This window comes from Urocitellus parryii, chromosome 14 (genome assembly GCF_045843805.1).
Source record: "Urocitellus parryii isolate mUroPar1 chromosome 14, mUroPar1.hap1, whole genome shotgun sequence".
Classification (NCBI taxonomy): Eukaryota; Metazoa; Chordata; class Mammalia; order Rodentia; family Sciuridae; genus Urocitellus; species Urocitellus parryii.
In genome coordinates this window covers 7,374,996-7,519,174 of record NC_135544.1, presented here as the reverse complement: position 1 = coordinate 7,519,174, position 144,179 = coordinate 7,374,996, and positions in this window count along the sequence as shown.

Sequence of the window (144,179 nt, the reverse complement as noted above, 5' to 3'; positions counted from 1 at the left end):
AAAAAGATGAAAGCATCCTCATCTTTTGGGAATGCTCTCTTTCTATCCTCAGAGCATACAAATTCTCAGTTAACTCCCAAAGCCTTGCTAATCAAGACTAGTCTCCTTGGAAGCCTCTGAGCCTTACACCAGTATTTCTCACTTTGAATTTCCTTAGCCCTTATTGTCACAGCCCAGATTACATTATTATACACCATCTCTGTCCATTTTCCTCCACCTCACTCCTATATTGTGTCTTGCTTGCCTAAATAGATCCTTAAGAAACCATATTCATTTCCTTTTTTTTTTTTACTCTTTTGCCCCTTTGCAATTATGCAACATGTACTTTATAAATTCGTGCTTCATAAACAACTGTTAACCCATGGAAATGAACTTTCTAACCCCACACATTTAATGGAAGATGCTACATCAGAACAACACAATGTTTTTGTAAAGGGCATACAATCATTTTCGATTTGTACAGTAATAAGTTCCAGGAAAAACCAGCTGAGCTACACAAGCAACTCTGTTCTAATATTCACACAGTTATTATATTCTCTTTAGGAAATGGAATCCACTTTTCCACATGGGCTGAAATCCTAAGATGTAAAAAAATATTTAAAAGGCTCCACTGAGATTTAGCTCCTTGCCATGATATTCTCAATTATTTCAGCATTGTGTAAGGCATTATAAAACACTATAATTTATATATTCCTTCAAGCATCTCTCAGAATGTTTGCCAATTAGTTCTTTTCTGAACCTTCTTCTGATATCCCTGAAGGTAAATAAGGAAAATGCCTTCATATGCAAGCTAAGTATAAGACAGTATCAAAATCAGTCATGTCAGCTAAATGTTGCCATAAGAACAAGCTCTAAATTTTCTGATATTTTGAAATGTGGAGAGCTCATCAAATGATTATACTAAGACTGCACATAGATTATTTTTCCTTCTGTGAATTTAACATAATCCTCTACTTTTTTCTAAGTTAATCTCCTTATTAGATCATGACTCAGATTTTGCTTAGGGATGATATAGATTGAAATTGCCTCAATCAACTCATCTTTCTCTCTCTCATATTGCCTTGGATGCATACCATGTTACATGTCTCTTTGGTTCCAGTTTTCTTAGGTTGTTAAAAAAACTTATGTCCACCAACAAATCCTAAACACTGGATCAAGAATACTAGTGCTTGTGACTAACTTGTCTTGGGGCAAGAAAATCAGTATTTTAAAAATAAAGCAGAGGTTTTCTAAAATACATTTACATATTAAATTAATACTCTAATTTGTTAGCATCTGACACTAGGTCAGAGTTTCTCTAATTTGTAAATAATGTCAGATAGAATCTTTGTGATGTCTCTCTATCTGTATCTCTCTCACCTTTTTTATGTTGAAACCTTTGTTAACTTACTATTTTAAATAATTTTATAGAATATATACAAGAATAAAAATATTAACACTATAAATTTAATTTTATTGTAAGTTTCTGGTTTTGTCTCAGAGGTATAATTGGAATCTGTTGCTTTGTCTTCATTTTGGCCATTAGTAAAGCATCATATTAAGGGATACCTGTGAAGACAAGAATTTATCACATGTAACTAGAAAATAATCTAGAACTACATGGACTTCAGAGGTAGTCTAACCTATAGATTTATGACTTTTTGCATGTCCACATACCTGAGAAACACAAGTCATCAATTGCTGCACCCCTCCCCTGACTCAGGCAATGGCAAGGCCCTACTGAGGTGGATGGCACAAGGCATCCATCCTCTGGAGGAGCGCAGTATGTTTCTGGGAATGGGCTGATTTGTTTTTGTATTCCTTTAATAAGTATAGTTGCGACTTCTTATGTGACCATTAAGTATGAAGGAAAAAACATGACTTTCCCAATTAATGCAACTACTTCTAAAGAATGGATCTGTTTGCTGTAAATGCAATGATTCAGCTGTAGAGAGTAAATTGTTAATGTCTAATGAAAAACTCCCTGTATTCCTGTCAGGGAAGTTTTTGAGAAATTAAATTAAAATCTAGAGAAGAAAAATTAATGCTAAGAAGACAGATTAGTGCTTTGTACTGGGCAACTTGTTCTTGTTCCTGTGCACAATGGTTTGTGCTCTTACTCTTGTTTGATTAAAATTAATAACAAGTCAACCACTTGCCGTAACCATGGCACCGGTTCCAGTCAGTAAGTCAAGAAAGAATAGTCAAGGTATAGGCCAATAGTTTGGGACATTTCTAACTATTATTAAAAGCAAAACTCGAACTGAAAGTACAAATGCTTGCTTATGCATAAGCCAAGATACATTCTTCTATTCTAATTGTAGCTACGTTATATTTTGTTTCTTTGAATAATGATTCCTGTTTTGTAACTACAAAGTATTGTGTGCCTGCCAAAATGAAAAGTATATATGATCAACTTCACAAGTAAAGATTGGGATCAGCACCTTCACTTTGGTGTCTGTGTTGTTTCTCCACCCCCTCTCACTGACTCCTCACCATCTGTTCGTCTCCTGAGACCCCCTGTTGGAGCTGGTCTCCGACAATCAATAGAAGTCATGATGGCAGTATATTAGTTTACTATTACTGCTATAACAAATTATTGCAAATTGAGTAGCTTAATGCATCATCTAATTATCATCTTAAGGTTTTATAGGTCAGGAGTCTGAAATATGCCCCATGGAGCCAGACTGCATTCCTTCTGAAGTATCTGGGGGAGAATCTATTCTCCTTGTTTTTGTCAGCTTCCATAGACTTCCCCCGCCCCCCGCCCTTTCTTTGGCTAGTGGACACCTTTTAACACCACTTGGACTGCTCCTTCTCTTACTGTGATACTTCTATCTTCCTCTTATACTTTGGGCCAACATGGATGATCCTGTATAATCTTCCCATTTTAAGATTGTTAACCTAAACCCATCTGCAAAGTCCCTCTTGCAGTTTATAGTAGAATTCAATTAGAAAACTTGACATATTAAAATTATTAAATAAAGTTGAATCAGCATCTAATTAATCTATATTCAGGCTGTAATAAGTACCCATCTTCTAATAAGTAAGAGTTCTTAATTAGCCTGGTGATGTCATCAACTGTACATGTCACTCTTACTCTAGTAACTGGAATCCAATGAACATATTATGTCTCTTTCTCAACATCTGTAACTTGATGGAATCATATACTATAAAGGATAAGATATTTTGACACAGCAGCACAAAATTGAGAAGACTCAAAGACCAGTCATTTTATTATGAACTTTCCCTTGACATGTTTTATCTAGATAATGCTATTGAAATGTTTAGGTAATTTTAAACCTCCATTGAAAATTAGCCCAAGTTTTAAATGTAGTTGTTTTTATTGTGGTACTTGAGATTGAATCCAAGGGCAATCCACCACTGAACTACACTTCAGACTTGAATTTTCAGTGTTTTTTATTTTGAAACAAGGTCTCATTAAGTTGTGAAGGCTGGTGTCAAACTTTCATTCTTCCTTTATCCGCTTCTAAGGTAACTGGGATTACAAGCTTGTGCCACCATACCTGGTTCAAACTTTTCTTTAATTTGCAGATTTCATGTAGTCGGTGTATTGATTATTTTTGCAACATGGTCAACTGAGCCTCTCACTAAACAGCATTAGATTAGCCAGATTTATTAACCATTTAAGATAATGAGGCTTAATGATTTCAATTATGTAGAAACTTTCATTGGTTCCTGATATAATTTGGATCTGGAATGTCCACCCAAAAGTTCATATGTTGAGGGCTTAGTCCACAGCTGGTGGGGCTATTGGAAAGTGATGAAGCTTGAGGAGGTAGGACCAAGTTGTAGGAAGTAGGTAGGTTAGGGACATGCCTTGAAGGATATATCTTGTCTGTCTGTCTCTCTCTTCTCTTCTCTTCTCTTCTCTTCTCTTCTCTTCTCTCTTCTCTCTTCTCTCTTCTCTCTTCTCTCTTCTCTCTCTCTCTCTCTCTCTCTTCTCCCTGTCATGAGATAAGCACTTCTCCACCTCACACTCCCTGCCATGATAACCTATCTTGCTAAAGGTCCAAAACAGTTATGCCAAGGTTCATGGACTGAAAACTAATTTGATTTTTCTCAGGTATTTTGTCACAGCAATAAAGGCTGACTAATAGTTTCTAATTTTAAATATGCCTGAGAATTTTTCCAATCTAAGATTAGGGTTCTGAGAGTACATGTTTTGATTCTTCCACTTCCACGTGGCCTGAAATGAATGTTTTGAAATCTCTTTTTACTGATAGGCTAAGCACAAAGCACAGAGAAAAAAACTTTTTATATGGGAAATTATGAGTTAAGGACATGTTATTGTATCATTCTAATGAAATAGAAATTTCCTACTAAGAGTTTAATTCTCCCCTCATCCCCTCTTCTTAAATAAAAAAAAAATTAATAGAATTATGAAGTTTAAGGGCTAAAAAAGGAGCATAGAGATTATTTGGTCAAAAGCCCTCATGTTATAGGTGTCTAAGACTACAAGAGAAAATAAAAATGAGCAAGTGTAATTTTAGGAAGCTGAAAATAATTCAATTACAGATTTTTTTTTTTTGCTCTAGATCCCAAACATTTGATTTTGAATCACATGAATAAGATACATTTTCATTTACTCTATCTAAGCTCTTTCCTCTTACTTCTGTATTCCTCAGGAGGAGGCAAATAAGTGTTAATCATCATACAGGCCTTGATGGTTACAGTAGTCCTTTTTCTAATTATTATTTTTTTGCTATTGTTTTGCTGCCAGCTAAAGATGGCCTTGTGATCTTAAGATATTTGCAATAACTGTTCTACAAGGAATGTTTATGTATTTCTAGACTATTCTGCCTATTCAGTTGTCAAGCTGCAACTTCACATTCTTCTTGTTGCTATTCTTTCTCTAAAAATAAATAAATAAAACTCTGAAAGAGAAAAATAAAAATGTAAGCTCTTCCTAGATTTTACAACCAGCTCTGTTTTTTTTCCTGTGTGGCCTTGACTAAATCACTTAAACACTGTGTATGACTGTCATCATCTGTGAAATGAGGACAATAGCACATAGGAAATGGGGCGATAACAAATGAAGGTAGGCTTTATCTATAACTGTTAGCTGTCATTACTGTCATTTCCTATTGCCAATTAGAAGTGTTTCCTTTGGGATGGAGTCCCTATAGAGTTTCCATAAGCCTGAGGCCAGGCCCCCTCTGATTTCCCAACTTCACTGACTCCCTGCACACTCAGTTTTCTCCAGTACTCCAGGAAGTGACTGGCTATAAAATCAAACAATTAAGTACCCCCTTAATTTTTCTGTTCCTCTGATTGTAAAGTCTTCTAAATTTTAAATTGGTTATCTTTGTTATTTTTTAACACATGAGTGTACAGATGTCACCCCACACATATTCAACTTTATTGAGTGTCTTTTTTTGTGTTGATTTCACGTATAACATCTTGTGTAAATCTATAATCCTCAAACAAATTTGGAAGCAGATGTTATTGTATCATATCAATGAAGACCAAGGCTGATAGAATTGCCCAGAATCATTAAAATATTAGTATAATGGTCAGGATGTTAACCTAGTTTGTCAACAGGTCCCCCAAAGTCCTGAACAGTAGACTCTGTACAGTATCTGCCTATTAGAGCCAACACTTTAAACCATCTTTGGCCCCATTTGTAACAGCTATAAACTAACATCAGCATACACCTGTAGAAATACACAGTTGTATCCTTAATCAAAAAAAGGTAGAGTCTTTACCTCATTCTTATTTTAAATTGAGATCAAATAGATTATTATCTTTTTAATATAATAAGCATCTGAAAGAATAATACCTGAAAATCGTAGAAAATTATGTTAATATATCATTGTTGTATGATGTCACCAGCCAGTGCACATGAAAGTTTTTATTCAGGGCCCAATGGCCTAATTTCTTTCTTTATTCCTCAAACAAAAGGTTAACCTAAGAAAGTGCTATTTTCCAAACAACACTGAGTAAAAGCATAAATGTTCAACAATTCTCCTGTAAATATTTTTATTACTTTCATAGAAATGCCTATTTCAACTTCATATTAAATAAAGCGACCTCTTAGCTAGCCTTGATCAACAGATCTCACAAAAGTTTAATCTTTTCTCAGGACTCACCTGCTTTTTCAAGTCCGTCAGCAGAAGTTGGCCCCAGTTGATCCCTGGCATCAGTTCTTGATATCTTCTCCAACTTGACCTCAGTTGTCTTAGGGGGCAGAAGAATGCTATCCAATGTGTGATATGGGTAGACCCTGAGAGATTGAATTGACCTTTGGAAGTCCCTCCGAACACAATTATTCAGTTTGCACTGGAGAGCCCAAAATCTGCCATTAGCATAAAAGGCATGCTGGAGGCTCTGTTCTGCAATCTCTGCCACCAACATGAAGTAGGTTCCACTTGGAAAGACCTGACAATTGTAAACTCTTTTTTTTCTTCTTCTCCTTCTTCTTTTTTTTTTTTTTTTGCATTACAATTCTTAATACACCTTTATACCACAATCTCTGATTGTAAATAAGGTATGTTGACACCTAAACTCTTTTTGTTAGGACCATGTGTGCTCACAGTACTACCTCTTGAATGGAAGCCATATGTTTCCTTTCTTATCATCCTTCAAAAATGTAGTGAATGCAACTTTCTGGTGATCATGAGAAACCTCTGAATGTTTAAGGAAATATCGGCAGTATACTATGTAGTCCTCAGATGATGACAAGATCTCTCAAGTATAGCCATTCTTGACTATGTGGGGGAATTTCCTGGAGGGATAACTGACTCATTATATAAGACAATTATTCATGTGATAGTTATTGATACCATAGTGTAAGCCAGTTAGAAAAATTCCAGAATATTTGCCCGACACTAACTGAAATCATCAGTGAGACAGATTTTACCCCAGAAGATATTCTGTTTAGCCCAATTCACTAGCAAGGATTGTTGTGGTTGATAAAAGCAGAATTTGTGCAAATGTTAATACATCCTTCTGAACCTGGATTAATGTCCAAGGTAAGTGGAATCATCACCACAAACACTTAGAAAAAGGTATTTGACTTTCTAAAGGAGACTCTTGTGTAGTCTGTCCAGCTGGCTGCACAAGGGATTCTGGGAGTCATGGCTGAGGTAATTACTGTATAATGGTATCCTAAAACTTGGAGTCCTGTTGATGGCCACCTATATTAAATTATATATGAGAATAACTGAATGAAATTGGTCGTAATCTTTGTTGGTTGGATTAATCAAAGTAGGCACTGGAGTGACATATTCATGTTAAAATTTTCCAAAAGTAGGAAATGAGAGGTGGATGTTTCAGGGGTGCTATTATCTGTTGTCTCATGCATTTTGACATAAATTTTGAAGCAAGACTTTGCACTCTGTTTTAGACTTGCATATTAAACATACATGAAAAATAGAGATAGTGCTAATGTCCACAGTAAAGGAGAGTTTTATTTACAACTTGTAAAGATAGACTGTCATCCTCTAGAGGAAAGGAAAGGCATGCTTTCTGATCAGTATAAAAGATTCCCTTTCCCTAAGTTCAGGACTCCTTTCTTGCAAAAGTAGATGGTTTCACATGCCCTTTTTTATGTTACTATGTTGGGGAACCAGAACAAATGTTAGTACTGTGACACATGTTGTTGTACTGAGTAATAAATATCTTTTGTCTCTGAAATAGGAATCTTGTGTTTTCTATCAGCATTTGTGAAACTATAGAAGGTTAACTTGTTAGCTTGCAAGTAGAGTTAAATATCACACTTCCTAACATTGTCCATTGTAGTTACATGCCTGTGCTAGACATAGTACAGTTCATACTAAAGATCAGGTAGCATGTAGAGATCTTAGCAGTAATCTCTCCTACTGAGCTAGAAGAGGAATTTTTGAGCAATATAAAGCAAATACATAGAGAAATCACACAGTATCTTTTCTATATTGGGCTAGCACTAAAGAGACTAACCTCACATGATAGGAGGGAGCTCATGAAGATCCTAACAGAAAAAGTATGATGAAAATCAGTTTGTTAGGTACATTAATCTGACAGTATCTTGTAAAATGGACTGTGAATCAATGAAACAAATTCAACCCAGGTATACTGGGCTCTGCAAATGATGCAGAGATGAATGAGAAGAGAAATAAGAGAAAGCTGATAATTTGGTTGGGAAAAAAGTAGGTATATAAATTTATGATACATGTTTGAATAAGGCAAGTTAAATAAAATGGACAAATGCTATAAGAATAAAGAAGTGAAAATAACAATGGGTTAGAAATGTGTCAGGTAGGAAGTTAGGTGAGTTCACTGTTTCAGCATGGCTGTGTACATGTGAATTCCATATCCCTGGCTAGTCTGCAAGTTTCCAATGGAAAGTGAATGGGAGAGGTTCTTTCTGAAAATGGCCAGAGTAGAGACCTGAGAGAACATCTATTTTAGGATCTACTGAATACCACCAAGCCTTCATGACACTGACTTGGTTTTCTTCACATGTAGTTGTGATCATTCATCAGTCATTGAGCAAAATATTGGAGATGGGGAGAGAGCAGAAGATGATGGAATTAAGGAAAATAGATACATGAAAAAATATTCTTCACCTTATGACGTTCACATTCACTTCTGTGCTTTAGTTATAGACTAACAAATGCAGAACCCAGATTCCTGCTGATGGCTTTGTAAGTGCTCATGGCAACAAAAATTGTCTCTAAAAATCTTCTTCACCAGCATACCTCATGATGGTGTACCTCCTCAAGCACCTGTATGTGTAAGATGTGCAAAGTAAACCTGTGATAAAATGATCTTTTTAAAGTTCATACTTTGGAATAAAACACTATCTTTATCTGCTAGCAACTTTTAAGCTCACAATTTATGGGTTTATTCTAGCAATAAACTCCTTTGGGACCACTTACAGGGTGGTTGTGAAGATTAACCAAAGTCAATATACGTGAAAAACACCAATTCAACAGTAAAATGGTAGATAAATTTAAGAATCCATCTACTCATTCATTCCAAGACTTGCTCCAGAAAAAAGTAAAGGTCTATTATTTATATTTCTATTAATAGCTGCTATATTTCTATTAGCAACTCAGAACTATCTTTAAACACTAAAAGATAGTACTAGCTCTCTGCAGATTTCCAATGCTAGAGAATTACTTTCTTTAGAGTGTAGATGCACCTTTGGGAAAACTTAACAAAATAAGGGCAATCATTTAGCACATGTCATTTTGTGTCTGGATTCTCTAAGTTTATAATGTTGAGGTTTATCCATGTATCTATATTTTGTTCCTTCTTATTGCTCAGTAGTATTGAACTCTAAGGATGTACCATATTTATTTGTTTGTTGGCCTGTTGATGGATATTCAGGTCATTTTCAGTTTGGATAATTACACATAAAGCTGCTGTAAATATTCACATACAAAAATCTATGCTCTGAGATACTTTCTTCAGACTGTAGATGCACCTTCAGGAAAACTTAACAAAATGCACACATTGTATGTGTGTGTGTGTGTGTGTGTGTGTTTGTGTGTGTAGTATAGCATATAAGTATGTATATATATATATATATATATATACTGCTATTTTTTTCTGGTAATACATTTCCAAATCAACATATTTGGAAATGAAAAGCAGGTGCAAAACAGAGAAAATTACCTTCAGAAATAATTATTGTTGAAAATATTGTATATTCTTTGAATTTTATTCTAAGACACTATATATTATCTGAGAACTTATTTTAGGAAATTTGTTATGATGAATATTTTCTCATGTAAATTCCTCAGAATAAAGATTTTTAAATTTTATCTTATTACACAGTGTACAATTTAGGGAAAGCACTGTGTTTTTTGGGGTACTGGGATTGAACCCAATGGCAGTTAACCACTGAGCCATATCCTCATAATTGTTTTTTGAGACAGGGTCTCACTAAGTTGCTTAGGGCCTCCCTAAGTTGCTGAGGCTGACTGACTCTGAACTTGTGATCCTCCTGCCTCAGCCTCCCAAGTTGCTTGGGTTACAAGAGTACAACAACCACCATGCCTAGCAAGGGGTAGCACCTTTGATTTACTTAATTATTATTGTGTGTTTACATAGTTTAAAAAATTTTGCTTAATGATTTCAACATATACCTACTGCATGATACAGTTCTAATAATGCTTAGACACCTGTCAAAGAGAAAGGAAATACCAATCTATAGGAAATTTTGTATGTGAATACTTATAGCAGCTTTATGTGTAATCATCCAAATTGAAAATGACCTGAATATCCATCAACAGGCAAACAAACAAATAAATATGGAACCTCCTTAGAGTTCAAAACTACTGAGCAATAAGAAGGAACAAAATACAGGTACATGGATAAATCTCAAGATTATTAACTGAGAGAATCCAGACACAAAATGACATGTGCTAAATGATTGTCCTTATAAGAAATTCTATAAAATATAAAGTACTTTATAGTGACGGTGAACTACCTGTAGACAGGGGTGGAGGGATGGATTCCAAAGGAATTTTGGAGGTGACAGGCATGTTCAGTAACTTGATCTATATTTTTCAGTATCAGAGATAGAATCTAGGGGTGCTCTATCAGTGAGTTATATCTCCAGTAATTTATTTTTATTTTGAGATGGGATCTTACTAAGTTGCCCAGCCTAGCCTGGCCTCAACCTTATGATGTTCTTTCTTCTACCTCCTGAATAACTGAGATTACAGACAAGTGCCACTTCCCTGGGTGGAAACATAAATCAAAATCATTTTAATTTAAATAGCTATTACTTAATGAATATAAATTATACCTCATTAATTTAGAAACTCCAGTTTGGTATTATGGTTGTTTTGATATGTGATTTTTAACCGAATTCACAAATCTATTTGTATTCAACAATTTCTTAATGGCAACATTCATGAGAAAAATGGCATGAATTTTTAAAGCTTTGGACACATATGGTAAAATTACCCTTCAAATAGATCTGAATATTTAGAGCCCCACTAGTCACTATATTCTTGTATCCTGGCATGTGTGAAGCTACCTTCATTTTTTCATCCCTTTGTATCAGGATGAGTTAAACCTCTTTGCAGCCTAAACAAATCCTTTCTGAGTAAATTAGTAGGTAGAGCAGAACCAGCTCATTACCAAATTGGACAGTGTCAGGTCCTAGATATTAGCGCTTATGTGGCTAGAAGACAAGAGATATGATTCATATACAGAACTATTTGATAGTTAACATTGGTCAGGGCCCAGAAAACAGAATTTTGAATTTTCTAAACTGTTATCCAAATAAATTGCCCAATCTTGTGGGTGAGATTAGGAATTTAAAAACATTCCAATAGCCCAGGAAGCTGGCCATCAAGATGAGGACAAGTATATCATTTTCACTTGTTCATATAATAATGCTCAGATTCAAAATCTGGGCTCACAGCCCAGCAGATCCCCACAGTCAATGAGCCCCCCCTCCCCCTGGACTTTTCCAGTTTTGACCTCAGCAACATCACTGAAGTACTTGGAACACTGATGCCCCCATATCTAGGGGCTCTTCAGCAGCAATATAGACACTTGTTACATATAATAGTTGGTGTGATTTAAGAGAAGGAGAACGGGTGTTGGAACTGGTTTTATGTGTATGGCTTTGCACAAGTTATTTATTTCTGAGGTTTAAATGAGATGATATATGTAAAGCTTTACCACAATACCTGAGAACAATTTCAGGTAAATATTAGCCTCTTTCTCAATTAAAAAATAATAATGTGTATAAACCTTGTCTCACAAAAGAGTCTATTGTATCTTATATTTTTCTAATCTATAGTTGTATGAAAAATATAACATTGATGACAATGGTCTGTAAACTGTAGACCACTTTTATACCCATTAATACCTGGACTGAAACTTGCTCCTTGGAAACAATCAGAAAACCTGTAGTGGTTGATTAATTAAAGAATAAAGACTGCAAGTTCTTCAAACTTCAACTGATGCAAAGATGCCAAATTACTATATCTGATAAAAAGAAAAAACCCTGGACTGGCCATGCCCACTGGATAATTACTGTGGTTGCTACTGCCTGCTGTTGGCAGCAGTTTAGAATCATTGTGAAACCTGGAATGTATCCAGGCAATTTTACTCAACCAAGGAAGATTTTTGGATGAAATATATTCACAAAAGCAGTAATAGTTGTGGTTTCTAACAAAGAGGAGAGACTTCAAGAAAAGCAGACTCTCAAAAAAGCATTTTCTTACCCTTGATAACAAGGTCTATGTTGATAGTGACTGTGAATTTGGAATAGCTGACCTGCTGTTAACAAAATGCTTACATGGACTGCAAAGCTGGGAAGAAAAACAGATAGCCTCGTTTCCTAAGGGGCAATGAACATGCCGACATGCTCTCTCCAAATCTTATAACAGCTTGGGAAATCTCAGAAGTTACCTTGTATTTTTGGAAAGTGGGAAGCAAAAAAAAAAAAAAAAAAAAAAAAATCCTGGGAAACTGTCCAAGTTTTAAAAACATCTTCTCTCTTCATAGCCCTCCTGCTGTGATTTCAACTCTCTGCAAAGAAGGACAATCAATAGTTATTTTTAGATATTTAACACACCATGAGATTGGTAATTAACCAAGGCAGTGTTTCTGAGAATAGTTTGTTTCTATAGAATATGAAAGCAACATTTGCATGAAGGTGCCCCTCCCACCCCAAAGCAAATGTTTATTAACTCATTGAACATTTAAATTTCTGCCATGTTCAAAGGTCATGATTATTTGTCTTGCTGTAAATTGTTTCTCTACTTTGTTCCAAATCCAATTGGACAGAGAAAGGACAAGAAAACCTAAGCTAGTGAGGACCTGAGAAAAGGTATTGGGCAGCACCAGATCATTACCTTCCTTTTTTTGGAATAAAAAAGAAAAATGGTGAAGTAAAACATAAAAGACCGAGTAAGTCTTAGTGGAAAAAATGAGATGACAGTTGGTAAGGTATTCTGATAGAAGGTGAAAAAAAAATAACATCACAGGTCATTACATTTAGGAGCAGAATAAAAAACAGGAAACTCTCAAACAAGCAAATCATGCTTATTTTATTTTAAGCACACATATAAGAAAAAAAGAGATGATTATCCTGTGTTTAATAAGCAACAAGATAATTCCTTATTTTCTTCCCTTTTGAAGATGCAATCTTTTAAACTATTTTTCTTTTTCCACCTCAAGCCGGAGGTAAACTCTCTGTGACTACATATTCTCAGCCGGAAGTTCACCATTTTCTTGTAATTGCAAGATCTGCTTCAGAGGCATGAAATCTCTGGGAGAGGGAAGCCAGGACATTAGCACATTGTGAGCATCTGACCCCTGATTTGGAGAAATGATGAAAAATTAATGGGTGCAGATGTGCCCATGCTGCAGTGGCCAGATGTTCACTTTACAGACCATTTAGAATTCCCTAGTGTGTCTGACTACAGGATGATGAATACAATAGCTAGATGACACAGGGCTCCGTACAAGTGCTAGAAAAATAAAAGTTTATTGTAAACCATGGGAACAGTGTTCTCTATTGACTAGGACTGATATTACTATGAATCCATTTTATGGAATAGAGGTGGGGCTCATGTGGGCAGATGGCACTCACACTGACTGAGAATATCATGACCCACACACTTGCCACAAGAGAGGATAGGCCATTTTTATATGTCAGCTGAGGTCTGGAGCAGGTGACTGTTGTGTGTATAACTTGGTGACCTGTGGGTACATTATACTGACATTTATCATATAAGTACTATCCCCAAACTAGAGTGTGCTCCTGGTACTAATCTTCCTAGAATTTTTCCAGAATAAGCAGATAATGTATATTATCTAATAAACACGCAGTGAAATATGTTTGGGGCAAAGAAAATAGATGTATGTCTCTTCAAAAAAATCATTGATAAAGTATTTAGCTATTAAAGTGTTCCCCATTTAACCTCAGGTTGAATGACTTCATTGCAATAGCTCAAAAAGGGGAATACTCTCTCCTTCCAAATCAACTCCATCAAAAAACACTTATTGTTAAGTAGTGAGTCAGAGGTTTAGACTGGATATCCCATAAGAGAAGACTTCAAAGTGTTCAAACCTTCATGTATGGCCTATGAAAGAAAATATTTTTATTATTTGTGCTCTGCTGGAGATGGAACTGTGGGTTTCTCACTGCTGGACAAGTGTTCTCCCACTTAGCTACAACCCTAGCTCCCCAATTTCTCTTGAGAAGAGGTCTTGTTCTGTGGCCTGGGCTGTTCTCAAATTCCTGTACTCTAGCAATCCTCCTGCCTTTGCCTCCAAACTAGCTGGAAAAATAGGTGTGCTGTGGCCATGTCCAACTGAAGAAAAAATGTCCTAACTTGAGGGTGACAAAATAAGTGCTTTGGGGCCTCTACATATCCATATTCTGTAACACAGTCCTGTCCCCCGCCCCGGCAAAAGGCAGAATACCTGTCTACACAGAGGCTTAGGAAACACCATAGGGCGTGGTCATATCCAGGTCCCTCCCTATCTCTTGGGTTAGGCACAACGTGCCAGTGCCAAGGCTCTTTCACAGTTATTAGCATTCTTGCCCCTCATTCCATAATTTAAAACAACTATACTGCTCTGGTTAAATTCTTTTTCTTAATTTTTTTTATTTATATCCAACAGTGGAATGCATTATAATTCTTATTACACATATAGAGCCCAATTTTTCATATCTCTGGTTGTATACACAGTATATTCACACCAATTCATGTCTTAATATTTGTACTTGGGATAATAATAATCATCACATTCCATCATCATTAATAACCCCATGCCCCCTCCCTTCCCTTCTAATCCCTCTGCCCTATCTAGAGTTTGTCTATTCCTCCCATGCTCCTGCTTTCTATCCCACTATGAATCAGCCTCCTTACATCAAAGAAAACATTCGGCATCTATTTTTTGGGGGGGGATTGGCTAACTGCACTTAGCATTATCTTATCTAACTCCATCCATTTACCTGCAAATGACATGATTTTATTCTCTTTTATTGCTGAGTAATATTCCATTGTATATATATGCCACATTTCTTCTATTCTTTCTTTTGCATCTAAGTAAGGCTGTTCTTTCCCTACATGAGTTTACTATGTTCTACTTTACTTTCAAAACTACAAACATTGAAATCAAAATGTGGTCGAATGGAATGGGAACTTTAGCACTTTAAGAGCTGACAGGCTGTGGTTTTTCTTGCTGACACACAGCAGCTCTGTTTACTGACATTTAGCTATAGAAGCTTGCAGCAGCTAACAGGTACTTGTAAAAGATAACTGCAATAGCAGAAGCAGGAAACAAATTAGCAGTGACAGAACAATCCCCCTTTAGGCTTAGTGCAATAAAAGACCCTTAGGTTGCATGAGATAAAAGTCCCTAGGCTGTTGACAAGCTTATACCCATATAAGGAATTTAGAATGCAATATTCAATAAAATTTCACCAACTATCTTGCCTTGATGTACCCAAAACTTGCTTATATATATAAGTAAGAGCCATGGTGTGCTTGGGGCTTAGACTTTGGAACTTATTTCTCTGGGCTGTGGTGCCAATATTAAAGTGTTACTTCTAGATCTCGGTGTCCTGACCATCATTTCCCAGTACAAAAAAGAAAAAAAATAATAAATAAATAAAATAAAATGTCATGAATAAAAATAATTTGGAGTTCAAAAACTATAATATGAGATAATCAACAGTGGCTTTGATATCACCATACCTCACTCCTTTCAGCAGCATGCTTAGGCAGTCACTGCTGGCTGCTCCAAGATTATACCGTCCTTGTGGTTTAACAGCTGTGTCTGAAACAGCAAAGTAAAGCAACACCAAAATGGGCTGTCCTCTCCAAAGGAGGCCCAATTTTGTCTTCTGCAATTGAGTTTCTCTGTAAGGCAGAATTAATTAATACCTGGGAGGGTGGTGCTGTGAGGGGGACATAGTTTCCCAAGCTGCTGAGTAAAGTTTGGAGATTAATATTAAAAATCATGCTTTGTCTGGATATCATTTAGAATCTGCTGTGTCTCCTTATCTTCAATCCACTGCTCCAGGCTTGGGATCAGAGCCTTGGTCTCCTCAGCAGTCTCTGGGCAAAGGTCGCCAAACAGGTCAACTCAAATTTATGCGGTCTTTTCTGGAGAAGCAAGCTTTGGGAATGATGAACGGCGAGGCATCCTCTCCTTTGTTGCCTGACCACTGATCACTGTGGCTGTCATTGATGCACTTCCTGCTACCACAGACACTGTAGGACCTGCTGCCACCCTAAAGGGCCAAATGTGTTTTTTTCTTGTATAACCTTACAGAATAATTTATGTGATAATTTCTGGGATTTTTTTTGGGGGGTGGATACTGGGGATTGAACTCAGGGGCACTCAACCACTAAGCCACACCACCAGCCCTGTTTTGTTTTTTGTTTAGAGACAGAGTCTCATTGAATTGCTTAGTGCCTCACCATTGCTAAGGCTGGATTTGAACTTTCAATCCTCCTGTCTCAGCCTCCCCAGCCACTGGTATTACAGGCATGCGCCACTGCACCCTGCAATTTATGTGATAATTTCTAAGACAGAAAATTTATCTATGAGAACTTTTGTACCTGGTTTGTTTTAACAAAGAATTTTTTAATATTCATATTCAAGCTTTGTTCAATAAATACTTGGTGAATACCTATTACAGGCCAAAGAATGTACTGAGGAGGATCTGAGTAAAACATATTAGGCAACATGTTAATATATGATACATAACAGAAAGAAAGTTTTATGTTTTTGCCCAAATACATTTTAGTGCATTTCATATGTGGAAATTTAAATTCTGCATGGATGATATTTATGTATTGTTTGGGTCCTTGATCTCCACTCATATACCAGAATTTGTGTAGCTATATATTACTGTGCTAAAAGAGAAATTTGAGTAGTAATCATAAGAGTATTTTAGGAGAATCGAGACCAATATGGTTTGAAACAAACAAGAACAGCTTCATGGAAGAGGAAGGAGAGAAAGAAGATAGAGTGAGAGAAGTATGCAGTCTGTGTGCAGATGTGGCCTGAAAAAACCTGTTTAATCAAGAATAGCTTTATGCCTGTTTGGGGGTCTGGGGAACATAGTCTCATGCAATGAGAGGGCATTTTATATTTTTCAGCAGTGAATAAAGCCAGTTTTAAGGAATCACTTCCCCAATTCAAACTTCAATCCCTTAATGTCATATCAAGGGAGACAAACAGACTAAATAAAGCATATAAAATAGTTCTTTTATCAGCAGTATTGTATATATCATATTCTTGGATGAAGCAGTAATCTGAGTCTTGCATGCTGAGGTTGGATCAAGTACTATATGTCCTTACTTTGTCCAAACAGGGACTTTTAAATAGCAGGATAGAGTATTTGAGATGTCCCAAAAGACATTACTTTATAAAAACCAAAGCATGGAAAGGAGTATCTATGTTTAAAGGTAAAATAAGGAAAATAAACATATCTATCTGAAGAACAGCAGGCTTGCTTGTGAGATAATTATAGTTTTTAGGTCCTCTCCTAAAACTGGAAAAAGAGGATAAATGCTTAAATTAAGCAATACAGGAAGTTGGATCAAAGAAGAAATGTCATGACTAAAGTCTAGAATGTTATAAAAAATATTTGGAAGATATTTCATTTAAAATAAGACAAGCATTTCTCTCAAACTGAAATGGCTGATGAGCCATACTGTCAGAAGTCAGTGAGGGAAAATAATTAGATTGTCTGGTGATTCCTTCCAGAAATGGGATCTTATGAGACTAAGAAACAAGGGCAATTAGTAAAGCCAACATTATAGCTACTTTTTATAACATTGCTTTTCAGCTCACATAATCTAAGCTTTCTTTCCTTTCATTCCTCTTGTCAATATCATAACATCCTCATTCACAGTATTTATAACAAATCTGTGAGTATCTTGTTTGCTTTGTTTCATAGTCTCTCTTCCCTCCTAAGAAGGCACCATTGAGGAAGGCAGAGATCTCCCCAGTATACCTTGTTTTGTACATGGAAGATGGTCACTAAATATATGTGGGAAATAACTGTACAAGTTCTTCTTAAAGTGATGGAAAAATGAGGTAGGATGAGATGAGAAAGCAGGATCTTCTTTCTCTTTGTATTTCAATTATTTAGAATCTTTTTGGAATTACTTAACTTTTTTGCCGTTTTTTCGAAATGAAAGCAGGGTGAGGCAGCAGCAAAACTTTCTCTGTTTAAAGGCTCGTGTGCAGTGGAGGTGCTTTTTAGGTTTCTTGAAGATCATTAGGTGTCTTCTGGTCTGATCCTTTTTGCTCGAGGAGTTGGCTGCTGTTCCTGAAATTATTATTTTTTTCTCTTCTATTATGCTTGTCCAACGTGGCACTTATTCTTTAATGCCTTATAGATAAAATGGTCTCTGTCAGTATGCACTTCTCATGCCTGGAGAAAGTTTTACTGCTTCATAAAATCCTGTAATGCCCCAGTGTTTAAAAAAGATCTATCACTCTATCAGTGGGTCTTTATGGGCTCTGTGTATATATATTTTTTCTTTTTGCAATGCAAGGTTGGTTCCTGAAGCAAAAAAGGGACAGAGATAAATGGATCTGTGTGTGCTAATGAATGTCAAGGATCCGGCTTAATTTATACTGAGGTATACTCAAAGCAAAGTTTAGATGATCTCACAGGTAATGGTATTAAGGACCAAAAGAAAACTGTGCTGTCAGATCTCACCTTCATAAGTGGTGAAGGAAGATGACTATTTTTTTTTCCCATTGGCTTGGGTTAGATTTGGGTTTCATTTTTTTTTTTTTTTTTTTTTTTACCTGACAGATGCTCAGAAGCCTGATGCCTGTTGAGTTTAGTTGGTGGACAGGGGACATTGTGTACAACCTGCTTCCTGCCATGTGTTCTACACCAAACAACTCTGCAGGGGCTATAAAATCTTTAAAAGCCATCCTTTAAAGGTATAAGCTGAAGGAATATCTGTCAGAGTTTAGGCAGGAAGCCTATTTCTCTCATCTGTTGTCTTAGGATAGCTTTAGCTACAAGTAGCAGATTTCTGTCAAAATGCATGTGTGTGTGTGTGTGTGTGTGTGTGTGTGTGTGTGAGAGAGAGAGAGAGAAAGAAGGGCCTCGAATACATTGATGTGTACATCGAGGATGTATCTGTGTGTGTGCAGGCAACCTAGAGTGGCCAGGTACAGAAGTGTGTTATTCACAGTGGGAGAAGGTCTCAAGTTGCTGCTTTTCTTTATGGTAATGTTGAGTTATCTTGTGCTGTGGCTGTGGTGTGAGCAGTAATTCAGTCTCCCACCATCCCAGGCATCTGCAGGGAGAAGAAGAAAACAGGATCATCTGTCCTTTGACTAGGCAGGTAGTAATGACCAGATTACCTGTTGTTGAGTACTCAGACCTAATAGACACTGAACTTTGCCCTCCACTTCCCTCTCTCCATGATGGTGCACTGAAACCTATTTTCAGAAGCTTTTAGGGACTAATGAGCCTCTGTTTTTGCACTGCTGAACAATTTGTTCTGTTAGGTTCAGGAAGTATTTACTAAGTAGTTTATTCATGTTCTGTGCTTTGGTAACAACTATGATGAATAAACTACAGCAACATTAACCAAAAATGGGGGCTTATGCAGGGGTACTTGGGTAATTTAAGCCCAAAATGCAAACAGGAGCCAGGTGCCCTTGAATTTATTCATGGTACAAAATTATGTGTCTCAGCAGCTGGCTACTGCATATTGAACAAATGGATAAGGAGTGACCACTGTATGGCTTACTGGGATTAAGGATCAAAAACAAACTGGAAAATCCAATTGCTTGCCACCAAAGTATTTTTTTTTTACATCTTTATTTTATTTTTATGTGGTTCTGAGGATCCAACCCAGCACCCTGTGCATGCCAGGTGAGTGCACTACTGCTCGAGCCACATCCCCAGCCCACCAAAGTATTTTTGACCTTCAAATTTTTTGTGGCATATATACACAATGGAATTTTAGTCAGCATTAAAAAAGATCAAAACCATGGCATTTGCAGGTAAATGGATGGTGTTGGAGAAGATAATGCTAAGTGAAGTCAGCCAATCCCCCCAAAACAAATACTGAATGTTTTCTCTGATATAAGGAGTTTGACTCATAGTGGGGTAAGGAGGGAGAGCATGGGAGGTATATAGATGAATTCTAGATAGGGAAGAGGGGTGGGAGGGAAAGGGAGGGGACAGGGGATTAGCAAGGATGGTGGAATGTAATGGACATCATTATACAAAATACATGTATGAAGACTTGAATTCGGTGTCAACATATTTTATATACAAACAGAGATACAAAAATTGTGTTGTATATGTGTATTAAGAATTGTAATGCAAAAAAAGAATAGCATTACCTTAGATTAGGTAGAGGGAAGTGAAAAGAGGGGAAGGCAGGGGATGTGGGGATAAGAAAGATAGTAGAATGAAACAGACATTATTACTTTATGTATATATGTGACTGTATGACCAATATGATTCTACAATATGTATACTCAGAAAAATGAGAAATTATATCCCATCTATGTATGATATATCAAAGTATATAAGTTCATTCTACTGTCATGTATGACTAATTAAAACAAATAAAAAGTTAAAAGAAAGAACAAATATGGTACAGAAAAAGTAGGGATGAGAAGACTAGGCCCTAAGGAGAGATCAGCATAGAGTATTAGTGTAAGTGCAAAAAGTGTAAGTGCTCCCAGAGGAAGATACCAGGATACAAAAAAAATAAATTAAGATAAGTTGCTAGAATATCTGAAAAGTATGAAGATATATAAAACAGAAATGAATGATGAAATATGGCATAAATAAACAGGGGTACACAGAATGCAGAGACCAACGTTGGAATGTGGTATAAGTAATTTAACAGTTAGGGATAAATACATAGAAAATGATGCAATTAAAATGAAGCAATGGTAATCTCAAAATGAAAAAGTTTGTATAGTCATGATAATATAAACCATTTAAACTTGTAAAAAAAGAGATGTGATTTTTGTAAAGGAAGGAGAATGAATGATTTGTTAGTATTAAGGTGGTGACAAGTCCCCTTCCTTGCTTTTATTTTTTTTTTAAGAGAGAGTGAGAGTGAGAGAGGGAGAGGGAGAGGGGGAGAAAGAGAGAGAGAGAAAGAGAATTTTTTTAATATTTATTTTTTAGTTATCGCCGGACACAACATCTTTGTATGTGGTGCTGAGGATTGAACCCTGGCTGCACGAATGCCAGGCGAGCGCGCTACAGTGCGACCCACATCCCCAGTCCTCCCTCCCTTGCTTTAAACCTGCTGAAGAATGTCTTCTTACAAGGGCAGATGCCTGGGAAAGAGAGACGCACAGGAGGAGAAGAGGAAGCCTGCAAGGAAAGGCCCACATTCCAGCCATGTACCTTCCATATTTTGGGTTTTGTGATCGAAAATACTTTAAGTATTAGATCTTTGGGGGAAAATATGCATGTGGTTAGGGCATAAAAAATGCTATCATGTACTTCTTAGGGTTATTGCATCAAGAAAGATGCTAGATGTTAAAGGGCTTTGCAAAGTGGATTGTGCTCTGTGAGATATTTGTTAGACATGAGGGATACAGAATGCAGTGAAGAAGTAGGTAGAAGTAGGCTCAGGTATAAGTAATAGTCACTGGATATGTACTGAAGGTAAAAATCTTCCCATGATCATGTATGCCTTGGTCTTGATGTTCTTTGCCCCATGTTCTCCCAATACTCCAAAGCACTAAATACTAACCAATACTCACTAAAAGATAATCTTTACTCCTGTTTTTTTTTATATTATTAGTATTGAAATTCTAGTCAATACCTCGAAATCTCTCAAAAGAATATCAGACCCCAAGGTGAGGGTCACCCTGAGATATTATAGAACCAATGACTTGGGGAAGTATGCATTAATTTATAGGAATATAGGCTCATTCTAACTGTGAAGGATTCTGAAAATAAAACAAACAAACAAAAAAGCATATACTGCTATCTTTATTTCACACTGTTTGTATGTGAATGGAGTTTTCCTCACCTGTGTTATTGAATTCTATTATTTTTGCTATATGTCAAGGAAGTTACAACACAACTATGTGTCAAAACTCGCCGAGGACCAGTTGTCAGAGGGGAGGACTAAAATCTGTCCTGAGCATGAGTAAGTTTTGAATCTGGAATCCTATTACAATGGGGTCTGAATAATCTGCTGCCTGGGGAGAACTTCTCCAGGTACAGCCCTTGCTCTACTCCCTATAGAGGGGTCCAATACCTCTGCTTGGGTCTCTGTCCTGGCACTTGGCTTGTACATTGATTCCCTTCACTGGTTAGAATCCAACTCAGTCCAATAATTTGACTTCTGTCTCTCTGTCTGCAAGATGTAGGTCCTAGTCACAGTGGTTTCAGCTCAGTTAAGGGATTAGCTTCAAATAATAATAATATTAGTTATAACTACTATAATGATACATTATTATTATTTTTACCTATGTACTAGTAGTAGTAGTTGTTGTTGTTGTTGTTGTTATTATTATGCCGAGATTGAACCCAGAGACTCAAACATGCTAAGTATGTGCTATTCCATTGAACTATACCCCAGCCTCACAAAGAACTTTTTATTCAACAAGGTGGTCTGTCCTGAATTTTGATTTCTTTTCTTGAATTCAACAAGGAGTGGAGACTGAAAAATCTTGCTTATAGCTATAGGAGAATGTTCTGCTTGTTAAAATGAGGAGGTTTAATTTTTTTCCTGTATAACTAAGACTATTATAGAGTTATCACAAAATATTCTTTGCCCAAATCATGATATTTAAACATTAGTATCCTAAAGGAAGACATAAAATTGATATCTGAGGAGATCATTTTCTTTAGGGAAAGCTTATTACACAAAGTGAATGATGAGGAGGAAAATAAACACTTAACTCCAGCACTCTTTCTGGTCCACTGGACTGGGAGGGGAACTCTGTGATTAAAAGACAATATCTATTCATTGTAAAACTATTTATGAGAAAATTCTGGAGACTCTGTTCTTAAGCCAAGCCACCTAGGCAGGTGACAAGTGTGACACAGAGTTAGAAAGCATCCACCCTGAACTGAGTTCTTCTTTGGCTCCCTGAGAAATGGTAGCTTTGGGACAGACCCTAAGAGACTTATCCCCATTTCATGTATTAAATTTCTCATTACTGACACTCTGAGAAGTGGTAGAGAAACTTCAAGGAATGTGATGAGTGGAAGGTGAAACAGAAGAGGGAGAAGAGGATGTATATAATGTGGTACCTGTAGCCAAATGATTGGCCTTTGGGCCCACGTGAAGTAACACTTTAGCAACCACTGAGGGAAACAAAACCCTAATAACCTTCTATGAGAGAGGACAAATGTCACTCTATTTATTATGCATTTAGATGCAGTCCTAAATGCATAATAAATAGAGAACAATTGAGTTGTACCTAGAGCCACAATTCTGCCATCAAATGATGAAGAAGGATTGCTGCTCTTTGGAGAATCCTGCTGTTCATTAGATAGGACATTTAGATTATCAGCAACAATTTTTATCTACCTGGGTTCTGCCTTAGGTATTTGTTGGATCTGCTGAGAAGCACTTCTACAAGATTAATTCCTTGAGCCCCTGGCCAAACTGAGTACCTTTTCTGGGGTTAAAAACTGTATATTGATTTTTGAGGAAAATTTGGGTGAGAGAATCTGAAATGGTTGAGGGATTATAAATTTAAGGTCTGGCATTTGAAGAAAAATAAATGAGTTTTAGTACAGGGAAGACAAGGCAGAAGGTGATATAATATACATATCTAAGAAAAACAAAGAACATGGATAAAATCAACATATATTTACCAAGCATAAGTCAAAAGAATTAAAAGTTCAAAAAGGCAAATAACGGAAAATAGTCAATAAATGTGTCAGCATCTCAACATAGAAAATAATATATAATTTGTTAAACTTTTTATGAATATTTTCTTCATTATTATTTTGTACAGTCTTGAAAAAATATTTTAAATCTTTTGAAGAATGAGAAAGCTATGATTTGGAGATAACTATAGCTTCAGAGGTTGATGCCACAGTGTTATTCCTGCAAATAACAGAAAATAGTAAATACATGTGCTATTAGCATCTCAACATAGAAAGTAATACACAATTTGTTAAACTTTTTATGAATACTTTCATCATTATTCTTTTTGGCAGTTTTGAAAAAATATTTTAAATCTTTTTAAGAATATTTGGGGATGACCATAGCTTCAGCGGTTGATGCCACAGACAGTGACCTTTATGCCTGCTGACATTGTTTTAGACACAATCTTGGTTGCATAAACCATAAAAAATATCAGACTTAGGGTTTATAACTTTTTTTTCAGTATCACTTTAATAATCTATTATTTTGATCATAATCTTTCAAATAGCAAAAGAATCAACTTTCATATGAATTAAATTTGTTACAATACACTAAAGATCCAGAGTTGAGCAAAATCATATTGTGTACATTAATTTATCAAAAATACTTCTAAACATGCCAGCAATAAACAAATACATTTCAGTGTATTAAAAATTGTTGGGATTTCAAGGTGACAAGCACTTATTATTCTAGGCCTATGCTGGGTACTAAAATTTAGAGCTGCCTAAGATAGGACCCTGCTTATAATCTTTGAGTAGAGAGAAAAATGTCCAGAACTGTGTTCATTACCCCACTTAAAGATCTTTGTAATTATCTCTGAAAAGCTTTAGAAATACAAAGTTGACATTACAGCTCCCAAGGAAATTTTATTAATTGCCTTACCTCCAACACTTAGTCTACTTTTCCTATACCATTACCTCAAGGAGGTCTTTCTAGTCACAGGATCTGAATTGCTATAATTGCTGCTTAAAGCTCATCAGTTGTGCTATATTCATGTCTAGGGTGAAGCAGGGTAAGGGTGTTTCAATTACAGGAAAGGACAGAGGATAAAAGAAACACTTCCTTTTCAAAGCAGAAAAAAACAGAAAGAAGGTAGGAGGGAGGAAGGGAGGGAAAGAGAAAGGGTGAAAGGTGAACTGTGGTGGAAAGAAGGAGAGAAGGGAGAAGAACAGAAGAAAGAAGGAGACAAACAAGAAAAAAGGCAAAGAAGCTGAATTATCTATCCACTGCACATTCCCAGGACTGGCAGGTCCTTCAATGAAGATACTCTTCAAACGTTGCTCTGTTTTTAGTAAGTCAATTTAGATAACCTTAAAATTGAATATCTGACTAGATTGAAAAAGTGATGGAATGTCATGACCAAGAAATACCAGCAATGTTGGTATAGTCAAAATAAAGTATCTAAAATGTTATGAATACATTTCCTAGTTTAATATGATAGAAGGAAATAAATATTTACAGCTGAGACTAGCATGAATAAAAAGAAGTTTTGCCAAGTTTCTGGTAAAAACTAGTTAGCATCCCCGACTTCCACTTAAGACCCAGGGAGTCTCAGGAGAGTATATATTAGAATTGAATAAATATGAACCAGATTTTTTTTACTAGATCTTCTTACATGATAAATAGGAAACATTATTAACATGAGATGAAAATGGAAAAATTAGGAAATGATCAGAGATAGGAACCTTGATGAATCTTTCCTGGTTCCAATACATAAAAATAGATACAAATTTCTATTATTTCCCAGGACAGTAATAACCTAGACAAAACAGGATGAAGGTGTATTTCTGTAGTGAATATTTTGTGTATCCCTTAGAACAAAATGAAATAGTCTTAGCATTTTCTAGATAGACTGCATGGAGTAGGGTCCATATTCTGATCTCTAGGAGTAAGTCCTAGAATCTCTACCAGTTGTAAACTTCTAAATGGTAACCTGTGCTATAAAGATGTGCTTCCCTGGAATGAGCAGCCAGTGGTGACAGAACTCTTTTGCATGCCACAACCTCCCCCTCCTGTCTGGTACACAAGACTAACCCATATGTGCTCAAAATTATTTCTCAAGAACTAGCTTGAGATTCATTTATAGCTGTATGAAATGGCCAGGTAGGGGACAAATGTATCTATCAAAAAGAATTTTTTTACACACATGCCCCATTTCATCTGTTTCTGAAGGATAGAGATGGATTTTGCTCAAACCTAGAGACTTGGTCATTCCACTTTAATGTTATCTCAGAATGCCTCTTATTTTTTCCTCCAGAGTCACATTGAGAGGATTGGTGACAGTCTAGGCAGATGTATGAATGCCTAAGCTTTTGATTTTGATAACCCTTCTTTGGTTCAAAGGAAATGTGAACAATTTGCTTAATTTACCAAGGTCTCAGCTTTATATCTGGAAAATGAGTTCAATAGTTGTTATGGTTCAGATGTGAAGTATCCCTCCAAAAGCTCTTGTGTGAGACTGTACAAGAATGTTCAGAGGTGAAATGATCAGACTGAGAGTGTTGTAACCTAATCAGTGGATTAATAAACTTATGGTGATTAACAGGGTGATAACTATAGGCAGGTGGGGTGTGGCTGGGTTATTGTGAGTGTGCTTTGGGGGTTTATCTTTTGTCCCTGGTGAATGGAGCTCTTTCTGTTTTCTTGTTGCCATGTTCTGAGCTACTTTCCTCCACCACACACTTTCACCATGATGTTCTGCCTCATTTGGGGTCCAGAGCAAGGGAGTTAGCTGTATATGGACTAAGACCACTGAAACCAGGAGCCAAATAAATTTTTCTTCCACTAAATTAGGTCTTTTGGTCCCAATGACAAAAAAGCTCACTAAAACAATAGTATCAATCTTACTTCATCATGAAGATTAAATGAAATAGCATACATGAAACACCTGAATTAAGTATGCATTCAACAAATGATAGCTCTCATATCCCCTTTTCTATATTCAACAAATACAGCTTGTAGAACAATTTTTTTAAAGCAACTGATGAGCTTTTATTGGTTCCATGCAAAGCTTATCAGAGAGAGAAACTAGTTTTCACACAAACGTTCTTATGGACCACTGTTTGTACTGCAAACTAATTCAGAAAAAGAACGGATTTCCATGGGATCCAGTAACTGCTTTTGTCAGCTTTGTCACTAAATACAGCATGAGCCCAATTGTACCTCACCCCACAGGGACCCCATATTCAGTCCACAAACTGTCCAATGAACACCAGTACTGGCAATTTTGCTGAAATGAATTAATTCAACATTAATCCTTGAATACTATGTATAGATTTTATGAGGAAGAAAATGTCATTAATTCAAAGAAAAAGGGGAAAAAATGTATCCCTGCTTTTCAACTGAGGGGGAGAATTCCTTTGAGCATAAACAGATTGCACTATTTATACATGATATATTTTCTGCATTTTTAAACTTACCATGCTCAAGTATTCTAATTAATTGTGGTGGTTGCCAGGGAAACCAAACTAACTCAATTATAGGTCTGCAGGAAGGTGCAGTGTGTTTATGACTAGGAAGCAGGTAGTTTTCTGTGCAAAATCCAAAACTAAGCAGATGCTTAAAGATTCTAAATGTTCTATAGAACACAGTGTTATTTTGATAGATCTCCTTAAATAATCTTCGAATTTACTTTATAGCAACTTGGTTTGGAATATGTACAGTGAATGTGCTTGATTAAGAAAAGGTTATGAGGAACATGATGAGTAATGAAACCACAGGAAATGACCACATTAGGAGCCAGTGAGCGGCACTGAAAGAGTTATAATTCTATATACTAATTTGTATTTGGCTATCTTCTTATGGAAGTATCTGAGGTCTGAGTGACTTAGGAAATAACATGGAAGCAGCTATCAGGAAAACAAATAATATAAAACATAAAAAACAGTAAGTTCAGCTAAAGCAACTGTTAGAAAAAAACTGTGAAAAATTAATGAACTTTGGTGAGTAAGAGGATCCTGGAATGTCCAGACTTGTCCTCCCAACTACATCTCTTTCTATGAGGCTTCTAAAAACGTATGTATAGAAGTCCCTCCTTATCTCTGCCTGGGTTTTCCTGGGTTTTCTTCTAGAAAACCTCAGAATTTTCTGTTTCTTGAGGTCAGCCACAGTCTGAAAACATTAAATGGAAAACTTGAGAAATAAATAATTCATAAGTTTTCAACTGCACCCCATTCTGAAAAGCATGGTGAAATCTTTGGTCATTCCATTTTATCCAGATGAGGATGTGAATCAGACCTTTGTCCAGTATATACACTTACCCACTTGCTAGTCACTTAGTATCTATTTGTCACTTACTAGACTGTCTGTGTTCAAGTAACCCTTGTTTTAATTAATAATGATCCCAGAGTGCAAGGGCACTGATGTCAGCAATTTAATTTTTATATTATAATTACTTAATTATGATTGTTATGTTTTGTTGTTATTATTGTTAATCTCTTACTGTTTTAATTTATAAATTAAATTAAATCAGATATGTATGCATAGGAAAAAACATAGTATAGGTAGGGCTCAGAACTACCTGTAGTTTTAGGCATTTCTTGGGAATATTAGAGCTTATCCCATGAATAAGGGAAACTGAGGTACAAGGAATGATTAGAAAATAAGACCTGTGGTTGGTGAATGGGTAACTTTAGATTTGAGAAAGTCTGTAATATGCTATTCTCATTATTATAATTATTAAACTTATTATTTTGCTTTTGTAACTCAGATGACTACACTATTTCTTCACTACATTATTAAAACCTCATATTAGAGTGTGAAAAACTGTAACTCATGTAATCATTATTTTTCCACTACTGAGGACTAAACCCAGGGTTCTCTATTATAAGAAACAGGATAATGTTATTTATCTTGTAAACAAGATACTGTTTTTCTGAAGTCCATCTGTTTATCTATCCATCCATTTATTCAATTAAAATTATATATTTAGTTTGTGCTCTTTCCCAAGACTTTTCTATGCTAGTCTCAGGCATAAAATAACAGAATTTCTACATTTATGGACTTTATAATATGATCAAGAAAACACAAAATTAACTGATAATTATAAAAAACAAATATAAGTAGGTTTTGGAATAGCTTGATAGGACCTTGAAGCTCAGTCTGTTGTATTTCCATAAAAGAAGCCATTCTCTGGATTTGTTTATTAATTAATAATTAATTTCATTATTTACATTAATGTACTTGTTCATACTACTGATCTACCCTAGTTATCTTTTGGTTAGTGCTATAATCTTTTTGATTTTCTTTTTAAATTTAAAGTTTCTCTCTTATGAGTAGGAGATAATTAAATATATTTTAAAATCCAATCTGATAATTTAGTTTTTCCAGTACTGGGGACTAAACCAAGGGGTTGTCTATTATTAAACCATATCCCTAGCCCTTTCTTTTTTAAAAAAATTTAAGTTGCCCTGGCTGGCCTCAAACTTGCGATCATTTCACCTTAGCCTTCAGAGTTGCTGAGATTACAGGCATATGCTACCACACCTGGCTTAATTTACTTTTTTCTTTTTTTAGAATATTTTTATTCTATTTAAATTAAGTGTGAACTAATGTATTTTTACCCTTAATGCTGAGAATTGAACCAAGGACCTTGTGCATACTAAGCAAGTGCTCTACCACTAAGATAAATCCCCAGCATATCATTGGTTTTAAACCTCCCATCCTATTTAAAATTTTTTAGTCTGTCTTTTCCTTTTCCTCTCCATCTCACCTCCTTTTTTGGGGTGGTGGTGGTGGTGGTGAGTGGTGTCAAGTAGTATTTTCTTACCATTAAATTTTATTAATCTATTAGTTTGCAAATTATACATTATTTCATTATTTTGTGTTATTCTAGATATGATTAATTGAATTCATGGCTTATTAAAATATGGTATAAACTGAAATATTTCCCATTATCTAGATAATGCAAAGATCTAAGAATATAAGTCTTTTTTCATCTTTTTACATGTTGTACAATTTTGTCATGTTTTATATTCACCCATATTCTAACCCAAAAGGCTGATTTCATATAATCAATATTTATGTATATTTATTCAGATAATTACTCTTCCCTTTGCTGTTAATTTTTCCTGTATTTCCATGTTTCCATCTGGGAGCATTTTCCTCTGGCCTGAAATACTTTAATTGTTCTTTTAATGCAAGTCTACTGGTGAAAAACACCCCACGGTTTTGGCTTTTGGTTATTCAAACACCTTTTTATTTCTTTTCTTTTGTATTCATGAAGCATATATTTACTGAAAATAGAGTTCTAGGGCTGGAAGTTGTTCCCTAGTCTCATCTCTTTTAGTACTCCTTTTCATTGTTTCTATTTCCATCTTATTGTTGCTCTGTAAAGTATATATGTATTTTTCCCCCTTTGGCTGCTTATGAAATTTTTCCTTTTTGTCTTTGGTCCTTAGAAGTTTTACAGTGATATGGCTAAATTCAGTTTTCTTCATAATTAATTGTTTTGGGGGCATGGAGAGCTTTTTTTTTTTTTTTTTGAGTGGCCAAAATTTAAAAACTCAGTTTTGTAAAACTCTTGGTTGACATTGCTTTCCCTTGTCCTTGGCTCTCCAATTACACACACACTGTATCTTTTCACTGTGTCCTTCCAATCTTTTATATCCTTTTCTTTGTTTCTAGATGCTACTCCTCTTGATCTATCCCAAATTCACTCTCCATCTTTTCTGATGGGTCTACTTTAGGCCCACGCTGTTTCTATTTTGGATTTTAGAATTTTGTGACACTAGGTCTCGTTTTGGCTGTCCTTACTCCCAAGATGTAGCCCAACTGAGTCTTAAGAACAGCCATGTTGGGACCCTGAATACTTTTGTTATGCCCTTCCCCTGAGACTGCCAAAAGTTCTGCTAAGTTTCCCCAGAATCTTAGCCATGATTTCCCCCTGGGTTCTGTTTTCCTGTCCTTGACCCTCAACAAATAAATATCATGAAGGGAAAAATGTACTCAATATTCTTTCCTCTGGAATTTCTGAGTCTTTGAGCTCTAGCTGCCATAGTGATCCCACCAGACCTTCAAACACAAATTTTAAAAATTGTACAGCATTTTCAGTCTTTGTAAAATTGATAGCTGCTTATCAATAAATATCTCCATTATCAGAAGGGTAAAAAATCATTATTTTATGTTCATTTCCCCAAAATTTCACACTTATTTAAGCTTTGATAACAAATCAGAATCATACAAATTGTTCCTATTTGCCCCTCTTTGTATTATTTATTTCATGAGAAACTATAACTTCCCTTGTGTTTTTTGTTTCATCAGGTTTGTCATTCATTAATCTATTGGCAAAAATAGTTTTGTCAACTTTATTTATTCCCTTATTAGGTAGTTTTGTATAGTATCCACAGTAAAATAATTTATTGACTCAAACAATAGTTTTGGCTTAACTTTTACATGGACAGTTCTTCCACTAAGTCATTTGATAACTATTTCTGTTCTTCTTGGGTGTCTAAGGTACTATTAGCCTGAAACACCTTAGATCTACTTCTGCTTCTATTCAAGCAGATTCATCACAGACTATGGAAGGCCATCCTTGACAAATGCCTAAACCTACCTATTTTCCAGATAACTTTCCATTGTATAGCTGCCTCACCTGAAAAATAAATTAATTAATCAATGGGGAATTTGAAAAATGAATTGTAGTAACTTTTGTGGTGCTTGCCTCTCAGCATCCTCTGGAAAACTTTGTCTAGTTACTTAAATGAAGAGCGAGAAAATAAATCATGGACATTGCTGATGTGCTGTGAGACCAGTAAGTGGCCATTGAGATACTCCTTATTTTAAGAATAGCTTCCAGAAAGGAGACTGTATTCTGTGCTGTTCGCCCAACCTGACTTGACAGCATATTACACAGTGCCTTTGACAGCACCAAGGATTGGAAAATGGAACTGTAACTATCAAGCTTCGAGTTATGTTTTAACATTTAGTTATAAAGGCCATGTCATGCCCTCTGAGATGCAGCATGAGTATTAGGCCTGACATTTTGAATTTCAAATGCAAATTGGAAAGTCCAACTAAAACGATGAAAGGACAATGCAGATAGGTTGACTAAGTTTAGTGTTCAGAAATGACTCTTGGGTTAGGGTAATCAAGTCTTCCAAAGGCTCCTGCTTTACTTTATCATCCATAAATGAAGAAAAATCTCAATTATTTCTTCTGAGTAATATATGAATAGTACATCTTGAGTATCACTTGGATATATTATTTGCCAAGGAAGTTATTGATTCTATATATCCACAGTATACAATCAAGTTATGACAAACTACTTTAGTTCCACAACTAGAGTATTTCATAGATTTAAGTGTTTTTGAAGATATTTAAAACTTCCCTGTAATGCTGCCCATACTAAATACATTCATATTTTTCAAAACCCTTAATCTGCTATCCCCATTTTTCAGAGGAGTTAATTTGTCCAAAATCACATTTTGAAGAAATAATAGAGTTGAGACTAGAATATGGTTCTGTTATTTCCACTCCACTGGGATTATTCTGACTTCAGCACAGTGTATGAATGCTTACCACATACAAAAAGTCATAATGAGAAATGAAGGAAAACCAATAGCTTAGATGAAATCTGAATCCATTCTCTTTTGCTTTATAACCACTAGGGTGAGTGGGCAGAGAAGGTATCAGTTTGTCAATGTATGCATAGCTTTAGCGTAGTTCAAAGTCCCTTAAGAATTACTATGTCCTTAGTGATTTTTGTAAAATACAAACTCATAGTTGCCTGCTATTAAGTCCAACTTTCTCAGTACAGCTTACAACTACTTGGCTGCTTCCTTCTCCCTTCTTATGACTCCTTGAATATTCCATGCCTTCTTAAGCTGGCTTTGAAACTTGGCTGACTCTTCTGTCTATATAATACTCTACTTAATTTTTGCCCTTTGCTTTTCTAATTATTTTTCATGTATCTGGCTTCAGCTGTTGCCACCCTAAGAAGTTGTTTTGTGTACCATATCTAAATTAGATTTACCTCCTGTATTTTCAGGCACTCAGTACTTGTCTGGCATCATAATAGTCATTGCAACTGCCTTTTTGTTGGTATGTATCATCCACTATTCTCTATGCACCATGTAAACAGGATTTGTGTCTCTCTTGTTTTTTTTTTTTATTTCTGGAATTTAGCATTCTGCCTGGCATACAACAGGTGCTCTATCTATTGGAAGACATGCTAACATCTTGAGAAAGGCTTTCAATGGGCAAAGGCCTTCTCCAAGGACAATATCACACTGTATCTATTATGTATCAGTCATTTTATTTTTCTTTCTTATTTTGGTGGGTATAGGTACTGGGGATTGAACTCAGGGGCACTTAACCACTGAGCCTCATCCCCAACCCTATTTTGTATTTTATTTAGAGACAGGGTCCCACTGAGTTTCTTAGTGCCTTGTGGTTGCTAAAGCTAGCTTTGAACTTGTGATTCTCCTGCCTCAGCCCCCTGAGCCACTGGAATTACAGGTGTGTACTAGTCATTTTCTATAAATTAACTCTCAGTGCTACTTTTATAGAAAAAATAAAAAATCCCAAAGATTTTGTGATAGATTATTTTAGCATTCACTAATATTTGGTGCCCTTCCTGAGGGTATACTCCTGTTACCTGTTGAATTAAGGTATGGTCAGGTGGCTTCCATTATCAATGAAATGAGAACAGAAATGCTAAGTGTGACTTCTGCAGAGTTTTTCAAATTATTGATGATTGAAATGTTCCATAAAAATGTTTCTTTCACTTCAGATATTATGAAATAGAACCCCAGCTAAATTGAGCTTCAGCATATAACATGCACCATTGCTAGAAATGTCTTACTTAGTTGTGTGTGTTTGTGTTAGCACAGCACACTCTATTCTATCCTAATAGTGATTCATTCAAACTAGTTCAAGTGAAGGGGAGATTTGGGAAAGGATTTAATAGGAAATTTTATGGATATCACAAAATAGAACCAAGCACACTTAAGATTCATTGGAACAAAACTCTAAAAAGTTAGGGACTGGGGCTATTTTATCCATCTCAGAAGCTATGAAGCCTCTCAGATTTCTTCTTGCCTGTTACTTTCTCTCCCACCTCAATAAACTCTACATACTTACTAATCATATGGGTATAATCCCCTACTTTTTCTCTATATGACCTTTCAGCTCAGAATGTACTATCAACTCTCTGAATGTCTTGATTTATATTGTTGAGAGAGATAATCGTGATATGGTATGAGTACCTCATATTGAATTAGGCCATAAACTATATGATTGGGTAGTCAGTATTCCTGGTTATTGATATGAGGTCTGTCCAATCAGTTTTGCCAGAGAGAGAGAGAGAGAGAGAGAGAGAGAGAGAGAGAGAGAGTGTGTGTGTGTGTCTGTGTGTGTGTGTGTGTGTTGGGGGGTACTGATGGTGGTACTAGTTTAATAACAAGCCCCGTGATACAAAACATGGTTGACTGTAACAGCAAACAACTTGGTTGGGTTCAGTGTCAAAAATATCAAAAATATACAGAGAAGGTCTATAATTTGTCAATTTGACAATTAATAATTTGCCAATTTGCCATGGGTTTCATGAGAAAAAAATCATCATCATCATTATAACTACCAAATTAAAAATTACAAAGCTAAGGCCAAGGTTACAACTGCAAATTAATACGAGAAGAATGAATTTAAAATTTCTACTATGGTATCTTTAGCTGACTCCAGAATTCATGCTCTGCAATATATTAAATCATCTCAAAGATTGGCATTGTCTCAGTCAGTGCAACAAGTATGAATAACTTCATGGCAAAAATTAAGTAAAAATTATTTAAAGGTAGGGTTGTTTATTGCAGAAGACAGGACTGTATACATGGTATATTCTGAAGAGGCTCTAGGGCCTCACAAAGTTTTCTTCCTAACCCAGTAGTTTGTTATAGAAAAAAATTTAAATATACACAAATTTGGAGTAAACAGCAATACGACCACCACTTAGATTGTAAAATTTATATTTTGCTATACCTTCTTTAAAACATCTGCACTTATTCATCAATAAATCCATCTTATATTTGCTGCATTTGTAAGCATGGTGCAGGTATTTGATGCACTTCTCCTTCTGCAGGACCTTTTCCTTCAGTATTAACTATAGTTTAATACTGTTTTATTTAAAGAAAGATTATAGACAGTGAAATGTGCCAATTTAAGTGTACAACTTGTTTTCATGAATGCATAAATCTTTGTAGTCCAACCCTTCACAAGAATGATACCATCACTTAGAAAATTCCCTGTGCCCTTTCCCAGATTGCCATCATTTTCACATTCCCCTAGGACAATAAGAATGACTGACTGCCAGGTCTAGAACTTTGTACAAATGGAATAAGGCAGTCCTCAACTTCATGATGTTTCAACTTACAATTTTTCAACCTTACAATGGTATTGAAGTGAAACACATTCAGTAGAAACTATATCTCAAATCTTGAATTCTGATTTTTTTTTCCCTTGGGTGGTGATATGATACTCTCTTTTGATGCTGGGTATCAGCGATTCACAGTTTCCAGTCAGACTTGCCATCATGAGGGCTAAAAACTAATGCACCACAGTGTGCTGTGTTGCTAAGGTATGATATTAGGAGGGTAGGTGTTTTGAGTGCATTTTTTCCTTAAGATATATTACCTTATATATGAGTTTATTTGGGACATCTGATATAATTTATCATTATAAATTGATAATATTATTTATCAATTTGATTGCTTTGAGAGACACCTAGGATTTTAGTTAAAGCACATTCTGGGTCTGTCTATAGGGCATTTCAGAGATGATTGGAATGTTGGACAATAAGCGGGGATGGGGGTGGGGGTGGAGCTGGGTTTGTTTCCCCTGAATGCAGGTGGAACTGTCCAATAGGCTAGATGTAACAAACGTGGAAGGAGGAGGCCCACCAAACACATGCAGGCTTAATTATTCTTGAGAGGATTTGCTTTTGTTGCTGCCATTGCCCATGAATATCAGACTACGGGTTCTTCAGCTTTTCAATACCAGGGAGATTCTAGGCCTTCCATCTAGATTGGGATTACACCATTGGTCCCTCTTGTTCTGTGGATTCCAGCTTCTTGGACTGAACAGTGACTGGTTTCTCTGGCTCTCCAGATTGAGGACTTTCCTGCCTCTGATCATGTAAGCCAACTTAATAATCACCCCCTTATAATTATATACATATTATATTGGTTCTGTTCCTCTAGAGAAGCCTAACTAATATGGCTGTTAATTCCACTCTAAGTCATGGAGCCTCTGTGATACAGTATATACACTGCTCTATAAGACTTCGATTACTTGCATGTTTCTGAAACAGCCATGTGGGTGTCAGTGTCAATAGTTTGGTACTTTCATTAGGCAAAGAGACTGGAAGTACTAAATTAGGTAAATATCTTCATTTTATGTTTCTTCTACTTATTACTAGTGTGATTTTGAAAAATAACTTGAGTCTTAGGTGTTTTTTCCATAGCATGGGTATTGGATATCTAGCATTTACTTGCAGAGTTGTCCTATCTCACTGTATCAGTGTAACACTTGTTCATTCATTCCCCAATGGATAGACATGTCAGCTTTTCCCATATTTGGTTATGATGAATTAAACTCATCAATATTCTTGTTCAAGTCCTTTTGGTGAATACATGTGATTGAGTTGTGAAAGCCTTAACCAAATCAGTAAATTAATCCTCTGATTGGATTAACTGGATGGTGACTGAAGGTGGATGAGGTGTGGCTGAAAGAGATGGGCATAGGGTACATGGCTCTGGGGTATATATTTGTATTTGCAAGTGGAGTCTCTCTTGCTTTCTGATCATCATGTGAGCTGCCTCCCTCAACCACACTCTTTCACCATGATGTCCTGCCTCACCTTGAGCCCGAAAAAATGGAGCCTACTGCCTATAGACTGAGACCTTTGAAACTGTGAGTCACCAAAAAACATTTCCTCCTTCATAATTGTGCTGGTTGGGTCTTTTAGATGCAGTGGCAAAAAAGTTGACTGAAACAACAGGTTTTTCATTTTTCTTCAGTAAATACCTAGAGTGAAATTATTGTCATACAGTGGATAGATCTTAAATTTCATATGAAATCGCCAAAATTTTTGCCAAAGTAATTAAACCGTTTTGGACTCTTACAAGTTATATAAGAAAGTTTTGGTTTTTCTGCATTCTCAACAGCATTTGGTGTTTTCATTCTGTTTTAGTTCTTTTTTCATTTTCGTTTTAATTTTCACTTCTCTGATGACTAATGATGTTGAGGACTTCTTCCTTGTGGTTGTTGGCCATTTGTACATTTTTCCTGTGAAAGTACTTATTAAAATCTTTTGCACATTTTTCAATTGGTTTCTCTTTTGTTATTAATATGTAATAATTCTTTATATTTTTGAGGTAAACAAAATGGTCAGGAAGCACCAAGTGACACTTAGAGAATGCTAGCAGGCCCAGAAGAATCTCTGCTCCAAATTCTGAACTCTGATCCACAGTTTCTCACAACATTTATAAGCTATTTGGTGTCAAAAGATTTCTAATCTACATGACTGAAGGCCTTGTGTGGGTTTCTAGTGGGAAGTGTGTTTACAGAAGCAAAAAACTGTAAAAGAAATTGGGTCTTTTCAAAGGCATCAAATGTGCCTGAAAGCCTTGCACAGTGGTATTTGTTTTTCAAAAGGGTGAAGACAGATTCTTAGAGACAGTTTATTACAATCCAAATGGTAGAGACCTATGGCTAATTAGGTTTTCTGAAGAAAAGCTCTCAGAAGGGGTGGGAAACTGACCCTTTCCCCAGGCAGTTGTTTCTCAATATAATATTCTCATAATTTCATTTTATAACCAGGTCTGATTTTGCCATCTCAGTATGTCCTGGATATTAAATCTTTATGTTTTGCTAATATCTTTTTCCAGTCTGTGGCCTGCTTATGTATGTTCTAGATGTCTTTCAATAAAAAAAAAATTAAATTTTGATTAACTCTAATTTATCATTTTTTTTCTTTTTATAGTTATTGCTTTCTGTGTTTTAAGAAAGCTTTGCCTATTCTAAGTTTTAAAGACATTCTCCTACAATATGTTCCAGAAGCTTCATGGTTTTAGGTATTACATTTAGGTCTTTAATCTATCCCAAATTGTTTATAGCATATAACATGAAGTGGTGAGTCACTTTTTTAATGTGAATGTTCTGTTTCTGCTGCATCATTCGTTGAAAAGACTTTCTCTGTAAGAGTGCTTTGGTTCCTTCATGAAAAATCAAATAGTCCTTCATATGTGGGTATATTGCTGGGCTCTATTCTTTTCCTTTGATTTATTTGTCAATCCTTAAATTAATACTACACTATCTTGATCACTATATTTTTTTATAAGAAGTAATGAAGTAAAATAATGGAAGTCCTGTGACTTTCTTCTTTTTAATCAGGATTGCCTGATATATTTAATAATAATAAATAGTCAATGGTCAGGCATTGGGGTAATGGGCTCCAATTAAGATCTCTTTAAAATGCAAAGACTTCATCCAGAGACTAAGAATTGGAACATTAATGGACCCCATCAAGGCTGTTTTCAGATATAAAGATACTCTGTGAAGCTAAGCTGTAGAGACATTCCAGTCAACTCCTTTGTGTTAGAGTAGTGGGAAAATGAAAGATGGAGATGAACCTGGAAGATAGTTTCAGGAAGGACTAAAACTCAAATGATATAGGAAAGAGTCAATAGCCTGGATACTTTTTCAAAGCTTGTTTAACAGAGGTTTTTACCAATAGCTTTGGTACTTTTTCAATGCATATTTAACACAGATTTCAGCCAAAACTCATGCCCCCCAAACCATATAAGCCTGTAGTATAGCACATGAAAATGGTTTTCCCTCTATTAGGTTCCCTTCTATATTGCAGAAGTTCTACCTTTTCTTTTTCTCACTTAAAATAAATCCTACTCACTCTGTTTATTCTTGTCTTCCATCACTGTCTGTGGATTTTACCCTTCAAATTTGCAAGACAAGAACTCAGAAGGAAATTGGTGAAGTAGAGAATCTACTTTTATCCCAAACTCTGGTTTCAATATTATAAGTTCTTTTTATCCTTCAGAGACCAATTAATGTCCTTTAAAGATATTTACAACTTATTCTCTAAAAATTCCAAATGTTACTTTATTTGCAAAAGAGGTTTTGCAGATATAATTTAGATTTTTCCAGGTGTGTTCTAATGATATCACATGCATTTCTATAAGAAGTAGGCAGAGGGAAAGTTAAAAGATGTCGAAGAAAGTCTAGGGAAGACACGGTAAGAGAGGGGGAATAGTGCAGTAACAAACCAAGCACTTATAATAAGGAGGAAAAGGAAGAAACAGACTCTCTGCCCATACAAGTGAATATATCTATGCCGAATCTTGGTTTTAGCCTAGCAGGGATCCTCATTTTGAACCTCCATTCTCTGGAAGTGTGAGATAATTAATTTATGCTGTTTTAAGCCACCTAGTTTATAGCAATTTCTAATAGCCACCACAGGAAACTAATATGCCCTCACTATCCCCTTTAAAATTATATGGTACCCCGATAAATAGCATGTAAAATGTTACCCAGATAGGTAGACTTCAGTAAAATAAAATCTATTAAAAGATATTGTTTTAAAGTGGAAGACATGAAAAATTTGGTCTTAGTAGTTTTCAATCATGCCTACGCATTCAAATCTCTTGGATAATATGTCGACACCTCAGCCTGATCCATCTTCAAATACTTAAATAATTTGAAGTCTGGCACACGTATTTTCTTAAAAAGCTTTCTAAATCTCTACTATTCAAAATATGACACCAATCACTGAGGTCCTCTGGGACTTTGGTAGAAATGCAGATCCTTGGTCCCTTTCACAGATCATAAACCTGCATTTTACCAAGATCCCCAAATGATTCCTGTGTGCAGTTAAATACTGAAAAGTGGGTGATATGGATTATTCCAATTAGCAATGAGGTATGAGAAGTACTAAATTAGAAAAGTAGTTTTATATTTTCTTTCACTTGTCAGAAGTATGATCTTGGACAATAACCGATTTAAATGTTATACTTTTTATCTGCGGTATGGGTAGAACAACATGTACTTTGCAGGGTTTCAATCAGGGTCAGATATGATCATTAATGGAGCAGAACTCTGGCAGAGGTAGTTGTTTCCACAGGCAAATGCATATTTAAATGGAGAGATAGGCAGTGAATTCCAAATTAATAGATCCCCCAAATGAAGTTTCTGTAGAGTTTCCTCATATTATCATCCAATTCTGTAGACAATATAGAGAAACTAATCTGGTAAGGTCTAAATAGAACAGATGGAATGGGTTTGAAGTAAATTTAGATGAGATAATTAAAAGCCTGGACAGGCATAAGCAGAGGTTTGGGCTGTATGTAGAAGAAGAAAGCAGAATTTTTAAGTTAGCTTGGAGGCTAAAGCAAAGTGAGAAAGGTAAATTTTTTTCCAGTTATAGTTATGATATCCTGAGATGGGAAAGGATAATTCAGAGTCACTTGGGTTCACTGATTCAGAGATGCCAAAGATTAACATAAAGGCTAAACGGTGACCAAGTGATTTGGTAGTGGGATTTATTGAAAATCAGTGAACATTTATTAAATGAATAGTAATTATCAAACTGAGCACAAGAGGTATTTGCTGATAAAAAAGAGTAAGGAGGAAATTAAGGATACAAGAGGCATGGTACCACACAGAGTACCATGTTCGAGTTGTAAGATAGAAATAGAAGGAAGCAGAAACAGATCACAAATCCCAAGAGCTCAGAACATGAACAAGAGAGACACACTGCAGAGCAGCAAAGTTCAGAAGAAAAAAATGCTCTCAGTATTTCCATAGCAAGTGCCTTTTTTCAGGATACACAAGCAGCAAAAGCACATTCAATAGTACCCCCAAAATCACTATAGAATTCTCTACAATTATTACCCGATTCTGTATTATGCCTTCATATTCTCAGTTTACAGAACTCAAGTTTGAGTCTCCAGAATGAGCCAAAAGTTCTTCTAAGGGCTGGTTCCGTTTATATAACCTCCTTGTCGATTCGCACATTGCACATTCTTTGTAGACTTGTGTTTTTGTTTTACAAAGCCCTTTTTAAGTAAAGGCTAAATGAAAGACAGGGAAAGCTTCTTTCACAAATAGAAAGTCCCAATCCTAGAGGACAGAAAGCTAAGACCATTTACATTATACCCCAAATATTGTGAGTAGCTTTCTTTATTTTCTACTCCAACTTCTGAGAGGTATCATCATACTGGTACTGTTATGATGTCCTAAATGCTTTAGGCACCTCCTCAAAAGTGTCACCTGTTAAATGTATTCTTTCCACCAGATGTGCCTCTTTCTCATCAGCAGTTATAGATGCTATTTTTAACCAGAGCTGAGTTTTATCTTTCCATAGCAGGGCTGTTGCTTCATTTCCTTTGATTTTACTTTGCTTCTATTAAAAAGAAAATAAGACTCATTTCAAAAAATTTCCAAAGATGCCTTTAGCAAATTTCAATGATATTTCTTTTAGTCGCCTAAATAGAACAGGCCAAAGAATGTAGCCTTTAGACATTCTCTTAAAGGTTAGTATTTGATTCTGGGAAAACAATCTGAACTGTAGTGATTTAAAGTGAAGAAAAATAAAAACCTTCTAAGGATTGACTGTTTTTATTTTAAAAGATAAGAAATAAGTGCTAAAAATTCTATGGGAATAGAAATTTATAGATACAAAGTTTCCAGCATTAATGAAATTTATCTTCTATAGCAAATATGCTAATGTTAAAATAATCCTTTTGCTATATACCATCCCATTAGAAACTGGGATAGAAATTAAAAGCAGATATAGAAGATGGTTTTTATTTTCCTGTTTAGACTCACTTTCCAACATTCCCTACCCTACTGTGTGCTTGGGCTTTAGCTGTTAGAGAGTATCCTGGGAGATTTCCTTGCCCTTTGACTTACAGTTGGATTTAGTCAATGGGAGTCACCAGCTGGGGATACAAGGATGTTTACTTTCTTGGTCCTTTTTCTGGGTTGCCTCTGAATGACTGTATCCTCCTACTGAAGGTCACACCTTATGTTGGGAAGCTTCACATTAGAGCTACTCTCTTTATATTCTGGTGTCTGATGTCTTCCTTGCTCCTTCAGGTACAGGTATAACAACTCTCACAGTTCCTGGCCCCTGGATATCATACCATTTTCACTGGTCTACTTCAATTCTGCATACAGTTTAAACTTAGTTAAGTTTCCCCATTTGATTTTTCTGTTTCCTTCTGGGGTTCTGACTAATATAGAAGGAGTTAGTTTTATTTATTCACTAATTCACTTATTCATTTATTACTTTACTGATTATTTAGCAAACATTAAATATCTACTATCTGCTATGTGTTCCTCTGGGCCTTAGGAATACAAGCACTGAACAGCAACAACAACAACAAAAATCTCTGAACTTATGGAACTTAGGTCTAGTTAGGGAAGCCAGACAATAAATAATAAAAAACCACTAAATTATGGTACAGTTGGTCCTTCATATTTATAGGTCCAGTATCCATGGAGTCAACCAATAGCAGATCAAAAATACTTGCAAAATTGAATATGTATTGAATATGTACAGACTTTTTTCTTGTCATGATTCCCTAAGCAATAAAGCACAACTATTTTGATAATATTTAAATCATATTAGGTACTACTAGTAATCTAAATATTATTTAAAATACACAAGAAGATATGCACATGCAATATATAAATACTATACAATGTATAGTAAGAGAGTTAGTTCTCCACAGAGTTTAGTATCCATGGGGGTCCTGGACCAGTTCCCCATAGATATTAAGGGATGCTTGTGTGTTAGAAGGTAGAAAGTGTTATAAAGATAGAATAAAGGAAAAAAGAGGGATAGAAGACATGTGTATAAGATGTAAAAAGATGTGGTTAGAGAAGTTCTCACTGAGATGATGACATTTGGATAAAAATCTGTGGGAGACAAGAGAAAAAGTGAAGGAGTTATTTGGGAGGAAACTTTACAGGCTGAGGATTTTAACTGCAAAACGTGAAGCTGCAGAATGCATGAATATTTGAGAATGGTGAGGCAAGAAGAAAATGGCATGATTGAGTATTCTCAGAGATGAATTCAGAGAACTAAGGATCTTTACCAAGTTGTACAGGGCAAATTGTGATTAAATGAACTTTGGCTTCTAATGTGAGTAGTCAGGGAGCTATAGATAGGACGGAGTAGATGAATGACCTAATGAATCTTCTCTTTTAGAAGAGTTATTCTGGTTGTTTTATTAACAATAGCCAACAAGAAAATGAAATATGGAACCATGAAAAATAATTAGGAGATGACTGCACTGATCAAGTGGACAGAAACAGTGGTTTGGATTAGGGAAGTGGCTGCATAAACTTTGAAAAAAAGCTTGTGATAAATTTACTGAGAGATTGGATATAGTATGTGAATGAGTATATTCTAGGATAAATCCCGGACTTTTAGACCAACTAAACAAAAAGACAGAGTAGCCATTAACAGAGGTGTGAGGGACTATAGGATATGGTTTGGGTATGAAAGACTGGATTTTAGGATTGGAAAGTTTGGATTGCTGTTGAACAAATATAGACGTTGCAAAGGCAGTTTTATATATGAGTCCAGGGGCCAAAGAAAGTTCTGGATAAACAACATAAATATGGTAGTCATCAGCTTTTATCTTGGGGGTCATAAAGTTACATGTGTTTATCAGAGAGGGAAGCCTCAATATAGAAAAGATGAGGTCAATGGAACGAGTCATAGTATACCCCCCAACATGCCATTATGAAGATGGGTGAGCAAATTGGTAGAGGAGACTAATACAGTAACAATGAGGTAGAAGTATCTTCAGGATCTACAATATGGAAACAAAGCAAATGAAATGTTCCAAGAAAAGAGAGGATGATTAACTGTATCAAATGCTTGAGACAGTACGAAGTGAGGATTTAGAACTGTCCCTTGGGTTTAGTAACATGGTATTCAATGGTGACCTTCAAAAGGGTGATTTCTAAGGAGTGGACTCAAGAAACAATATAAAGGAATAATTGAGGAAAGAATATAAACAAAATTTTTAGGAGAGTATAGCAGGGAGTATTGCCTGAGAGTATAGCAGAAAATGGGGCAATGACTAGAAGATAAGATGTTGTGAAGGGGGGAAACACTATGTTTGTGTACAGATAGGAAAGATAGAATAGAGAGGCAAAATAGTATAATACACATGGGGTGAAGTGAGAATTTGTAGAGTAATGTTCTTGAGGAAAGGGCTAGAATAAGACTTCACTTTTGTAGAAAATTAGCCCTTGACAGGAGCTTAAATGGTAAAAAGAATAATAGTCATAACACCAGGCAGTTTATCAGTGAGATGGTGGGTATATGTCCAAATTCTATTATTAATGCTTGTATTTTCTCATTAAAGTTAAAAGTAAGATGTCAGCTAAAAGTGAGAATGGAGAGAAGGATGTTGAAGAATTGAGAAGGAAAGATATGAAATAGTAGCTAGGGAGTATGAGATGGACAAATGCACAAGGAACGTAGAGTAAGATTTCTCGGTAGCCTTGATGAGTGGTGATGCTTTAAAGTGAAACAGTATGAGCTGCTGTGTGCCGCGTCCCCTCGCCGGCAAAGGAAACACGACACAGGATTCTTCCTTCAGCAGTTTATTCAGGCCTTTATTTTGACATGTCTTCTAGTTTCTACTTCTACTCCTACTGCTACTTCTACTGCTACTCCTACTACTACTACTACTACTACTACTACTACTCCTACTACTACTACTCCTGCTACGTGCCCCAGCCTTAATAAAGCAGATAAAGCCCCAATGCACAACTGCCACGTGGATCTTTCTCATAGGGTGTTTTACAGCTACGTGCCAACTCTCCCAAAATAAGGAGTTGTTTAACACAGGCCACGGCGCTTATCAGCGCCATCTTGTAATGGCGGCCACAGTACACAGAAACGGCTCACTACAGTTCCCCCTTTTTTGTTTTACTAAGACAATACAGGCGAGAGTAGAGGTCCTATCCCACTGTGCAGAAGTGGCTGCATATGGTCCAGCCTAAGGAGGACCCTTCCCCAGATCTGGCTCCATATCAGCCGACGCCTTTTTTCGTGGGGCGGGGCGTGGACGTCCAACCCGCATGCAATAGGACATGCTCTCCTTGAGGTCCACTGCAAGGATCACTCAAGTGCAGTGCCTTGCCTTGCATCCTGTATCGTGATGATGGTGGACGAAGGGGGACAGCTGAGGCTGAACTGTGGCTGTGTAGAAATACGACGACAAACAAGTTGGCAGCACCCTGAAAGAAAGGCACGGACAGCAGAAAGGGGGAGAAATTCGGTCGTGACATCTGCCATTGTTAGATAAAGGCCAAGATGTTCCAGTGGAATACATGTGTCTCAGGCGGAAAAACAGGAGGCCTAGTGAGCTGGCCACTTCGACATGCAGAACAAAGAATTAGGGGCTGGGCCCCTGGGGGCCAGGGAAGGCCTGCTACCAGCAAGTTCCCCTCTTTTGTTTATTGCATGTCAAAGGGAATCAAGTAGCCCCTGTCTTAGGTCGTCCACCGCCCCTGCACTGCTTACCCGTCTCTGGGGAGGCCCCATTCCCCTGTCTTAGGTTGCAGTGCAAGCGTGGAAGTTGCCCGTCACTGGGTACTACAAGATCAGCTCAGCATGTTGTGGCCAACAGGACAGTGTTATGGTAACCGCCTCCATGTACAGGACCCATGACCATCACTGTCAAATGGCAGGTGTAGTTGAACAGTAAGATTAGACAGCAAAGATCCTAGCGCAGAAAGGCAGGGAGGAGAGGTATGCATAGAGGAAAGATATAGTAGAAGTTCCAGCATTAGAAGAGTGACAAAAGAAGGACATGTCGATCCCAGTGCAATGTTATAATAACTTGGGGTGCAACGACCATGTCAAAGGTTTACTGTTTAAGATGCGCAAGCCAGACCTGTGGCGAGTTGCCATTTTCTAAAGCAGCAAGAGCTTGTATGATCATAGCCTTATCGTGAGCACTGCGGGCCTTGAGGCGACAGAGAAACCACAAACAGAGAAACACACCAAAGCAACACATTGCACCAAAAATGCTTACTCCCACCCATTCCTTAAAAAAGGAAAAGGCAAATGACAACCAATTGGTAAATTGACCCAAGGTCACTGGATCGACATGGGTGTTATTCAAAACAGCAATCTGAGTTAGTTGAGACTGGATCAAGTTTTCTGCTTCCATGGACCAGGTTCTGGATAGATACTCTCCGATGATGCATGAGGCATTTCTGGAATCATAAAATCTGACAGAGGTTATACATAAATGTGCTCGTTGATCAATACAACCCAAATGTACTAGGTCAGACAATTCCTCAACTTGAGCTTGAAGTAAATCTATCCTTTGATTAGCAGCCAAAATCCCAGATAAAATGTGTTGATTAATTCTACTTTGAGATTTAGAAATTACTTGATTGTATTTTTACTTAAAAGCAAATTTATAGTAAACACATTTATCTCAAATATCTGTAACTGAAAAGGCAGAGTATCTGATAAATGTAACTATAAAACATAAATTATGGGTTTTCTGTTGAAGAAAAACAATTAGGCAAATATATATTAACTAATCAATTAGGCATGTGCTAATTAATTTATAGATTAACAAATATAGGTTATCTAAATATCTAAAATATATATATTAAGAATAAGAACATAACTTATAATTGTATTAACTTTATGTAACCACGTGGTCTTAAAATATTTGGATCCATTTAAATTTATTTTTTAACTAGGAGTGCACTCTTCTATGTGACGTCACTTGATGTAACTGAAATAAGATCCTTGAGTATACATTTTTATTTTTATAGTTAGCAATGAAAATAAGGATTTTTTGGTCATCACAGGAACTTTGCCGGCTTGTTCCTGTGGCAAGCAAATGCATCCTCATAACCTTCAAAATTAAAAGTAAAATATAAAGAAGCATATTTGATATCTCTCATCAATAGAACATTATTCAGTAACACAACTATAGAGAAAGTCAGGTTATTTAACTTAGAACTAGTTTAAATTTAGGAATGTAACATAGAAACCTGTGGAATTAAATTTTGTCTGAAAAAGATATCTTTTGTTAGCATTTACAGGTAGGCATTTTTTAAAAAATACAGGCTCTGAGCAGCTCCGGTAGAAATCTGAAACACAGCAGTACAGGTTAGTGGCTGGAAGGTGGGACTAGAAGTCCTGTCTGAGTGACTGTGGAAGAACCAATGAGAATGAAAAGTCCTCCCAGAGCCTTGGACTCCTCCCACGTACGGGGGCAGAGCAATGGGCGGATCTATGGGTGGAACATCAGGTATAGAGCCCTCCTCTAGGTTCTCAACTTCCTCCCCAGAACTGGACTTATTACCCTTCTCACAGCAGGCTTTTACATCTGTTGTTTCCCGTTTTTTCTTTCTTATCTTAGTCTTACGTAATTGTTGTAATAACTTGTCCAATTCCTCAGAACTGTCCGAGCTACTTGTGTCCTTGGGAGTTTTTAACTCAGTCAAGTCTGGATAGAGCCTTCTCCCCTGTTTAACTTCAGACTCCCTTGCCTGTTCACCCCTCTTACTCCTAATACTTTCTGCTACCTCGCTATGTGACCCCTCCGATTTTTCTTCATGCAATTGCTCAAGAACGGCCTGACCCTCGCTCACAGCTCTCTGACATTTACCATCCATTATACACCCCCTCACTAATTTCCAAAGCGGAATGGTACCGCCCTTTAAAGTTCCTTGTTTGTAAGCGAAATCCAGATCTTTCCCTAATTTGTCCCAACTGGGAATTGTGAGACTCCCTGAAAAAACAAACCAAAGAGCTACAGAGTCAGTCTCTTCTAAAAACCTCTGTAATGTGCTCTGCTTCACTTTAAGTTCCTTAGAACGCAGCAGCCCATCCAAGGCCAGCAAAATTGGGCTTGAGGAGTTAACACCCATAATGTTTTCAAAACTATGAAGAAAGTGAAAGTAGAAAGCCCCGCTCTCTCTTTATCTACAGAGGAGCGTCCTATTTTATTTTTTTTATTTTATTTTTGCTCTCTCTTTATCTACCGAGGAGCTGCCCCGCTTTAATCGCGGATCCCATTTACCTGGGACTTATTCCCGCTCTCTCTTTATTTACCGAGGAGCGCCCCGCTTTCATTTGCGGATTCCCATTTACCCGGGAATTTATTATTTTTTCCCAGCTCTCTCTTTATCTACAGAGGAGCTGCCCCGCTTTAATCTCGGATCCCACTCACCTGGGACTGATTCCCGCTCTCTCTTTATTTACCGAGGAGCGCCCCGCTTTCATTTGCGGATTCCCATTTACCCAGGAATTTATTATTTTTCCCCGCTCTCTCTTTATCTACAGAGGAGCGTCCCCCGCTTTCATTTGCGGATTCCCATTTACCCGGGAATTTATTATTTTTTCCCCGCTCTCTCTTTATCTACAGAGGAGCGTCCCCCGCTTTAATCGCGGATCCCATTTACCTGGGACTTATTCCCACTCTCTCTTTATCTACAGAGGAGCTTCCCCGCTTTAATTGCGGATTCCCACTTACCTGGGAATTTACTGGTGCACCACCCTTGACTGCTGAAGGTTCTGGATCCTGGGTTCCAGGAGGTTTCCCCGTACGGGCCACCAACTGCCACGTCCCCTCACCGGCAAAGGAAACACGACACAGGATTCTTCCTTCAGCAGTTTATTCAGGCCTTTATTTTGACATGTCTTCTAGTTTCTACTTCTACTCCTACTGCTACTTCTACTGCTACTCCTACTACTACTACTACTACTACTACTACTACTCCTACTACTACTACTCCTGCTACGTGCCCCAGCCTTAATAAAGCAGATAAAGCCCCAATGCACAACTGCCACGTGGATCTTTCTCATAGGGTGTTTTACAGCTACGTGCCAACTCTCCCAAAATAAGGAGTTGTTTAACACAGGCCACGGCGCTTATCAGCGCCATCTTGTAATGGCGGCCACAGTACACAGAAACGGCTCACTACAGCTGTGTGTTTCTCTCTAACCATCATAGACTATGTGAAGAAGAACATGGGGTGAGACATGGACTACATTTAGATAGGGTGGCTGAGAAGTGTCATAGGGTATGTATCCTGGGAAACAGACTCTGAAGCATATATCTGCATACAGGTGGTTTTACAGAGAATACTCTTGTGAAAAACACTTCTATGGAAGTAAGGGCAGCAGATTTGTAAAAGAGGAGGAGTTGAACTGATCTTTGCTATAGAACTTCAGCAATCCCTGGGAGCCTGAGTGTAATGACTCCTGAAATATGTCCACATTTGAGGAAAAGGGATAAAGAGCTGTTGTATCCCCATGTCAGGCAGTCACTGGATGTAGGCTGTCGTTTGAGATGGAGGGCAACTTAGGGCAAGGCAGTTCTCTTTGGCTGAGGGCAATGCCAAGGGAGGGAGTCTGTCATGAGTCATTAGTTGGTAGCACTCCCGTAGCTGGGGGAAGGCCTGCTTTGTTACTAACAGGAGACTCTGAGAGGCACACAATAGTATTTATTACTGTCCACTCCCTGTGCCACTCAAACCCAGTTGCTTTATATAATGAATTCTCCCTATCTGAGGACAATTCCTGAAGGGTGCAGACTGTCTCTTTTCTTGGAGGAAGACTGACGGGATGAAAGACTGTGTCTTTTGCTGCTATAGTTGGTCTTGGGGCCACAACTGATAATAATGGTCATAATCCTCTATTGCCTATTTGAAATTATTATTATACTTAACTAGTACCTCTGAGGGCCTTGATGGCTAAATTAGTAGAGGTAGTCCAACTATCACCCGTTAGAAACTGAACCCTTGGTTACCCTATCCCTCATGAGCTATGACCATTGCATTTGTTTATACTGTGAAGATGGCAAGGGAGTACCATGGACCCTTAAGTGACCCACAAAAATTCCTACCTCTTGATATTTATATCCTCTGTAATGTTCTACCAAAAATAATGGGTAGATCATACATGTATCTACGATGTGCTTTTAACAAAGACAATATAGTGAACGTGATAGGATAGTCCTCCTGTGATAATATTAGAATATTTAAGACTCTATATTGATGCTAGACTCAGTCTTCCTCTTTTGCTGGCCTTGATAGTATGGTTTTCTGTGAACCATCTATAGGCACATGACAGAGAATTAGGGGTGGCTTATAGTAGCTAAGCACAGCCACTGGCTGCTTAAAAAAAGAAAAAGAAACTCATCTGTCCCACATTTATAAGAAAATAAACTCTGCCAGAAGTCTTGGTGAGCTTGTAGTCAAACGGGGGCTGAGTGGGGACAATAAACTTTAACAGAAAGGAATGGTCCACATCATCCCAGAATGTTCAGGGAAACTTGAGCATTCAAAAAATTCAAATGCCTATATGTTTCCATCTCAAGTCTCAGAATCACTTTACAAGCCTCTAAACCTGGTGTGGCAGACTTGCCAGGTTTCAGAATTCAACCTTATATGGTTCTCCACTACCAATTAAGTCCTAGGTTTCTTATTCAGCTCTCTGTTCTCCAGCTGCATTAGATAAAAGCCTCATTGCATGTAGCCAAGGAGACTTTCAACTGTATTCTTAACACTGATGATTAATCACTGTTGGCCTTTCATTATCTTTCTAGGATAATTTAATAACCTCCAGCAATTGTCATCAAATTCTATAATTCTTATAAGGAAAATTTTCCTGTATTTCTCAAATGCTTGAAACATTGTACCTTTCATTGTACTCTGTCTAGTGGGGAAACTATCTCAGTTCATTACCAATGGCAGTTTTACAATCACACCACTGCAACATGCCAGAAGTTATAATAACTCCATCTCCACCAGTGATGTTTTCCTCACTGCCAGCTTGGAGACAGATGATCCTATTCCAAGATCTGACTTTAGAATCTGCTTTCTAGCACAACACTGTAATGCTAACTACTTAAGAATCACTTCCTGCTAAACATACTCTCAGATGGGAGATTTGTGTGCAGGTGTTTTATAGGGCAGGAATCTGGGGAGTAAACCTGCAAAGTACTAAGGGTAGGAGGATCAGGCAAAGGGATAAGTGGAAATGCCATGTGGTTGCAACTGATGAGTTCTTACCTGATCTTACTGGGAAGACAGAGTGAGAATGGTCCCTAAACTGAGGAAAAACATTTGGGCCTTTGGTCAATCAACCAGTTATTGGAGTCAGCTGCCCCTGGAGAAGAGGCGTAACCTTAAGAAAGTCAGAAGTCATGGAGGGCAATTCCTTAAGCAAGAGACTCAGATGTGAGCCAAACACAACCAACAATTTTAGCATATCAATGAATGAAGATCTCTGTCCTGAAGGGTGCATCTCAGTGGTGCACTAAAGACAAAAGGTGAAGCTAGAGGAGGTAAGGTACTATGAAAGACCATGGAATTTAGATAGTTGTGGAGGAAAAGGAAAACAAAAGATGGAAAGAAAAGATGGAGCCAATGGATTATAGATCCTAATTGTTGGAGTAAGTGAGCCAGAGGTAATATGCCAGAAAACATAAATGATGATATTTGGAGAACAAGATTATTATAATTGAGATTTTAGAAAGTTTCATTTTCATATCCTTACTTATGACCATTTATTCTAAAGATTCAATCACTTAATTACAAAATCTCAACAGATATCAAATTGCTTGCTAAATGACAGCTTTTCTACATAAGCCAGTATAGAATTGTATCAGAACTGTATGCATTAACATATATAATCTTAGGAGTGTAAAGACCACAATCAGTTTTACTTTAAGATTGACAACATATTACATTGGAAAGTTTGGTGATAACTAGTTCATCGGTTTTCAAATTATCTCAGTGTAAATAAATGGTACTTTGCATTAGAAGAAGCCATCACCATTTCCCTCCAAAATCTAGTTTAAAAGTGACTATTAGAACACAAGTAATCAAATATTCTACTTTGTCTATTCTTCAAAAGCCAGTTCTCTTACTTTCTGGTTTCTGAAATTCTTTTTTATCACAATTGAAATGCAGGAAGTCCTTGGCAAGGAAAGCTTTGAAAAAGAAAAAAAAAAAGTTTGTGGACTTGAAATGCCAAATACAAGTTTGCACATTTTTAAACTCTATCCAGAATATCCTTTTCTAGGAATTGCAGTTTTTCATTCATTTTCAGAAGAAACTTTTCTATTGTTCACTAAATTTTGAAGGCTGCCAGAATAACTCAGGATGAAATGGCTATGTGTATACAGACAGAAGGCAATGATTTGAACTTCAATCAAAATTAAATGTTGGAAAGAATACTTGAACTATTTCTTCCTTAAGGATGAGTCTAACTGCTGTATTCAAAATTTTACAACTATAATTTTACAAGTATAAGCATTTGTATATGAATAGCTCTAGTCTATATATACTAAGTTACAACCTAATTTCTAGACTTCTCCCCCTCCCCAGAATTCTATGAAAGTTTTTTCTTAACATTCATGAGTGACTTCTATTTGCATTGAGCAAGTATTATGTTTTTTTGTGTTTTTCATAGTTAGGGTCCTAAATGGCATGACCAAGAAGGGTAGTCAGTTCCATAGGTATATATTGAGTACTGAGGGGTAAGCTGACAAAAAGAGAAAGAATCCATAAAAGAGAATCTATACATAGAAAACCCATAATGAGAAAATTATAAAAATAAATAAGTTAACCATTCTAGACAAATTTTATCATTTTATTTGAAGATGACATTTCTCATTCTATTCTTAAACATAATGTTTTCACAGAACTTCAGAGACTATTTGCTTAAAGATGACTGAGTTGTTGGATCAGTATGAGTAGAAAATCGGTTCACTTATAAGAAGTCATTGAGATTAGTTTTACATCTCCTTTTATCTTTTTCTTCTTTTTAATTTTTAGTTGTCAATGACTCTTTATTTTATTTATTTATTTATATGTGGTGCTGAGGATTGAACCTAGTGCTTCACACATGTTAGGCAAGCGCTCTGCCACTGAGCCACAATTGTAGCTCTCCTTTTATCTTATATAATAAAATGTTCAAACCTGTTTAGTTTTGGAGGGGAATCTAATTGAACCATTAGGGTAAAGATTTTTTTTTAATGAAAAAACTGGGTGGCACAATGGAAAAAAAGAAAGTACACGATATTTTTGTTTTTGTTTTCACAAAAAGAAAACTTGTATCTACTTAGGGAACAACAAAATCTATAAGGAATATTTTCTACAGATTACCAAATGAGATTGGGATTGAGAGAAAGGTTCATGAAGTTTTCTACTGTAGTTTTCTAGTTATCTTAAAAATATCAAAGGAAAATATATTTCCTTGTTAATATAGTACTCCCTACAATTTGGTGATGGTTATATGGATGTTAATTTTAGTATCCCTGTTTCTATATGTTTACAATATCTCATAATAAAATATAATACAGGATGCTTATATAAAGAATTATATTAAGTTAAATGTAATTAATTGCATTCAACTGTATTTACCCATGAAAAAAATCTGATTTCATACAGTTCAACCTAATTGCACATATATTTGAAATATATCTTCCCTGCTACTACCATTTGTGGAACACATTTCTTTCTGATATCTAACTTTTTGGTTAGTGTATTTGAAAGAAGGGTATGATACATGCAAGGCTATATATCACATTACTATTCCATAAATACAGTTTTTCTAGTGTCATATTTATTGTTTTACCATTTGTACTGCTCTAAGTAGAAAATTGTTATAACTTACATTAACTTTCTTTCTTAATAGCAATGCTAAATATTCAGACTGGTCATAATATGTTTATATTCTGAGGGAAACAAAATATTTTTAAGCAAAACTAGTCTTAAAAACACTAAGTGAAAGAAGAGCACCTTACGCATATGGTGGGCCAAATCATGCCCCTCTAAATGTGTATTCCTTCTAAGGTTTCCCTCTTGTTCATTAGTGTCTTTTTCATTCAGCTTGACTTGAAGGATTCCCTGTAGCATTTGTTGTATAGCAGGTCTAGTGGTGATAAATTCTCTGAGCTTTTGTTTGAGAATTTTTAACAATTTTTTTCTTTTCTAGAGGATAGATTTACTGTCACAATAGTCTTGATTGGCATTTTTTTTTTCCTTCTGTGAATATCTCATACTACTTTCCTACTCTCTCCTGGCTCATAAAGTTTCTGCTTGAGAAAGATGCTCTCAGACAAATTGGAACACCTTCATGTAGTATTTCTTTCTCTTGCTGCTTTGAAAATCCTGTCTTTATTCTTTGATTGTAATATGTCTTGAAGTAGATTGGGTGAGTTGACTCTGTTGACTTTTTTTTTCACTTATTTTTTATTGGTTGTTCACAACATTACAAAGCTCTTGACATAGCATATTTCATACATTAGATTGAAGTGGGTTATGAACTCCCAAATTTTACCCCAAATGCAGATTGCAGAATCACATCGGTTACACATCCACAATTTTACATAATGCCCTATTAGTAACTGTTGTATTCTGCTACCTTTCCTATCCCCTACTATCCCACCTCCCCTCCCCTCCCATCTTCTCTCTCTACCCCATCTACTGTAATTCATTTCTCTCCTTGTTTATTTTCCCATTCCCCTCACAACCTCTTATATGTAATTTTGTATAGCAATGAGGGTCTCCCTTCATTTCCATGCAATTTCCCTTTTCTCTCCCTTTCCCTCCCATCTCATGTCTCTGTTTAATGTTAATCTTTTTTTCCTGCTCTTCGTCCCTACTCTGTTCATAGTTGCTCTCATTATAATATCAAAGAAGACATTTGGTATTTGTTTTTTAGGGATTGGCTAGCTTCTCTAAGCATAATCTGCTCTAATGCCATCCATTTCCCTGCAAATTCCATGATTTTGTCATTTTTTAGTGCTGCGTAATATTCCATGGTGTATAAATGCCACATTTTTTTATCCATTCATCTATTGAAGGGCATCTGGGTTGATTCCACAGTCTAGCTATTGTGAATTTTGCTGCTATGAACATCGATGTGGCAGTATCCCTGTAGCATGCTCTTTTAAGGTCTTCAGGGAATAGTCCAAGAAGGGCAATAGCAGGATCAAATGGTAGTTCCATTCCCTGCTTTCCCAGGAATCTCCAAACTGCTTTCCAAATTGGCCGCACCAATTTGCAGTCCCACCAACAATGTACAAGTGCTCACCATCTCTAGCAGTCAGAGAAATGCAAATCAAAACCACCCTAAGATACCATCTCACTCCAGTAAGATTGGCAGCCATTATGAAGTCAAACAACAACAAGTGCTGGCGAGGATGTGAAGAAAAGACTCTGTTGACTTTTGACCTTCTTGTAACTGGATGATTGTATCTTTATTTAGGTTTGGGAAACTTTCTGTTTGTTACTATCTCTTTGAATAAGCTTCCTACCCCTTCACCATCTTCAAGTCCCTTCTGAGCCTCAATAATCTGTATTTTTGCTCTTATATGTTCCCATAAGTTTTCTTCATTCCTCTTCTTTCTTCCTGAATTTTCTCTTCTAACTGCATATTTTCAAAATGTCTTTGAGTTACTAATTCTTACTTCAGTTTGATCTATTTTGCTAGAGACAACTTCTATCATATTTTCATGCCATTTAGTGTGCTTCTAAGAATTTGTTTTTTAAAAAAATATTTCAGTTTCTTTATTAAGTTCCTCTGATAAACCAATGAATTATTTCCCTATTTTTTGAAGTTTGTTTAGTTTCCTTGAAACAGTTATTGAAAAGTTTATGTCCAAGAGTTCCCACATATTGGTTACCATATGATCGGTTTCTAATGCCATATTTTGTCCAGTGAGTGAAATCATGGTTTGCTGGAAGTTCTTGATGCCTAATGTTATACCACGATGTCTATAAAATTAAAAAGTAAATATTCATTACAGTCTTTGTAATTTGGCCTTCTTTGTATCTGTTCTTCCAGAAAGTGTAAGCAAGATACTCTAGAGAGCCTGTAATTACTGCCACTACTTTAGCACTAGATGGTACTCTATATCAGGATTTGTCATGAATCCATGGTTGGTGTGATGTCACTATTTCAGCACTAGGAGGAGGGCCCAGGCCCAAGTACTGTCTCAAATCCAGAGTTGATGCATTATTCAGGATCAGCTGGGGGAGTGCTGAAAAATGGTAGTCTGAGGGGAGAAAATGGAAGACTAGGGGAAAGCAGCATTTCCTGTAGCTCAGAGACCCAGGATTCAAGCATTAGGAACACTGCTTATCTGCGATGTAGGTGAAAGGGAATTCACTAAAACTCAATACTGGACAGCCAAAGTGCCTTAGAGACAGAAATTTTGGGATTACTGAAGAAGGGAAAAGGAATAGCAATAGAGCTAAGCTGCTTGCAGGAGCAGCATAAGTAATACACAGGATGGAAAAAGTCGAGAAATACAACGAAAGCTCTTAGCATGGAAAATCCTGAGATTAGAGCAACAGCCTTCCCCAGGCCATTCCAGAACATTTGGACACAAAAAATTGGTACTAGAATAGTCAATAAAAGGGAATTCTAATTCCACATAAAAACTAGAAATAAATCAAAATGATAGGAAATAAAAATCACTTCTCAATATTAACATTGAATGTTAATGGACTAAACTCATGAATCAAAAGTCATAAAGTGTCAGACTAGATTAAAAAACAAGACCCAACAATATTCTGGGTCCAAGACACTCATCTCATACACAAAGATATCCACAGACTGAAGGTGAAAGGGTGGGAGAAATAGATTATTCACATGGATCTTGTAAACAAGCAGAGGTTTCTATTCTCATATCAGATAAAATGGATTTCAAGTCAAAATTAATCAGAAGAGTTAAAGAAGGTCACTTCATACTACTTAAAGGAATCATAGAACAACAAGAAATAACAATTGTAAACATTTATGACCCAAATAATGAATTATCTACATACATCAAATAAACTCTTCTTAATATCAAGAATCAAACAGACCACAACACAATAATACTATATAACCTTAATATGCAACTCTCATCCTTCGATAGATATTCTAAACAAAACGTCAAATAAGCTATGGACTAAAATATATAATTAATACTTTAGACTTAACAGACTTATATAGAAGATTTCATCCATCAGTGACTTAAGTACACTTTCTTCTCTGTAGCACATGGAATATTTTCTTTTTTTTTTCCTTTAAGACATTTTATAATTTAATTTAGTAATACCATCCAGAGAGAAGAAAATACTACATAATCACAAAATGAAAAGCTTTCAAGGGAGGCTCTTCTGAGTTATAGACATAAGATCTAGGGGGTCACTCATTAGCTTCAGTTCTAAAACTTTAGCCATAGGTTAAGCTTTGTCCTTCTCTGTTCTCTGTTCTTATCTTAGGCCATAAAACAAATCTTAATAAATACAAAAAAATAGAGATAACACCCTGCATTCTGTCAGATCATAATGAAATAAAATTAGACATCTTTAATAAGATAAAAATTTGAAAACAGTATAATACCTACAGACTAAGTAACTGTTGAATGATGAATGGATGCCAGAAGAAATAGGGGGTGAAATAAAAAAATTGCTTAGAAGCAAATGAGAACAGAAATTTAACATGAAAATTTCTGTGATACTATGAAGACAGTTCTAAGAAGAAATTTCATAGAATTGAGCTCATTCATTAAAAAAAAATAGAAAGATACCAGATAAATAATCAAACATTACATCTCAAGGCTCTAGAAAAAGAAGAACAAATCAACATCAAAATCAATAGAAGACAGAAAATAATGTCAGATCCAAAATAAATGATATTGAGATTAAAAAAACAATTCAAAAAATCAAAAAAGATTTTTTGAAATAATTAACAAAATCGATAAACTCTTAGCCAAGCTAACCAAGAGAAAGAGAGAAAAAACCCTCAAATTATTAAAATCCACGATGCAAAAGAAAATATCACCACAGACACTACTGATTATAGAGGATAATCAGAGACTATTTTGAAAATGTAAACATCAATAAGCTAGAAAATCTTGATGACATTGACAAATTTCTAGAGATATATGACCTATCCGAATTGAGCCAGGAGGCTATAGAAAATTTAAACAGACCAATTTCAAGTAAGGAAATTGAAGGAAACAGAAAGCTTACCAACAAAGAAAAAGAGCAGGACTAGATGGATTCTTATCAGAGTTCTACCAGACTTTTAAAGAAGAACCAATACCAATTCTTCACAAAATTTTCCATGAAATATAAAAGGATGGAACTCTTCCAAACATATTCTGAGTCTGACACCAAAGCCAAAGATACATAAAAAAACTTCAGAACAATATCAAGATGCAAAAATTCTTAATAAAATATTGGCAAATCACAAATTAAAACACATTAAAAAGATAGTGCACCATGATTGAGCTGGTTTCATTCCAGGAATGCAAGTTTAGTCAAACATATGGAAATCAATAAATGTAATTCATCATACAAATAGATGTAAAGACAAGAATCCCATGATGATCTCAATAGATGAAGAAAAAGCACTATCCATTTGTATTTAAAACACTAGAAAAAATAGGTATAGAAGGAACACACCTAAACATTATGAAAGCTATAAATGAGAAACCCAAGGCCAATATCATTCTAACCAGAAGAAAATTGAAAGCATTTTCTCTAAAAACAGGAATAAGACAGTGATGCCCATTTTCACCACTTCTATAACATAGTCCTTAAAACTCTAGCCAGGACAACTAGGCAAAAGAAAAACATAAAGGGAGAAAATAGGAAATGAAAAACTCAAACTACTCAAATTTACCATTGACATGATCTTACATAGAAAACTCAAAAACTCCACCAGAAAACTTATAGACTTATACATGAATACAACTAGCAGGATACCAAATAAATATCCAGAAATCAATTGTGTTCCTAACTCCAAAGATGAATTAGCTGAAAGAAAATTTACAAAAAAGATTCCATTCACAATAGCATCCCTCCCCCCCAAAAGTGAAATACTTGGTAACCAACCTAACAAAAGGATAAAGGACCTCTACAATGAAATCTACACCACACTAAAGATGGAAATAGACGATGGACAGACCTCCAGTGATCTTGGATAGGTAGATTTCATATTACCAAAATGGCCATGCTACCAAAAGCACTAAACACTTTCAATAAAATTTCCATGAAAATTACAAAGATATTCTTTGTAGAAATAGAAAAAGTAGTTGTGAAATTTATTTGGAAAAATAAGAGACCCAGAATTGCCAAAGCAATATGGAGCAAGAAAAGTGAAGCAGGAAGCATTACAATCCCAGATCTTCAAATTATACTACAGGGCTATAGTAACAAACAGCATGCCATTGGCACCAAAACAGGCAAGAAGACCAATGGAACCAAATAAAAGACACAGAGACAAACCCACGTAAGTAGAGTTACAACGGACTCGATAAATGAGCCTGAAACGTACATTGGAGAAAGATAGTCTCCTCAACAAATGCTCCTGGTAAAACTGGAAATTCATATGCAATAGAATGAAGTTTAATCCTTCTCAACCTTCACAAAACTCAAAGTAAAACAAAGACTTAAAAATTAGACCAGAAATCTTGCACATACTAGAAGAAAATGTAGGCCTAACAGTCCAACATACTGGCTCATGAACCAACTTCCTTAACAAGAACATGAAGAGAAAACCAACAGAATGGGAAAAGGTATCTGCTACCTGTACCTGAAATATAGCATTGATTTTGAGGGACATATGAAGAACTCAAAAAAATTAGCATTAAAACAACAATTAACCCAATCAATAAATAGGCAAAGGAACTGAATAGACACTTCTAAGAAGAAATATGAACAGTCAACAAATATATGAAAAAATTCAATATCTCTAGTGAGTAGAGAAATACAAATTAAAACTGCACTGAGATTTCATCTCACTCCAGTAATAGTAGCAATTCTCAAGTAAAAAAAGTTCAATTAACAGTAAATGTTGGCAAGGATATGGGGGAAAATGTACTCTCATACAATGCTGCAAATTGATGCAACCACTTAGGCAAGAAGTGTGGAGATTACTCCAAAAACCTAGGAATGGAACCACCATTTGACCTAACTATCCCAGTCCTCAGCTTATATTAAAAATAATTAAAATCAGCATAGTACAGCGACATAGCCACATCAATGTTTATATCAGCTCCAAACACAATAGACAAGCTATGGAACCAACCTAGATACCCTTCAACAGATGAATAGATAAGGAAAATTTGGCATATATACACAATGGGGTATTACTCAGACACAAAGAAGAATGACTTTATAACATTTGCTGATTAATAGATGGACCTGGAGAGTAAGGTACTAAGTGAAATAAGTCATTTCCCCAAACACCAAAGATTGAATGTTTTCACTGATTGATGGAAGCTCACCCACAATAAGTGTGGGAAGAGTGGAAGACTATTCTTTAGATTAGACAAAGGGGCACGAAGGGAAGAGAACAGAATAGGAAAAGGAAAGACAGAAGAATGAATCCAAAACAGTTTTTCTCTGTACTTAAATAAATACACTACAGTGAATCCCACCATCCTATACCTCCATATGAAAGGGTTCCTAACTAGAATAAGAAATAATATGTTTAGCAAATTTTACAAAATGAATTCTACTGTCTTGCATAAGTAAAAAGAACCAATAAAAAATAAAAAGGGTAGTCTGTTTTAACAAGATTCATACTTGGGCCCAATGGAGGCTGAGATACCCCATCCACAGTTACTTGTCTATGGCCAGGTGTGCCACAATTCTGCTTGGTACTGGGCATCACTGTGGAAGGACCAGCCCTAGGCTTCTGCAATGGTTTGGATGTGAAGTGTTCCCCAAAAGCTCATGTGTAAGACAATGCCCGAAGGTTCAGACGAGAAATGATTGGGTTGTAAGAGTCTTAACCCAATCAGTGAATTAATCCCCTGGTAGGGATTAACTGAGTAGTAACTGAAGTAGCAGGGTGTGGCTGGAGGGGGTAGGCATTGGGCCATGGCTTGGGGGTATATATTTGTATCTGGCTAATGGATGTCTCTTTCTATCTCTTCCCCCAAGCACAGAATAAGTCTGTATTGTGCTACTGCGATTGAGGAAGAGACAGTCTGACCCCACAATGTTGGGTCATGAACAGAGCCCACAGTCTGTTGAGCCTGCACATCACAGGGGCAAGATGCAGGCCAATGCTGCTATGGTCTGCCTGCTGTTATGGTATGCTGGTGGCCCAAGATCGATATAGTAAGCCAGCTCAAGATTATGCTAGCCAGAATAAAAGTCTATCTGACTGGGGCCATGGGTCGCTGCCTAGCATTAGAGTTGGTACTGAGGTTCCATCTATAGACATTGACCTGGGGACATGGATTATTGAGGTACCAGGCCTAGCATTGAGTTCCAAGGCAAAGTTCTGTATTTACTTCCCTGTCCCACTTCCCAGTGAATGGAGCCTTTCTTTGTGTCTTGCTGCCCAAGATTGTGGAAACTATGGTGGGGTTAATTCTATGGTCACCAGGCTATCACAGGTCCAGAGGCACTGGCCTGAAGGCAGAAATAGTGAGATTCTGCATAGTACTAGGTTTTACCATGGCAAACCTAGTACTGATTCTAAGCCTAAGAACTATACTTAAATTTCTTTTCCTCCCCCAAATCAATGGCATATCTCTCCAGAGAATACTGCTTACAGGCCACTCTTCTCTTCTAGCTTTGTTCAATAGTCTTTTCTTACTGGTATGTTAAAACCAGTTACCTTGATTGCTAATTTGATTTTCTTAGCTCTTGTGACGGAAGTTCCTTGTGTGAATAGCTATTCAAATTGACGTTTCTGTGGTGAGATGATCGCTGGAAAGTTTTACTTTGCTACCGTCTTGTTCTGCCTCCCAATATGTTCTGCCAACATATCTAGAGATGGAAATTGAATAAATGCTTTCTCTGAAGAGTTCCCCCAGCGTATTCCTGCCAGAATCATCTTTGGTGACTCAAAATAGGCATTGGAAAAGATTAACAAGTACCCTCCAGAAACTACTCCTCTGTCCATGAAACTAGGTTGACTCCAAATGTGTTTTCTGTTTAAGAAAGTAGAGAAGAAAACATCTTAAGAATTGATGACATTTTTACAGTGACACCTGAGTCAATTTGTTCATTAACTATACATGATGGAAATTATTTGTAAATGTACTGAGGGAGAATGTGTGCATTACCTAAATTGTTGTCTTAATATACAAGAGAATAAGAGGGGCCTCAGGGCTTATCCATGCCAGTTAAGAGAGTCAGAACTCTGAAGAAGTTCAAACCCTGAGAAAAAGTTTCATCTCCTATATATAGTAGAAAACCCCTATCAGCTCTCTTTTCTGTCCTCATTTTTTACTATGAAAAACAAAATAAATATATATTACTAAAAAACACATATGCCAATATTTATACCTAGACAAGAACTAGTGATAAAAATCAGGATGACCCTCCTGAAATAACCAAAACAATGACAACAACAAAAAACAAATAGAACACACTTCCCATTGGAAAAGTTTCTGGACAAACTTACTATAAGGAAAATCCAGGGAAAGCCTGGGCAATCTCCTCAATTTTAGAGACAGAGCTGCAAGTCTGGACAACAAAATAAACCAGAGACCACAGGTTACAGAATCAGAGAGGAGAGAAAATGACACATAAAAATAAGCCCAGAGAGTGGCAAAGAGTTCCACTCACATACTCAATAGAATACTAATAAAAACATGTGTTTGAGGAAACAACCAAGTCTAGTGAAAAGTACACCTGAAATGATTAGAAATAATAGTGCCTGCCATTCACACAGAGCCCCAAACAGTGCCCATTTCAATAGCCAGAATGGAAAATCTCACAATACACATTGGAACTAAGAATATGCAGAATGGTCTACCTTCAGTAGCAGACCATAATAGGCCCTACATTCAGTATTTCTCTGATTTAGTCTTACACATCTTAAAACCAATATAAAAAGTATCTCATTGATCCCAAGTAAATGAAATGCATTTTAGAGCATATCACAAAAATATTTGTATAAATATAAGAATATCTAACATGAAATATGTAGGTAAAATATGCAATACCTAGATTCTAATAAAAAATTGCTAGGCATGCATAAAAAAGACAGGAAAATAGAAACCATATTTTGAGGTGAAGCAATCAATCAAAACCAAACCAGAACATGCATAAATTTTAGAATTACTAGAATAGAATATTAAGTTATAATAAATCATATGTCATATGTTCAAAAGTTAAGAAAAATCTTAGAAGATACAACAAATATCATACTGAAGTTTTACAATAAAACCTTAAATGGTATAAAAAAAATATACAGGACAGGATTAATGGCCAGTTGGGAAAAAAAAGGATTAGTAAATTTAAAGACATAGTAACAGTCCAATTGAAAAAAATTAGTAAATTTAAAGACATGGTAACAGAAATTCTCAAAATTGAAAAGTAGAGGGAAAAAAGAATAATAAGAAAAAAATAATAAAGCATCAGCTGGCTGTGAGGCAACTTCCAGCAGCCCAATATATATTTAATTAAAGGCTTACAAAGACATAACAGGCTGGTGGGTGGGAAAGCAAAAATAATTAAAGAAATAATAGCCAAAGTTTTCAAAGACTCATGAAAATGATAAACCCAGAGTTCCAAGTAGCTTAATGAATGTCAATCTGCAAGACCAATTATGATCAAATTCCAGCGACAAAGAAGAGAATATTAAAAGAGTCCAGAAGGAAACAAGACACATTAAATACAGAGCAAAAAATATAAGAATGGCTATAGATTTGTCTTCAGTGTGAGATGACAATGAATAAATGTCTTTGAAGTAAAGAAAAGAAAGAAAAAGGATAAAAAGAAAAATAGAAAGAAATGTGTCAGCCTATAAATCCATATCGAGCACAATTTTCTTTCAAACAAAACTTTTTTAGACATACAGAAGTTTAAAGGATTTACCACAGACTAGGAAGTACTTCAGGTAGAAGAAATATCATACAGGTTATGGTTTGGAGTGCCAGTGCTTCCCAAAGTCTCATGTTGAAAGCATGAATCCCAGTGAAGCAATGTTCAGTGGTGGGTCTTCTGGGAAGTGACTAGATCATAAGGGCTTTGGCCTTATTGGTGGATTTATCCACCAAAGTTTGAATAGACTATTGGGAGGTGCAGCACAGTTGGAGAAGGTAGACGGGTGTACCTTAGGTGTATATTCTCTCCAGACCCTTCCTCTCTCTCCAGTTCCCAGCTGCCTGAGCTCAGCAACTATATTCTACCATGCCTTTCTGCCATGATTGTTTATCTCACGTTGGGCCCAGAACAATGGAATAGGTGGCCATGGGCTGAGCTGTCTGAAACTGTGAGCCAAAATAAATCTTTCTGCTTCTAGATTGTTCTTGTCACGTATTTTAGTCAAAATGACAAGAAGTTGACTGACACAATAGACAACGGAAATATGGGATTTATACAATGGAAAAAAGAACACTATTAATGCTAGCTATATGAATTAATATAAAATTTTATTACTTAAATATCTTTAAAAGATAATTTTAAACTGCTTAACAAAATAACAATAGAGAATATAGTTTATAATTTATGTAAAATTAAAATATTACTATAATAATGTAAAAGTCAGGAGAGGAGAAATGTAATTTTGCAATTGGAGGTTTCTTATACTATAGTTAAATTCCTATAATATCACTTGAAGGTAAACTGTGATACATTAAAGATATATCCTGTAAACACACATATAAAATAATAAAATGGAATAATCAAGTTATAGCTAATAAGATAACACTAAAAATAGAAAAGAAATCCATTATTTCAAAAGAGATGAGATAAAAATGGAAAAGGCAACAAATAGTAGATGGGATAAGAAAAAAATAAGAGAAATATATTAGATTTAACTCATATATATAATTAACTACATATTCTAATTATCCAAATTAAATATTCAAATTAAAAGGCAAAGATTGTCAGGATGAAAAAAATCAAGATCCATTTATTTGGTACCTAGAAAAAATGTAATTTAAATATAAAACAAATAGCATAAAAATGAAGAATATAAAAATTTATGCCATCCTAATACTAAAAATAAGACTAGAATAGCTGTATTATTATCACCAAAGCAGATCTCCAAGCAAAGAATATTATCAGGGACAAATAAAATTATTTCCTAATAATTAGGTGAACAAACTCATTAAGATGACATAATATTCCTAAATATTTATCAAAGAGCTATGCTATAAAATATATGAATAAAAAAACTGCTATGTCTTCAAAGAGAAAAAGAAAACTTCACAGGTACCATAGTATATTTTAGTATACCTCTATTGATAATTTAAAGGACAAACAGGTAAAAAAATTAGTAAAGACACAGATTTGAACAAGCCCATCCAAAACTTTATCTAATTGATTTTTATAGAACACTTATGAGAATACACATATTTTCCAATGCATAGGAAGCACTTATCAAGGTAGAAAATACTCTGGATAATAAAATACATCTCGACAAATTTAAAATAATTCAAGTTACACAAAATATTTTTCTGATCACTATATCTTGAGTTAAAAATAAATTACAGAAGTAATGTCTAGATTCTAAAATTATACGGAAATGCAAAGGATTTAGAATTGCCAAAACTTTCAAGAGAAAAACAAAGTTGAAGGAATAATACTGCCTGTTGTATAAGAGTTATTATAAAACTAAATAATCAAAACAAAGCAGTATTGGTGTAAGGTAGACATGCACATTAACAAAACAGAGTAGAGAGGTGAGAAAATACATGTCTATATTATACAGATAAGTAATTTTCGACAAAGATACAAAAGCAATTCAGTGTAGAAAGAAAGCTATGAATGGGTCGCTATATGCAAAAAATACAGAAGAAAAAGAACATGGATTCATATCTCACATCTTATGCAAAAATTGAATTAAGTGGACACTAATCCAAGATATAATACCACAAATTATAAAACTTCTAGAAGAAAACTGTTGTTTATATTTCTGTTTGTTCATTAGGTGAAGATTTTTTTAAGTTATGAAACCACATGCATTATCCATCAATAATTAATTTACATATCAGATTTCATCACAATATAAAACTTCTGTTCTCTGAAAGACCACATTAAGAGAATGAAAAGACAAACTGCAAAATATATTTGAGAAATATTTTCAAATCATATATTTCATGGACTTATATTCAAAAATATATAAAGAACTCTCAAACCTTAGTATGAAAACAAAAGCCCAAGAACAAGGTAGGAAAAAGATACAAACAGGTATATTCTCCCTCAAAATATAAAGCTGGTTAATAATCATGTGAAACATTATTAATTAATCATTTGGGAAATACAAATTAAAGCTACAATGTCTATTGAAATGGCTAAAATTATAGACTTGATAATATTGAGTGTTAGGAATGACATTGAAGAATGGGAATTCTTATATACCGCTGGTAAATGGGAATATAAGAACTGCATGATTATTTCAGAAAAGTTAAGACATTTTCTTCAAAGCACGTAACTAAAATGTGAACAGTCACATGTAGGTATTTTTCCTAAAAAAATTTAAGAAACCCACTTACCCATACATAGCAGGTTTATTTAAAATGAACAAAAATTGGAAATAATCCAAATGTCCACCAACAAATAAAGAGACAAAGTATAATATCTACATATTATGGCATACTACACAACAATAAAAAAGTGAATATATTTATCAAAACATGATAAATCTTAAAATTATGTTTAGTGACAGAAGCTGGACAAAAAGAATAGTATATGATATATAGTATGATTCTATTTATTAAAAAAACTAGAAACTGCAAATTAATCTTTTATGACAAAAGATCAGCATATTTGGGCTGGGGATGTGGCTCAAGCGGTAGCACGCTCGCCTGGCATGCGTGTGGCCCAGGTTGGATCCTCAGCACCACATTCAAACAAAGATTCTGTGTCTGCCGAGAAATAAAAAATAAATATTAGAAAAATTCTCTCTCTCTCTCTCTCTCTCTCTCTCTCTCTCTCTCTCTCTCTCTCTCTCTCTTAAAGACCAGCATATGTCTGGGGAACATATGTTCATTATGTAGTACATGGATGTATACATGTGTCAAAATTTAACAAACTGCACACTTTAAATACATGCAATTTGTTTAATTAACAAAACCTAAAACATTCCTCTCAGACACACAAGATTCTTTATCCCAAAGGACAAGTACCTGAACGCCACTATTATCAAATTATATTCCTTTAGTGTTTTTCATCATATAAAGCACATAGCTTACAAAATGTTCATACAATTTATTTAATCTTCATAACAAATCAAAGAGATTCTGTGCCCATAGTTGCCAACTCCCTCTCCCACTCTAAACCTCATAAATATACACAAAACTTGGAAATATGGTATTACTCCAAGAAGTGTCTTTAAAATTGGCATGCAATAGATCAAAACAAAGGTATATAAAATCTCCATATACAGTATGAAATGTTTCCAGGTAGCAACACTTGGCTGCAATGTAAAATTATCATACCCTGATTGAATTTGATAAGGACAGAAAAGAGAATTTTAAAGGGATTTAGCCACCAAGAAACCTAGACAAAGGAACATCACTAAGGCTGTCTGTGTCCATTACCTATAAAGGCTATCCAGAAATGAAAGTGTCTAAACACTTGGCATATTCAGTCTTTATGGCATAAGTATCTTTGTTACAAGGATGGGTTCTCAGGTGTGAGTGTGCTGTAGAAAGTATTCTTCTAATAATATCTGGCTTCCTATGGACTCTGGCTTTGGAGGGAGTTGCTGGCCAGAGGTCACCAGTGCCCCTGGGTAGTTCTCATGTTTTGTTTTAAATTAAGAATAGGAATTAAATTCAGTTTCTGCATGCATGGCTAATATGAAGCTCCCTTAAAAGACCCCATAAGTCTCATATCCTCTTACTGAGCCTGCAAGGTGGAGACTGAGATTTCTCTCTGGAACATGGCAAGTCTCGTGGGGACCTACTTATGACGTTGTGGACAATCTTTGCTATGAAACTATTGTTTGTCTACTTTCCTCCTCTTTTATAACTTGTATAATTAGGTATTTTTATAAGCCATTTTTACAGATGAGGAAACTAAGTCTTCTTGCTCAAGTTCACCAAGCTTGTAAAGGATAAAGCTGAGGCTCCTACCCAGCACTTCTGACTTCAAGATCAAACCTCCCTGTATTGCCTCCTGGAAATAAAATGTGGTCAACAGCAAGACACTTAACTTTGTGATATCTGCAAGATCTCTGTAGGTGATGGTGAAGAACTGACAGGGGTTGCTGAGTGGGTGATGGAACTGGGACAAGGAGAAAATATTTCTTAAAATAACATCTACCAAATGAGATGAAGACATTTCAGTTTTATATTGTCAGCCAAGATTCTTTCGAACTCTGTTAGCATCCATTGCCAACTTTCAGCCTCATGGTATTTATTTACTTGTTCAGTTGGTATATTTCTGCTTTGATCCAGGAATAACATATGTGTATGTGCATGTTCTGTCTGCTCCATGTGTGCACGTGGGTGTGATAAGGTGAACGTATGTAATTCTTTTTAGAAATTTTTGGCAATTTGGAAATAATTTTACTTCAGCAGCCAACGCTGAGCTAGAATCTGACTAGGAATTACACCATGCCTTACTAGCATGGAAAATTCTCAAGGGCTGGGATATTCAGGCTTAGTTTCACAGCTAGTTCCATTACAGTTCATTATATGTGACTGGATGCCTCAGAGGGCCTGGAGAGCCATGCTTAAGGCATTCAGGAGATATCAGCCAGGATGGATGTAAAAAAGGAGGAAGTTTGTTTTTGAAAAATTGCTAAAACGGAGGTAATTAAAAATGACACAGCTCATCTGTTGTTGGGTCAGTATGGTAGTGGGCTATTTCTGCATATTCCAAGATGACAGATTCACCTCAGGCTGTCTTCTTCCCAAATAGAAAAGTCAGAATTTATCTACCGTTCTAAATAAAGTGTTCTTCATAGATCTGCAATTAACTCAATGTGCAAGGGGCTTGTATTTTCTAAGGAAGTGAGCATTTCCTTACAAAAATAAGGAAGAGAAGTCTTTGGTGAAAGCAAAGAATAAAACCTCAGTGTATGTGGCATTCCAGTGGGATCAGAGTCTAAATTCCTTGAGAGCAAGAACTAAATACTTTTCATTTTTGTATCATAGAAGAGTAACTGGTACATAGCAAATGCTTAATAAAGATTTGCATTATATCACTAAAGTATAATTTCAAAAAGAATTTTAACTTGTAATTTAGGATTGTAAAATATGTATTTCATGAATTTGTTTCATTACTGTCTATTTTATGCTACCTCCCTTCCAGCTAATGTGTATAGGGGCTGTTGAATTTACCATGCTAAGCTTGTTCTTGGTGGCTACATTTATTTATATGTAGAATTTTAAAATATATATTTATATATTAATTAATATATATTCATTTCTATTGGACTTACAAAGTATTGGGTGAAGGCCTGCAAATGAAAAAAGAAAGCTGACCTAGAAGGCAGATTTGATAGGAACTAATTTCTGATTTATCAATAGGCCTAGAAGATTATGCAACAGCTATAAAATAGCTGAATACATTTGTGTCTTTAATAACACAACACTAAATTTTAAGATTTTTACTTTATTTCCAAATCTGTAAAATGAACAAATAAAAGTAGCCTCTTTATTCTTTTCAACTGTTTGGCCTAGATAATGCATATATTATTGTTTTTTCTCAGATACTTGTTATTCTTGTATTTATGCCATTTTCATAACATTTAAGCATCATGTTTACATTGATACTTTTAACTATTTTACAAGGTAAGTTGTTTTATCTAAATATTCATATTATATTTTGTATTCTTTAATTCAAGAATCTCTCTGGGTGCTAAATAATTAAATTATATATATATATATATATATATATAATATTCATGTATATCACATCTATATAATCCATATAATCTCCTGGTATCTATATGTTCCTAATATTCTGTTACATTTTAAAATGTTTATAAATTACTGTTACTTGTGATTCTTTGAACAATGATCATATTAGAATTTATAAAAACATATGTGCATATAATTCACATATAAAGATATTCAATATTCACAATAAAATAATTAATCAGTAGCCATAAGGTTCTGAATGTGGGATTCCAGGGACATATAATACCTTCCAGAGAATAAACTATCTTAAAAATCAGTAACTTATTTTTCTGAGACTTTGGAGACAAGAGAAAGCAGATATTTTTAGTCTATACTTGGTAGTACTAACAGCTTTGGATATTTAGGTTTGTATTACCGAAAAGTAAGGGGCATGCATCAGGTGTTTCTATACATATACTTTCAGGTGGAAGCAACATAATTTCTAAAAATAATGGGCTGAAGGTTTTAACTTTTTCTCTGACTTAACCCATCAATCAATCATTTATCAACTATGTAGAAATCGATGTGCTAGGCATAAAGCAAAGCAAATAAACAGAAGGCATATTATCTGTCCTAGAGAGCTCATAGTTCATTTGGGAAAATGTGTTAATACAACAACCTTTTTACTTTTTTTTTTTTTTTTGGACAACCCTGTAGAAGGTATGATGGTGAATATTTTGATGGTTATAAAAAAGATGAAAACAGACTTCCAATAGAGAGGCTTTCTGTTTACCAGGAGGAATAAATCTAGCATATCAACACATTGAATGGTAGGGCAGAATATGAAATATTTTATGAAGGAGAGCTAAATAAAGTGTTATGAAATTCGAAAGGCAGAGAGATCACATGTGATGTCAGAGGTTTCATTGAGCAGGTGGCCTTTCGTATAAAGTTTGACAGACATAAAATTCCAATTGCTTTCCAGTCACCTTCAATATTTCTAAGGCACCAAAGAGAGTTTGACACTCTCCCCATTTCTCTTAATAATCATAATTCCAGATGGCTTAGGAGAGAAGCCATGATTGAATATGACGAGTGCATGTATGTGTGTGTGGCACAGAGAAATGTGATCTTATCTATAGATAAGATCACATGTGATCTTATCTATAGACGCCATCTTCCTTTGAAATCTCTTCCCTGTCCATGACTTCAAAAAACTACCCATCTCTCAGTGACCACTTATTTCTTTAGGCTAGACCTCTCCTCTGAGGTACTAGCCCCACAAAGCCAATGACCCATTTACCACTTAACTTTGTATAGTTTAGAGGCATATCACACACTCAATGTGTTTCAAACTGAACTCTTGCTCCTTGCCTAATCCTGTAGTGATAGACATTAGTACTCTTTCCAGATCTCTTATAAGATGGTTCCTCTATGCACCCTTGAAATTTTGTGTGGTCTCTACCTTATTCAATGGCATTTGCCATCATAAAAATTACCAACTTAGAAGTTATTCTTGATATCCTTTCTATCTACATTCCCCATGTCCAGTTGTTTGCAACTCTTGTGAATTTTATTTCCCAGATATTTCTTGCACTTGGTTATTTCATTTCCACTGATACTATTATCACTCAAGTTACCACTGCTTCTTTCTTACATTGCTGCTGTTTCCAGGTTTCTATAAGATGGTATCTTCAGGATTTGCAAATGGAGAACCATTGTCAATAATAATTCTTTGGAAATACTAAAATCCTTCTTATTTTTTTAACATTTTAAGTGATCTTGTTTGAGTGGGGGGAGGTTGTAATAATAATTTTAATAATATATATATAGGTATTTAATAATAATAAATGGTCATAATAAAAATAGTGCATAATTTTTCTGTGTCAGGAATATGTTAAAATATTTGGAGTTGTACTGTAAAATTATATAAATAAATTAATGCTTTATTATTGTCATGAACCCCACATATTGTGAAAAGGGTATATATTTCAATAATATATAAAAAATGATGTTTGAATAACAGAAAACATTAAATAAACATTAATGTAAAATAAATGCCAAATAAAAATCATTTTAAAATTAAAGTATGAAACCATAAATATACAATAATTAAAGATTATTCTTGAGATGAAATTTAAAAACACACAAAGCATTAGTTGCTCTATATAATAACTGCCTTGGACTTTTTTCATGACCAATATTGCAGACATAGAAAATTATTTTACATTGCTCAATGGGAGTCATTTTGAGTGTGTGTGTATGTGTGTGTGTGTGTGTGTGTGTGTGTGTGTGTATGTGTATGTGTGTGTGAGAGAGAGAGAGAGAGAGATAGAGAGATAGAGACAGAAAGAGAAAGAGAGAGAGAGAGAGAGGTACTAGGGATTAAACTCATTGGTGTTCTGCCACTGATTTATATCCCCAAGAATTTTTATTTTATTTTTTAAGATTTTGAGAGAGGGTCTCACTAAGTTGCTAAGACCAGCCTTGAACTTGCTGGTCTCCTACTCAGCCTCCTGAATAGAGGCCTGTGCCACCATGCCCTGCCGGTAGTTAAACTTTTAAAAGTATATCCAGATCTATTTTCAAGTTGCCAATAAGGTACATGATGTTCCTTATAAGCTCATTTATTTTTTATCAATGAAACAGTGTTCTGCCCACTTGTACTGGTTTTTGTTTGGCTATGAAACCCATACTGATTTTGTTTATTCAAACTTTGGTTTCTAATTCTGCATTGAAATGTTCCACAGCATCTTCCTCCTGTTCACTTTGCACTTCTGTTAATGAGTTCATATTGAACTCTATTCCATAGCAAATCGTCAAACACTAGAAAATGTCAGTAAAGCGTTTTTAGAAAATGTTCAAATAACATGACTTCAGATCTCCTAACAAGGTTAATAACATTATTCAGAATCACATTTTGCAATTTCTTATTTAAGGAATATGCATGTAAAACTTGTTATGGAACATCACATATGATTCTGTATATCTACATTTATTGAGAGTTTTTGTTTGTAAAACCAACTCACCCTTATTAGCAGACAGGGTCACATAAACATACTTATGATGTGACAAGAGCTACAAGCAAGCCAGACTCATTAGATCGTGGCCATTTCTCTCCTATGGATTCCTGTTCCAGCTTTAGCAATGTCAACCCTCATCATGTACTTGGTTTGTCAGCATTTCCTGCTCTTGCTTGTCATTTGATGCCAGTGGATTCCTTCAAACTGGCAATCTCTATGTTGATCATTAAGTTTTATTCTCAGAGAAGAATCATATTTTCCTGTATTTCTAAAATTTTGACTGACTTTTCTTAAGATTTGGAAAAAAATTCTGAGAATGATAAAAGAAATTCTGATATGGAAATAATAATTCTTGTAACAGTCTCCCTATATCCATTCAGGCTCTCCTTCAGTCTTTTATCACAACACATTTAGAATTATCTTTGGCTATGAAACAATCATTGCCTAAAAATATAAGCTCAAAGGAGTGTTCCTCTTGCTTACATGTCCCTAATGGAATCCCCCTTGCTCTCAGGATAAAGACCACTCCTTAAAATGTTTTATATGGTATCTACAAAAATTTCTGATCTTATATTATGGTATTATTCTTTCTCTCAACTTTTGTGTTGCACTTAGTCATGCAGATCTCCTTTTAGTTTCATTTCTTCCTGACCACTGAGCCTTTGCACTTACTATTTCTGGCATCTGAAATCTTCCTCACTAGTCATCCTTCTGATGTCAGCTCAAATAAAATTTAACTTTTGCCTACCTCAATATTTGTCTGGCTTCTATAAATATTGTAAATATACTTTCTTGCAAAATAACTAGATCAATTAATACCTATATAATAATTTGCATATGGTTATTTGATTAATGTTTCTCTCTATATAAATATAAATATATATATATACGTGTGTGTGTGTGTGTGTGTGTGTGTGTATATATATATATATATATATATATATATATATATATATATATAGTAAGTTCTACAAGAGCAAAACTATGTCTCCATTTGCTCTCCCAAATATCTAGGACATGTAACAATATGCATAACACACAACTGTAATTTAAAAACATATGATGAATGAATGTTCATGAAGAAAATCATGGTTAACAAAAAAATCAGGATATTATAATATGTAGAATTTATGGTCCCTGTTAGTTATGATAAGAAAAAAGATGCCCTTAATCCATATTTAACTATATAATTAAGTATGTATTATGTACCAGACATTGTGCTAATTGCTGTAATATAAGAGTGAATGAACCAACAACAGAAGTCCCTATCTCCACTGGAGCATATACATTCCCATGGGAGGAGAACTGCCTGTGCAAAATCAGTTAATTATACACAATATGCTAGATAGATATAAGACAAATAAATCAGGTAGGTGGAGAAAAATAAATGAGGTAGGTTGGATAGCAGAGTTTTCGGGGGACAGAGACTGCATATTTATAAAGGTTGCCTAGAAATTTTCACTGAATTTGACAAGAGTGTAAAGACTTTAAAAAGGGAGAGAGTATGCTATATGGTTGTCTGGGAGCAAGAATGAGGTGAGAAGATGTCTAACATGTTTAAGATTTATAAGAAAGTCAAGATGGTTGGAAAGGAATGCATGAGGAAGGTAGGAGAAGATAAATTCAGAGGTGATAGAGGAGGGATGAAGATAAATAATGCTTTGTAGGGAATATATTCCCAGTTCTTTGGTTTTTACTCTGAGATATGAAAACATTGGAGGATTTTGAGAAGTGTTTTGACATAACCTGACTTACATTTTAAGATGATGGTTATGGCCACTTTGGTGAAAATGGATGCTAGTGGGTTAGGTTCAGAAGCAGGAGGATTAGGAGGCAATTACAGTAATGTTAGCAATAGTTCCCAGCTAATACTGAAACAATCAGTACAGTAACAGAAGAGGTAAGAAACAGATTCTGGATATAATTTGAAATTGAACAAATAGGATTTTCTTACAGACAGGATGTAGGCTATGAGAAAAAGAGAAAAATCAAGTGTGACTATGCTTTTATAGGTTAAATTCAATGGGCATATGAAGGTTCCATCATATGCAGTATGGGTGCCAGAATACATTGTAAAATTGAAAGTTTGTACTAGGGATGATCAGGATTATATTTAACACTTGTTAAATCCAAGATGCGTAGTATCATTCTAGTGAAGATATTGAATAGGCAATAGAATAAGTTTGACATTCAGAGACTAGAATGGGTCTGGAAATATTAATTTGGTAATTATCAGTATCAAGACTGTCTTTATAGCCATCAGATGGGATGATGGGCCCAAGAGAGTGACTAACATTAGGTCCTAGGATTAAGACCTGGACATTTTAACAATAGGGATTGTATAGAAGAAAAGAGAATCATTGAAACAGTCTGAGTAGTGACAAAAGAAGTAGACGGAAAACCTAGAAAATACTTGAACATCTTAACAACACTGAAGGTCTTGAAGTGGTCTAACTTTGAGAGCATGAGATTCTTTTTTAAAAAAATCTTAGGTATTTGGCAAAAGAGCAGTCTTACATCAAGTACATAGGCTGCTTCTTGATCCCTGGTGATAGAAGCTTCAGTGCTGATGGAAGAATGGTACTACTTGAGTACACCAAGTTCCCAACTTCTGCTTTTTCTGATAAACTTATCAATAAGGTTGTGAAGAAAAGTTATCAAATTACGGCTAATAACTTTGTGATTAGGAATAGCAGATCCAGCACTTTGCTCAAAATTTTAAGACACTTATAACAATTTGTGAGATCTACTAGAGGGTTTTCATTAATGGGGAGACCTCCAAGGGCAATTTTAAGAGATGCAGATCATTAACATCCACAATCACCCTTCTCTCTAAGGCCTAAGATATTTCTTCCCCAGGTGATGAGATTGATGTTTTAATCCTAATGCCACAAAACATGCCCTGACTCCTACACACACGCAGAACTATTGTCAAAAGGATCATGTTCTTAAGGGAAAAATGAATTTTTCTAAATCTTACAAACACTGTTCCACCCAAAGTTATCCTACATTGACCTCCACAGAGGAATTCTGCAAGCATAATATCCAAATCTTGAAATCAATGAAAATAATTCTAGGATCTGAAACAACTAAATTTGAATCTCCTATATTATCTTCTGTCTGAAGTGTTGCTCAGAGATATGTCACCTTGGCTGGTCTAGTGTTGTCTTAGAGAAAAGAAAAAAAATCATTATACCTACCAATAGATAAGTTCCAATTTCAAAAATGCCTACATAACTTCCTACGCTACTCATTCTGATCATTACCCAAGAAACAGCTGAGAGGTGATCCATCTACAGATAGAGCTACGTAAGTAACCAAACTGCCTCTGCAGGGTGTGGAGAGAAGGAGAATCAGAGATTTTTAAACTGATTTTTGAAGAAGCTGTTCCAAGCTAAATAATGACAGATACCTGTAGATGATAAGGAATGTGGAAGGTCCATCAAATATCTGTACTATCAACCTTTTGTTGAATTGTTATTACAGTAATTTATATATATATTATATATATATATATATATATATATAATATATATATAAATTACTGTAATAACATATATAATGTTAGTAATTTTTATATATATATCTTCCTATTTGTATCACTTTAAATTCTTTCATTTGTCTCATTGCTTTCACAATAGTTTCCAGGACTGTGTTGAATAGAAGTAAAAGAGGGCATCCCTGTCTGATTCAAGTTTATAGAGGGAATGCTTTCAACTTTTCTCCATTTACAATGATGTTGGCCTTGAGTTTAGCATATGTGGCTTTTAAATATTTTGGTATGTTCTTACTATCCCTAGTTTTTCTAGTGTTTTGAACATGAATGGATGCTGTATTTTGTCAAATGTTTTTTCTGCATCTGAGATTATCTTATGATTCTTGTCTTTAATATCTATTAATATGATGAATTGTGTTTATTTATTTCCATATTTTGAAACAATCTTGCATCCCTGGGATGAACCTCACTTGATTGTTGTACACTATCTTTATAATGTGTTTTGTATGTGATTTTCCAGTATTTTATTAATAATTTTTGCCTCTATGTTCATTAAGGATATTGGTCTGAATTTTTGTTTCCTTGATGTGTCTTTGTTTGGTTAGGGTATCAGGGTGATCCTAGCTTCATACAATGAGTTTGAAAGGGTTTCTTCCTTTTCTATTGAATGAAAAAAATTGAGGAAGATTCATATTAGTTCTTATTTGAAAGTATGATAGAACTCAGCTGAAAAACCATCTGGTCCTGGGCTTTTTTTTCCTCATAGGTCTTCATAGGCTTTTGATGGTATTTCTATTTCATATGACATGTTTAAGTTTTCTATGTCCTCTTGATTCAATTTTGGTAGTCATAAATCTCTAGAAATTTTTCAATGCCTTCAAATTTTTCTATTTTATTAGAGTAGAAATTTTAAAAGTATTTTCTGATTATTGACTGTATCAGTAGTATCCAGTGAAATAGTTCATTTGTATTGCAAATTTTAATAATTCTAGTTTCTCCCTCTTTTTGTTAACTTGGCAAAGAGTTTATCAATTTTATTGATTGTTTTCAAAGAACCAACTTTTTGTTTTGTTGATTTTTTAGATTGTTTCTTTCATTTCAATTTCATTAATTTCAGTTCTGATTTTAATTATTTCCTAACTTTTACTGCTTTTGGTATTCACTTGTTCTTCTTTTCCTAGGGCTTTGAGATGTAATATTAGGTTATTTATTTGTTGATTTTCTATTCTTTTAATTAATGATCTCAATGCAATGAACTCATCTAAAAGTATGGATTTGATGCAGTAGAGTTTCTAGCTTATTTACTTATAGCATCCCTGAAGGTTTCCAGTACTTCATCATTTAAAGGAGACAAATAACAACAACCCTAATGCAAACAATATAAAGCACTAAACCACTTATTTCTATTATGACTTCTATAATGTTAATTATCACAATAAACAAAAATAATATGATCTGTTATTGCAAACAATAAGAACAGCAAGTTTGCAAAAAGAGTTTACAATTTAAATGATGGACAGGGAGAGAAAAGACGTGACATAGGATGAGATGATTATGAGGCAAAGTGAGAGAAGATAGAAGTAAAGCATTAAAGGAAGAGTGAAGGAGAGAAAATAGATATTTTTACTAGAAGAAAAAAGAGAATAAGAATCAAGGAAATGGATAGTAAGAGAAATATACATATATGTATACATATATATGTAAATTTTTAAAATAAAAATAAAAAATAATTCTAAAATATACTAATCAAACTTCCTAGTCCTCAAAAAATTCCATGAAAAATAACTGGCTTAAAAAATGCTATAAATGAGAAAAAATACGGATATGTATAAATGTCCATGTACTATTAAGGCCACAATTAAATAGAGTAAAGAAAAAAAAAAGAAACAAAGTAAAAAGAAAAAATCTGATGAAAATTTAAATAATTCTTTCTGTTGGACTTCAAAGGATTCTCAGCTTTTCTTCTCAGCAGTTTTAGGTGGTATAGTCTAGAGCTTGATGCTCCACCCTCTGTATTGCTGGAGCAAGAGAGGTAATTCCATTGGCATAAATCCTGGAGGCAGTGTTTAGGCTTGGGTGGGCTCCAGGCTCTTCATGGAATGCCAATTGGTCTGGATGTTTTAAATGTTTACACCACCAGGGCCCAGTAGTTGCTGACCCAAGCTGAAAGACTTTATCCCAGGGATCTCCAGTTGGCTCCACTTGTGTGGTGAGGAAACATTTCCAATATGTTGCCTGTGTGCCCCACATTTTCTAGTTTTAGTTCAATCTCCAAACTCAATCTTTCCTGCCTCTGCTCTTCTGAATTCCTGGCCGGATATATCTCTCCTATCTGGTCCCTCAAGCAACTGAATTGGAGGGCAAGGGGTAGAGGCAGGTGAGTTTCCATGCCAGTTGTCCCCTGTGTCATCTCTCTCCATTTTTTTATTTTCTCATGGTCACTTAAGCACACTCTATGTTGTGCAGTTGGTGTTTTGGGGGCCTGTTTTAAGGGCCAAACTTAGGTTTGTCAGGAATTAGCTCACTCACCTGCCAGCCCCCAAGCTATGGCTGCAAAATGGTTTCTTCCTTTGTCCTCCACATGCTGCCTGGAGAGGTTGTATCTTCTTTCCTGCACAAGCATATTGTGTAGCATGCCTTTCAAATTTTTTGTTGGGCAATGTCCTTATTCTCTAAGTGCTCCATGTCCAGATGTGCCTCAGGCCTCCTAAAAATGTGGATTCCTTTAATTTCCTTACCCCTCCACTTTGCTCATGAAGAGAGAACTCTGGATGATGCTTCTGGCCTGGCTGACCCAAGCTGAAAGACTTTATCCCAGGGATCTCCCCTTGTCTGTAGCAGTGTCTGTGCCGACTAGGGACTTCTTTATTATTTCCAACCTCCTGAGTACCAGATCTTCTTTGAATGTCCAGTTTTAAATTCCAGTAAAGTCCCACTCTTTTATTTTGTTTACCCTCCTTTCAGAGAAGCTGCCTTTTTGCTTTCTTGGGTTCATGCCATAGAGTAGCCAGGAAAGTGACTTTCCCTATTCCACTGTCTGAGAAAATCACACTGTTGGGTCTTAGTTTGATGATAGACCAGGCATAAAATATCTGTTTGTGCTGTGCATGCTTTATGATCAACTTCATTACAGTTGATGTCATCAAAGAACCAATACTTACCATGGGTGTCTACATGAGTGACCTAGATGATTTGGTTAGCTCTCCCAAATAGGGCTTTCCATCTACTTCAAAGGATACCTTTAATCTTCCCCAAAGAGTACTATAGTCTGCAGGTTTCTGGTTTTCCAAGCAGAAGAGCAAGCAGACCATTGGAAATAGCTCAAGAATCAGTCAAATATAATAAGGTTCATGAAGGCAGATATTGGCCACAGCTGTCAAAACAAACTTGTGCTCTGCACAAAAGGTGGAGAAATGAACATCATCATGTTTCAGCTTCACTAAACAACAGTTAACCAGATCCAAGCATTAGGATAACCTCTACATATTGAGGACACCATTGATCCAATGGCTCCACTGTAGTGGAGTAGGAGGTAGATGTATTTAAAACTTGGTATACTGCTAAGTCCCTATACATTCTTGAATACACAATTTCCAAATGAAAAGAAAGTCTTATTAGTTCTGTCTTACCTTGTCAATAAGTAAATATGACCCAACCCACCACAAATAGAGTATTTTTGGTAATTTTATAGAGTGTTAAATCCTCCATGAGTGAAGGGTTCAGTTTCTATAAGAGCCCAGTAAGTATTTATATCTGTTTTTCAAAGGGAAGATGATGTATCCAAAATTTCAAGGGGCACCTCCAAATAGAGACTGGCTCCTTCTACCAAAGGTTCCATTTGCAAAATCCTAAGTCAGAGAAATTTATAGTTAAAAATATGCTTTAGAGTTTAAATACCCAAAATATAGGATTATCTCTGTACATGCAGCTCTTCTTGATCATAATAAACCCCTCTATCATTATAAGACTGAGAAATGAAAGAACATAATACAACAATTCCTCCTCCACATTCAGGTGTAGAAGCAATAAGAAAAGCACAGTGAGTTAACTCATAGGGCCCCACCCATAAGATAATGTTAGCTTTTTCCCCCACCAACCTTGCTCAAAACCCAGGAGTTAAATTTAGGTGTTCCTCCCCATCCACAGGATTTCGTCAGATGGTAATTTTGGATGACACATTCAAGGGAATCATAAGAGTGTAAGTTCCTCTCCTTCCAGAATTTCCCCAGTGTTATGGTTTGGATGTGAGGTGTCCTCCAAATGCTCATGTGTGAGACAATATAAGAAGGTTTAGAGGAGAAATGATTGTGTCATGAAAGTCTTAACTCAATCAGTGGATTAATCACATGATGGGATTAATGATTGGTAAATAGAGGTAGGTGGGGTGTGAATAGAGGAGGTAAGGAATAGGGGCATAAGTTTGAGGTATGTATTTGCATTTAGCAAGTGCATATTTTTCTCTCTCTGCTCCTTGATCATCAGTGAGCTGCTTCCCTCTACCACATTCTTCCACCATGATGTCCTACCTCACCTTGACCCCTGAGGAATGGAGTCTGCTATCTATGGACTGAGACCTCTGAAACCATGAGCCCCTAAATAGACTTTTCCTTATCTATAGTTATTGTGGTTGGATCCTTGAATCACATCAGTGAAAAAGCTAACTAAGCCACCCATCATACTCAGAATTGGGTGTGTGGCCTTCAGTACTCCTTGAGAATGGGGAGACCACAACCTTACCTATAGTCTCCTTTTTAAAGAAGGTAAGGTTGAAATAGATGGAGAAGGGATCAGGTGATACTGAAAGCAAAACAGATTTACTTTCAGTTTTGAGCAATATGTTAACTGTTTGTTGTTAATTAAATTCCAAAGTTGTTTTTTTTTTTTAAATCCATCCTAAGTCCATCTATTTCAACTTTGGGAATCTTTTAATTCTGAAGCCTTTGCCACATTACTTCCCATCCAGAACTACAGGGTTTCCATATTTGGGTGAACATGGGCTTGACTTGTCCTGTAAAACTCTTTTTTCTTCTTTAACAGATAATAAATTAGATAAATTCATCATTTATGGGTACTCCATAATGTTTCTATTTCTCACATAGATATGCCTGTCCTTTTGCAACTGTTTTATTGAAATATAATTAACATCTGTAAGATTTATCTTTTAAAATTGTGCAACCATCACCTCTATCAGTTTAAAAATATTTCTTTACTCTCCAAAAGAGTCATATACACTAACAGCCACTGCCCATTGTCACCCTCCCCCCCCACACACACATGCACAATGCCCAGCCCTTGACAACCTATAATCTACGTTCTGTCTCTAAGGATTTGCCAATTCTAGACACTTCATAAACAGAATGACACAAAATGTGGTGTTTTAAATCTGGTTTCTTTCACTTTGATAATGATTTCAAGGTTAATCCATAGGGTATTTTTGCAATTTTATATTTTCAAATATAATTCACACAATGTAAATACACTTTCTTAAAGTGTATTCAATTTAGTGATTTTTAGTATTTTTACAATGATATGCATCTGTCACTATTACCTAAGTCTAAAACATTTCCACTGCTCCAAAGGGAAACCATATACTTATTATGAGTAACTACCAATTCCTTATTCCCTGTCCTCGCTGGTAAGATACATGTATGTTATACCATATATCAGTACCTAGATTCTTTTTTATGGTCAAATTTTCAATTATGTGGATACCATATTCCAGTGTATTCATTTATCCAATGATGGACATTACAGTTGTTCATACTATTTAGCTAATATGAGTAATGCTGCTATGAACATTCATGTATAAGTTTTTTGTCTGGACTTATGTGTTAAATTCTCTTGGGTATTGTTATGATCTGATGTCCCCTTAATTGTATGTGTTGAAACTTAATCATCAATGTGATAGTATGAAGAGGTTGAGTTGTTAGGAGGTAACTAATTCATGAGGGCAGAGCCCTTGTGAAGGGGTTAAGGTTTTTTGCATAGTGTTTAACTCCTTTTTGCTCTTCTGATCTTCTTCCATGTAAGGCTATAACATTCATCCTTCTGCCACATGAGGATACAATAGTCGTGACCAACTTGGAAGCAAGAATAGCCCACCCCAACACCAAATGTTGGAGTCTTGCTTCATCTTTTCAGCCTCTAGAACTATAAAAAATTAACTTTTTTATTTACATATTATTCACTGGGTGTGCTGTGTGTGTGCATGTGTGTGTGTTGTAGCAGCATGAATGGACTAAGACACCTACAGTTGAGTGTGGAATTGCTAGATCACATCATGATAATTTCTGAAGGAACTCTAAAACTGTTCTTCAAATCAGCTGCATCATCTACTCTCATCAACAATGTAATAAGGTGCTAATTTTTCCATATCCTCATAAACACTTGTCATTATCTGTCTTTTTGAATAGCCATCCTAAAAGTTGTCAAGTGGTATCTTATTGTGGATTTGATCAGTACTTTATGAATAATGATATTGAGCATTATTTTGCATGCCCTTTTGTGGACTCATATATCTTCTTTGGAGATATTCTGTTCATATTCTTGTCCAACTTTTAATTGGATCCTTTTATAATTAAATTGTAGATATTCTTTACATATTCTGGATGCAAGTTCCTTATCAGATATATCATTTACAGATATTTTCTCCTTTTCTGTGGGTTATCTTTATACTTGATTATATCCTTTGAAACATGAAAGATTTTAATTTTGATGAAATCCATTCATCATTTTACCTTGCTTTTTATTTTGATATCATATCTGAGAAGTCTTCCAAATCCAAAGTCACAAAGATTTACTTCTGTGATTCATCTTAAGAGTTTAAAATTTTTCACTTTTATGTTTAGGTCTATGATTTTTTTTAGTTCATTTTTTATTTATCTATTAAAAAAGGGTCTAAAGTCACTCTTTTACAGGTAGATACCAATGGTCCCAACACCTTTTAAAAAGATTATTCTTTCCTTTATTGAATTGTCTTGATATCCCTTGTTAAGTTGTGGTAAAACAAAATGGAAACTTCAGCAGCTTAAGAGCTGACAAGCTGGGTTTCACACATTGACACACAGCAGCTCTGCTTAATGACATTTAACCATAGAGGCTTGCAGAGGCTGACAGGTAGTTGTAACAAGATGATCACAGTAGCAGATGTAGGAAAAAAAAAATATCTGGGACAGAAGAACTCCCCATAGGCTTAGTACAGTAAAATTCCCCAAGCAGTATAGGCCGAAATATCCTATGCTATTGACAAGCTTATACGCATATAAGTAATGTAAGATACACCCTTCAATAGAATTGCACCAACTCCCTTGCCTTAGTGTACCCCAAACTTGCTTATGTATAAAAGTAAAAGCCCTAATATGCTTGGGGCTCAGACTTTGGGCATTATCCCTCTGGGACATGACCACTAATGAATTGTTGCTTTCAGATCTGTATCCTGACCCTCATTTCCCACTACTAAGTCAAACTAAATTTGGCATAAGTTTGCCTTCATATTTCCATACTCCAGTCCTTACATAATAAATTGGGATCTAACTCAGTGCATAGACAAAATGAAAACCTAAGTTAGAAATTTGCCATTGTAACAAGAAGCCGAGTCTTGCTGGATCACACCAGCTGAGCTCCAGTCAATCACAAGCATCCAAAATTGCAAATCCGTTTCAATAAGGCAAACACCAAACTTTAACAAATCTAGTTGTCTCTGTACTTTGGTTTTGTTCTCTGTGTGTCACTTCTCTTTTCCTGTCCATAAAGGTTATCCAGCCACATTGTAGCCACAGAGTTCTTCTGAACCTATTCTGGCTCTGGGGGCTGTTTGATTTGCAAATTGTTCTTTGCTCAATTAAACTCTGTTAAATTTAAATTGTCTTAAGTTCTTTTTTACACCGTATTGAAAATCAATTGACCATAAATGTAATGGTTTATTTCTGGACTTTTCATTATATCCCATTGATCTCTATGTTTATTCTTATGCCTTGGTAACACCTTTTTTAAGGAGTCCACCTCTGGTTCCCAATTGTGATTGGGGCACCTTGGGAATTATTGCTTGCTTTCAACATAAGAAGTTGGAGTTTTCAAAGCCAGTGGGAGTGATCTCAATTACATCAACTTCTTTGTGATGGTTTCTCATTCTTCAGTGGGTCATGATGATTGATAAAACCTATTCTGGGACAGGGAGCGCCCCCATATTCACTCCTTTTTTTATAGATGGTTTTCCAGGGGTCTTTGTATCTCTCAGGAAATCTCCCAAAGAGGCTAAACTCACTTATACCTGCCAAATCTCACTACAAAACTCAAAGGCCTTCTACTGTCATCTTCAGATGGATCTAAGGATTACACAGTAGGCTACAGGAAGGTCTGAACATAAAATTGTCCATTACTTTCTTCCTTCATAAGCATTATTTACCCTGCCATCTTTCTCCCAAGTTACTCAACAAACATTGCAACAGTAACCTTGATTCTGAATCCAGGTTGTGACTGAATTATTTCTTTAATGATTGTGTAGATGCACATCTTTATAACCTTAAAGTCTGGAATTTTACTTTATTTACAAATTAACGTATTATCTTGCTACATTCTCATGGGTTCTGGCAGAAGGTATGATGGGATAGTTTGTTAAAGCAACAGCAGTAGTCAGAGAGTGTTTGTTCTAGTTCCTTTAGTAGCTTTAGTTCCATTAATTCTTATATGGTGACATCAAGAGAGACAAATGGTATCTTCACATGCCATGGATTATATTCTAGGAGACACACCCCGAGCTTTGGAAACTTCATATTTTTTAATGAAATAACCATGTTTATCCTTGGTTCTGGAGAACATTCAGTCCCTTCCAAGAATAAAATTCAACTTGTTTCTTACTCAAGAGGGAGACACTGTATCGCCTAAGGCTATTTGCCTTATTAACATCCTTAAAAACAAGAGTTTAAACAAAGGGCACTCAGTATGCCACTTTGCAAGATGAAAAGAAATTCAAGAGCTACCTAAAGAATTGTCTTCCAATAAGTACCAACTGCCAAAGTTCAGACTGATTTTCTCCTCCTGGTGGAGTTCTAAATGCCTGGCATAGCAGCACACTCCTAAGAGCCCAGCTCCTTGGAAGATTTAGGCAAGAAGATGATAAGTTCAAAGCCAGTCTGGAAAACGTAGTGAGGCCTGTCTAGGACACCCATAGCACAAGAGTTAATAACAAGAATCAACAAATGGGACTTACTTAAACTAAAAAGTTTTTTCTCAGCAAGAGAAACAATAAGAGAGGTAAATAGGGAGCCTACATCCTGGGAACAAATTTTTACTCCTCACACTTCAGATAGAGCCCTAATATCCAGAATATACAAAGAACTCAAAAAATTAGACAATAAGATAGCAAATAACCCAATCAACAAATGGGCCAAGGACCTGAACAGACACTTCTCAGAGGAGGATATACAATCAATCAACAAGTACATGAAAAAATGCTCACCATCTCTAGCAGTCAGAGAAATGCAAATCAAAACCACCCTAAGATACCATCTCACTCCAGTAAGATTGGCAGCCACTATGAAGTCAAACAACAACAAGTGCTGGCGAGGATGTGGAGAAAAGGGTACTCTTGTACATTGCTGGTGGGACTGCAAATTGGTGCGGCCAATTTGGAAAGCAGTTTGGAGATTCCTGGGAAAGCTGGGAATGGAACCACCATTTGACCCTGCTATTGCCCTTCTCGGACTATTCCCTGAAGACCTTAAAAGAGCATGCTACAGGGATGCTGCCTCATCGATGTTCATAGTAGCACAATTCACAATAGCTAGACTGTGGAACCAACCCAGATGCCCTTCAATAGATGAATGGATAAAAAAAATGTGGCATCTATACACAATGGAGTACTATGCAGCAATAAAAATGACAAAATCATAGAATTTGCAGGGAAATGGATGGCACTAGAGCAGATTATGCTTAGTGAAGCTAGTCAATCCCTAAAAAACAAATACCAAATGTCTTCTTTGATATAATGAGAGCAACTATGAAAAGAGCAGGGAGGAAGAGCAGGAAGAAAAGATTAACATTAAACAGAGACATGAGATGGGAGGGAAAGGGAGAGAAAAGGGAAATTGCATGGAAATGAAGGGAGACCCTCATTGCTATACAATATTACACATAAGAGGTTGTGAGGGGAATGGGAAAATTAACAAGGAGAGAAATGAATTACAATAGATGGGGTAGAGAGAGAAGATGGGAGGGGAGGGGAGGGGGGATAGTAGGGGATAGGAAAAGTAGCAGAATACAACAATTACTAATTGGGCATTATGTAAAATTGTGGATGTGTAACCGATGTGATTCTGCAATCTGCATGTGGGGTAAAATTGGGAGTTCATAACCCACTTCAATCTAATGTATGAAATATGATATGTCATGAGCTTTGTAATGTTGTGAACAACCAATAAAAAAATAATAAAAAAAAATTAAAAAATAAATAAAAAATAAAAAGGACAGAGATGTAACTCAGGGTTGGAGTATCTGAGTCGTAGGCATAAGGCCCTGGATCTAGTATCCAGTACTGGAAAAAAATTAAGGATATCACTCTACAGAATAGCAGTAAGCTATCTTGTTGACCTTTTTTTTCTCCAATAATACCTACTTAGTAGTTAAACCATATGATATGGAAGTGCTTGTCTTAGCCCACTCTTATACAGTTTGTTCCTGTTTTTCTTTCCTAAATGACTTCTCCCCCTTACCCCGTTGGGTCTTTCTTCTTTCAGGATTACAATTACTCACACTATCTCTTTCATCTATTTCATCAATTTCAGATAAGCCCATAAGCTTTCTCAGGTAACTCAAACTAATATCATCTCTCAGTTCTCAAATTCCTTTGCCCCTATTTTCTATATTAGACATCTGAATCTTTTCAATGAATTATTTTGCACTAGTTGTTTTCATTATTCTATTTAACTTTGTTTTGTTTATTAATTTCTCTTTGTTTCTCAACCAGCAAAACAGACTGTGAAGACAATATGGCTAAGATCTTAAGTGTTTTCTACCTCAGGTGTGCCTAACACAGTGCTAGGAATGTAGTAACCACTTAATAAACACTGCTGGCAAATACCAAAGCCTAACTTTTAGTGGGGAAAGAAGAAAAACCTACAAAGCAAAGTCATCAAGTCAATGTGATTTGCCATCTAGCTGTGTCGGAAACAAGAGCCACAGAAGCCCACAGAAGCTGATTGGAACAGAGCTGTCTGGAACAGATGTCAATAGGAAAAGCTGATGAATGGTGGAAGGTGGGGGAGATTTATCCTCAATGTTCTCATCATACCAATTTCTAATGCAATTGCTGCAAGAAATTGGGAAGGTGAGGTGCTCTTGTGTTCAAAGGTAAGCAGAATAATCCATTTTGCTCAGTTCCATGGTCTGGAATAAGCTGCCTTATTTCAAACTGCAGCATATGTATGTACAGATTAAGGATTGGCTTAGTGAGGAAAGTCAGGATTTTGAAGTTAGTGAGCCCTGGCTTCAACCACTCTCTTCACCATTTGATTAGCAAGCAAGTGATTAGAAGCATCTTGTATACTTTATGAACTTGTCTGCTCATCTGTAAAATGAGGGATAATAATAATGAGCTTCTGACATTGTTGTAAAGAATACATCAGAGGGATGTGGAGAACCGTGTGGTAGAATGCCTGAGCCTGAATCTCTAACTTGGGTAATTTTTTTTTAACTTTGTCTTCTTGTGCTTTTCATCTCTTAGCCAGGAAAGTTAATACTGCTTGAGCTCAGAGGTGCAAAGATTAAAAAGGTTAATATATGTAAAGCCATTTAGCACATAACAAGACCTCATTAAATTTTAGGCTCCACTATAGTGTTTTATCTAAAACAAAGTGACAATAGTAGGTATTTATTAAATAGCAGCTACCACTAATTTATTATTTAATAATAATGATTTATTAATAAGATTTTTGTCCCTGAATTCTTTAAGAGGAAGATTTCTTTTCCTCCTTCTCAGTATTAGGGAGAAGACAAAAGTGATGATCAGGTGACTGTGATATTAAAAGACACACCATATTTAACCAGAATCTTATTTTGATTCTCTTGTCTCTAGTTTATTCCAGCTATAAAATGAAAGGTTTAAGAAATGATCCTACAGGTTACTTTCCAGCTGGAAACTCTATGCTTCCCAAATTAGCTAAAGGCTAAAACTGATTCTCAAAGTGTGACCTCCAGGCCATCAGGATCACCAGCATCTGGAAACATGTTAGATATGCAAATTGTGGGATTTTATAACTGTTTTAGGGACCAGGGGTAGAGCCCAACACACACACACACACACACAGTACTTGGATAGAACCACTGAAACCAGGGGAGTTCAACCAAGGAGCAACATCCCCAGCCCTTTTGGTTTTCTATGTTGAGACGCAGAGACTCACTAAGTTGCCAAGGCTGAACTCAAACTTTTGATTTTTCTGCCTGAGCCTTTCAGATAGGAAGATTACATATGGTGCCACACCTAGCTCTCATGATTCCACTACATATAAACTTTGAGAAACACAGAGATATGATACTGTAAAAGACTTCATAAAAAGAGATTTAAAGGCCAACTAGATTCTATGGAGAGTAATGATTTCTAAGTCAATCTATGCAAGTTATTTAGAGGGAAAAATCAAATAACAAATTCTGGCTTCCGATCCCATAATTCTGATTTATTTGGTAGGAAATGAGGCCCAGAAATCAGCATCTTTATAACAACACTTCAATGATTTCAATTGAGACCCACAGATCATTAACCAACTTTATTATGCAAATGAAAAGAGGAGGTGCATTTAGAAATCAAATGGTTTACCAAGGACACGGAGCTAATTTAAACTCTATCTCAGTTGTCCTGTACTTAAATAAATTCTAAATCATATTGATTTTCTTGTATTTTATTAACCAACTTTTGCAATCGCCGCTTTTGGAAATAAAAAGTCACAGATGTGTCCAAGTCTGTTGATATTAGGAAACTATTGCTGTGTTGTTTTTGTTTCTATTTATGGTTGTAAAAATACCGCGCAACACTCAGTGTTCCAGTTTCCTAAAACATGTGGATTTGTTCATAAAGTATAAAAAATATACATCCTTACAAGCTAACATTTAGCAGGATTACATAAATGGAAACTGAAGAGAGGAATCTCCATTCTGGCAAATGTCAAAGAAGCCAGTCTCAAAGGAAAAGTATGGGAATACGGTGGTACCTATGACCAGTGTGACAGGTGCACCTATTAGACACACAACCAATGGTGGTGCCTGGAGTCATGTAAATAGAATATTTTGGAAAAAACAGCTTATACTTCTAAAAATGCTATGCATTTAAAGAAATAGAGGAAGATCTATTTTCAAATTATAAGGAAGCTAACCCTGTCACTCCTGCTTCAACTTGCTAACTGAAACCTACAGTGGTTTTCAATTTTTATTTATGAGCTTTGTTTTACAAGTTCTTCAAACTAATCTAACATCATCTTTTTTTGTACTCTGAACTACTTTAAAACTTTAATTAGGAGAGATTCAAGATGGCAAAGTAGAATAAGTTTGCATTCCTAGTTGTTCCAAGGCTCGAGATTTAAGCAGAAGTACTGCTCTTCAACAAGGTGGATGAAAGATGCTCTCCATTCCAATTTAATATATAACAATCAGAATGTCTTAGAGACTCAGAAATTTAGGTGCCTTAAACAAAGAAGAGAGTCTGCGTTGGAGCCAAGCTGCATACGGCAGTGGCAGTGGTAACACCATTGGTTCACCAAAGAGTGAGGAAAAACACAGATTTGGTATAGAAAAACCTGAGATCAGAAAAAGAGTTATGAACTTAGCTGATCCAGAGGCTGCACTGTGAACTGGTGCTTGAAAAGTACTGTTTCTCAACTGGCCACAAAGAGCTGAGGCAAAGTCATCTTGAGGCAGCCATGCTTCTGGCTAGTACAGGACCTAGGAGATCACAGCAAACACTGGCACACATCCAAGTGAGCACTTACCATGTGGTCAAGGATATACCTAGCAGAATGGGAGTGATGCTGGCATTAAGAAGATTATACCCAGCTGGGATTCAAGTCTGAAAAGGAATGGGAGCCAACTCACTTTTCCTGTGAGTCTGGTTGCTCATATGACCAGCTGAAGTGGGTCAGGAATCTTTTTTTTTTATTATTTTTTCAGTTATCGATGGACCTTCCTTCCTTCCTTCCTTCTTCCCTTCCTCCCTCCCTTCCTTTATATACTGTGCTGAGAATTGAACCCAATGCCTCATATGTGCTAGGCTAGCACTCTACCACTGAACTATAACCCCAGCCCAAGTCAGGAATCTTAACAGGCCTCTTAATACACTTAGGGACTAAGCCTGGGAAGGTTGTGTTCCTGGACAGCAGAATGTGAAGCTCCTGTGTCCCACAAGTAGAATTCTGAGTTCCAGACCCCAGAGATAAGCAATTGCTAGGCCCTGGGAGTATGTTGATATAATATCTGCAGAGCAGACACATCCCAACAAAGCCCCTGAGGCCTTATTAGACCTAAACCCCTCCCACCAGAATTCCACTCATAGAACTCTACAGCAGCCCTACCATGAGAGTGCACAGATATTGTCTGTGCAGACAAAACTCCAACTGGCAGTACTCCCCGCTCTATCCTACCTTATACTGGGGGGAAGGGAAGATGAGGCTTATTTCAACCAGCTTCAGTGTTAGACCACTACAGCTGGCAGTTTAGAGTGCAACGAAAAAGAGAAGGGTGTTAGAAGGGTGTTAAGGATCCCCAGCCTTGCTCTTGTATAGTTGGGTACAGATGGTGACCATCCATTTGTGTCAGTTATTTGACCACTTCAGTGAAGGCAATTCCATAATTTTTTATTAAAAAATATCCTTTTTCTTTTTTGTGTGTGTATGTGTGTGTGTGTGTGTGTGTGTGTGTGAGAGAGAGAGAGTTCTTGCTATGCTGATTTATTAATATATATATATATATATAATTTTTTCATAGTTGTTTCTTTTTTCTCATTTTTACAATTTTTAGATGTAGTTATTTTTCCTTGATTGTCTTTTGAGGGTTAGGGGTTTGGGGGGTTGTATATTTTGGTTTGGTTTTGTATACTTTTCATTTGTTTGTTGCTCTTATTTCTCCTTCTATTACTTCTCCTGCTAACAACCAAATGCGTTTTTTTCTCTTCATCTCTTCATTTACTTTGCTTCTCCTATTTTCTGCTTCCTTCCTCATAACCATCACCTGCTATGTCTCTTCTGCATATTCTCTACTTTCTTTAAATTGCAAACCTTGTTCTACGTCCTAGTATGTGTTCTTTTCTCTTAACTGTAATTTTACCATCTTTTAAAACTAATTATATAACTATTGTCCCCACTGATGCAGTTATTACTGCTGTGGATGAAATAGTTGACATCTTTTGTTTGCTTTTAAGCCAGATCTAGTTCATGGTTATTGTTTATACTGTTGATAAATGCTGATCCCACCATTCCTAGGTTTTGTGGCAATTAATATTGTTGATGTCATAATAACTAAGTACTGATTTTAATGCTATATATTATTTGCATTGGTTGTTGCTGTTTTTTTTCCTATTGTGATGGGAACCTACAAGGACACTACAAATTCACATTATACTCTGCTGTTGAAAAAAACTCAACCAAAATAGAGTGTACCTTGCTCAACAAACAAATTGATGACACTCAATGTTCAAGCGTACTATATTATTATTTGTTGTTTTTAGTTATACATGACAGTAGAGCATATGTTTAAGTAATTATACAAACATGGAGTACATTTTATTCTAATTATGATCCCAGTCTTGTGGTTGACATGATGTGGGAATTTACTGTGGTTCATATATGTACAAAGGAAAGTTATGACAGATTCATTCCACTGTCTTTCTTACTCCTGTCTCCCCTCCCTTTCTTTCATTCCCCTTTGTCTAATCCACTAAACATCTATTCTTTCCCTTCCCCACACTTCTTGAATGTTAACATCCACATATTAGAGAGAACATTTGACCTTTGGTTTTTTGAGCTTGTCTTTTTATGCTTAGTATATAATAGTGTCTAGATCTATCTATTTATCAGCAAAAGTCATGAGGTCATTCTTTTTTGTTGTTGTTGTTCTAATTAATTATACATGATAGTAGAATGCATTTCTCACATCATACATGAATGGATTATAACTTCTCATTCTTCTGGCTGTTCATAATGTAGAATTATGCCAGTTGTGTAATCATATATGTGCATGGAGTGATAATGTCTGATTTATTCTACTGTCCTACCTGCCTCCATACTCCATCCTCTCCTTTCACTCCACTCTGTCTAATCCAAAGTAACTCTATTCTTCCCTATGCCCCTCCCCACTTATTGTAAATTAGCATCCACGTATCAGTGAAAACATTTGGTTTGGGGTTTTTTTGAAATTGGCCTATTTCACTTAGAATAATATTCTCTAAACTCCATCAGTTTACCAGCAAAGACCATAATTTCATTCTTATTTAAGGCTGAGTAATATTCCATTATCTATATAGAACACATTTTCTTTGTCCATATTCATCTGTTAAAGGGTACCTAGGCTGGTTCCATAGTTTAGCTATTGTGAATAGAGCTGCTACAAACATGATGTGGTTGTGCCAGTGGAGTATGTTGATTTTAAGTCATTTGGGTGTAAACTGAGGAGTGGAATGACTGGTTCAAATGATGGTTCCATTCCAAATTTTCTGAGGAATCTTCATACTGCTTTCAAGAGTGGTTGCACCAATTTGCAGTGGCTCCAACAGTATATGAGTGTACATTTTCCCCCATATACTCACCAATAATTATTGTTGCTTATATTCTTGATAATTGCCATTCTCATTAGAGTGAGATGAAATATTAGTGTAGTTTTGATTTGCATTTCTCTAATTGCTAGAGATACTGAGCATTTTTTCATATGTATTTGACTGATTTTATTTCTTCGTCAGTGAAGTGTCTCTTCTGTTCCTTAGCCCATTTGTTGATTGGGTTATTTGTTTGAGTTGTTACATTTTTTTGAGTTCTTTATATATCCTGGAAATTAATGCTCTACTAGAGGTGCTTGTGGTAAAGATTTTCTCCCATTTGTAGGCTCTCTCTTCACATTGTTTATTGCTTCCTTTGCTGAGAAGAAACTTCTTAGGTTTTTTCTATCCCATTTGTTGATTTTTTATTGTTTTTTTAAATAAATGATAGGGGAATGCATTACAATTCTTATTACACATATACAGCACAACTTTTCATATCTCTGTTTGTATATAAAGTATGTTGACACCAATTCATGTCTTCATACATATACTTTGGATAATGATAACCATCACATTCTAGCATTCTTGCTAATCCCCTGCTCTCTCCCCTTCCCTCCCACCCCTCTGCCCTGTCTAGAATTCATCTATTCCTCCCATGCTCCCTCTTCCTACCCCACTATGAGTCATCCTCCTTATAGCAGAGAAAATGTTGGCATTTGTTTTGGGGGGATTGGCTGACTTCACTGAGCATTATTTTTACTCCAAGGCCATTCATTTACATGCAAATGCCATGATTTTGTTCTCTTTTATTGCTGAGTAAAATTCCTTTGTGTATACGTGCCACATTTTTTTTTATCCATTCATCTACTGAAGGTCATCTATTTTATTTCTTGAACTTTAGGAGTCTGGTTAAGGAAGTCAGTTCCTAAACCAACATGATAAAAGTTTGGGCCTACTTTTACTTTTATTAGGCACAGTGTCTCTGTTCTAGTGATTTAGTCTTTGATCCAATTTGAATTGAATTTTGTGCAGTGTGAAAGACAGAAATTTAATTTCTCTTGGTATATGTGGTATTCCAGTTTTCCCCACACAATTTGTTGAAGAGGCTGTCTTTTTTCCAATGTATGTTTTTGGTACCTTTGTCCAGTATAAGATAACTGTATTCATATGGGTTTGACTATGTGTCTTTTATTCTGTACCATTGACATCTATGTCCATTTTGGTATCAATATTATGCTGTTTTGTTACTATGGCACTGTAGTACAGTTGAAGGTCTGGTATTTTGGTGCCTCCTGATTCACTTTCTTGCTAAGGATTGGTTTGGCTATTCTGGATCTCTTATTTTTCCAAATGAATTTCATGATTGTTCTAATTCTGTGAAGAATGTAATTGGGATTTTAATAGGAATTGCATAGAGAATATATGATACTTTTGATAGTATGGACATTTTTGAGAATGTTAATTCTGCCTATCGAAAAGCATGGGTGATCTTTTTATCTTCTTAGGTCTTCTTCAATTCTTTCTTTAGTGTTCTAAATGGATAAAAAAATGTGGCACATATACACAAAAGAATTTTATTATAGTTTTTATTGTAGAGTCTTTCACCTCTTTTTGTTAGACTGATTTCCAAGTCTGTCTGTCTGTCTGTCTCTCTCTCTCTCTCTCTCTCTCCCCCTCCCTCCCTCCCTCCCTCAATTTTTTTGAGGCTATTGTGAATGAGGGAGTTTCCCTAATTTCTCTTTCAGTGGATTGGATTGATTCATTACTGATGTTTAGGAAGGCATTTGATTTATGGTTATTGATTTTTATTCTTCTATTTTGCTGAATTAATTTATTAGTTCTATAAGTTTTCTGGTATAATTTTTTGTATCTTCTAAATATAGAATTATATAATTGGCAAATAGGGTTTGAGTTCTTCTGTTTCTATTCATATCCATATAATTTCTTCTCATTTTTATTCCTAGATTTTCAAGAATGATGAATAAAATTGGTGACAGAGAGTATCATTTTCTTGCTCCAGTTTTAAAGGCAATTTTTCAATTTTTCTCCATTTAGACTGATATTGGCCTTGGGTTTAGGATATATGGCTTTTACAATATTAAGATATGTTCCTACTATCCTTAGGTATTCCAGAGTTTTGAACTTGAGGAGATGCTTTATTTTGTCAAATGCTATTTCTGCATCTATTGAGATGATAGTATAATTCTTTAAGTCCATTGAAGTAATGAATTACATTTATTGATTTCCACAAGTTGAACCAACCTTGCATCCCTGGAATGAACCCCCTTCATTGTGGTGCACTATCTTGTTTTTGGTATGTGATTTGTCAGAATTTTATTGAAAATTTTTGCATCTCTGTTCATCAGGGATATTGGTCTGAAGGTTTTTTTCCTTGATGTTCTTTGTTTGGTTTTGGTATCAGGGTGATGTTAGTCTTATAGAATGAGTTTGAAGGGTTTTCTCCTTTTCTGTTTATAATTATGTTTCTATTTCCTTCTTTTCTAATTGAGGAGTATTGATGTTAATTCTTCTTTGAAGGTCTTGTAAAACTCATCTGAGAAACTGTCTGGTCCTGGGCTTTCCTTGATTGATAGGCTTTTGATCGTGTCTTCTAATTCATTGCTTAAAATTGATCTGTTTAAATTGTATGTCCTTATTCAGTTTGGTAGGTCATATAGCTCTAGAAATTTGTTGATGTTTTCAAGATTTTCTATTTTATTGGAATATAAATTTTTAATGTAGTTTCTGATTATCTTCTGTATTTCAGTAGTGTCCATCATCATATTTCCTTTTTCATCATGTATTTTAGTAATTTGAGTTTTCTGTCTTTCTCTTCATTAGCTTGGCTAAGGGTTTATCATTTTTTAAAATTTTTTCAAAGAACTAACTTTTCATTTTGTCAATTTTTTAATTGTTTCTTTTGGTTCAATTACATCAATTTCACGTGTAATTTAAATTATATCCGGTTTCCTAGGTCTTTTGGTGTTTGTTTGTCCTTCTTTTTCTAGGGCCTTGAGAGGTAATATTCAGTCATTTACTCATTAATTTTCTATTCTTTTAATAAATAATCTCAATGCAATAAACTTTTCTCTTAGCACTGCCTTCATAATGTCCCAGAGAATTTGATAAGTTGTATTGTTCTTTTCATTTACCTCTAAGTTTGTTTTATTTCATCCATGATTTCTTCCGATACACATTCATTATATAATAGCCTATTATGTAGTCTCCAGGTGTTCAAGTAGCTTTTATTTTTTTATTTTATTGTTGATTTCTAGTTTTATTCCATGATGATCTGATAGAATGCAAGGTATTACCTCTATTTTTTTTTTTTTTTGCTAAGAGTTGCTTTCTGACATAATGTATGGTCTACTTTAGAGAACAATCCATGTGGTGCTGAGAAGAAACTATATTTTCTCATTGGTTGATGAAATATTCTATATATGTCTGTTAAGTATAAATTATTGATTGTATTATTGAGTTCTATAGTTTCTTTGTTTATTTTTTGTTTGGAGGATTTATTGAGTAGTTAGAAACATGATTTATAGTCACCCAGTATTATTGTATTGTGTTCTATTTGATTCTTTAAATTGAGAAGGGTTTATTTGATGCATGTAGATGCTCCATTGTTTGGGGCATAAATATTTACAGTTGCTATGTTGTGGATGTAAAATTCCCTTAAGCAGCATAAAATGTCCTTTTTTGTCCATCCTGATTAACTTTGGTTTGGCATTTTCTGATATGAAATCAAAACCTCTGCTAGTTTATGTGATTCATGTGATTGATATGTTTTTTGCCATCCTTTTTGCCCTCAGTCCATGGTTATATTTGCCTATGTGGTGAGTCTCTTGGAGACAGCATAATGTTGAGTCTTGTTTTTCCTCCAATCTGCCAGTCTGTGTCTTTTGATTGATGAGTTTAGATCATTAACATTCATGTTTATTTTAGAAATATAATTTATACTGCCAGACATTTTGATTCATTTCTAGTTTTTAATTTGCATTAGTTTCTCTGTTGATTGACTATTCCTTTAGTGTATTTCCTCTGTTTCCTTGTTTTCACTTTTTTTCATTTCATTTTCATGGGATATTTTTTGAGGCTATTCAAAGTACAGGCTTTCTAGTTTTGATTTATTTTAACTTTCATTTTTCATGGAAGTTTTTCATTTCATCTTCAAATCTGAAGCTTAATTTTTGTGGATATAGAATTCTTATTTGGTATCCATTTTCTTGCAGAGCTGGTATATATTAGTCCAGGAACTCCTACCCTTGAGTGTCTTGGTTGTCAAATTAGCTGAGATCTGAATTGGTTTCCCCCTATATGTAATCTGATACTTTTATCTCACTTTAAAATTCTAACATTATTCTGTAGTTTAGGCATTTTCATTGTAGTGTACCTTGTGTTTGCTATAATTTTGTACATTTGGGATCCTATAAGCCATCTGTATTTGATTTCCCATTTCATTCTTCAGGTTTGAAAATTTTCTGACATTATTTTACTGAAAAAATTCTGCATTCCTTTGGTTTGCATCTCCACCCCTTCATCTATCACGTAAATCTTAAACTTGATATATTCATATTATCTCATAATTCTTGGACGTTCTGTTTAGGGTTTCTTACCATCTTCTCTGTGTGGTCAACTTATTTTCAAGATTATGTATTTTGTTTTCATTCCCTGAAGTTCTCTCTTCCAAGTGGTATAGTCTTTTGTTGGTGCTTTCCATTGAGTTTTTAATTGTGTGTATTGATTCCTTCATTTTGAGAATTTCTGCTCAATTTCTTTTCAAAATCTCTATCTCTTAAATGAAGTGATCTTTCACTTTTTGAAATTTATATCTGATTTTACTCCTTATATTGCCCTTTACATCACAGATCATTTTAACTATGAACATTCTAAACTGCCTTTCTGACATTTCTTCTACTGTTATGTTAATGGATTCTATTATTGGAGCATCTTGGTTTATTTGTTTATTTATTTATTTATGTGTGTATGTATGTTTGATGATTTTTTCCCTTGTTTTTTCATGTTGTTCATGTTTCTTCCCATTTAGCAGTGTGGACTTGAGGCACTACTGTTTCTACCCTATAGATTTATAGTGTCCCCTAAGGTTTCTATTGCCTTACTTTTAAGGGGGCAATCAATATTAAAAGCACAAATGCAAACAAAATACAGTCTTAAATCAAATATTTCCTATTAATACTTCTACACTTTTGTTACACTAAACAGAAATAATATGTTCACTTGTTGTCTACAATATAAACAGTAAATTTGCAATAGAGTTTACCTTTTCAAATGGTGGACAAAGAAAGAACAGAAGTAGTGTAGGATGGGATTTTTATAAAGAAGGAGGAGAGAAGATAGAAGTAAAAAATTATAAGAAGAGGGAAGTAGATAAGTGAAATATATATATATATATTAAATATATATATATATATTAAATTTTTTTTAAAAAGTAAAATAAAAGAATACACAACAAGACTGTAACATACTATTCAGACATCCCAGTCCTCAGTAAACTGATGCATGAAAAATACTTGGTTTCAAAAAATGGAACAAATGTGAGACAAAAAAAAAGGGACTTGAAGAAAAATTGAACAATTGTCTCTCCTGGAGTTCAAAACTTTCTCAGCTTCCCTTCTCAAAAGTTAAGTATGGATTTTGATTCTAGCTCCACCCTTAGGAAGTTTGGAGTTTCTAGGGTGAGAGGGTTAGTTCTGGAGATAGAACTCTTAGAGGCAGGGTATAGGCTAAGTATACTTCACTCTCTTCATTTTGGGCCAATTCTTCTGGAAATTTTTATTAGTTCACCTCAGGTACCTACAATTGCCAGTCCATGTTGGAAGACTACACCCCAAGAATTTCCTTTAGGTTCCACTCATTTGGTATAGGAGATGATTCTTAGCACCTTATGTTGCCTGTAAACCCCACAAATCCTGTTTTCTGATTTAGCCTCCAAACTCAATCTTTCCTGCCCTTTCAAATTCTGTGTCAGGCACTTCTCTCCCAGCCACTCTTGAGAGCTGAGCACCAGGAGCTGTGCACCTGTCATGGAGCTGTGTGCTGTACCTTAGAGGTCTGATAGCTAAAAGGCATGTGGGACCCAGCCACGTTGGAAGCCCAGCTGTTCTGTGTCAGGTGGATCAATACCAGGTGTCGAGACCTGCAGGTTGGCCATGAAGCTGCAAGTGATTGGCTTGTTTGGGGAATGGGAGGTTGGGAGATGGGAGACAAGGGATTCAGAGGGCCCTACTGAGTGCCAGACTGATGCCAGACCTGGTGGAGCCAGAACCAATGCTGCTGGACTGTGGAGGGAGTCAGGGACAAGGCTGTTGCCAGCACCTGGCAAGTGCCAGTCCGAGTAAGCCCCAGGAACCTGTGGGTGCCAAACTGGCTGATTGAGCAAGCTGCCCTCAAATCCTCATCCAACATTCTGACCTGCTCTAATGAGCCCTGTCAGTATCTGTGAGTTTCAGGACTTATGGAACTGGGAAGAGCCCAGCTTTCTCCAGACTCTCTAACCTGTGTTCCCCTGGTCAAAATGCTCTCGATTTCTGACTTTCCTCAGGAGTTTTAGGCACATAGATGTCCATGCTGAACTTGCTGCAAACTAACAGATCTGGGTTTCAGTCTCCATAGACTCTGCCATGCTGCAGTCCCAAGATGGCTCAATTGATAAACTCTGGTGGAGATGTGTACGTGTGTGTGTGTGTGTGTGTGTGTGTCTGATTAGTGAGTCATGCAGTCTATGGTTTAGCTAGGGTAGATGGCCCCTCCAGCTTCAGGATTTTTCACTGTAAGTCTTGGGGAGATGTGCTATTCTTACTGTTTGAGTTCTGGGTATCTAAGCTAAGATAAATGCTGCCTCACAACAATCTGCCATCTTCAAACCCCCCAGATCATTCTGCTTTATGGCTAATATGCTATTGTGTATATTAGCAATATTTTCTTTACACATTCATCTGTTGAAGGACACATAGGTTTGTTTTATAACTGTGGCTGCATTTTTGTAGCATGCTGATTTTAAGTATTTTGTATATATACCAAGGAGTGAGATAGTAAATGATGGTCCCATTCCAACTTTTCTGAGAAATTTCCAAACAGCTTTACAAAGTGGTAACACCAATTTGCAGTCCCATCAGCAATACATGAGTATACATTTTCCCTACATTTTTGCCAACATTTATTATTACTGATATTCTTGATTGTTGCCATTCTGACTGGAGTGAAATAAAATCTCAGTGTATTTTTCATTCATTAAAAGAATAAACATTCATATATACTTTAATACAAAGAATAGAATATACAAAAACTCAAAATAATGACCAGGCCCCAACTAGAAATGGGCTGGGTCCCAAGGTTCAACCTACAGATAGCCACTGCTACAGAAAAAACAAAGAATTAACATGAAGTCTATGGATACAACATCTTTGAGAGAATTTTAATCAAGATAACTCTAGGACATTTTGTCAAGTAAAGACTATGCCCTAAAAAGGCTCAAACATAAGAAAGAAAAAATACATTCTAATGGATATGTTAAAATCAACACAGTGGGGCTGGGGATGTGGCTCAAGCGGTAATACGCTCGCCTGGCATGCGCGGGGCACTGGGTTTGATCCTCAGCACCACATAAAATAAAATAAAGATGTTGTCTCCCCCGAAAACTGAAAAATAAATATTAAAAAATTCTCTCTCTCTCTCTCTCTCTCTCTCTCTCTCTCTCTCTCTCTCTCTTAAAAAATAATCAACACAGGGCTGGGTACGGTGGTGCACACCGTAATCCCTGTGGCTGTGGAGGCTGAGACAAGAGGATTGCAAGTTCAAAGGCAGTCTCAGCAAAAACAAGGTGCTAAGCAACTCAATGAGACCTTGTATCTAAATAAAAGACCAAATAGGGCTAGGGATCAAGTACCCCTGAGTTCAATCCCCATACCTTAAAAAAATCAACACAGGAATACAAGAAATATGAACAAATGATATAACATTACAACTTCTAAAGTTCACAATTAACTAGCAACTGACCCAAAAGATATTGAAGTGGCTGAAGTGTCTGCAAAATTATTCAAAAGAATCGTAAAAATGATCAATGAATTCCAAGAGAAGACACATACACACACAAAAAAAAAACTGAATGAATTAAGGAAGTCAGTAAAGGATATGCATAAAAATTCAAAAAAGTGTTAGAAACATTAAAAAACAACAGGAATCTTACAAATGAAAGACACAATAAATCAAATAAAATATTCAAATTCTCTCTAATAGAGTAACATTGAACATTTAGACAGAGAGCATGGGAGTATTATATTAATTCTAGATAGGGAAGAGGGGTGGGAGGGGAAGGGAGGAGGAAGGGGATTAGCAAGGATGGTTGAATGTGATGGACATTATTATACAAAGTACATATATGAAGACTTGAATTGGGTGTCAACATACTTTATATACAAGCAGAGATATGAAAAATTATGATATATATGTGTATTAAGAATTGTAATAAAAAACAGAGTACATATATAAAGGCATAAATTGGTGTGAACATACTTTATATGCACAGATATGAAAAATTGTGCTCTATATGTGCAATAAGAATTGTAATGCATTCCACTGCTGTCGTGTATTTAAAAAAAATAAAATAAATAAAAGATAAAAAAGAAAACAAAAGAAGTAAACATGATCAGAATATACAAGATCCCTGGGATAACATTAACAAATCAAATTTAAGAATCATTGGAATTGATAAGGGTTGTAAGAGCAAGCTAAGGGAATTGATAAACTTTTCAGGGAGATAACAGAAAATTTTCTAAATCTTGAGAATAAGATGAACATCCAGATACAGAAGACATTCAGAACCTCAAAGAGACAAGATCAAAAAACAACCTCTCCAGGACAACTTATAATTAAAATGCCTAACATACAGAATAAAGACAGAATTTTAAATACCTCAAGAGAAAAACATGAGGTCAAATTTAGAGGTAGTCCTATCAAAATCACCTCTGATTTCTTAGTACAAACTCTCTAAGCAGGAAGAGCTTGGAATTATGTGTTCCAAGTATTGAAATAAAATGACTGCCCAGTGGCTCAGGAGGCTGAAGCCTCCTGAATTCAAAGCCAGCCTCAGTAAAAGTGAGGCACTAAGCAACTCAGTGAGGCCCTGTTTCTAAATAAAATCCAAAATAAGACAGGGGATATGGCTCAGTAGTCAAGTGACCTGAGTTCAATCCCTGGTACAAAACAGAAAGAGAGAGAGAAAAGAAGAAGAAGGAGGAGGAGGAGGAGGAGGAGGAGGAGGAGGAGGAGGAGGGGGAGGAGGAGGAAGGGAAGAAGAAAGAAGAAGAAAGAAAAGAAGAAAAGAAAGAAAGAAAGAAAGAAAGAAAGAAAGAAAGGGAGGGAGGAAGGGAGGAAGGAAGGAAGGAAGGAAGGAAGAAGAAGGAAGGAAATAACTATCAACCAAGACTGTTAAATCCAGTGAAGGTATCCTTCAAAATTAAAGAGAAATAAAAACCTTGCAATAAAGAAGACATTAAAATAATACATGACATCTAAACTGGCACTACAGAACTTACTTAATGAAATACTCCACACAGAAGAAATAAAAACAAACTCCAGACCTCACAAATGAAATAAATCTCATTTGAAGAGTAGCTAAGCAAATGAGAAATAGGACCAAATTAAACATTATATGTAAATCAGAATAAATTAGCCAGGTGAGATGGTGCATGTCTGTAATCTCAGCTGCTCATGAGGCTGAGACAGGAGGACTGAGAGTTCAAAGCCAGTCTCAGCAGTGGTGAGGGACTAAGAAACTCAGTGAGACCCTGTCTCTAAATAAAATACAAAATGTTGCTCAGTAGTCAAATGCCACTGAGGTTCAATCTCTGGTACTTCCCCCCAAAAAAAGAAAAGTAAATCAAAATGTTGGGAATTAATAAACATATATCTGTACTAACATTGAATACAAATGGTCTCATCTCTCCAATTAAAAACATAGACTGGCAAGATGGATTAAAAACAAGGCCCAACTATATTTTGTTTGTAAGAGACACATGTTACAGTAAAAGACAGCCACAGGCTGAAATGAAAGGAAGGAAATTGATATACAATGTGGATGGAACCCAAAAATAAGTAGTAATAGTTACTGACAAAGCAGATTTTGAAACAAAACTAATCAAAAAACAAATGAAAAAGATTATATGGCAAGGTGAACAATCCAATAAAAAATATTACAATAATAAATATTTATGCCCCAAACATGAATGCACCTAATTATGCAAAAGAAAATCTAGTCAAATTGAAATCTCAGATAGATCCCAGTAAAATAATACTGAATGATTTTAATACACCTCTCTCAACATTAGATAGGTCATTCAGACATAAACTCAGCAAACACTCTTGGGTCCTGAAAATTATTATAAAATTAAAGTACACAACAGGCATCTATAGAATATTTAATTCAACAACAGTTAAATACACTTTCTTCTCAGTGACTCATGGAACATTCTTCAAAATATATCATATTTTAGGCCACAAAATTCTTTGCATCTTTTCAAATCATAATGGAATTAAATTGAAAATCAGCACAAACCCCACAGAAACTATATAACCTCATGGAAATTGAACAATACTCTTTTGAGTGATAAATGGATAATAGAGGATATCAATGGAGAAATTTTAAATTTCTTAGACTCAAATGAGAATAATGATACGACATTTCCAAATTTCTGGGACACTATGAAGGCAATTCTAAGAGGAAATTCAAAAAATATGAATGCCACCATAAGAAAATTAGAAAGATCCCAAATAAACATTCTAATGATGCATCTAAAGTTCCTTGATAAAAAAATTCAGAACAAGTAAAAGGAAGGAAATAATTAAGAACATAGCCAAATCAATGAGACTGAGAATAATAAAACAACACAAAGAATCAATGCAAAAAGAGTTGATTCTTTCAAAAGATAAACAAGGTTCATAAGCCCTTAGCCAAGACAAACTAATTAAAAGGAAAAGAGAAGAAACCCAAATTAATAAACTTGGAGGTGAAAAAAAGAAATCATTACAGACATCAGAGAAATTCAGCAGGTATTTAGGGACTATTTTGAAAATTTATGCTCCAATAAATTGGAAAACCCAAAAGAAATGGATACATTTCTATGAGATAGAAGTGTAATAAGAAGCTTTCCAGCAAAAAAAAAGCCTAGAACCAGATGGATTCTCAGCTTAATTCTACCAACCATTTAAAGAAGAGCTAATGCCAATACTCTTCAAATTATTTCATAAAATATAAAAGGATGAAACACTTCCAAAATCATTCTATAAAGCCAGTATCATACTCATTCCAAAACCAAATAAGCACACATAAAGGAAGGAAAGAAAACTACAGACCAATATCCCTGATGAAATTAGATGAAAAAAATACTTAATATTAGCAAATCATGTTGAAAAACATAGTAAGATTATACACTACAGACAAGTTGGTTTTATTCCAGAGATTCAAGGATGGTTTGATATGTACAAATCAATAAGTGTATTTCATTACATAAATACAATTTAGGACAAAATCACTTAGTTGTCTTAATAGATGCAGAGAAGGCCTTTGACAAAATTCAGTACCTATTCACGATTTTTTTATAAATGAAGAAACTAGAGATAGAATGAACTCAACATCATAAAGGCTATCTATGAGAAACCAAAAGCACACCTCATAGTAAGTGAGGAAAAAGTGAAAGCATTTCCTTTAAAATCTGGGACAACACAAGGATGTCCACTCTCACAATTCTTATTTAATATGCTGCTAGAAATTCTAGCCAGAGCAATTAGGCAAGAGAAGGAAATGAAATGGACAAAAAATAGGAAGAAAGAAGTCAAATTATCACTTCTTACAGATGATATGACATCATACCTAGAAGATTAAAAAAAAAAAAACTCCAAGACTGCCAGAGCTAATAAAATTGGCAAAGTTGCAGGTCATAAGTTAACATAAATAAATATGTAATTTCCTGTATACCAAAGATGTGTCTTCTGATAAAGAAATCAGGAAAACCAATTATTTTCACAATAGCCTCAAAAAGTAAAATAACTAGGAATAAATCTAACTAAGGAGATGAAAGACCTGTACAGTGAAAACTATAGAAAAGTCAAGATAGAAATTGAAGTAGGCCTCAGAAGATGAGTAGACCTCCCATGTTCATGGACAGGCAGAATTTAAATTGTTAAAATAGCTATATTATCAAAAGCAATATACAGATTCAATGCAGTTCCATTAAAATGCCAAAGACATACTTCAGAGAACTACAAAGAAAGCAGTCCTAAAATTCATTTGGAAGAATAACAGACTCCTAGTAGCCAAAGCAATTCTAAGTCTAATAAAAGCAATGCTGGAGGCATCATGACACTTGACTTCAAATTATACTACAGAACTATAGTAACAAAAACTGTATGGTACTGGCATAAAAACAGACACATGTATCAATGGTATAGAAGACATAGAGACAAACACATACATTTTATATAGTCATCTGATATTTGACAAAAACATACATTGGAGAAAGAACCAGTTTTAACAAATAGTGCTGGGAAAACTGGTTATTCATATGTAGAAGACTGAGACTAGACCCTTGTCTCTCACTCTACACAGATCAACTCAAAATGGATTAGACCTTGGAATTAGATCAGAAACTATGTAACATCTAGAAGAAAATATATGTTAAACCCTCTAGCATACAGCAATAATTTCTCAATAGGACCCTTAAAACTCAGGAAATGATGTGAAGCCTTAATAAGCGAATGGCATAAAATTAAAAAGCTTCAGCACAGCAAATGAAACAATTAGAAATGTAAAGAAAGAACCACAAAATGGAAGAAAATCTTTACTAGCTACTCTTCTTAGAGGGGATTAATATTCAGAATATATAAAGAACTCAAACAACTTTACATCAAAAAAATCAAATAACCCCATTAATAAAAGGGCAAATGAATTAAACAGACACTTCTCAAAATAAGAAATACAAATGATCAACAAAGATATTAAAAAGTTTTTAAGATCATTATAGCAATTAGGGAAATGCAAATCAAAACTACACTGAGATTTCATCTCCCACCAGTCAGAATGGCAGTCATCAAGAAAACAAATTATATTAAATGCTGGAGAGGATGTGGAGAAAATAAGAACTTTTATATTTTTGATGGGATGATAAATTAGGACACCCACTATGAAAATCAGTATGGAGGTTCCTCAAAAGACTAGGTATGGAACAACCATATGACCATGCTCTGACATTCTTCAGTATGTCCTGAAGAATTAAAGGACACACTATAACAATACCTGTGTTCATAGCACACAACTTACAGCTAAACTATGATAGAAATATAAGTATTCATTAACAGATGAAAATAAAGAAAATGTGATATATATACAGAGTGGAGTTTTATTCAGCAGTAAAGAAAAATATGTCACTTGCAGAAACCATCATATTAAGCAAAATAAGTCAAACTCAGAAGGGGAAATATATATTTTCTCTCATATGTGGAACCTATTGAGGAAAAAGGAAAAGAATGGTGGGAGTGGATTTCATGAAAATCAAAGGGAGATCAGTATAGAAAAGAGATCAAGGGGTGAAAGGTGGGGAGGGAGACAGAAATTGCTGTAACGTAATATTAGCCAAATTATATTGTTATACTGTGTATTTTGTGCAAGTATTAATATATAACAATAAATCCCATCAGTATGTTCAAGTATAATGTACCAATAAAGATATATTGGGGGAAAACATGATTAAAAGAAAATAGGTACATTCAAATACATTCTATGAATACATGGAAGATTAACAGTATATTACCTTGAGTATTTACTTATTAGATTGTTATAATTTTGAATTTTTATAATATTGATAACTGTAATATATACTAATAAAATGTTTTAACAACTTTATTAATTTGAAATTTCTATAGAATTTCATTACAAAAAATGTCTAAATGTTTATAAGTTAATAAAATTTTAAAAAGAAAAATAAAAGTGCATGAGCAGCATTAAATCAACTGGCCAAAAATTAAATAAGACAGCTACTCAGAAAGAAAAAAAAATATTAGGTATCTGAAGCACTTTCCTGACATTGAATCACTTATGAGGATGAATAACTAGATTAATTTACCAATACATCTCTGCACCTATCATAAAAACACACATGCCTATATATCAACATGCACCTATCATAAAAATACACATACAAATATTATGTAATGTATAAAATTAATATTGAAATAACTGTTAGGTTTTCAATATAGTAAAATTCTGGAGATCGCTTATCTAAGTTTTAAAAGAAAATCTGGTCTTTTTTCACAGAATTAATAAAATAAGAAAAAAAAATTTCAAAATTTATCTTAATAACAAAGTATCATGTATATTGAGAAAGAAAGGGAAGACAGAAAAATGTTCATGAATGGCAAATCAGTAATAAAAAAAAGTTAGAAATTTTGGACAAACTTTCTATTGTCTTCTTTGTAAAAACTCAACTGCTATAATATTCTAGAGATATGAGATAAATGGAGTTTATAATTTCACTTTTTAACTAACAAACAATATTTGTGTACAACATAGGGGAAAATAGAGGCCATAGAGTCCATGTAAAATCATATTACTTTTCTTCTACAGAATCGAATGGACATCCAGACAGATTCTATGGATAGGTCAGTCTAAGTTTATCATTACACTCTCATTGGCAAGGAAGTGTAGTAACTAATACTAGAAGTGTAGCACAGGGAAGCCTGAGACTCTTTCTGAGGAAGTCAACTATTAGTTGCCAGCCAAGCCTTCAAACCATACTCTGTGCCTTCAGAGCTCATGCTCTGCCCTTTGGTATCTACAGAGTATATAGGTGCCTAATGTGTCACTATTAACTCTTTTGCTGTTCTTCAGCATTGAGAATCAAGTCCTATCAAAGAGGAATATGCGCAGTAGTCCAGAGGTGAGCTCAGGAATTTATCAAGACCCACACCAGGCACCAGATACCTCAGGAAGATGTAGGAAGCCAGTGGGTCAGTAGAGCTTGCCGCACCTTGTCTCTTACAATTCAGGACTTCAGCCCAGGTTTCTACTATGTGGAGTGCCAAAGATCCAAATATGTCAATGTCTTATTTCTGATCCATTTGGTTTCATGCTGAATGAAATTCAGCCAAGGATTTTGTTCTAGAAATCAGAAGCCAGTTGGTGTGGTCTTCCTTGAATAAGACTAGGAAGCAAATCTATCATTGATTCTTAAGTTGATAGGGAAGCAATGTGCTGTATTCACATAAGAGCAACTAACTGTGGTCATTGTCTTCATGCCAGCTGTGCTCTGTCTTCACCATGCTTTATTTTCTCCTTAATGTCAGTTTTGATAACTAAGAGAAGAGACATCACCTTGAGTGTCAAAGGAAATGCAGATTACTTCACTAGAAGCTGTATAATGGTTAATTTGAATTGTTGACTTGATTGGATTAAGAGATGCAAAGGATTAAGAGGAATGGAGACCCTCCCTAAGCATGGAAAGCACTGATGAAAAGGATGATGGTCAGGATTGGAAGAAAGTTGGAAGAACAAAGAAGCAATAGCAGATGCAAGCTGGATTCATCTTGAGTATGAATTCTGGATTTCTTCTGTAATCACCCAAGGATATCAGATTCTTGCTTCTTTACCCCAGAGCACTTTGAAAGTGCTAGATTTCCAGCCTGTAGACAGCCATTGTGGACTATCCAGATTCTGGTCACTTAAACCAACTGAATTAGTCCACATTTATAATTATACTTCCTTTGATTCTGTTCCTCTAGAGAACCCTGACCAATACAAGCTGAGAGCTTTGTCATAGAAATAATAAGAGAACCCCACACCTGACTCTATGAAACCTGAACCTTGTTTCCTTGGCTCCTTCCTTGGAGTATTTTTCTCTCTCCTGGGGATGACATGGATCAGACTCATGGCATGAGCCAATTTTAGAAGCAGAGATCATAGCAATCATAGAAAAAAAATTATTCTATAGTTTGTTGTTTCTAAAATCTTTTTTAAAATGATATTGTGCATATGCTAGCAGGAAATGAGGGTCATGAGACCAAGATCTGGAAACAGCTTTACTAGTAGCACCACAGCCCAAAGGGATAATTCACAAATGTGAACAGAGGTGAAGTGAATAGAGAACAGTGTCTGAAATTGGGGTCCCTGATGATTTCATGGCTGTGACATGCTTGGTGCCTGGGAAAGTTCTTGTGCAAAGGTGCAGAATGCCTAGTTGCTATGGTAATGCCCTTCATGAGGAGACTCTGTGCTTAAGTCTTATCAGCCTCAACCTTGATCTCAAGCACATAGCTCCTGGGAATAAAAGAACTCTTGCTAGACAGCCACAATGTTTCATTAGCTCTGTTGCTCCTGAACCTGCTTGCCCAACACTAACTTTAAACAATGGACTTTCTTGAGAACTACACAAAGCTCCTAACATTGCACATTGCAACTGTAGAATGTAACTGAGGAATAAGCTGCATCATGTTGCTAACTCTAACTTTCATGAATACAAAGAATAATGCTTTCATAGTCTTTAATCTGATTAATGAGACGTCTAAAATAAATATTGCTGGTGTAATTCTTTAGACCCGATTCTTCATCAGAGAGCAGTGCTCCACCAAATCCCAGCTGTTTTCTTCAAACTCTGCGTACATGAATATTTGTTCTTTTAATCTTTCATTGCCCCACTCTAGAAACTGCTAGTTTGGCTGTGCTGGTCATGACACCTGGAATCTGAGCCTTGAGTGCATCAGGGCTTTTACTTTTATGCATAAGCAAGTTTTAGGTACATCAAGGAAAGGGAGTTGGTTATCATTCTGTTGGAGGGTGCATTCTACATTTTTTGTATGGGTGCAAGCTTGTCAACCACCTTAGGATTCATCTCATACAGCTTATGGACTTCGATTGCACTAAGCATAAAGATAGATTGTTCTGTCCCCATTGCCTTGTTACCTGATTATTCTACTGTGGTTATCTGTAAGGTGCCTGTTAACCATTGTAAGCCTCTATGGTTCAATGTGAGTAAGCAGAGTGACTGACCACAGCAAAACCACAGACTATCAACTCTTAAACTTCTAAAGTTAATATTTGTCTTATGACATTGCCACCCATTCCAACAATTGCTTTGTCACTCTATGAATTCCCTCTCATTTTATCTCAGAGCAAGTTGGGACTTCTGTACCCAACAAACTTTTGAGAGTGGAAGGATACAAAATGTTTTGTTCAGACCACAATGGTGTTTAAAAAGAGAAGACCCGTTACAAATCAGCCCTTTATAACCTATCTAGGACCAGAAATGACCTATTTTATGGCCTTTAAGCCTGTGTCCTTTATATCATTAGAAAAGATTTCAATTTGGAACCAGATTTTCTTTGTTCCCTTGATCATAAATTAGCTGGTATGGAATTAGGACAAAGATTTTCTAAAAGAATTCTACAAAATGTGTTTGTCCCCACATCAAAATCATTTAAAACCAATGACTACATATTTGTCATTCCTATTATTTTTATTTTAACCAAAGAATAAACTTTATTAACCATTTGAGGAATACTTCAAGACAGTAGAAGTAAACTTAGATGAGATTATCCTAAAAAAAGTTGAGTTTTCTTGTCCAAAGGAAATGGATGGACATCCTTGTCTTCCTCCTCCTCCTCTTCCTTTTTCTCCCTCTCCCTCATACTTTACACACATACACACACATACTTTGGTCAAACATGCATCTCTCTCTCTCTCTCTCTCTCTCTCTCTCTTTATATATATATATATATATATATATATATATATATATATATACATTTTTTTCTCATTTGTATTATTGCCTGACTTGAAATAGTCAACATGGCTTTACCTAAGCAGCCATGTTGAGGTAAAGATAATCATGGCAGAATATTTTCTGAAACAACTCTACAACTCAACCTGGCTAACAAAAAGAGAAATATTCAACTACTAGAAGTTTGTACTTGCCAGGTGAGATAATTTTCAATGATAGTCTTTTCATTATTTTTATTGATTTTTTTAAAAAATAAATGACAGTGGAATGCATTACATTTCTTATTACACATATTTTTCATATATCTGGTTGAATATAAGGTATGTTGACACCAATTTGTGTCTTCATACATGTACTTTGGATAATGATGTCTATCACATTCCAACATAGTTTTTAAAGTACCAGTCTCCCATCCTATCCAAGGAACCTGTGGTGCTCAGAACCAGACACACTATGCTAGTGACCATGAAACCCTATTGGCAACCTAGGATTAATCTTCTGACTCCATGCTTTCTGGTCTTCATGGCTAACTACTGCTGCAGTCTGGCTGGGCACAATTCAAGAGCCACCTGTCAAAAGAAACGAACTTTATTTTTAGAACCACACACACCAAAAAAAAAAAAAAACAGCTCCTCAGGAAAAACCTTCAGAGCCCAACTGCCACCACTGGCTTCCCACAAGCCTCTCAAACTCCCCCACTCCTCCTGCTCTTGAGGCCGATTGGCTGGGTCGCATGGGCGGAGCCAAAAAAAGTCCCCCAATAAGCAGCTCCGTAGTCTGAAAGGGCGGGGAAACAGCCCAATGAGCATCATCGCAGAGGAGCCAATCAGCTAGAAGTTGCTGGGGCTGCTGTGAGCCAATCATCAGCTGGCAGTCTGAAAGTTTGCTGGGGCCCCTTCAGCTGTGGCTCTCAACAAACTACCATGGTATTTCTTGCAGTTACTGGAAGGACACACTTAGGGACTCCTGAATGATTTTCTTTCAAGAACATTTGCCTCCACCCTTCATGTATCTCTTATCTCTTCTTCCCTAGATTACGTCCAGGCCTCAGGCCAAGCAGACTGGCTCTGTGCTGCGTCTTTTTAGAGAAGTTTTTGTCTGGGTTGTCTGACCCACTACCTCTCTATTTCCCTTACTACTTCCAAAAATGTATGAATCCTTTTCTGTGGTGGATAATTTCCACAGTCCCTTCCATTTACTAGTCTATGAATTTAGTTATGACCATCCATTTACTGACAGAATATTTCAGGAGAAACATGGTCTGTTATAGTCAAATAAAAACATGTCCCCAGTAATTTTCAAATCCAGGATTTTCCTAGGAGTAAACCAATCTCAGCAGTATCATATGTGCATGTTACATTTTGAAGGTAGCCACTTCTTTGAATGGATTTCTGGCCTTGACAAGCATGTCCTGTTCTCTACAGGACCTAATGGACATAGAAGTTATCCTGTGGAAAGGTCTTTAGGAAATATCTGTCCATTCTCTCATTGGTGATGATGGGTAAGATCCAGAACTCTTCTGCAAGGCCAATGGTCCCACCCCTTCAGAAGCCAGGAAGTTCACCCATTGTAAAATGAAACCTATATCTGATGCCGGACACAGACTTTCACCTCCTTTGCATGTTTGACCAAAGTATTTCAAGAGAACATTCTCACCAGCTGTATGAATTGTTTGGTTTTGGGTTTTTTTTTAAGGTGTAGATGGACACAGTATCTTTATTCATTTATTTTCATGTGGTGCTACATATCAAACCTGGTACCTCACACTTGTGAGGTAAGCATTCTACCACTAAGCCACAGCCACAGCCCTCTCACCAGCTGTACATTGAGTAACTGTTCATCCACTAAGAGCTGTGTGAATAAACTCACTGTAATACATCCACACAATGGAATGCTACTCAGCAAAATAAAGGAACAGGCAGTGGACACACAAAACTCTGGCCACCTAGGTCACTTCATATAAACTCATTGAGGTATGTCTCTAAAAAATTGTTGATACATCTGCAGTAATGAAGAACAGATCAGCACTTCCTGGGGACATGGAGGGGAAGCATAGATAAAGGCAGAAGGCAGGGCATACGAAGGGACACATGGAACCCTGGGGCCTACGAGATAAGTCCATTCTCTTGACAGGATAAATGGTTTCAGGGGAATACACAGCCGCCAAATGTGAAATTGGGCTGTTGAATGATATGCAGCTCATGGAATATCAATTCTATTTTAATAAACAGATTTTTAGAAAGTCATACACAGTGGTATTTTCTGACAGAAGTATTTGACTGGAGAAGAGAGTCTGATATGTGTTAATTGGCACCTCGTTTAGTTTCTTTCCACAGCTGTCCTAGGTAGTACTTCATCATCTTTGGCCTGGGTCCTTTTCCCTGTGACCCAGAATCTTGTGCAACATCAGGCTTCACACATCACCATGCACACATGCCATTTCTTTCTCCCCTGTCAAATCAAAGAGCAAAGAAGATGCATGAACAGAGACAAAGGAACTAGAAGTGACACCATATTATGCACATCAGTGGGGAAAGAGGAAGACCATTAAGGCAAATAGGTAAGCCAGAAGGGAGCCATTGTATCCAGCACAGGACCCCTAGGCAGGTCCAAGGCTAGGGGAAGTGGCTTAGAGCTGGGATGAGCCAGGCTAGCCCTCAAGACAGGGAGTGGAGTCCCACTGAGAGTCATGAAGTTCTCCTCTATGATCCACATTGGGATGCCTCAGATCCAGGGAAGTTAAGTTGTGGCTCTTTGCTTGGGCCCCAGTCCTAAAGCACTGGTGCCAAAACAAGTGTTCGCTCCACTCCCAGCCATTGCAAGTCTCAAGAACTCCACAGGCCAGTGAGTTGTGCTGGCACACAGTGAAGTCCTGGAGCTGTCCTCCTATGGGTTAGTCCCAACCTTAGCTTGGAGCTGTCCTCCTATGGGCAAGTCCCAAACCTTAGCATGGGGCTGTGCTCCCCCACAAAGAACCTGGGTTCTTGGCAAAGGGTGTTCATTGGTTGAGTGGTATTCCCAGTGGGATCCTAGCTGATGAGATACCCCAAGTCCTTACTATGTTGTGCTGCAGAGCAGTTGAGCTGTGAAGCCAGGGCAGTGCTTAAGCCTGAAGCCAGGGCAGTGCTACCCAGGTTGCCCAAAGAGGAAGAGTTATGCTATTGCTGACAACCAGGTCCCTGGATGTGGGCTTAGGGGTGGCTCCTATGCCACTGGGATGCTAGACATTTGTATTTGATCCCTTCATCTTCCTTGACCTCTGATGGAGACTGGGGCCCAGGAAATGCTGCTACTGGAATGAAGTTTGCCAGAACCAGGAAGACTTCCATAGTATGATCCAGGGTTGTTCTTGGATGCAAGAGGAGACTGGAAGAAGACAGCCTTGAAGAAGAGTGGTATCTATAGGCTCATCTTCCGTGGGATTGGAGGATGACAATGCAGAGTCTGTGTGTCAGGAGGGAGGACAGTACATGGTCCATCTCTGGGAACACTATTAGAAGGGGGGTGTTGAGTGGAGGGGTTCTGTCTTATTGCCCAACAAGGCTCCCAGATGGAGTGATGAGTGATTGGTGGGCCAAGTGGATTCTTCAAATTAGAGTTGGGATGGGAGTCCTGAGGTTTGTGGAGATTTGTCCCTTTACCCACTACCTGTGCTGCTTAGGGCTGTGGACCTGCAGGTATGGGCAGGAGCTACAATTGGAGGCATAGTGAGATGGAAAAATCACCACTGTTGAAGGAGGAATAGTGTCCATGGCAGTGTCCTCAGGCTGCACAGTGCAATGTCAGTTCACGAGAGCAGATGATTTGGCTGTGATTGTGGGATAGACCCTTGCAGCTTTTATGGGCCGAATGTGGCTATTGGGGTTACAAGTAGAAGGTATTAGAGGAGGGCTGAGGGAGGAAGGAGGAAGATGAGGAACAAAAGGAGAAACAGGAGAAAAAAGAGTAGCAGAAAGAGGAAAAGAATCAATGTACATGAGGGTTGAGGCTTTCATTCTGTAGGGGCTCTTTTCCAAGGGAAAAGTCTCCATTGAAGAAGGTGGAAACTTATAAAATTTTGTGGGGGCAGGCAAAGAAAACAAAAGACTCTGATATTTCACAATTTCTCTTATGTGCCAATGTTCCCCTGACTACCAAGAGTAAGTCTGCCAAAAGTATCTGACAAACTCCTCCCATGATGTGGCCCTGATAAATCCTATAAAACTCAGACCATTGGTGTAGCCAGGCACCATTTTCCTCTTGAAAATGTGCCCCTCTGTTGCTTAATAAAGTATCACTGATGCATCGAGGTCTATCTTTCTTTTCTTTTCTTTCTTTCTTCCCACCTTCCTTCCTTTCTTTCTTCTTTTATTTTTTGATCTCTCTCTCTCTCTCTCTCTCTCTCTCTCTCTCTCTCTCTCTCCCTCCCTCCCTCCCTCCCTCCCTCCCTCCCTCCCTCCCTCTCCTCAAATAAATTTGCTTTTATTTGTTGCTGAAACCCAGGATGGAATTTGGGGTTCCCCACCTCTCCTATTCCTAACAAATCTTTATCATCTTTTCTTTTCCTATCTCTTCATTTCTTTAATTCTTTCCTCCTAGTAGAAGGAGCCCCTTTGGGACCTCCAAGTCTACTATAGCTCAACAGCAGCCAGTACACTACCCAAAATTGACCCCATAACTGGGTTAAAGTTTTGTTGCCTCACTGCCACATGGAAGGGGCAAGAACTTGTATTGATCCTTTATTGGTTTTGGAAGCAACCTCCTTCTAACTTTATTCTCTCCAATTCTTTTCCTTTCCTATAAACTTAGACCTCTGATCAGAGGCTGCTTTCTGCCATTTTGTTCTCACATGTAACACCAACTTCCTCTATCTTTGGAGAGGTAAGATCTCTTCAGTCTCTTAAAAAGGTGCCCTGACACAGACTTACCACATTTTGGCTTTCCAAACCCTGGGGGTCCTCCACTATTGGGATTGCAGAAGGGAATACCCTCCCAATATCTGACAGAACTGTTTTGTTCAGTGATGGGAAAGATCTGAAGCCCTGGTCAAACCTCTCCAACATAGGAGCAAACCAGTCCATCCCTTGGGACTTTCCCTTAGGGGTCTCATTAAAATTTTTTTAAATCCTCCACTTCCAATCCAATCTCAAAAGTAAACTCCTTATTAGACTGAGTACTGAGGTTTTACTGCAATATAAATTAGACAACCTAAGTCAATGGCCTGAATTCAGAATTTGGAAACTTTGACCCCCAAATCCTCCAAGACTTAAACAATTTCCTTCCAACAAAAGTCAAAGGGCCTGAATTTCCTTACCTTCAAGCTTTCTTTTATCAACAGGATACGTACATTCTTTAGAAAACTACCTATTAACTGTAGGAGAAATGCAGGCCCAAAATAATGTTGATAACAGGAACACAAGTTACCCTGGAGGAGGAGACTTTTGTGACTCTGGGAGATAAGGAGAGTTCCTCCTAGCCATAAAATAAGAATGTATGGTTGGAAATCCAATTAGAGCTGGTCAGCATGAGCCAAGGTGACCTAGAGCTGCCATGACAGTTGAGACTTGAAAGTCTGATGCTAGTCAAAGAAGTGGGTTGGATCCACCTCAACCATGTTTGGGGAATGTTGGTCCTGACTTCCTTCAGTTTCTTATCTGTAGGAGCAATTTGGGTCAAGGGACAGAGGAAGTCTAGAGCAACTGAAGGAAGATGGCCAGGACCATGTCCTGGTGCTGTAAGAAGTTCTCATGTCCCAAGCCTAACCCTGACAGCCCTCAGGGGTTCCAAATATTAATCACTATCTGTCTCTCTGTTTCTGATTGACTTGGTCCGTGATGGAGGGCACCCTTTCCCAATGAATCTTGGACAGAGATAAAATCTCAGATTGACCTGAGGTCTTTGAGAAAGAGGGGACACATTAATCCCTAGATCATGAGACAAGCAATCTCTCCATCTTCAGAAATGCTTCTACCCCAGTTATTTCCATACTGTCTTCCTCTTAATCAGGGAATAATTATGAGAGATTCTCAAGATAGAGCTAAAATTAGACTACGTTCTCTAGACTCTCATAAGACACATTTTCTTGTATACTCCCCTGATCTGGTAGGGAAAAGACCAGAATATTTGTCTCCCTTTATTAGAGTAGAACTATGCTTCATCTGTCCTTGTTCAGGAATCCAAATTATTTATTTTCTATAGTGGAGACATCACCCAGAGCACTACCAAGCTTGCCTTTCAATTCAAATTGAAGAACATAATATGAAATCATGGTCCTGTGAGTATGAGGACCCAAAAGGACAAAGGGAACATGTAAGAAAATTTAAGGGCACAACCAGCTGTCAAGAAGTTAGTATCCTCCATTCTTAGTGAGGTCCCATCCAGAGGTCATGGAAGGAAAGGCACAAACTGCTGGCTGCTAGTGGCTATAGGAGCCAGATGCTCAAAATTACCTCTCTTCACAGCAGCACATGGACCAATATAGACCATAAAATAGACCATATGCCCAACATACAGAATAAGGAGAGAATTTTAAAATCCACGAGATAAAGGAATCAGATTACATATAGGGAAAACCAATTAGGATAATATAGACCCTGAAAGATAGAAGATAGAAGATTCTGGAACAACATATATCAAGCTCTGAAAGAAAATGGGTGCAAACCAAGAATCTTGTATTCAGCAAAATTAACCTTTAGATTTGAAGGTGAAATAAAAACCTCCCATGATAAACAAAAGTTAAAAGAATTTATAGCTAGAAAACTGGCACTATAAAACATCCTTGGAAAAATATTCCATGAAGAGGAAATGAAAAACAACAATGAAAATCAGCAGAGGGAGGTAGTAACCTAAAGAAAAAAACTAATAAAAAAAGAAAATCAAGTCAAATTAAATAACAAAAATAATCAAATATGACTAGGAATACAAACTATTATCATAATAACCCTAAATGTTAATGGCTTAAACTCACCAATCAAAAGACATAGGCTAGCAGATTAGATTTAAAGAAAAGACCCAACAATATGCTGCATCCAGGAGACTTATCTGATAGAAAAAATAAGAGACCTAGAATAGCTAAAGCAATCCTTAGAGGGAAGAGTGAAGCAGGTGGCATCACTATACCAGAACTTCAACTATACTACAGAGCAATAGTAGTAAAAACAAACAAACAAAAAAAACAGTATGGTATTGGTACCAAAACAGACTGGTAGATCAATGGTACAGACAGAGGACACAGAGACTAACCCACACAAGTGCAAAAAAAAAAAAAAGTGAATTAGAGAAAAGATAGCCTCTTCAACAACTGGTGCTGGAAAAACTGGAAATCCATATGCAACAAAATGAAATTAAACCCCTATCTGTCACCATGCACAAAACTCAACTCAAAGTGAATCAAGGACCTAGGAATTAAACCAGAGACTCTCCATCTAATAGAAGAAAAAGTAGGCCCAAATATCCATCACGTGGGATTAGGCCCCAACTTCCTTAATAAGACTGCTACAGCACAAGTATTAAAACCAAGAATCAATAAATGGGATGGATTCAATCTAAAAAGTTTCTTCTCAGCATAAGAAATAATGTTAGGTGAATAGAGAGCCTACATCTTGGGAGCAAATTTTTACCCCTCACACATCAGATAGAGCATTAATCTCTAGGGTATATAAAGAACCCAAAAAGCTAAGCATCAAAAAATAAATAACCCGATCAATAAATGGGTCAAGGGCCTGAACAGACACTTCTCAGAAGAGGACATACAATCAATCAACAAATATATGAAAAAAATATTCATCATCTCTAGCAATTAGAGAAAAGCAAATCAAAAATTCTCTAAGATATCATCTCACTCCGTTCAGAATGGCAGCTATTATTATAAAGACAAAAAACAATAAGTGTTGTGAGGATGTGGGGGAAAAGGTACACTCACATACTGCTGGTGGGACTGCAAATTAGTGCAGCCAATATGAAAAGCAGTATGGAGATTCCTTAGAAAACTGGGAATAGAACCACCATTTGACCCAGCTATCTCTCTCCTAGTTCTATACTCAAAGGACTTAAAAATAGCATATTACAGGGACAGAGACACATCAATGTTTATAGCAGCACAATTTACAATAGCTAAACTATGGAACCAACCTTGATGCCCTTCAATAGATTAATAGATTAATACACAATGGAATATTACTCAGCAATAAAAAGAATAAAATCATGGCATTTACAAGCAAATAGGTGTTGTTGAAGAAGATAATGCTAAGTGAATTTAGCCAATCCCCAAAAAACAAATGCCAACTATATTCTCTGATAAAAAGAGGATGATTCATACTGGGGTAAGGAGGGGGAGCATTGAAGAAACAGACAAACTCTAGATAAAGCAGAGAGGTGGGAGGGGAAGGTAGGGGTAAGGGTATTAGCAAGGATGGTAGAAGGTGATAGACATCATTATCCAAAGTAAATGTATGAAGACACAAATTGGTGTGAATATATATTATGTACAACCAGAGATATAAAAAATTTGCTCTATATGTGTAATAAGAATTATAATACATTCCACTTTCATTTATTTTAAAAAAATCAATTTAAAAAGTTTTTAAAAATTGAATGCAAAAGTAAATAAATACAATAAAATAGACCATATGTTATGCCACAAAGCAATTCTTAGCAAATACAAAAAAGAAATACTACCCTGCATTCTATCAGACAATAATGGATTGAAACTAGAAATCAATAATAAAATAAAAAAATAGAAGTTACCCTAAAACCTGGAGACTAAATAGCATGCTATAGAATGACAAATGGAAGAAATCAAGGATGAAATTTTTTAAAAAGTACCTAAAGTTAAATGAGAAGAGCAATATACATATCAAATTCTCTGGGACACTATGAAGGCTGTGTTAAAAGGAAAGTTCATTGCATTTATCATCCTCATTAAAAGAGTAGAAAGTCAATGAAAAAAAATGACCTAACATTACTGCTCAAAGTTCTACAAAAAGAAGAACAAATTAACACCAAAAGCAGTAGAAGACAGGAAATAATTAATATTAGAGCTGAAATCAATGAAAATGAAACAAAAGAAACAATTCAAAAAATTGACACAACAAAGTTGGTCCTTTGAGTAAATAAATAAGATCAACAAACCCTTAGCCACCCTAACAAAAAGGAGAAAACTCAATTTACTAAAATTCATAATGAAAAAAAGAAATATCATGACAGATACTACTGAAATACAGAAGATAATCAAAAGTATTTTGAAAATTTGTATTCCAATAAAATAGAAATTTGTGAAGACATCAATAAATTTCCAGAGACATATGACCTACCCAAACTGAATCAAGTGAGCATACAAAATTTAAACTGACAAGTTTCAAGCAAAGAAATAGAAGATGCCATCAAAAGCCTACCAACCAAGAAAAGTCCAGGACCAAATGGATTCTCAGCTGAATTTTATAAGACATACAAAAATTAATACAAATACTCCCAAACTTATTCAATGAAATATAAAAAGAAAAACCCTTCCAAACTCACTCTATGAGATTAGTGTCACCTTGAAACCAAAACTAGATAGAGACACATCAAGGAAAGAAAACTTCAGATTAATATCCCTGATGAACATAGACATAAAAATTCTTAAGAAAATTTTGGCAAATTGCATACAAAAACATACTTAAAAGATAGTGCACCACAATCAACTGTGGCTCATTCCAGGGATATAAGGTTTATTCAACATACAGAAATCAGTATATATAATTAATCTCATCAATATATTTAAAGACAAGAATTAGATAATCATCTCAATAGGTACAGAAATAGCATTTGACAAAATACAATATTTCTTAATGTTGAAAACACTAGAAAAACTAAAGATAATAGGAATATACTTCAACATTGTAAAAGCTATCTATGTTAAGCCCAAGGCCAACATAATTCTACATGGAGAAAAATTGGAAGCATTTTCTCTCAGAACTGGAAAAAGACAGGGATGCTCTCTCTTATCACTTCTAGTCAACTTAGTCCTTGAAACTCTAGCCAGAGCAATTAGACGAATGAAAGAAAGTAAAATGATATGAATAGAAAAAGAACTCAAACTATCATGATTTGCTGAAGACATAATTTTATATGTAAAAGATCCAAAAAATCTTCCAGAAAACTTCTAGAACTAACAAATAAAGTAGCAGGATAAAAAAATCAATACCCATAAATCCATAATGGGACTGCAAATCGGGGCAACCACTCTGGAAAGCAGCATAGTGATTCCTCAGGAAACTTGGAATGGAACCACCATTTGACCACCATTTGACCAGGTCATCCCACTCCTAGGTTTATATCCAAAGGACTTAAAATCAATATATAAGTGATGAATCCACTGCAAGAGAAATTAGAAAAACCACAATAGCCTCATATCTCTTATTAGTTTGATCCTCAAAAAGACTTGGGGATCTATCTAACAAGTGACATGAAAGACCTCTATAATGAAAACTACAGAACATTAAATAAAAGAAATTGAAGAAGACCTTAGAAGATGGAAGGATCAACCATGCTCTTGGGTAGGCAGAATTAATATTGTCATAATGGTTATACTACCAAAAGTGTTATACAGATTCAATAAAATTCCTATTAAAATCCCAATGACATTATTCACAGAACTAGAAAAAAGCAATCATGAAATTCATTTGGAAAAATAAGAGACCCAGAATAGCTAAAACAATCCTTAGGAAGAAGAGTGAAGCAGGAGGTATCACTCTACCAGAACTTCAACTGTACTACAAAAACAGCATGGTGTTGGCACCAAAATAGACATGTAGACCAATGGAACAGAATAGAAGACACAGAGACAAACCCCCATAAATATGATTACCACACAGTAGACAAAGGTGCCAAAATATACTTGGAGAAAAGATAGCCTCTTCAACAAATGTTGTGGGGAAAAGTGGAAATCCATATGTAGCAAAATAAAATTAAACCTTTATCACTCACCCTGTAAAAAATCAATCCAAACTGGATAAAGACTTAGGCAGTACAACAGAGACCCTGCACCCAATAGAAGAAAAAGTACGCCCAAATTTTTATCATGTTGGCTTATGACCTGACTCCCTTAACAAGACTCCTAAAGTGCAAGAAGTAAAATCAAGAAACAACAAAGCTTCTTCTTAGTAAAGGAAACAATCAATGTCATGAACAGAGAGACTACAGAATGGGAGAAAATTTTTACCACACACACTTCAAGTAGAGCACTAATCTCTCCAAGATATATAAAAAACTCAAAAAACTTAACATCAAAAAAACTCAAATAACTCAATCAATAAATGGGCTAAGGAACTGAACAGACACTTCCCAGAAGAAGAAATACAATTGATAAACAACATATGAAAAAATGTTCATTATTTCTAGCAATTAGAGAAATGCAAATTAAAATTATCTAAGGTTTCATCTCATTTCCGTCAGAATGGCAATTATCAATAATACAAGCAAGCAATAATGACTGTTGGTGAAGATGCAGGGAAAAAAGTACTGGTGGGACTGCAAATTGGGGCAACCACTCTAGAAAGCAGCATAGTGATTCCTCAGGAAACTTGGAATGGAACCACCATTTGACCAGGTCATCCCACTCCTAGGTTTATATCCAAAGGACTTAAAATCAGCATACTACAACCACATCAATGTTTATAGCACCTCAATTCACAATAGCTAACCTATTGAACCAACTTAGATACCCAACAGATGAATGGATAAAGAAAATGTGGTATATATGCACAATGGATATTACTCAGCTTTAAAGATGAATGAAATTATGGCATTTGCAGTTAAATGGATGGAGCTGGAGAATATCCTGCTAAGCAAAATAATCCAAACCCAAAACACCAAAGACCAATGTTTTCTGTAATAAAGTGAATGCTGATTCATAATGGGGGGGTATGTACGTAAAGAATGAAGGAACTTTGGATTTGGAAGAGGGGAGTAAGGGGAGTGGAGGAGAGGGGGTATGGGGATAGGAAGGATGGTGGAATAAGATGGACATTATTGCTCTATATGATTGTATGACTACACTACCTGTGCATCTCTGCACCATGGACAGAAGAATGAGAAGTTGTGCTCCATTTGTATATGATGCGTCAAAATGCATTCTACTATCATGTAAAACTAATTTGAACAAATTGAAACTTTAAAAAATTGCCTCATTTTCTTCTGCTGTCATGCCTAGGAAATGACAGTTGGAAAAAGAAGATGTCTCATAATTTTCTGCATCCAACCTGGCCTGACAACCAATTAGGAAAAAGAAGGGTCTCCAGAGGAAATATAAACGTTAGAGCCACAACTTAAGACTGATTTTACAAAAGAAAAAAAAATGGTTAAAATGTCCTATGCGTGACATTTTCTCAAGCTCAAAACAGCAGCTTCCCTTACTTCGAAGCTTCTGCCAGATCTCTATCTACCAAAGCTTACAGAGCTTGCAGAGCTTGCAAGATTTACAAGCATTGCAAAGGAAATTTTCCCAAACCAGTTGAAATCAAAAGAAAGAAAAAATGTCACTTTTCAATGCAAGGACCTAACTGTCTGGCTATCTTATCTGCTTTCACACTCTACCTCCCTGGTTTCCTAACAAGTTCCTCTCTAAAGGGAACTTGTTTCTCCCTAAAGTAAGGGGAAAATGGAATCCCATATACAAGTCTTCTTTCCTTTGAGAGTATTTACCTGAGGATTTCAGGACACCTTCTTTGGATATCTGAACTGACTCTAATCTGAGCCAAGTATGCACTTTGATCTCATAAAGGTATTCTGCATGTTGTTTAACTAGAGTAGTTGCTGTCATGTCATTTTATTTTAGAACTCCTTTTTCTATGTTTTGAGCTCATGGTTTTATGGTGAATTTATATTCAGTCCTGTGTGCCCAAATTGATCTTTCTGATCAGTCTTATTTCATCTATGGAGGTTTTTACACTCTGTCCTTGTTCAGAGGCCAATTGTTGAGGGTTAGTTCTCAAATACAAATTGGAAAATCTCAATTTACAAAATCCTAAGAAGGACATAGACATGGTGGTGTCAAGGATAAATCTGATAGCCACCGAGGGCCTGAACTTTAGATTTCAGTATCCACCATGACTATTGGACTTTATACCTGACATTTCCAACTATGCAGGCCTACCCTATGTTTAAGTCTTAAAGTAAAATGTGATTGGCTCTATTTCAATTTCTAATGGAGGCCTTAGTAAACATCAGTAGCATTGTCTCCTTCCTTGGAGATCTACCTACAAAAAACTATAAGATCTTTGTTTCCTGTCTGTTTTATATACGTGTGCACACCTGTGTACCATATTGCTGTGTCTATACATGTGATTGTGTCCATGTATCATGTACATGGTATTAAAATTGGCATAGATAAATGAGGACTTATAAATTAAAATTTAAAATAGAAATGGATCCAAATACCTCTTAGTTCTTGTACCTTAAAAAGTTAAATTTAAATTATGTTAACAGATGAAAGTAAAGATGTCTTTAAAATTACTTAATTCCAATTTTTTCTAGGTGGCCAGACAATTAACAGTGTTGGTTTCTATAAAATGTTTAGAATGTAATATCCACTGTTTCTAGGATTTTTCTTCAACAGAGAAGAGATGGACAGTTCTGTTAACTACACTTGTCTGATATCTTGGTTTTTACAGTTAAAAATGAGTGAATTAGATTTAACATCAACACCAATGGGATTAGTCATAACTGTGTTTGAGGAGACATCTGATTAATTTACCAGTTTAAGTGCTAAAATATCAACTACTAAGTATAAATTCAAGTACTCTTAACTTCTTAAATCCCATATTATAAAAATTATGTTTCTTGCCTCATAGCTATTAATAAACTAAATATGTTCTTATTCTTGTTAATTTCATTTTGTATTTTCCTTGTACACTTTATAATTATTGTCTGTTAGTGCCTTACAGAAATTCAGATTTTAGAGTTAATTTGAGATAATAGGCCATCACTTAAAGGACAGACAAGATATAAGACTGACTTCATGTATTAATACTGACTCCAAAAAATTGAGGGGGTAAAATAACTGTAAAGTTATGGACATTAAAGTTAAAACCCAGAACTCCTGCTTTAAGACTGGTGAAACTGGCTTGCTGGATATTTAAGACCAAGACTTGGAGACTAAAGTTAAGGAAGTAAAAGGGACAAGAATGAAAATAGCCAATATTTGGCTCTTGCCCTCTGGGGTTAGCTCAAACCCAGGGAACAAAGGGACTTCTCTAAGGGCTTTAAAACTCTGGGCCACATGACCTCCCAATCAGGAGAATTAATGAGATCCTAAAGAATAGAAAGTCCACTAGTGCACAGCTGCAAAGAAGAGGGTTGTTGGAGAGAGAGATGTCACTGATGCTTCCAAGGGAAGTCATGTGGTCAATGAGACCCTAACCATCCTAGGAGATGGCACTGGAGAAGCTAAGAGGCTTCTCTCAACTTCCCTAGCATGACTCCCTGACAGTTAGAAACATGGTCAATTTGACCAGCTTGCTCTTAAACATCTAGCAAAAACAGTTATAATCAAAGTACAGCCATACCTGGGAATTTAAAAGAAAAGACAATAGTTTCTTTCTTTTTTTAAAGAGAGAGAGAGAGAGAATTTTTTAATATTTATTTTTTAGTTTTTGGCGGACACAATATCTTTGTTTGTATGTGGTGCTGAGGATGGAACCCCGGGCAGCAAGCATGCCAGGAGAGCGCGCTACCGCTTGAGCCACATTCCCAGCCCCACAATATTTTCTTAAATGGAACTTAAGATGTACACTTGTGTCAACTCCACAGCCCTGGTGCCCCCCCTTCCCAAATTCTGGGGCTTTTTTTTTCTTTTCAAGGCTCATATTTACCCCTGCCTACCAAAAAATTGGACTGGCGTCTGTACCTTGGTCTTCCTTACTTCTCAAATTGACATTTTACCTAATAACTAAAGTTTACTTATCCTGATAACAGTGCACACCAGGCACAAGATAGCCCTTCAGTATATTCTCTTACTTATAGGGCTAGAGATCTATACCAAGATTGGCACAGGAGAAGCAGGATTAGAACCCTCTATTCACTACTATAAAAAGGTGTCTGATTACTGAAGATACTCAACAGGACAAGGATTTGGTTCTGACTTTAAAAAATCAGTTGGATTCCCTGGCATCTGTAGTCCTGCAAAATCATAAGAGCCTAGATCTCCTTACTGCCAAACAAGGTGGTCTCTGCCTTTTCCTCAGAGAAGAATGCTGCTTCTATGTCAATCAATCAAGTTTGGGAAGGGATAAGGTTAAACAACTACAGAAGTTAGTGGGACAGCAGAGAAAAGAACTAGCTGTTTCCTGGTGGGTCTCACTGGGAGACCTAAAATAATAAACTTCCTCTTATTAACCCCACTAATACTAATTTTTCTAATAAAAACGTTTCTTCTCTGCTTTATTAACTTTTAATAAAGGATTTAGCAGGGCCACATCATGGGAAGAGTTTGTCAGCTATTTTTGGCAGGGAGGGGAATTTTAGCAGCCACTTTTAACCCCATAATACTCTTTTAACCCCACTAATACTAATTTTTCTAATAAAAATCTTTCTTCTCTGCTTTATCAACTTTATAAAAAAGCAACTTCTTGACGAGGTGACCCATCTAACCCAGACCACCTCCCCAAAACATGCAAAAGCCATTCTCCTCCTTCACTCACAATGTTGACTCTCCTAATCCTCATAAGGAAGGAATCACAATCATATGGAAGACCCCTCCTTCTCCACCCTCCTCAAGCCACAACAGCCAGGACTGGATATGAGCTTAATACACCCCCACTTCCTTATCTTCTTCCAGATCTCTGATAGGGAATCCACTACTCTGCCCCTCTTTAGCAGGAGGTAGCCAGATATGATGACTTTGCCCCAACTCATTATACCCCCTTTAAGTCTGGAATGAAGAAGGTGGAAACTTACAGGGAAAAAGAAGACTGAGAACTCTGACCTTTCCCAATTTTCCTATCTGCAAAAGTTCCCCTCCCTGCCAAAAATAGCTGACAAACTCTTCTCATGATGTGGTCCTGCTAAATCCTATAAAAATCAAACACTTGTTGTAACAAGTTGCCATTTTTCTCTTGAAAATGTGCCCCTCTGCTGCTTAACCATTGCTGATCGATTGAGGTGTTTCTTTTTGTATTTTCTTTCATTTGCTTTCATTCATGATAGGAGGTATGGACATGTAGGACATAGGAGGTGATGCACATTTGAAAGTGAGTAGGATGTTGATCCTCATTAGCAGAAATCCCCACATTTGGACTGGGCCTCAAGGAAGAGGGCTAGCTGGAAGAGGTAGAAGAAGAGAAGTAGTATTCCCCCCTCATCATTATTTGCTATAGGGAAAGGTAGAGGGGAAGACAGAATCAGGGGTCTAGCAGTTGGGGTAGTCAAATGGGTGATGGCAGGAATAGCTGAGACCTGAGATGGGGGAAGTGTTGGTGGGTGGAGGTCAGTGCGTCTGTACATCCACAAGGGCCCCAGGTTGGAGAAAGAAGTGGTAGAGCAGCTGTAAAAGCTTCTGTTGGGCCCTTCAAAGCCTCATGGCATCCTCCAAGTTCCTCTTCTTGGGCCCAGGATCCTTCCTCTGCAGGGTATAATTCTTCCTCCTGAGAAAGAAGAGGCCTCTTAGGAGACTGAGGCAGTCCATCTGGATGCTGGAACAGTAGCAGCAGGAGCATCATGGCTCTTGCCATGGGGTTCTTTCTCTTGTGGAAGCTCCTGCAAACAGCCATGGATGTAGGACAGCTCCCTGTGTACCACAGAGGGCTTTTGGCCCTCGGCTCCCTGGCCTGTCCCCTGGGACCCTGGAGAGCCCAGCAGGTGGTAGGCATCCAGCCTTTCCTTAGCCATTTCTTTTTGGCAGGGTGGAGCAGCTATGTTCTGGCTTGAGCAGCAATGCTGCCTCTACATCAGCCTGAGCCTGAGTCAGCACATTTGCATCTGGGCTGTGGGAACTGTGCAATTTAGAGGCATCAAAAGAGAACTTCTTGGGAGACTCTGGACCCTCTCTGACAAGTTGTTTCCCTCTCCAGACCCAGGACTAGGCTCTAGGACATGGAGGTCGCCCTGATCTCCAAAGCCTTCGCTGGGCTTCCTCTCTGTGGCTCTGGACACACCTTTCATGATTCTCCTGTGGCTCTGTCTCTTCGGGATCCTTCTCCTCTTTTTCCTCCTGCTTCTCTACTCCCCAGCAGATTGTGCCTTCTTCAGGCTGCTCTTGGGCCCTCATTCTTGTTTCCTCAGGACCAGGAACAGGGAGGTGACCAGGTGGCATGGAATCCACAGCCTGGTGGACCTTCTCAGGTGGTGAAGGCAAGAGAGGATTGTTCTGCGCAAAGAAAGAGGGAACCTTATTTCTGGTGGGTCCAAAGATCCGCAGGCTGCTAGTGGAGAGCACTGGCTTTTTTCCAGAATCCAGATAGGAGGCTGGTGAGAGGATCTGGAGAAAGTAGTGCCTCCCACCCCTACCCTATCCCCTCGCAAGAGATGGGCTCTGTAGCAGCCTGCTGAGTAAGACACTGGAGGACTGGGTTCATGGTGGAAGTGCCTGCAGACAGGGCATATGGCACATGTTGGAGCAGCAGTGTAATCTCCTTTGGGAGGCCGAGAAGAGGGGGTCAGGAAATTGTTTGTGGGAGGGCCCAGCAGGGCTAGGGGCCCAGGCCTGGCACCAAGATTGCAGAGAAGACTGCCCATTCAGAGCCCCGGTGGTGTGGGGTTGATTCTGAGTCCTGAGAACAGACCAAGGAAGCTGAGCATGGACACCCACCAACACCGGCTCCTTCAGAGGCCAAAGTGCTCTGTTCTGTTCAGTCCTTGTAATGTGTGGCTGGAACACGTGACAGAGAAAGGGTGCCTAGGAACTCAGGGTGAAACTGGCTCCATCAAGAGAGCCCGAGGCAAAAGATGAACTGCACTTTGTAGCCTCTGGTGTCTTAAAGCTGCTCTTTGCACGTGTCGGGCACCTCAGACATCACTCTGTGAGGACTGCTGGGACCTAAGCCCCACCCCATGTTGCTCCTGGATCCTCGTTTGCCTTTCTCAAGGCTCCACTGTTCCCAGTCCAGAGCAGTAGCTTGAAGACCCATTGCCCTGTGTTCCCAGCCCTCTCTGCTCATTGGAGACAGGGAGACAGGCGGAGGGTGGCCTGGAGGGTAGTTCTGAGTGGGAGTAGGAAGGTGGGCCCTGTAGGAGGTTGGAAGGGACGGTGCATGTGTGTGCCTTGTGGGTCATGCTGAAATCCCAGTGCCAGGACCGCTCAGATCATGCCAGGCCCCTCCAGGGACTTCTCCAGTGCCTCCATTCCACCTTGCCTCCAGAACATGTTCTCTCAGGCCATTGTTGTCACCTCTGCTGGCCTAGACTTTGGTGGAGAGCGAGCAGATACCCTGAGCTAAGAGCACACTGCAAGCCCGCCACCACTTTCTGGCAGACACATACTAATCACTTCTCAGAAGGCATTGGATAAGAGCCCAGGGAATACCCACACCCTTCCTGAGGGCAGTCACCTGCTAATGGCCTAGTCAGACCTGGAACCCAGGCCCTGTGCCTCCAGAGCTCATGCCCCGCCCCGTGGTGTCTCCTCAGCATATAAATGCATCATGTATCCTCCATGTTCTGCTGTTTTAGGTCCTTGAGCACCAGGTCCTGTCAAAGAGGAGTATAGGCAGCAGCCATAAGGTTAGCAAAGGAGCTGACCAAGACCCACAGTGGCACTAGTTACTCAAGAAGATGCAGTGCACCAGCTGTCAGCAGAGCTTCATCCCACCATCTCTCTTCCAAGGGAGGCCTGCAGCCCAGATTTCTTCTCTGAAGTGACAAGGATCCAAATATATGAAGGTCCTATTCCTGATCTATTTGGCTTCATGACAAAAGAAATTGAGCTGTGGATTTTGTCCTAGAGGTAAGAAGCCAGTTGGTGTGGCCTTCCTGGGAATAAGCCTAGGAAACAAATCTATCATTGATTCTCTTGTTGATAGGAGAGCAATATGTTTGATTTACATGAGATCAACCAACTGTGGTCATGGTCAGCAAGCCAGCTGGGCCCACTCTTCACCATGCTTTATTGTCTCCCTAGTGTCAGTTTAGATATCCAAGGAAGGAGACATCATCTGGGGTGTCAGGACAAAGGAAATGTTCCAGGAGCTGGGAGTTTCTGCATGATTTGGAGAACCCTACATCTGACTTTTTGGAGCCAGAACATTGTGTCTTTGGTTACATTTTTGGAGAATTTTATCTCTCTCCTGGGGATGACATGGATCAGATCCATGTCATGCACAAGTTTCAAATTTGAGAATCATAGCAATCTGCAAAAATAATCATTGTATGTGTTCTCATTTTTAAAATCTTTAAAAATCATTTTATAATATGACACCTTGTTGAAGCAGCCATGTTAGGGTAAAATTTTCAGGGCAAAATATTTTCCTAATCAACTCCAACTGGCTAATGAAGAGAAATATTTGACTACTAGAAGTCTGTACTTGCACATGAGATAAATTTCAATGTGATTTTTTTTTAAAGCACCAAACTCTTGTTCTATCCAAGGAAGCTGGGGTGCCCAGAAATGGAAGCAATGGTAGTAGTGACCAAACAACCCTACTGGACAACCTGATAACTGGCCCTACTGGCTCCCTGCTTTCTGTTCTTCATGCTTAACTACCCATTGTATTTCTTGCAGTTAACAGGGGGAAATACTGAGATATCTCTGAATTACATCCTTTTCTAGGCATGGGCCAAGTAGAATGACTCTGTGAGTCATCATCTTAAGAGTTTTGTCTACTTGGTTGTTTGGTCCACTACCTCTCCCTTCCCTATACTATTTCCCAAAAATGTATGAATTTCTTCAGTGAATGATTTCCAAAGTGTCTTGAATTTACTTGTTACTAATTTAGGGATGACTATTCATTTACTGAAAGTGTTGTAAGGACAGATGAGGCAAAGCTCCAAAGATAGCAAGAAGAAACAGTTTTATTTGGTTGCAGCCAGGTTCAGAGGGCACAGCTTTTGCTGTAATCAGTCAATCCCCTGAACCTTGAGTTCAGGTAATTTCAGAATTTTATACCCTGCATGTAAGTTCACAGTCTGCAGAAGTTCACATAAAAGCAGCTTTTTCTTTCACTGTTTTGGGCAAGTTAACCCTTCAAGGACAACACCTGAGAGGGGAGAGCTTCTTCTCCACTTTCTTTTCTTCCCCTGCCACCTGTATCCATGGAGCCCAATTTGTAACTTCTCTTATCTTAAAAATGTAGACATCTCTGTAAAGCCCAGCTCAAGGCCAGAGGCCTTGTTTGCACATTTCTACAAACTACTGTACTGGATATGTTTGAAAAAAACTAGTAAGGGGGTGTCCAGCACCTGGAGTGCTGATTTCTTCCCGGCCAGTGGCCAAGTAAGACAGGGAAACATGAAAATAGGAAGTTGATTTACATTGAGCTCTTTTGTACAGAGTCTTTTGCTGACAGTCCTAAGATCAGCTATGGTGAAGATTTCTGGAGAAGTCCAGTTAAGACTTTTCTGTGGAGAAAAGGGGTGCCACTACCAAAGATCATTTCAGGAGAAATCTGAACATTTATCTTCAAACAGAAAAAAAAATGTCCCCAAATATTTTAGAATCTGGTGTTTCCATGGGGGAAAACCAACCTCAGCAATCTCAGTTGTGGAAATAATATGGTGAACATAATAGTCACCTCTTGGAATGGATTCTGACTGGAGTGAGATGAAATCTCAGTGCGGTTTTAATTTGCATTTCTCTAATCGTTCGGGATGTTGAACATTTTTTTACATATATTTGTTGACCAATCATATTTCTTCTTCTGGGAAGTGTCTGTTCAGTTCCTTTGCCCATCTATTGATTGGGGCTTTTTGTTTTGGTTTTGGTGTAAGTTTTTTGAGGTCTTTATATATCCCGGAGATTAATTCTCTATCTGAGGTGTAGGTGGCGAATATTTTCACCCATTCTGTAGGCCCTCTATTCAGGATCTTGAATGTTTCCTTTGGTGTGAAGAGGCTTTTATGTTTGATACCATCCCATTTATTGATTCTTGATTTTAATTCTGGCATTTAGTAATCTACTTGAGGAAATCATGTCCTAAGGCAATATGGTAAAGATTTGGGCCTACCTTTTTTCTGGTAGACACAAGAGTCTCTGGTCTAATGTCTAGGTTCTTGATCCACTTTGAGTTGAGTTTTGTGCAGGGTGAGAGATGGACTTTTAATTACATTTTGCTACATATGGATTTCCAGTTTTCTCAGCACCTTTTGTTGAAGTGGCTCTCTTGTCTCTTATGTATGTTTATGGCACCCTTGTCTAAGATGAGACAACTGTATTTATATAGGTTTGTCTAAGTGCCTTCAGTTTGGTACCATTTGTCTTTGTGTCTATTTTAATGCCAATACCATGCCATTTTTGTTACTCTATAGAATAATTTAAGTTCTGGTTTTGTGATGTCTCCTGCTTTACTTTTCTCACTGAACATTGCTTTGGATATTCTAGGCCTCCTATTTTTTTCCAAATGAATTTCATGACTGTTTTTTTTAATTTCTAGTAAAAACATTACTGGATTTTAAAAGTAATTGCATAGAAAATGTATGGCACTTTTGGTAGTGTAGCCATTTTGATTATATTAATTCTGCCTATCTAAGAACATGGGAGATCATTCCATCTTTGAAAGTCTTCTTCAATTTCTTTCTTTAATATTCTTTAGTTTTCATTATAGAGGTCCTTCACCACTTTTATCCAATTGGTTCCTCAATGTTTTATTTTTTTTAGGCTATTATGAATGGGAAAGTTTTCCTAATTTCTCTTTCAGTTGATTCATCATTGATATATAGGAATGCAACTGATTTATGGGTGTTAATCTGATATCTTGCTACTTTGTTGAATTAATTTCTGAGTTCTAGAAGTTTTCTGGTGGAATTTTTTGGGTGTTATATAGAGAGAATCATGTTATCAGCAAATAGGGTTTGTTTGAGTTCTTTTTTTTTTCCTATCCTTATCCCTTTATTTCTTCTCCTGTGTAATTGCTTGGCTAGAATTTCCTGGACAATGTTGAATAAAAGTGGTAAATGAGGGTATCCCTATCTAGTTCCAGTTTATAGAGGAAATGCTTTAAATTTTTCTCCATTTAGAATGATATTGGCATTGGTTTTAAAATATATAGCCATAACAATGTTAAGGTATGTTCCTATTATCCTTTGTTTTTCAAGTGTTTTGAATATGAATGGATACTATATTTTGTCAAACGCTTTTTCTGCATCTATTGAGATAACCATGTGATTTTTGTCTTTTAGTCAATTGATGTGATGAATTATATTTATTTATTTCTGTATGTTAAACCAACATTGAATCCTGGGATGAACCCTACTTCATCATGATGCACTATCTTTTTAATATGTTTTTGTATGCAACTTGACAGGATTTATTATGAATTTTTGAACTAATGTTCATCAGGGATATTGGTCTCAAGTTTTTTTCCTTGATGTGTCTTTTTCTGGTTTTGATATAAGGTTGATACTAGCCTCATGGAATGAGTTTGGAAGGGTTCTATACTTTTCCATTTCTTGGAATAATTTGAGGAGAATTAGTGTTATTTCTTCTTTGAAGGTCTTGAGGAAGTCATCTGAGAATACATTTAGTCCTGGACTTTCATTTGTTTTTATGCTTTTGATGGCATCTTCTATTTCATTGATTGAAATTGATCTGTTAAAAATTTCGATGTCCTCCTGATTCAATTTGAATAGTTCATATGTCTAGAAATTTGTCAGTGGCCTCAGATTTTCAATTTTTTTGGAGTATGAATTTTCGGAATAGTTTCTGATTATCATCTGTGTTTCAGTAGTGTTTCTTATGATATTTCCATTTTCATCATGAGTTTTTAGTAATTTGAGATTTCTCTCTTTGTTAGTTTGGCTAAGTGATAAAAATTTTATTTATTTTTTTCAAAGACCATTTATTATTTCTTCATTTTTTTATTTTTTTCAATTTTATTAATTTAAGCCCTAATTTTAATAATTTCCTATCTTGTTCTGCTTTTAGTATTGACTTGTTCTTCTTTTTCTAGGACTTTGAGATGTAATGTTTTGTTATTTGTTGGTGACTTTCTATCATTTTAATGAATTATCTCATTGCAATGAATTTTCCTCTTGGCACATCCTTGGTAGTCTCCCAGAGATTTTGATATGTTGTATCACTATTTTCATTTACCTCTAAGTATCTTTTTACTTCATCCCTGATTTCTTTTGCTAGCCATTGGTCTTCCAATGGCATGTTATTTAGTCTCCAGGTGTTAAAGTAGTTTCTATTTTTAAATTTATCATTGATTTATAATTTCATTCCATTATGATCTGATAGAATGCATGGTATTATTTCTGGGTTTTTGTTTTTGTTTTTTGTATTTGCTAAACATTGCTTTGTAGCCAAAGATATAGCCTATTTTAGAGAAAGATGCATGTGCTGCTGACAAGAAAGTGTATTCAATCATTGGTGGATGAAATATTCTATACATATCTGTTAAGTCTAAATTATTAATTATATTTTTGGTTCCATATCTTCTTTATTTAGTTTTTGTCTTGAGGATCTATCCAGTGGTAAGAGACTTATTTTGTTGTGGTCCATTTGTTTCTTGAAATTGAGAAGGGTTTGTTTGATATATATAGATGATCCATTGTTTGGGGAGTAAACATTTGTGATTGTTATGTCTTATTAATATATAATTCCCTTAAGCAGTATGAAATCACCTTCTTTGTCCCTTCTGATTAACTTTGGCTTGAAGGTCACTTTATCTGAGAATAGAACCCTCTGATTGTTTATGAGATAAATGTGAATGATTTTTTTTCCATCCTTTTCCTTTCAGTCTGTGGGTGTCTTTGCCTATAAGGTGAATTTTTGAATACACCATATTTTGGGGTCTTGTTTTTTAACCCAGTCTGACAATCTATGTCTTTTGATTGATGAGTTTAGGCCATTTACACTCAGTGTTACAATAGAAATGATTTTTATTACCTCTCATTTCAAGTTATTTCTGGTTTTTTACTTTGAATAAGTTTCTCTTTGATTGACTTCTTCTAGTGTACTTTCTCCCATTGCTGGTTTTCACTTTTTTATTTCTTCTTCATGTAATATCTTATTGAGTATGTTTTGTATAGCAGGCTTTCTAGTTGTTGATTCTTCAACTTTTGTTTATTATGGAAGATTTTTATTTCATTTTCAATTCTGAGGCTTAATTTTGTTGGGTATAGTATTCTTTTCTGACATCCATTTTTTTCTAAGCTTGGTATATATTATTCCAATAACTTCTGTCTTTGAGGATCTGGGTTGATGAATCAGCCAAGATCCAGTTTGTTTCCCTCTAAATATGACCTGTCATTTTTTTTTGTCTGGAAGCCTTTAAAATTCTATCCTTATTCTCTACGGCAGGCATTTTCATAATGTGCCTTGCTGTGGGTCTGTTGTAACTTTGTATATTTTGAGTCCATTTGATTTTCCATTTCATTCTTTAAAGTTGGGAAATTTGATGATATTATTTCATTAAAAAGACTGTGCATTCATTTGGTTTGTATCTCTGAGCCTTCATCTATCCCAATAAATCTTAAATTTTGTATTTTCTTGTTACTCCATATTTCTTGGAAATTCTGTTGCTAGTCTCTTAACATCATTTTTTCATGGTCAACTTTATTTTCCAGGTGATATATTTTGTTGTCACTACCTGAAGCTCTGTTTTCCAAGTGGTCTAATCTGCTGTTCATATTTTGCATTGAATTTTTAATTTGGTTTAGTGATTCCTCCATTTCAAGGATTTCTGCTTGATTTTTTAAAGAATCTTTATCCCTTTATTGAAATGATCTTTCATTTGCCACATTTTCTTTCCAGTTTCACTCCTTACATCATTCTTTACCTCAAAGATCAATTTAATATGCACATTCTAATCTCCTTCTCTTGACATTTCTTCCACTGTGGTGTTAATGCATTCTGTTATTAAAGTATCTTGGTTATTTTGGACTCTTTGTCCCCTTGCCTTTTCATATTGTTTGTGTGTTTAGCCATCTAACAGTATGGATCTAGGGCTGAGTTTCCATCTGTGGACTTACAGTTTCCCTGAAGTTTTCCTCTCCCTCACCATTTAGGGGGAGACAAATAATAACAACTAACACAAACAATATACAGCATTAAACAAATACTTCCTGCTATGAAGTCTACAGTATTAATTGTCACAATGAACAGAATGATATAATCAGTTATTGCCTACAAGAAAAACAGTATGTTTGCAAAAGTGTTTATAATTTTGAATGGTGGACAGGAAAAAACAGAAGTGATACAAGAGGTGATGATTTTTAGGGAGGAGAGAGATGACAGAAGTAAGATATTAAAGGAAGAGTGAAGGAGGGACCAATAGAGATTGGCTGATAGTGGAAGAAAAGATAGAAATTGAACCAAGGGAAACAGGTGAGAGAAAATATATGGTTAAAGCAAAAAATTTAAAAGTAAAAATAAGCAATAAAAAACTGAAATATACTTTCAAACATCTTAGTTCTCACAAAACTGACTAATGAAAAATAACTGGCTTCAAAAGTTCTTGAAATGAGAATAAAAACAAATATGAACATGAGCAAATGTCCATGAAAAGCCACAAATAAATGGTGAAAAGAAAGAAAAATCTCCAAGAAAATTAAAGAATTTTTTTCTTTTGCAGTTCAAAAGTTTCTGAGCTTCTCTTCTCAGCAGTACTAGAAGCGTGATGCACCACCCTCCAAGTAGATTGCTGGAGTGAGAGAGACAATTCCATAGCAGAACTCCTGGATCTGGAGTTTAGTGTTAGATAGACTCCAGACCCTTTGCTAAATTCCAGTTGGTCAGGAGATTTTAAATCAGTGCATCTCCAGGACCCAGCAATTTCCAGTCCATACTGGAAGCTTTTACACCCAGGGATCTTCCCTACATTCCACTCATGTGGTGGAGGAGCCATCCTTAGTCCACTAGGTCACCTGTAGTCCCCACATTTACTGCTCTCAGTTTCAGTCTCCAAAGTCAATCTCTCCAGATCACATCCTTTCAAATTCCCAGCAAGGGCACATCTCTCCCAGCTGGTTATGCAAGTGTAGCCATATTGGAGGGGCAGGGGGAGACTTGGGTAAGATTCCATGACAAGTTGTTCGCTGTGTAAACCTCTCTCCATATTTTACTTTCTTCTGGCCACTTAGGCAGACTCTATGTTGTGAAGTGGGAATATTCCAGGCCTGTATTTCTTTTCCTTATAAGCACATTGTGCAACATGCCTTTCAGTTTAGTCGGGCAATGTCTTTGATCTCTAAATTTTCTGTACCCAGACACACCTCAGGTCTACTAAAAATGTGGGTTCCTTTAATTTTCTTGTCCTCCACTTTGCTCTCAGAGGGACCACACTGACTGGTACCTCTGGCTGTGGCACTGGGGATTTCTTCAATTCCTGAGTCCCTGATCTGCTTTGAATGTTCAGTTTTAAGTTCCAGTAAAGTCCTTTCTTTTTCTTTCTTTCTTTCTTTCCTTTTCTTTTCTTTTCTTTTCTTTTCTTTTCTTTTCTTTTCTTTTCTTTTCTTTCTTTCTTTCTTTCTCTTTCTTTCTTTCTTTCTTTCTTTCTTTCTTTCTTTCTTTCTTTCTTTCTTTCTTTCTTTCTTTTCATCCACATTGCTGAAAAGCTGCCTAGCTGCTTTCTTGATTTCACATTATACAGCAGCAGAAAGTGACCTTCTCTATTCTTCCATCTTGAAACCTCCCTTCAATTTGATTTTAAGAAACAACAAATTTTAGAGAGTCAGGCACAATGTTGTTTTCAGACAGAAGTTTGTGACTGAAGATGAGATTGTCTGGTGTGGGTTAGTTGACATGCCATTTAGCTTCATTCCACCATGGTCCTAAAGGGGTCTACTTCCCCATATTTGTCCTGAGTCCTTTTCCCTAGGACCCAGACATCTTGCCTAAGCTCAGGCTCCATACATCTTGATGCACCGGTGGCACTTCTCTGTTGTCAAGTCAAAGAAAGGGGAGGCCCATGAATGCAGACAGAGGAACTAGGAACAACAGGATTTTAGGTACATCACTGGGGAAAGAGAAAGGCCATTGAGTTGGCAGGTGAGGAGAAAGGAAGACCCTATAACCAGCACTGGACCACTAAGCAGGATCCAGCCCAGGGAAAGTGGTCTAGAGCTGGGACGAGCCAGGTTAGACTTCAAGCCTGGGGTGGAGTTAAGAGTCATAAAGCTCTCCTCTGTGCTGCACAGTGGGGTGTCTCAGAGCCACAGCTACCAGTTGGGCCCCTGGCCTGAGACATGTATTCCTAAACTAGCCTTCCCTCTACTCAAATGAGCTGCAGGTCCTAAGAATGCAGCAAGGCTGGGAAGGGTGCTGGCAAACAGTGAAGCACTGTTCTTGAAGCTTTTCTTCCTGGAGGGAAGGTCCGAGCCACAGCAGCTCAGGGCAGCACCCCTGCATAGCACCTTATTTCTTGGAAAAGGATGAACAGCTGTTGAGTGGCATGCCTAATGGGATCATGGGTGATGAGATACCCCTAAGTCCCCTGAGTTGTGATGTCACTCAGTGGTTGAGCTGTGGGCAAGACTAAGCAAAAATCAGGACTGGGCTTCCTGGGTTGCCCAAAGAGATAGGAGTCATGCTTTCCCTGCCACCAGAGTCCCTAGATGTGGGCTGAGGGGTGGCTCCTGTTCTTCTAGGATGATGGACAGTTGCACTTTGTCCATGTACCTGCTGTGCACCACACTGGTGGAAACTGGGTGATGATGCTACTGGGTGGGAGGATCCCAGAACCAGGAGGCACCCAAAAGTATGAACCATAGTTGTTCTGGGAGGCAGGAAGAGAATGGAAGAGGACAGCCTTGGAAGGAGGGGTGGCATCCATACGCTTCTCTATGGCAAGCTTGGAAGATGATGGTTCAGAAGTTTGCACCCCAGGAGGGAGGCCAGAGCATGGTCCATGACTAGGAGCACAATAAACAGGGTTGTTGAGTAAAGAGGCACTCTCTTGTTGCCGATGAGGGCTTCTAGATGCAGGCTGAGGAGTGATTTGTGGGCCAAACTCATGGTTCAAATTCATGTTGGGGTGGGAGACCCAAGGTGTAGTGTTGCCAGTGGAGACAGGAACCCTTTACCAGCTGCTGTGCTGCCAGGGCTGTGGACATAGGACAATGGGCAGAGCTGTCGCTGGAGGCCAGGGGAGATGAAGAAAACACTAGGGAAGAAGGAGTAGTATCCATGTCAGTGCCCTAGGGCTTCATATTGGGATGCCTGGTCAGGAGGGCAGATGACTTTGCTGTGGTGGCTGGAGAGACTTGCCCCAGTTATATGCTGACTAATGTCACTGGGTTTGCAGGTAGAAGAAATTAGGGGAGGACTGGAGTGGAAATGAGAAGGAGGAGCAGCCAGTGGAGGAGGAAAACAAGGGACAAGAAAAGCAGAACCAGAAGGAGTAAGATGAGGGAAAGAATGAATGCACCTGGGGGTTGGGGATTTCATGCTCCAGGGGCTCATCTTGAAGGCTTCAGTATGGAAGATGGGAGAAAGTGGTAAATGGGGAATGGTGCACTTTTTCAAGTGATTAGGGTGTTGATCCTCACTAGCAGGAATCCCCACATTTGGACGGGGCATCAAGGGAGGAAAAGGGCTCACAGGAGAAGGCAGAGGAAGAGAACTCAGGATTTCCCCCCTTTTTACTATTTTCTGTGAAGGCGGGTACAGGGGCCAGGCAGCATGGACTGCCAAATAGATGTGGCAGGAATAGCTGGGATGGGGAAAATGTTGGTGGGTGAGGTCAGTGTGTTCCAGTGGGGGCCTCAGGTCTGGAGAAAGGATGCAGTGGCAGGGCAAGAGATCACAGTCTCTTTGACCCTCCAAGGCCTCTACATCATCCTCCAAGTTCCTCCTCTTCTTCATCCCCAGATCCTTCCTCTGCAGGGTGTGCAACTCTTCTCCCCAGAAAGACGTGACTGCTTAGGAGCTGTGGGCAGCCGACTTGGATGCCCACCATGGCAGAACAACTGGCCTGGGCTTCTTTCTCCTGTGGAGCCTCAGATCAGCAGCTCGGGGGAGACACAGCTCCTCCATATGCACAGGTGAGATTTTGGCTTTGCACTCCCTTGCAGGACCCCTGGGAACCTGGAGAGTTGAGCAGACGGTGTGCAGCCAGCCTTACCTTGGCCTGCTTTCTTGGCAGCATGGAGCAGACAGGGTCTGGCTGGGCCAGCACTGCTGCCTCTACATCAGCCTCAGCCCAAATCACCACACCTGCTCAGGGCTGTGGGAGGTTTGCACTGCAGGGCTATCACAAGGCAGCTTCTTGGGAGAAGTTGTCTTGTGATAGCCTTGCAGGGTGTTTCCCTCCCAAGGCTTAGGACTGGGTTCTAGGGCTCTGAGGTCTCCTGAGTCTCCTGAGGCTTCCCTGTTTTTTTCTGGCATCTGTTTCCTGATCTCACTGACCCTCTCTCTTTTTTCTGGACCCTTTTCCTCATCCTCTTCTTTTTTTCTGGTGGGTCAAGCCTTCTTCAGGCCACTCTTGGGTTCTCATATGTTTCTTCTCTGGACCAGGAACAGGGAGGTGACTGGATATCATGGATTCCCCAGCCTTGTGGACCTGCTTTGTTGGCAAATGAGGAGGACTGGTCAGTGCCAAGGAAAGGGATCCTTATGCTTCTGGAGGGCCCAAATATTGGAGTGTTGCTAGTGGTCAACAAGGGCCTTTTCCAGAACCCCCACAGGAGGCCAACTGGAGGATTCACAGAGAATAATGCCCCGCCCATAGGGCATGGACTCTCTAGGAGTTAGCTGAGCCAGGTACAGGAGGACAGGGATCATGGTGCAAGTGCCTGTAGGCAGGGCAGAGACATATGTTGGAGCTTCTAGGTGGTCCCTCCCAGGAACGGGAGCAGAATGGGTCAGGAGGTGGCGTGGGCACCAGCCCAACAGGGCCAGGCTGCACAACCTGCTAACACCCTTGATGAGAAGACTGTCCATTCAGAGTAAGTGGAATGAGTCACATCTGGGAGATCTGAGGATAGACCATGGGTGCTGGGCTAGGATACTGGCTTCTCTGGGGGCCAAAGAAGAGTGTTCAGCTCGGCCCTTGTGACATCTGGCTAGAACACATGATGGAGAAAGGGTGCAGAGTGAATTCACTAAGAAGCCAGGTTTGTCAACAGAAGGCATCCAGGTAAAAGGATGAGGCTCACTTTCAGTGCTGGGCTGCATTTGTAGCTGTGGGGGATTTACCTCTGCTCTTCACTCATGCCCCAGGAGCCACTAGGTACAGACTATTTGGATTGCACATTGCCCCTGGGTCCAGACTGTGTATTCCCAAGGATCAACAGCCTGGCCCAGAGAGGAAGCTTGAGCACCCACCACCTATGTGTTGCCAGCCTTCTCTCTTAGGGGCCAGAGACACAGGAGACAAGAAGAGTTTCTGAGTGGGGATGTAGACCCACTGTAGCTGGAGGGAACCAGAAGTTGCAGAAGCCCTGCAGGACATGCTGAAAGCCCAGGGCCAGGGCCACTCAGATCCTTCTAGGCCCCTCCAGGAAATTCTCCAGTGTCTTCATTCCATCTTGCTTCCAGAGAATCTTCTTTAAGGCCAAGGTGGCCTCTCCAACCGCACCTGGGTTTCTGTATAGAGGGAGCAGGTATCCTCAGCTGATCACATGCTGCCAGCAGCTCCACCCCATCCAGGAAGTCAGATTATATTCACTTCTCAGAAGGCATTGGATAAGAGCCCATGGAAGCCCCACACCCTTCTGATGGCAGTCACCTGCTAATGGCCTAGTCAGACCTGGAACCCAGGCCCTGTGCCTCCAGAGCTCATGCCCCACCCCGTGGTGTCTCCTCAGCATATAAATGCATCATGTATCCTCCTTGTTCTGCTATTTTAGGTCCTTGAGCACCAGGTCCTATCAAAGAGGAGTATAGGCAGCAGCCATAAGGTTAGCAAAGGAGCTGACCAAGACCCACAGTGGCACTAGTTACTCAAGAAGATGCAGTGCACCAGCTGTCAGCAGAGTTCCATCCCATCAGCTTCCGTCCAGTATATAGCCACACCTGTGGAGAGGTACGGGGGCGGGGGGGGGGGTGAGGTTCTTTGCCTCACCATTGTTGGCCCCCAAATTTTAGCTGAACGATCATGACAAGCAGAAGGGAGGAAGATACACCAAGCCAACTGACGGCTCCTTTTGGAAAAATTGTACCACCGATGACATCATCAGCAAAAATACCCCAACACTACCACAAGTCGCTGCACCAACATATAGTTCACAATGCATACAAGTGAGTTCACAATGCATACAAGTGATACATAGTCCAGACAAGTTCTGCAAGCAGTTCAGTAAGGCTATTGCAGAAGCTGTAGATTGGTTTTATCTTTGTCTTCACTGGCACTGGGATGAAGATAGGAATTCTGGCAATAATGGCTAAAGAAAAAAATTATGTAACATTCCAGAAGACACTAAAAGAAAACAATTTTCTTAAAAATTTACATTGTCTTCACTGGCACTGGGATGAAGATAGGAATTCTGGCAACAATGGCTAAAGAAAAAATTATGTAACATTCCAGAAGGCACTAAAAGAAAACAATTTTCTTAACAATTTACATTGTCTTGAAGAGAATTATTAAATATAATGAAAAGGAAAGGTGAACATAAACAAACAGATCTGTTAACCTCCTTTTTTGTTCACATATTTAAACAATCCTCAACAGTTGTTTACCCAATTTAATAATAAAATAGATATTGAAAAAAGCATCCTGGTTCTGTCGCAGATGTAAGGATAGCCAAATTGGAGTTTGGGATATCAGCTATTATGGATTTGAGCCAAATCATCTTCTTTTTGGTCTGTAGAAATCGCTTTAGTTAATCTCTCTGGAATCCAAATGAGCTGCTGTTCTCCCTATGGAAACACACAAACAGACCCCCGACTCCAGACAATTACTAGGTCAGGACCTTTACATTGTCCTGTTAGAATATTCTTCCAAAGTACCTTGGGCTTATGCACATTTTTTGGACACATATACCTTTCTGCAGCACTAAGTCCTGATGAATCCAAATTTAAAAAGTTGAGAGTAAAAAAGGGTTATTTAAAGTTTATCTTTGGGGAATATATACCCCTTCCCAATTCCGTCTTTTTGCTTTAATAAGTACATTTTAATAGTTTGATGAGCTCTTTCAACTATGCCTTGTCCCTGTGGATTGTATGGGATTCCTGTTATATGAGTAATGCCAAATGATGAGCAAAATTCTTTAAAAGAGGTAGAAGTATAACCAGGGGTATTATCTGTTTTTAACTGTTTTGGAACGCCCACAGTGGCAAAATTTTGTAAGCAATGAGCTATAACATCTTTAGTTTTTTCTCCAGTATGAAGGGAGCCCATCAAAAATCCAGAAGAAGTATTAACTGTAACATACAAATATTTTAAATTTCCAAATTCTGGCAAGTGTGTGACGTCCATCTGCCAAATATGGTCAGGTATCAATCCTCTAGGATTGACTCCAAGATTAACTTGTGGTAAAAAGGTCACACAATTTTGACATTGTTTTATTATTTTTCTAGCTTGTCCCTTAGTGATTTTAAAATGCTTTTGTAAAGTATTAGCATTGACATGGAACCTTTTATGAAAATTTATAGCTTCTTCTAGTGTAGAGAAAATATGTATGTCATGTGTAGTTTTATCTGCTAAATCATTGCCCAAACTAAGGGCTCCAGTCAATCCTGTATGTGCCCTGATATGTCCTATAAAGAATGTATCTTTTCTGTCCCAGATTAGACTTTGTATAGTGGAAAACAAAGAGAAAACAGTAGAGGAAGGGGAAATCCTACCAGCACCTTCAAGGGATACTATACCATTAACTATATACTGACTCTCAGGAAATAAGTTAAATACAGAATATTTAAACATCACAAAAGCTTGTAATACTGCTTTAAGCTCTACCTTTTGAGCTGATTGTTTGGGTACTAAAAATTTAAAAGTTTGATCAGGTGTAACTATTGCTGCTGTACCACTATTTGACCCATCAGTGAATATATTTGGAGCATTCATAATAGGTGTTTTTCTTGTCATTCTTGGAAAAATTACAGGATGCAATGACCAAAAAGACAATAAAGGATTAGATGGTAAGTGGTTATCAAATGAAACATTAGATTTGAACATGATTATTGCCCAAGTATTTAACTCATTAGCTAATTCATCAATTTGATTCATAGTATATGGAGTAATAATTTTATTGGGAGAAATTCCAAACACTCCGTTTGCTGCTTTTATTCCTTTGAGTATTAATTGTCCTACAGCCTCAGGATACCTAGTAAGAATAGTATTAGGAGAATAAGATAAATGTATCCATAATAATGGACCTTCTTGCCAAAATACTCCTGTAGGAATATTTTTTGTTGGTAGTACAATAAATAATAAAGGCAAACTTATATCAATTCTATCCAAATGCATATTTTCCATATATGTTTCAATGATTTTTAATGCCTTTCTTGCTTCAGGCGTTAACATTTGGGGTGAATTTGGATCTGATGGACCTT